This window comes from Onychomys torridus, chromosome 2 (genome assembly GCF_903995425.1).
Source record: "Onychomys torridus chromosome 2, mOncTor1.1, whole genome shotgun sequence".
NCBI classification, from domain to species: Eukaryota; Metazoa; Chordata; class Mammalia; order Rodentia; family Cricetidae; genus Onychomys; species Onychomys torridus.
Window position 1 is genome coordinate 30,214,147 of NC_050444.1, and position 144,179 is coordinate 30,358,325.

Sequence of the window (144,179 nt, forward strand, 5' to 3'; positions counted from 1 at the left end):
GATCTCTATTGTTGCTCCTTGTCTACTAGAAAGCAATTAAACATCAAAGACAGGATGAAAATAGAAAGGCCAAAAATGGATTCTTCTCAAAGATATTGTTAACTATTTTTAAATACTCTAATTAAAAAATTTTTTTCTACATTTTAACGTGTGATTTATATAAATTACATAAGAAATTGAGTAAAATAATATATATATATATACAATTTTAGAAAAATCAAGTCATGAGTTAGTGATCTAAAAAGTAATGTTACAAATAAACTTGAAAACTTCCTGGAATTCTGATGAGGTAAAATAAGGGTCAAGACTCTTAACAAGTGAAAAATATACCCAGTTGAAAGGATCCAACACCAACAGTCAAAGTGTATGTGGAAAAATAAGTAAATGCTTTTGTTTGCAATACTCTCTGAATATTCCCCCATACCAAATGATACACTAATTAGAGCAACATGCTTGGTAAGAGTTCACATGTCATAACTAACTATAGTAGAAAAGGAAAGTATTTCTTCTTAAATTTTTAAATTTACTTTGTTGAAGAAAATATTCTCAGTTCTCTTTGTTTTAACAACCAAAGGGGGTGAAAATCGACACAGTAAAGCAATAAAATTAATATATAATGACAATATAGCTCCTAAAATGCATAGTGAAGACAAAGAGATTTATATACCCTGTTGTTTAGACTAAGTTGACATGGTTTTGTGAGAAGTCAAATGCTAAACAAGCATCACTGCTAATCATCAAGATGTTGTTCAAGGCTAAGCAAAAGGTTAAGTAAGTAGCAGCTTACAGGGACAATTACCAAGCCATTAAGCATATAATGAAAGCATGGTTTCAATGCTCTCACTAGTATCTGAATACTTAATTTCAATAAATTAATTTTTAATAGAAAGATGTTTTAGATACTTTGAGGTGAAAATCTGTTCTCATATGCCAGTGTTTTAATCGGTTAATATATCATAGACAATCAGAGTAAAATAAAATAATCATTGCTGATCACCTTCAAAGCTGTAATTTAATTGTAAAACATTGCTTTAATTTCACAACTTAATTCATAGTTAAGAAAAAATAAAATCTTTTTTAATGAGTTAGGATGCATAATATATGCACTTTGAGTGAATATATATATGAAAATTTACATATTATAAGGCGGAATACTAAATCCATAAGAAGGTAGCTGTAGCCTGAACACTCATTTATACCCTAGCATTCAGAGCTTTAAGGCAAACAACTTTAAATAATTCTATAATATTTTGAGGTATTTAATTATGCTTAGCCTACAGGTTTCAAGATTTATACCTTGTCTTCTCAAGGGACCAACAAGATAACATGTTTATCTGATAAATGTGTGGTCAAAATCCACAGGAACACCATAATCATTTTTTGAATTATGACTTCAAGTTTTAAAGCTATGAATCATATGGGTAATTTATTAATACTAATATGTTTTTTAAACTTAGGCAAAATTTCAGCTATCTTCTTGTATCCAGATGGTTTGTAATGATGACAATTGGCTTATCCTCTGACTTTAGACAAATGCTGATTTCAATATCCAGCTTTCAACAGTTGAACTGTGTTCAGGCAAAGAACGGTTTCCTCTAGGGCTTGGCGAGATGACTCTCTCAGTAAGTAAGGGCTCCTGGCTGCCACGTCCAATTACCTGAGCTACCTCTCCAGATCCCTGTGGTAGGAGATAACAGACTCCTCCAAGTTGTCCATACTTCAGAGGCATACCTTGGTGTGCACACACACAAATGAATAAATGTAATTTTAAAAATAACGTTGAGAAGATCATCCCCGCTAACACAGTCACACTGCTAACAGTGGATCTTGGTGAAGCCTCAGAGAAGGCTCTTTCCAGCTGCAATGTGAATAGAAATCACCCGGGTATCTTTTTCAGTACAAATCTCCTGTCTTTTGAGGTGGGAACAGAGATCATGCCCTCCCAGCCATTTCTAAGTGAGGGCCGAGGTGGTTTTTAGAAGTCAAACATCCCATTGCAGGGTGAGCTTCTGGATCTTTGCTCTAGGACTTCTGGGAACAGAAATCTGTGATGGTTTCAGAGATGGTTAATGACTGAAAGAATCAAGTTGCTGCTTTCATAGCTTAACATGTAAATGTAAAGGAAAACGTAAAAGGAGGCACATATTCCACACACAGATTATATGAAAGACAAAATTTAGAAAATAACTATAATTCTGAATTATAGATTCAGACTTCAAAAGGAGTAAATCTTAATATGTAATTGATATTACAAAGTAAAAAGAAGTAGAGATGATTAAAGAAAAGAATAGAAATAGGAGAAATAAAAAGATAAAGCAAGAATACATAGCATATATAGCTATGATTGTGGTTCAAAGGGTGGGGAGGCAGGATAGTGTGCTATCCATCAAGATGGAAAAAGGCAATGTAACTTTGTGAATACTCTAGATTGAGAGAAAAAAAAAAACTGTTAGAATATGCTCAATGACCAAGAGCAACACGGAAGTTATAAGGAGAAAATGGCTAGTATGTTATGAAGCACATAATATCAGTCCTTTTTTTAATATTAAGAAATTTTCTATTCATTTTACATACCAACCACAGATTCCCATCTCCTCCCTCCTCCCACCCCACAGCCCTCCCCCACCCAACCCATCCCCCATTTCCACCTCCTCCAAGGCAAGGCCTCCCATGGGGAGTCAGCAGAGCCTGGTACATTCAGTTGAGGCAGGTCTGTAGCACAAATCTTATAAAAACAAACCCAAAGCCAGGTATTGGGGTGAACACTGGATGATCAGAGGAACAGAACAAACCACGGCTAACCTCACCTCACCAATTCCTCAAACTGGAAGCCTCTGTGTCCTTGTCCAAATGGATCTCAGCTGAACTGTTGCTAAAAGCCTAGAAGCTTAACAAAACTTAGTTCCCGGTCCTCATGCCTTATGTACCTTTCTGCTTCCTGCCATCACTTCCTGAGATTAAAGGTACGTGTCACCATGCCTGGTGGTTTCTAGTGTGGCCTTGAACTCACAGAGATCTGGATGGGTCTCTGCCTCCAGAATGCTAGGATTAAAGGTGTGTGCCATCATTTTCTAGCCTCTATGTCTATCTAGTGGATGTTCTGTTCTCTAACCCCAGATAAGTTTATTAGGTGCACTATATGTTGGGGAACACAATATTACCACACAGGTCCAAGCCCCTCCCCCTGCATGAAGGCCATGTAAGGTGTCCCACAGTAGGCACTGAGCTCCAAAAAACCTGCTCATGGACCAAGGATGATGGATCCTGACCCCACTGCCAGGGGGCTCCTTAAGAAGCTCAAGCTACACAACTGTCTCACTTATGCAGAGGGCCTAATTCAGTCCCATGGAGGTTCCACAGCTATTGGTCCACAGTTCATGAGTTCCCACTAGTTTGGTTTGGTTGTCTCTGTACCTTTCCCCATCATGATCTTGATGCCCCTTGCTCATAGAATCCCTCTTCTTTCTGTTCGACTGGACTTCTGGTGCTTGGCTGTGGATCTCTGCATTTGCTTCCATCCGTTACTGAATGAAGGCTCTATGATGACAGTTAGGGTATTCCCACATCTGATTACCAGAGTAGGCCAGTTCAGGCACCCTCTCCACTATTTCTAGTAATCTAAGGTGGGGCCATCCATGTGAATTCCTGGGATCTTCCCTAGCACCCTGTTTCTCCCTATCCCCATGATGTCTTCCTCTATCATGGTATTTCTTTCCTTGCTCTCCCATTCCATCCCTGTCCAAGTTGGACCACCCTGTTCCCTTATATTCTTATCTCCCATCCTCTAACCTCCATTGCCACCCCACCCCCAGTTTACTCATGGAGATCTTATCTATTTCCCCTTTCCAGGGCAATCCATGTGTCCCTCTTAGGCCTCTCCTTATTAGCTAGCTTCTCTGGAGCTGTTGGTTGTAGTGTAGTTAACCTTTGCTTTACATCTATTATCCAGTTATCAGTGAGTATATACCATTTCTTTTTATTGGTGAGTATTACTCTATTGTGTATATGTGCCACATTTTCTTTATCCATTCTTCTGTTGAGGGGAATCTAAGTTGTTTCCAGGTTCTGGCTATTAAGAATAATGCTGATATGAACATACTTGAGCACACATCCCTTTGGTATGATTGAGCATTCTTGAGGTATATGCCTAGGAGTGGTATAGCTGGGTCTTGAGGTAGATTGATTTCCAATTTTCTGAGAAGTCACTATACTACTTTGCAAAGTGGCTATACAAATTTGCATCCCTCCCCACAGTGGAGAATTTTCCCCTTGCTCTACATCCTCTCCAACATAAGCTGTTATCAGTAATTGCTGTGGGATGTTCTGTATGTTTAATGTGTTGCTCTGATTGGTTAATAAATAAAACACTGATTGGCCAGTAGCGAGGCAGGAAGTATAGGTGGGACAAGTAGAGAGGAGAATCCTGGGCAGTGGAAGGCTAAGGCAGAGAGACACTGCCAGCCACCTGCTATGACAATGGAGGTGTAAGGTACCAGCCACATGGCAAAGTATAGATTAATAGAAATGTGTTAATTTAAGATAGAAGAAGTAGATAACAAGAAGCCTGCCACAGCCATACAGTTTGTAAACAATATAATTCTCTGTATGTTTACTTGGTTGGGTCTGAGCAGCTGTGGGACTGGTGGGTAAGAGAGATTTGTCCTGACTGTGGGCCAGGCAGGACCAGAAAAACTCCAGCTACAAGTAGTTTTGATCATAGCCATTCTGACAGGTGTAAGATGGAATCTCAGAGTCATTTTGATTTGCATTTCCCTGATGACTAAAGACGTTGAACAATTCTTTAAATGTCTATCAGCCATTTGAGATTCTTCTGTTTAGAATTCTCTGTTTAGGTCTGTTGCCCATTTTTTAATTGGATTGTTTGGTATTTTGATGTCTAGTTTCTTGAATTCTTTACATATTTTGGTGATCAGCCCTCTTTCAGATGTGTTGATGGTGAAAATCTTCTGTCATTCTGTAGGCTGTTTTGTCTTATTGGCCATATCCTTTTCCATATGAAAGCTTCTCAATTCCAGGAGGTCTTATTTATTAATTGTTGTTCTTGGTGTCTGTGCTACTGGTGTTATATTTAGGAAGAGGTCTCTTGTGCCAATGTTTTCAAGGGTACTTGCTACTTTCTCTTCTATCAAGTTCAGTGTAACTGGATTTATGTTGAGATGTATGATATACTTGGACTTGAGTTTTGTGTATGATGATAGATATGGATCTATTTGCAATCTTGTACAGGTTAATATCCAGTTGTGCAAGCACCATTTGTTGAAGATGCTTTCCTTTTTCCATTGTACTATTTTGACTTCTTTTTCAAAAATGAGGTGTTCATAGGTATGTGGATTAATGTCAGGTTCTTCAATTCGATTCCATTGGTCCACATGTCAGTTTTTATGCCAACACCAAGCTGTTTTTATTACTATAGCTCTTATAGTAGAGCTTGAGGTCAGGGATGGTGATGCCTCAAAAAAGTTGCTTTATTGCACAGGATCGTTTTTTAGCTATCCTGGGTTTTCTTGTTTTTCCATGTGAAGTTGAGTATTGTTTTCTCCAGGTCTGTGAAGAATTGTATCAGGATTTTGATGGGGATTGCATTGAATCTGCTGATTGCTTTTGGTAAAATTGCCCTCTTTACTATAAAATACTGGCAAACTGAATCCAAGAATACATTAAAAAAAAATCATCCAACATGATTAAGTAGGCTCCATCCCAGAGATGTAGGGATGGCTCAACATATGAAAATCTGTCAATATTATCCATTATATAAACAAACTGAATGAAAAAACAACATGATCATCTAATTAGATAATAAAAAAGCCTTTGACAACATCCAACATCCCTTCATGATAAAGGTCTTCAAGAAATCAGGAATACAAGAAACATATCGAAATATAATAAAAGCAATTTACAGTAAACTGACAGCCAACATCAAATTAAATGGAGAGAAACTCAAAATGATTCCACTAAAATCAGGAACAAGACAAGGCTGTTCACTCTTCCCATATCTATTCAATACAATACTCAAAGTCCTAGCTAGAGCAATAAGACCACAAAAAGGAGATCAAGGAGATAAAAAGAAATCGAACTTTTGCTATTTGCAGATGATATGATAGTATACATAACTGACTCCAAAAATTCTACCAGGGAACTCCTATACCTGATAAACACCTTCAGTAATGTGGCAGGATACAAGATTAACAAAAAAAAATCAGTAGCCCTCCTATATACAAATGATAACCATGCTGAGGAAGAAATCAGAGAAACATCACCATTTACAATATCCACAAATAATATAAAATAGCTTGGGGTAACTTTAAGCAAGTAAAGGACCTATGTGAAAAGAACTTTAAGTCTCTGAAGAAGGAAATTGAAGAAGATGTCGGAAAGTGGAGAAATCTCCCATGCTCATGGATAGAGGAAGAGTCTACAACCAACTAATAACCTAATCTTTGATTATATGAAGTGAATCTGCATATACAAAACTCTTTAGTCCATACACTTTATTCTTCTGAGTCAGTTCTCTCTCTACACAACTTGTATTTTGCTCTCTTACTTAGCTCCTTTCTCACCTGATTTCTCTCTACATTTATATGCTGTTGCCCCTATGTGCTATCTTAACTCCTTCATAGAATTCTTCCCCCTCTAGGTTCTCATCTATCTAGTTATTGCCCATTTTAGCTCCTCTTTGTCCTTAGTTCCTCTCTATAATCTTCTAAGTTCTCACTCTCTCATTCTTCCCCATCTCCTTAGTTCTTCCCATCTTATTCTTACCCAGCTAGTCCTTCCCTATCTTGTTCTTCCTCATCTTCCATCTCATTCCTCTAGTCCTCTCTTCTAGCCTTTCAATCTACTTCTTCTCTAATCTGGTTCTATTCCAATCTAGTTCTTCCCCACCTCAGTTTGTTCCTCTCCAGTTCTTACCCATCTAGTTCTTCCATTCTCTTTTTTCTTCTCCGTCCCTTCTCTGAAAATGAGACTGTTTTTATCCCTTTGACCCTTATCTTACCAAGCTACTTCTGCTCCTGTCATTGCCGGCAAGTATGCATGGTCTCTAGGCAACTTGGCTAGGCAACATCTGTCACAGCTAGATGTATCTGTAAACTGGAACCCTTTAGTTCTGAGTTAATCTTTAAAGGTGGATCTAAAACTAGAGATAAGAAAGTAGAAAGTTAAGCTTAATTAGCACATACTCCAGGCCTTCTCACACCAATAGTCTGGATGCTTAAGTCTGTTCCTAGAGAGTACAGAAGATCTCTGATGATAAGTATCATCTGGGGATGGTCCTGGCCAGATGCTGCTAATGATGATAATTACAGAAAGGCCTGAAATTAGGGATTCTTGCTATGTTACTGCACAGATTGTTATCTAAATATTCCATTAGTAGAGGGGAAATTGTGCCCAATGAATGATGGAAAAGCTACAGTGGCACATGAGGAATTGATAACAGGAAACAGCTAATAATCAAAAGCCAATTATCACCAAGACTCCTTGAGCCTCAGCTTGACATTGAGCCTTGGCTTGTCATAATCTGCTGAAATCCTATTTCATATTATTGCAGCTTGCAATATGTGCTACCTATTCAGAAAAATGTCCATTTCTTTTAGATTTTCCAATTTTGTGGAGTACATGTTTTTGAAGTATGACTTGATGATTCTCTGGATTTCCTCATTGTCTGTTATGTCTTTTCATTTCTGATTTTGTTAATTTTGATGTGCTCTCTCTCTCTCTCTGCCTTTCAGTTAGTTTGGATAAGGACTTGTCTATCCTGTTGATTTTCTCAATGAACCAACTCTTTGTTTCATTGATTCTTTGTATTGTTCTCTTTGTTTCTATTTTATTGATTCCAGCCCTCAATTTGATTATTTCCTGGCATCTATTACTCCTGGGTGACTTTGCTTCTTCTTGTTCTAGAGCTTTCAGGTATGCTGTTAAGTCACTAGTGTGAGATTTCTCCAACTTCTTTATGTGGGCATTCAGTACTATGAATTTTCCTCTTAGCATTGCTTCCATAGTGTCCCTTAAGTTTGGGTATGTTGTACATTCATTTTAATGGAATTGTGGGAAATCTTTAATTTCTTTCTCTATTTCTTCCTTGATCCATTGGTGATTAAGTTGAGCATTATTCAGTTTCCATGAGATTGTAGGAGTTCTGTAATTTTTGTTGTTGTTGAAATATAACTTTAAGGCATGGGGTCTGATAAAATACAAGAGATTATTCCAATTTTTTAAGGGATTTATTGATTTTTTTCCAAATTCTTGTTTGTTTTTTTCCTTGATTTCTTCAAAATAATTTTTCATTTCCTCTTCAAAGGTCTCTATCATCTTCTTAAATCCATTGTTAAGGTCAATTTCTTCTTCTTCTTCTTCTTCTTCTTCTTCTTCTTCTTCTTCTTCTTCTTCTTCTTCTCCTTCTCCTCCTCCTCCTCCTCCTCCTCCTCCTCCTCCTCCTCCTCCTCCTCCTTCTCCTTCTCCTTCTCCTTCTTCTATGTTGGGATATTCAGGTCTTGCTGATGTAGAACCACTAGGTTCTGGTTGCGCCTCATTGCTTTTTATGTTGTTGAATGAATTTTTGCACTGACGTCTGCCCATCTCTTCCTCCAATCAGTGCAAATAGTGTTTGTGCCGAGAGAGCCTCTTTTGGTCCAGTTGGCACTCTTGGTACAATTGGAGCTCTTGATCCAATCAGAGCTGGTGAAGTCTGTGAATCAGGGAGTAGCTGTGGTCTCAGAAAATGGGCTGGTTTGCGGGGTGGAGAGAGCTTGTAGGTTACAGGATCCAGTGGGGGATGGTGTTAGTCAGGCCTGCCTGCTGGCCTGCAACATCAATGGGTGGTGATATGGGGGCACAGCTTGTGATCCTGGGACTAAAGCCTAGAGGTTGGGGAGGTTGGCTAGGAGAATAAAGACTCACTTCTTGGTCCAATTGGAGCTGGCAGAGTCTGCGTCTCAGATGATGGGTTGGTTTGAGGGGTAGGATGGGGCTTGTAGGTTACAGGGTCTGGTGAGGGAGTGGGTAGTAGTTAGGCCTGCCTGCAGGAGCCCTGCCTGCTGGCCTGTAACTGGGGCTGCAATCCCTATAAGTCTTTTCATAGAAAAAATTGAAGAGGTTCAATCTCTAAGTGCAGAAAAAATATGTTCCCAAATCTATGAAGACAAATGTTTTAAAAATTTAAAAACACATAAATCATCTAATGCCAAACACAGCAAGTAGTGTGACATGTCTTCCACGGTAGAAAAAAAATGGTAGTGTTAACTTGCAAATAAATGACTTTGTCATGGTCATTATCAATATATTTCAACATGGACAATCTTTTAGGGCTGAGCTTAAGGTAGAAATAATAGCTTTTACATGAATTTATGGTTCATTCTGAAAGGCTGCATCATTATTTTGCAGGTGAAAAAAATAAAAAATAAAGAATAAAATGCCTTTGGGAAAAATTCTGCCAAATCCCTAAAAACTGCCAGAATATACCATATAAGTGTAATTTAGGAACAAACAAGAAAAACAAAGACTGTGATTATAGGAAATTTGGATTGAGGATATATTGAAGAAATGTAACTCCTGTCTCAGTCTATACTTGAGTGTTTCCTTACTACTGAGTAACAAATGGTAGCATCATGTGTAGAAACCATCCATTATTCCCATAATGGAGCCAATAAAGCACTTTGGGAGATAACCGTCTTTCAGAGCACCAAGGCTCCACTGCTTAATTGCACCCCATTGTACTAAGTGGCCCTTTAATAGGAGGGAGGATGCCATGCAACTCCAAGGCACTTGACACCACAGGGAACATTTTACTCATCTGGAAGGTACTTACAGAGGGCTGTACGACAACTGCTGTCTAGAGCCACTTCACACGAATGCCTCTCCACATTTCTATGCTGTTAATTTACTTCTAAATTTGTCACTAGAAGAATGGGTGATATTTGCACACTTCACAATTTTTCAGAAAGCAAAAGGTATTTTAACGAAAATTAAACTTTAAACTTAAAGAGCTCTTAAAACTGCTTGAAGCAACAAGTACGTCTTGTGTATGCACTGTGAAGTCCAGTGTGAAATGCACAAGAGAGGGAAGACAGACATGCAGGGGGGGGAGGGAGCATGTAGTTTGAAATAGACTGGGAATAGCAAGATATTTGTCTTTGAGGATTTATATAAAATGAGGAGGAGACAGGCATGAAAAAAACAGCCTTGTCCTTGTTCCAAGGTCATCAAAGAACAGTATTTACTTTGAGGTTCTAACCTCTTCTGATCACAGTAAATAAGTTGTGTTTCAGAGGCACTCTGTCAGAGACCCTTGGAGTGCCCAATCTGATTAGAGGACAAGCCCCCATTAAACATCAATGGGTTCTCCCTCTCTGGGTACCTGGAAATACTTTGGCAACACTATTCAAATGCAGCAACCTCATATTTGGGAGTTTATTGTAAGAATCATGTTCACAAATAAGCAACACATTAGAAGATGTGTTTGAAAGTGTCCTCTATATTGGCAAAATTTTGGAGTCAAAACTGTATGGTGATACTAAGAATGAATAGATGGTGCTTATTTTTAATATCAAGTACTCATTGTAAGTAATGAAGTAAAAATATTTTTTGAGACAATGTTCTAGCTCCTAGGAGTGTTTTTGTTTTTCTTACCTTTGGGGTTTTAAGAACAGGTCATTTTAAGAACAAAATAACCAGTATTTTATGCAGTATTTTTATTGGCTTTATACATGTATGTGTTTCTTAAGGTACTTCTAAGAACCTTCAGTGCATTTCAAGCTAATTGTGAACATTGTATGTGAGGGTGGTTTGTTTGGGCCACCTTCAAGAATGATGAGTTTGTAGACCTTAGATGTAAGGCCTACTGAGAAAGCTAGAACATCCAGAAGGTGATTCTGGAGGGGGAGGAGACAGTACCTTAGACAGAAAATTTATAAATATTTTTGGAGGGGGCTCTACACTTCCACAGGACATAGGAATCAAGTAAAATTAGTGACAAAAATAAATTTATTACTTGCTTGGACTGCTTTCCCGTAGGGTCCTGAGATAGAGAATTATTCATTTTCTTCTATTCTTGGAACATCCATGGCAACACAATGCATTTTTATCATAATCCACCCCAGTTCCCTACTTCTACCCCCTACGGCCGCTGTTATTTTTCTCTTGACTATGCATCTTCCATTTTTTTAGACACTCTACTAAGTCCAATTAGTGGTGCCTATATGTACATGGGTTCACAGCTGACCTCAGAAACATGGACAGCCTCCTACTAGGTGGAGTGTCCGTGAAGAAAAGTGACTCTCTCTGGAAACCATTTGTTGACTGTAGTTTCTCAACTACGCTGGCCTCATGAGCACTTTCTCCATCTGCACTGGAATATTGTCTGCTTTAATTCTGTGATGATCTTGTAAAGACAACTAAAGCTATTGGGAGCTTATAGGAGCAACGTCTTTATCATATCCAGAGAATAAAATTTTGTGACAGTACTCATGGTCATCTGTCTCTAGCATTCTTTCTATGCCCTGTCATGCAATATTCCCTGATCCTTAGAGGTACTCAGTGTGATACAGATGTCACATTTCAGGATGAACAGCCACCAATCACTGTCTTTTCACTAAGAGGACTTAATTGACTGAATATCTAATAACATCTAATAAAATAATTGGCTCAGTAAAAGTCACCTGACAGGTTTAACACTCATTTGGGATTTGTTGGGCAACAATTCTTTTTGTCTATTTCTCTTTCTTTCTGAACTGAAATATCTGTCCTTTGCCTTCCAGGAAGACGTATCTTGTAACAATTGCTCTTTCTTAGAGGGGAAGCTGGTCCTATCTGTCTGTGCTCCATGTATTTTACAAACATAGAGATTCTTCTGTTGCATTCTTCTGAGAATATAAGAATTCTGCTCCATATGGGACCCTCATGCCTCATCTGTATATGGTCAAGGTGATGAGAAGTTGAATTTTAATCTTAACTTTGGGGCAAATTAAGATTTTGAGGGCTAATGGGATGGCATGAATGTACTTTGTAAACACAAATCACATTAATTTGGGGAGGCCAGAGTACAAAATACTGTGAACTAAATAATATCCCTCAACAGTTCACGTTGGGACAGTACATTGTAATGTGATGATATTTAACGACAGAGCAGAATGTAATTGGGTTGAGATAAGGACTTGAAGGTAGGACCCCAAAAATGGAATTGCTGCCTCTATGAGAAGCAGGAAGCTTGATATTGCTGTGTGTCTCTTTTCTCTCTCATTCTCTCTCTCTCTCTCTCTCTCTCTCTCTCTCTCTCTCTCTCTCTCTCTCTCTCTCTCTCTCTCTCTCCCCTCTCTGTGTATGTGTGTCTGTTATAAACACACACACACACACACACACACACACACACACACACACACACACACACAGCTATTCTACAGTCCATAAAGAAACTAGTTAACAAAGAGTCAAGACAGGCAACACCTTTATCTTATATTTATTACCACCCAGAACTGCATGGGGAAAATTCTGTTTTTCAGTTAGTATTTTGATTGTAGTCCAAGCAGACTAATATGCTGGCATGAAGAAGCTAGAATGAAATTGCGTTGACGTTTGGATTGTAATTTTAAATCAAATAAAATGTTTTCAAAGTCAGACTGAATAACTAATCTGATTGGTACTGTTTGCTTTTGAAGAGACAGTCCAGCACCTGCTACTGACCTAAGCTCAGCACTTTACTCTCATGTGTATGTCTTTAGTTTCTGCACATCCCATTGACTTATTTCAACTTGGCCTCCCACATTTTCTTGAATGCCTTTCTTCTGGTTTATTGCCAATCTAATATTTGGAAGTGATGTAACCTTGGCTTACATGTCTCTTTCCATACCCAACTCCATTTATAAACTATAAACAGACCCATGCTCCAGCATTTAGGCTTTAAGATTCTTTTAAAGGTTAGTCTTCAGCACCTGTAAATACACAGAGAGAAAGAACCTGGCTTCCTGCTCTGATTTTCACACCTACATGTACAAAACCCAATCCTGCCTTCCCACCTAATATGACAGTCAAAATGAACACTCTTATTTCATACAGCAGGAAATTGTGACCCTGTTGCACCTGTACCAAAAGATGTTATGGTTTTTCTCACACCTAAAATTAACACTATTTAGAAAAAGGTAATGAGATTCTTGCAAACTCCAACTGGTAGAGACATAGAGGGGCAAATGCAGGGAGTGCAGACGGTCGTCACATGGCAAAGAGAACATGTGCAAGCAGCCTCAAACAGTGCAAAGCAAAGGAGAAACCCAGTCCAGTGTCACAAGAAGTGTCCCAGGGCAACTGTAATTTTTGTACTGCCAAATCCCACAACCTATTCAAGGGCCTTCTGCTTTGTAAGAGTCAATTAAGTACTTGTGTAGTGAATAAATGATGGAGTGATACCTTTGTTTATACACATTCAGCTACTGACACTTGTCTACACAGCACAAAGCCTATTAAGCTCTTTATTAGTAGTGAATTGATGATGCAGGTTTCAAAACATCTCTTGAAATAATGTATACGTTTGCATATTTCTAGTGTTTGTTGGAGACAAGGTTTAGCCAGACAGCCCATGCAGTTTCTAAATTCTCCTTCCTCGGCCTCCATGTTCTAGGGTTATAGGCATGTGCCTACTCAAATAGTAAATTTAATTTTGATAACACTAGTGTAGTTTCCAGCTGCCTACGTGCCTCATGAGAAGGAGAGTGGTCCTAAAATAGAAGGTGTTACTCCTTGACTTCATGTCTTATAGGTTCCTTCTCTGTCTTCCAAAGCACAAAGCCTTAGCTCTCAGGCCCAAATTTCCCACCATCTCTATTCCTACAAAGATCTCCCATGATTCTTTTTCCTTTGCTTCTCTATCTGAGATTGGCTTCGAGACTCTTTTAGAGAGACAGAGCCATCTCCTGGCTTGTGGAATCCATATAGTCAACCATATTCACTTCAGATTGGAAGAATGATTCTTCCCAGTAGATCATTACTTCCTCTGTGCTTAATATATGTGCCTCTTGAAGACATCAAGACCTCTTTCTTCTCTCTTTACCAAAAGCTATGACTTAGAACCTCACATGATAGGATGAAAAGAATAGGTCGTCCAGGTTTTTGATAGAGTTCCTCAGTCTTTCAGATTGTAAAATAAATCATTGAGCTGCATCTTCAAATATGCCCTCTTAAGTTTTATATTATTATTTTACTAACTGGACTCTTGTGCATTTACCTTTAAGGGATAAAGAGAATTTAAGAATTGAGTGTAAAGAGATTTTGCTCTGCTTTTGACTCTGCTACTCACTAAATATAATTTTCTCATTTTAATCTGCTAATGCAAAATGGAAATGCTACAGATTAATTAGAAGGATAGACAGGCAATATTATACATACCTGCTCTACACCATGCTACTAAAGTAACTTGATGTGGATATGAATACAGCTGTAACTATTTTGCTGATGAAATTTTATATACTATACCCCTCTTTGCTTAAAATGTATAAATGTCCACAAAGACCTCAGTTAGTTCTGGATCTTGGTTGCTGGCAAATTTAAAACTGTGTCAAATAACTAAGCAACATCCATGTGCTCCACTTCACTTTATCTCTGCTTATCAGATTTATTTGAGATCCAGATATGTTTAATCTTAAAAGTAAGAGCCCTTAATAAAACAGTCCTTTGCATAATTACACTCTCAAATGCAGGTGTGCGGCAGCAGATGCAGAGATAAACAAGATGTAGAGCACCTGAGAACTTGAACAAAATTACCATTTCCTTTGCAGTTTGTCACGGATAGGCTGAGCTTACCCCACAGCTCTTGCTTTAGAATTAGACCCTTCCCAGGATCCTTGATCACCTTGCAGCTCTGATTTTCAAGTCTCCCCAAGTTACAAGAAGCCAAGAACATTTGGTGGTCCTGCCTTCCATGTGTTGGCACATACTTGCCAATAAGTAGAGGCAACTTCTGTAAACCATCTGTCCCTGTCAGGATTCATAAGGAAAGGAAAAGTGCAGTTTGGAAACACAGCAGAAAGAGAACAAGTAATTTAATGTAAATATTCACAAAAATATTAAATGTGATCACAAGGTGAGTGGAAACACCTGAGTAATATTCCTACCCTAAACTGTAGACTAGGCCCAAGTGACAAGAAGTAGCTACAGAGCTCCTTAAGGGCCTGGCTCGTTGCTTCATGGAGTACATAATCCAGCCAGAGCCGGTTTACCTGGGTGCAAATCCTCTGCTTTTCTCCCTTCCGCATACTTTTCTTCAGCATCTCCAGTTCGTCTTACGAACTAATGTTGACCACTTATGTAATAAGATTGATCTTACTGACTCCTGAAGGGATGCCCTTGTCTCCGTATAGCCTTCCTCAACATTCTGTGGAAAACCATGCAACCCAAATACAACCACTGGTGGCCAGAACCCAGAGCTGCTAAATACCTGTAGCGCCTATTTCTGACTAGGTCTTTGTAACCTGTGTGTAGCACCTTTCATTAAAGGAAAAGAGCCTTGATCCCAGCTCTAAATTAGGCCTGCTAAGGCATAAAGAAATAACTGCCTTGAAAATGAGAGGATTTTATGTGTACAGAGCATATCAGTCATTTTCTACACCTCTTGCTACCCAGAATTATGTTTCACAAAAATAAAATTGTGTTGGATCTTTTTGTATCCAGACACTGGGTTAAATTATGATTTCTGCATGCTTTACATCCTCTGACCTCTTCTTGTTTTATAAGTAATTTACGCATGTTACCCATATTTTAAAGATTTATTTTATTTATGTGTATGTGAGGATGTTTGAAAATGTAGCACACCTGCACAAGCCCCCAAAGGCCTGAAGAAAGTGTTGGATAATACAATGGAGATTAAGTTACAGGACATTGAGCAACCTGACATGGGTGCTAGAAACCAAACTTGGATCTCAGAAAAAGTAGCAAGTTCTTTCAGCTGCTGAGCCATTTCTTCAGTGGCTCCATCTCCTATTAACTTGATGCAATGTTTGTTTCCAGAACATATCCAAGATATATTATATGGCTTTTAAATAAAGATATGATATATTAAAATTTTTCTATCAAATCCTTAAGCAGTCAGAAAACCCAGAAGGCCATGAGAAAGTATTCTAGCAGGATTTGTGTTATTCTTTTCCTTAGTCTAGTTCTCTCTTTGTATTTTATTTCTACTATGAGGATCTTGCAGGCAAAAAGTTGGTATTTAATTAGTGTTTGTATACTTATTACTGAATCTATTTTTCTTATCAAACTTCTAAGAAATCTACTCTAATGTTCTTATCAAGAAACAGTTTTAATTCCAAGCCAAGTAGATCAAAATGTGTTAACAAAGGTCTAGCTAGAGACATTAATTTGCTAATGTGATAAAAGACAGTCTCCCACATGTTGTCATTTATTGGGTAATCAATTAGTTCATTCAAGTACCAGCCTAATGCTAGGATACTCAGGAAGCAAAATATAACTATAAAACTATCTCATCATCAAAGGTTTGTAAGAAAGTAGTGAATAGAGACAGACAAAATCACTATGCTGCAAAAATGTAAGTATGGAATAGAAGTGTCTACACAACCTTCATTGAAGGCATTCTTTCATTCATCTGTGGAGGACATGGGGAATTTGTCAGGGAAAGCCTAGTGGAGAATGGAGAGATTCCATTGGGACTGGCCATTCTGAAAGGGAAGTTAGAAACAAAAACATAGGGAGGAGAAGAGAAAGAAAATAAAGTGTTTGGACCAGAAGGCAGATTGAAGACTGGCACTGCTGGAAAGCATCCTGGAAAGAGAGACTCCTCATTCATTCACCTAAAATTATTATTTTTTTTTTTTTTGGATTTTTTTAGACAGGGTTTCTCTGTGTAGTTTTGGAGCCTGTCCTGGAACTCACTCTATATACCAGGCTAGCTTCAAACTCAGAGATCCACCTGGCTCTGCCTCCCGAGTGCTGGGATTAAGGGAATGTACCACCACCACCACTCGGCACTTTTAAAAGAGTAGACCACACTGTATAAAAATGCATGGCATATCATAGAGTGCCCCTACAGTCAGAGAAAAACCTCCTTAGAGATGCTATTTTAAAAAGTAACTTCTGAGTGTACCATAAAAAGAAAAAAAAAGTATGATCAAGGCCGATGAGAGGAAAATGCCTTCCATAGAGAGAAATGGATAAATCTTGACCTTCAGGACATGGGACAGGCAGCACGTGGTAAGAGACCAGGAGACGTGAAGATGGGATGATCAGCCACCAGGTAGAATGAGTTGTTTGCTCTTGACTCTGACCTGGCAGCCTTGGGAGGATTCTGACCAACACCTTTGCTGGAGAGCTCTTTTCAATTTGAAATTTCTACAGTTGCCTGGCTTAATCACAGTCGGTTTCTACATTGTGAGTGTTACTAAAATTCTCAAATACAGAAGCTTTGCTCTCTTTTCCAAAATCATCAGTAATGAAGAATTCTAATCGAATAAGTGATAGAATAAGTAACAGGGCAGGAACTGAGGAGATAATGTATCAGAAGTCCCTAGAGCTCCTTTTAAGGGCAGAAAGGGCTCTCAGTAGTTCCAGATGAAACAAAGGAACTTGCCAGTAACAGAGTGACCAATGAACTGTTAAGTGTTTCACAGCTTTCCCCAGAGAGAAAGGGCAAGTTAGAACAAAGCTTGAAGTTACTCAAGTGGAGACTCAGCAAACTGAGTATCCATATACGTATGTGTGTGTGTGTGTGTGTGTGTGTGTGTGTGTGTGTGTGTTCCACTACTCTTGCTTTTGGTAATACTGGGGTGAGAAATGTTTCTTTTCTTCACTTTGAGAAACATTTATAGAATATTTTGAATTTCTATGTCCCTGGGGATATGTAATTAAGTGACACACAAATGTAAAATTAGTCTTTCAATACAATTTTCTAAGAGTAATTACATGTAATAGAAGAGAAAATAGTGGCCCCAATGTTAAGGTGGTGATCACAGCATGCCATCACTTGTGATTCATGTAACAACCATGCCCAAAGTAACCTGAGATTGAAATAGGTGCATCTTAGAAAGGGTATGGAGTAAGAGATATAAAATTCTAAGCAATTAAAATTGAAAATGTTCCCAGCAAAATGTTTAATGAACACAAACTTTTAGAGCCATATTGGGAGACAGTTCACTGGGGATTTTCACATTCCTTCATACCTTGTGAGATAGAGCATTTGCTGCCCATTCTTCCAAGGCATGCTTTGCCATTTTTTTTCACAATATTTTGGGAAGTCACTTGGATTACCCTGAACAACCATTTGAAAGAAGATTTCTAGTACCTGGTATTAGTCTATGGTCTTGTGAGGAACACTGTCGGCCCAAATGGAATAACTTCCTTCAAGATTGTATGTAAATATATATTATATATTTATTTCTCATAAATACTTATTTACTTACAATTTATGCATTGTGTGTCATTTTAGATAAGTATGAAATACTACGGTTCCTTAAGGATTTATCAAACAACCTTAGTGTTGTTTGTCCATCATCTCTCCTCCTTCAGTAATCACTTCCCTCCTTCTACCAGTTTGGAGATCTCTTTTCGATACTCCATTTCCAGCTTCAAATTACCTGTATCTCGAAATTTTCTCCACAACTTCCCACATACAGTCTCTTAATCCTTTCTTCTTTCTGTGGTTACTCCATGTTGTATACTCAAATCTGAGGATTTGGAGTGAGGGACCAGAGATGAGAGAGAATATATAGTGTTTGTCTTTACAGATGATGAGTTACATCATTCACCATATTCTTTTCTAGATCTATCTATTTGCCTGAAGTTTCAATTCTCTTCACAGATGAATAGTGTTCCATTGCATAAATGTACCTCATTTTCAATACCCACTGTCAGCTGAAGAGGATATAGGTTGCTTCAATTTCCTGGCTACTGTGACTAAGATGACAATGAACACGGTGAGTAAGTACCTACAGAGGAGGTCACATTCTCTGGGTATGTATCGAGGAGTGTGATAGCTGCAATATATGGTAGATTTACTTCTTAGTATTTTTAGTGATTTTAATTCTGATTACCAAAGTGGATGCACCAATATGGATTTCTACCAAAATATATTAGGGTTTTTTTTTTTTTTTTCAATAGAGATGATGATCTCTTTGCCTGATAACTTTATAAGGTCCAAGCCAATCTGTGTCCTTTATACTATTCTAACTAAAGTAGGTTGTTTGATCATACTCAAGAGGAAAGAAAAATGGTGCACTGCATTGGATAATCCTGACCCTGTAAGTATGTACTGCAAAACAGACAGGAAGAGATACAGGAGCAGGCCATGTCAGTCAGAACAGGCCCTGCCTCCAACCCTAATGGACTTCTGCTACTCCAATGCAGGCTGCACAAATCGGAACAGGTGAATGACTCACCAGATACCTGAACTACCCTACTCCCTAAATTCTGTTCCCAAAGACCCTATCCACAGCCTGTGACATCCTAACACATTGCCAGCCTTTCTTCTGGGCCCTACCCCCAAACCCAGCAGACTTCAGCCACTCAGGCACAGGCCACATCAATCAGAACAGACTTCAGCTGCTCAGATGCAGACCATACCAGTGAGAAGAATAGAGACAACCCCAACCTCAACCCCAACCCCCTGCTATATGAAGGGCCAAGCTAAATGTCAGTAGTTCAGCTCCCAACTTGGATAGAGACTCCCACGCATTAATAGTGTGAGACTTCAATGCCCCGCTCTTACCAATAGACAGGCCAACCAGACAGAAGCTAAAGAGAGAAATAATGGAACTAACAGACAGTATGACTCTAATGGACCCAACAGATATCTACAGAACATTTCACCCAAACACACAGAAAAATATACCTTCTTCTCAGTACCTGGTGGAACTTCCTCTAAAATTGACCACATACTTAGTCATAAAACAAGTCTCAACAGATATAAGAAAATTGAAATAAGTCCCTGTATGGCATCAGAACACCCTGAATTAAAGCTGGATTTCAACAACAACAGAAACAATAGAGAGCTTACAAACTCTGGGAAACTGAACAACTCTCTACTGAGTTACCACAGAGTCAAGGAGAAAATAAAGAAATTAAAAACTAACTTCAATTTTCAGGAGCCTTGCAGTCTAGCCTGTTGTGCATGTGACTACCTGTCCGAAGGCACCCATGGAAAGAGAATCCCACTCATCCACAGGACAGTGTAGGAATCTGCAGAATGTGTGCAGCTTGCGTGCTCTCTCTCATTATATTGTTGATTCTTTGGAGGATTTTAGTTTTACTTTGTTGGTCACACATGCAACAGCTGTAATTTTCTCTGGAAATTCTGTTTTTTTCTTGAATATTTCCCCTACGTTTCAACAAGAGGCTAATGCCTCTCACATCTCTTACTTGGAATTACTAACTACAGCTCCTAATCCTGGGAACCTTTCTGATTCAATAGCGACAGTTAGGTACATATGAGGAGACAACACTTGGAGTATTAACCATGTCTCACAGTTCTGGAGAATAAGGCATACATACACAGAAAAGGGGAAAGGCTTCAAGAATACACATAGTGCCAACTGTTAAAAGTAAGTTCCCTAGACACCAAGCATATAGAATCAATGGTAGGATCTGGTATGCTCCAATGGGAAACATGCAATGTAAACTATGGGATGGACAGATCCATATTTACCATACATAGGAGCTTATATTGGTGGAAGAAGTACAGTATAGTGAGATGGAAAAAGAGTGTCTTATCAAAGTCTGCCTTTTACAGAGAGATTGAGACACAGGATTCTCTTGCAAAAAAAGGGGGACTCTATAAAAGCATATCTGGCAAACATGAAATAATTGTTTGGGTTTGAAAATTGTTGTCCTTAAAGCATTGTGCCCACTTGTAGTAGTTTTTAACTTTGTAACTGCAAGTAGCTGCCAGCTGACACGAGTGCTGCAATAGTGGAATGTATCTGGCTCCATATTTAGCTCAGCCTGAAAAAATGCTGAACTCTATGTCTAGAATAAGATTTTGTAGGAGGTAGGAGTGTGCATTTGGAGAATCATAAAGGGGAACAATGGGGACTTTTATAATGATTATGATGCATTTCTCTAAATATGATGTATTTCTTGTTTTCTTTTTTGTTTTTTGTTTTTTCGAGACAGGGTTTCTCTGTGTAGCTTTGCGCCTTTCCTGGAACTCACTTGGTAGCCCAGGCTGGCCTTGAACTCACAGAGATCCGACTGGCTCTGCCTCCCGAGTGCTGGGATTAAAGGCGTGCGCCACCCCCCCCCCCCCCCCCCCCCCCCGGCTGATGTATTTCTTATAAGTCAAAAATGGGAGCCAATAATAAAGTTGTTCATGTAACCCTTGTTAAAACAAAACAAAACAAAACAAACAAACAAACAAACAAAAAACCCAACTCTGTTAAAGTATATATTAAAAAAAAGATGGCTCAAACTATTCAGCGTCACTTGAGTGCAATCCACCTGGTAGTCAGAAGTTTTCCTTTCGCTGACACCCCTTCTCTGCCTCAGGACCTGAACCCAAGCTGAGGATGGACTGTGACACAGAATTCACTGAAAATGAATACACAGCATCCCCAAACTTGTAGGACACAATGAAAGTTATGAGAATACTTCATGGCACTAGAGCCTACATAAAGAAATTAGAGAGATATCATACCTTCAACTTAACAGCACACCTGAAAGCTCTAGAATAAAAAAAAAAAAAAATAGCAAACACACCCAAGAGGAGTAGAGGGCAGTGAATAATCAAACTCAGTGCTGAAAGAGAATGCTACAAAGAATCAATGAAACAAAGTTGGTTCTTTGAAAAAACCAACAAGATGGACAAACTCTTATCCAAGCTAACAATAAGGAAGAGAGAAAATATCCAAATTAACAAAATCAGAAGGAAAGTGTGGACATAACAACAGATGCCAAGGAAATCCAAAGAATCATCAGGTCAAGCTTCAAAAACCTGTACTCCACAAAATTGGAAAAATCTAAAAAAAAAAAAAAATTTTTTTTAAAAAGATGATTTTCTCGATAGATACCACTTAGCAAAGTTAAATTAAGATTGGTCAGATAAACAATATAAATAGACCTGTAACCACCAAGGAAATAGAAGCAGTCATTAAAAGTTTCCCAACCAAAAAAAGCCCAGACCAAACAGTTTCAGTGCAGAATTCTACCAGACTTTCAAAGAAGAGCTAATATCAATAGTCCTAAAATTATTTCACATAGTAGAAACAGAAGGAATATTGCCAAATTCCTGAGGCCACAGTCACCCTGATACCCAAATCACATGCAGACTCAAAAAGAAAGATAATTACAAACATTCCACTCATGAACATAGATGCAAAAATACTCAATAAAATACTTGCAAACCGAATCCAAGAACACATCAAAGAGATTGTCCACCAACATCAAGTGGGCTTCATCACACAGATACAGGGATGGTTCAACATATGAAAATCTGTCAATGTAATATACCATATAAACAAAATGAAAGGAAAAAATAACATATGATCATCTCATAAGATGCTAAAAAAGCGTTTGACAAAAATCCAACATGCCTTCATGATAAAATTGATGGAAATATAGGGATACTAGGAACATGCCTAAACATAATGAAAGCAATATACAGCAAGCTGACAGCAAACATCAAATTAAATGGAGATAAAGAAAGTTAAATGGAGAAAGCATTTCCACTAAAATCAGGGACAAGACCAAGCTGCCTGCTCTCTCCTTATCTCTTCATTATAGTACTTGGAGATTTAGCTATAGCAATAAGACAACTAATGGGGACCAAGGGGATACATTGGAAAGGAAGAAGTAAAGTATCACTATTCACAGATGATATGATAGTAAGTGATCCTAAAAGTTCTATTAGGGAACTCCTACAACTGAAAAACACCCTCAGCAAAATGGCTGGATATAAAATTAACTAAAAAAATCAGGAGCCCCTTATATACAAACTATAAAGTGGCTGAGAAAAAATCATGGAAACAATACTCTTCAAATAGCTACAAATAATATGTAATACCTTGGCGGAATTCTAACCAAGCAAGTGAAAGACCTATATGGCAAGAACTTCAAGTCTTTGAAGAAAGAGATTAAAGAAGCTATCAGAAGATGAAAAGATTTCCTTTGCTCACAGATATGTAGGATTTACATAGTAAAAATGGCCATCTTACCAAGAGCAATCTACAAACTCAGTGCAATCCTCATCAAAAGTTCAACACAGTTCTTCACAGAACTTGAAAGAATAATATTCAACTTCATATGGAAAAAGAAAACGAGGATAGCTAAAACAACCCTGTACAATAAAAGAACTTCAAGAGGTATCACCATCCCTGATTTCAAACTCTACTACAGAATTAGAGTAATGAAAACCACATGGTATTGGCATAAAAAAAAGACAAGTGAATCAATGAAATGGAATGGAAGATTCAGATGTAAATCCACACATCTATGGACACTTGAATTTTGACAAAGAAGCCAGAAATATACAAAGGAAAAAACAACAGATCCTTAAGAAATAGTGCTGGTCTAATTAGATGTTGGCATGTAGAAGAATGAAAATAGATTCATATCTATAAACCTGCACAAAACTTGAGTTCAAGTTGGTCAAAGGCCTTAACATAAAACCGCATACACATACACTGAACCTGATAGAATCGAAATGGGGAACAGCTTTGAATGCATTGGCACAGGAGAAAACTTCCTGAATGGAACACCAATAGCCAAGGACTAAGATAGATGACAAATGGGACCTCGTGCAACTGAAAATCTTCTGTAAGGCAAAGGACATTGTCAAAAGGACAAAACAGCAGCCTACAGAATGAGAAAATTTTTCACCATCTCCAAATCTGAGAGAGAGCTGATATCCTAAATATATAAAGAACTCAAGAAAATAGATATCAACCAACCAAATAATTCAATTTAAAAATGGGGTATAGATCTAAATAGATTCTCAAGAGAGGAATCTCAAATGACAGAGATGCACTTAAAGAAATGTTCAACATCCTTAGCCATCAGGGAAATGCAAACCAAAACTACTTTGAGATTCCACCTTACACCTGTCAGAATGGCTAAGATAAAAAACACAGGTGATAGCTCAGGCTGGAGAGGATGTGGAGTAAGGGGAATACTACTCCATTGATGGTGGGAGTGAAAAATTGTGCAGCCACTTTTGAAATCTACATGGTGATGTAGCAAAAACCTTAAAAAATTTTTATTAATTAAAACAAATCTGGCGCCAGGTACTGGGGTCAACACTGGAAGATCAGAGAAGCAGAACAAGCCACAGCCACCTCATCTCACCTCATCAAACCAGACCCAGAAAGACAAATATGGTATGTACTCACTCAGAAATGGATTTTCGATGTAAAGGATAACCATGTTAACATCCACAGACTGAGAGAAGCTAAGTTACAAGGAGGGTTCAAGCAGGGGTGGGGGGTGGGGGTGGGGGATGGGTAGACACATGAATCTCACTGTGAAGGTGAAATAGAACAGACATTGCCATAGAATGTGGAGAAGGGTCTTGATGGGGAAATAGGGATAGGAACAGAAGGGATCAGGTGGGGGGGAAGATGGAAGATGGAGGGAGAGCGTACTGGGAGAGACAACTAGAATTTGGGGTATCTCTGGGATGAGCTAACAACTTTGCAAAATGGAAATTGTGTAGTCTATGAGGAGGTCCCTCCCTGAGACTTTTAGCAATAGGGGATATGGAGCCTGAACTGGCCATCTTTTATAACATACAAGACTTTCAGTGGCGGGACTGGGACACCAACCCAGCCCCCAAACCTTTGACCTATAATTCGTCTTGCCTACAAGATATGCTGAGGTAAAGATGGCACAGAAATTGTGGGGAGAGACAAGTCAATGATTCGCCCAGCTTGAGACTCTTACCAAGAGAGGGTGCTCACACCTGAGGGCCAGACCCAGAAGCAGGATACACCCAGAGACCTAAGATAGAACCAAACACAACCGTCAAAAATGTAATAAAGTCAATGAAATGATTCCTAATGATATTCTGTTATAGACTGCTGCCTAGCTCAACTGTTATCAGAGAGACCTTATCCAGAAACTCAGGGAAACAAACGCAAAGACCACAGCCATACATTAAGTGGAGTTTATGGTATCCTGAATACCAGGGGAAGGAAGGAATATAGGACCCACTGGAGTCAAAGGCAACACAAGAAAATCCACAGAACCCTCAAACCTAGGCTCATAGAGGCTTACAGAGACCGAATCCCAACCAGGGAGCCTTTGTGGGACCAACCTGGCCCTCTGCATATATGCTACAGTTGTATAACTAGGTCTTCTTGTGGAACTCCTAACAGTGGGAACAGTGGCTGTCTCTGACTCTGTTACCTGCTTTCGGGACTCTTTCCTACTTCTGGGTTGCCTCATTCAGCCTTGACATAAAGGAGGTGCCTAGTCTTACTGTAACTTGATACACCATGGCTGGCTGGAATCTATGGGAGTCCTGCCTGTATCTGAAGAGAAACAGAGGAGGAGGAGTGGATGGGTGGAGAGGTGCAGTGAGGGAGGGACTGTGGGGAGAGAAGGAAGGGAAGAACTTGATGAGGAAGGCAAAACAAAAAGAAAATAATTAACCAAAAAAACCTCACACACGCAGAAAGAATATGTCTTTGTAAGGACAATGGATATATCTAATTCAAGTGTGGTTGATATATTATGCACCACAATAAACTTATCTGGGGGTCAGAGAACAGAACAGCCACTATATTAAACATAGAGGTTAGGCAGTGATAGCACACGCCTTTAATCCTAGCATTCTGGAGGCAGAGATTCATCAGGATCTCTGTGAGTTCAAGGCCACACTGGGAACAGCCAGGCAAGGTGACACATGCCTTTAATCCCAGCACTTGAGATCTCATGTCTTGCTTGGGAAAGACACACGCTTTTAATCCCAGGAAGTGATGGCAGGAAGCAGAAAGGTACATAAGGCCTGAGGACCAGAAACTAGGGGCTTTTAGGCTTTTAAGCTTTTAGGGTTTTAGCAGCAGATCAGCTGAGATCCATTCAGATGAGGACTCAGAGACTTCTAGTTTAGGAAGAAAAGATCAGCTGAGGAGTTGGTGAGGTGAGGTTGGCTGTGGCTTGTTCTGTCTCTCTGATCTTTCAGAATTTACCCCAATAGCTGGTGCTGAAATTTTATTAATAAGACCATTTAAGAGTCGTGTTATATTCAAGTAACACTATGAAAAGATAACTTGCTACCTTTGTTGTGTTTGATGGGAGCTGTGAAAACATAATATGTAAAGAGAGAAGGGGTTTAAATCCACTACTGTTCTGATATTTCAAACTTTAGTTTTAAGTAACCTGCATGTTCCTTTGCAACCTAACATTCTGTTCTCTAAAAGGGGTAATAAAGCCTATCTTTCATGATGATCCTTATAAGGGAAATCTCTCTCTCTCTCTCTCTCTCTCTCTCTCTCTCTCTCTCTCTCTCTCTCTCTGTGTGTGTGTGTGTGTGTGTGTATGTGTGTGTGTGTGTGTGCATGTACATGTGTGTGCATGGGTTTGTGAGACTTAACAAAGAATTAGTACTTAAGATGGGAGCTTTATCATAATTGATGCTTCTATTAATTAAACAGCATAGCTACAAAGGTTTGAATTAGGCTTCAGAATTAATCATTCTATAATTTTGCTCACACTTTCACTGTGTAAGAATCAAGAGCAAGCATCCAATTTTAACTGATGATAGTCTAGAGTCAGTTATGCTGAGCTTCCTAGAGATCAATTATAGATGAGACAGGTGTTCTATTCAGAAAGTCTGTATATTAAGTCAAATTCATTTCTTCAAAAGCATTTAAGAAAAATCATTATGTTAAGATGCCTTTGATTCTGAGATTGAATGAGTCATACTCTCTTGTACCAGGCCCTTCCTGTGTCTCAGGAAGCAAGAACCATCTTTGACTTCTTTTCGTCAAAAATAGTCATTACTTAGTAAAACATCAAAGACAACCACATAATAAGTGACAGTAAAATTCAACTTCCTTTTTGTTTTCAAGTAGTACATGCTTTGCTTGTCTGGTGTGATTCTAAACAATTTAAATATAATATTCTTATAATTCAAATATGGCAGTGAATAATAATCAAAATATAACAATAACCTAATTAAAATGCTGTTTGAAAAGAAAAAAGAGTTCAGATAAATGTAAAATGGGCACAAGATATTAATCAACTGGAATATTAGTCATGTTAATACCGTTGTACTAGAATGCAAAGCATGTATCTTAGGTATAACTCTGTATAACGCAAACATGAATACCCAGGGGAGAAGAGTCAAATCCCTTTATGGAATGAGGGACGGCACCTTTAATTTCTTCCTTTTTATGATGGGATTGTTTTTCTCATGAGGTTTTGGCAGGCCCTCGAAATTGATGTCATTTTTGATTAATTCTTTTTGTACTCTGATGACAGCTAATGGAATGATTTGAAAGCTATTTGCTTTGCAAAAAGAAAAAAAGACTCAATATAGCTGCCTTTTATGCCCATTCTTAAAGCTTTTACCTCTTTCTCTTGAAATAATTAGTAAAAGAGGGGAAAGATTGCTGTAATTACTAAGCATTATAAACTATATCTGGGTTCCTGACATTAACAGTAGCTGTCATTAAAATTAGATCACTTGTCTCATCTTAAGAAAATGTTACTTTTTACTACTTTAATGATATAATCTGGAAAATATCTTGACAGGATACTAATTCTGAGAATGGAATATAGGCCTTTAAATATATACATATTTTCACCATGTACAGAAAGCTATAAGGTGATTAAAGTTCTGTCATTAAGTGCTTAGATTGGCAGTATGAAAATGGGTCATCAACTATTTCATAAAACTCACTAGAATTCAGGTATTATATTTGAAGTCACTTTTAAGTACAAATCAAAAAAGGGGGACTATACTTTTAATCATATTCAAGTAATCAAATAACATACTTTAGGGACAAGACTTTGGGTAAAGGGTTTTAACCTACAGAATAAATTTTACCAATGTTTATTTTATCTTTCTTACATTTATATCTATAACATTTTCTTCCTCTATGCCTTATTTGTGATAATTATGATACATCTGTAATATAGAAAATACTTTTCATGGCATTGTATTTTTGGAATCAATATGTGTCAACATAAAGGTATGAATCTATAAAAGGTATGATTAGAAGGCTGGATGTGATATAGCACATACCTGTAATACCAGTGCATGAGAGGTGATTGCAGGAGGATCAGAAGTTCAAGATCAGCCTTGTCTAACATAGGGAAGTCAAGGCCAAGTTTGGCTCTATGAGACCGTGCCTCAAAGAGTACAAACAAATAAACAGAGCTGTGAATAAAACATTGTCATAATAAACATTGAGAATATGTATGATACAATGCCATAAAGCAGTATGAATAATAGAAGTTTAAAATATTGTGAGCTGAGATACAGACTATTTCACCCAACATGAAAATGTTAACTATGAAGTAATGGTCTAAAAGAGCCAATAACCTCAAATTATCTTAATTCAGCATTCTCACTGTGGTATCAAAACATATAATCCATACAAGCATACATATTTTAAATTTGTTAAATAATGAAGTGGTCGTTAGCAGTAAAATTTTCTGTTATGCATCCTACATTTTTGTGTTACATTGCATGCAAAATTGTGTTAAGTATGAAAACCAACAACAAAAATACTTGAAATTAATAGTACCCAAAGTTATTCCAGGAAATTAATGACTTTCCTCACTCTGAAAAAAAACAAAGTTGATTCTATTAAATGTGATAAGTGAAATGTAAATTAAAATTTTAATAAGGTGCTTGTTAATCCATGTGTTCACAGCTAACTTGAACTCAAGTTAAATTAGCGCCTAATTATCAGCACTAGAGATATGATTTCTTCCAAATCTCAAGGGCAAATAAGTGTTGGAGAAAGGCTGATCCCAAGACAGCTCCATAAAGTGTTATTAAAAGTATTCACTAGTCACTTTTTCTGTGATGCATTTCATTCAGAAAATCAATTCTGTGTTGTTAAAGATAGTAGCAGTCCCCCAAAAGAAATCCCCAGAGTAGATTCAAAGTTACAAATATGTTTATGCATGATCTTTTGTGGAGTATATATCTTAGCCATGATCATTTTACCTAAAAAAAAATTGTAGAAAACCACTCCCCATAATTATAAAATGTCATGACCACAAAAACTAGGATTGCTCTTGTATAGAAATGGTTGAGTCTTTTAATTGTGTGCTTCAGTCTGCATGACGTTGTTTCTTGATTCTGAACCTTAGAGGTTATCAAGTTAGACAATACATCAACATGTTTGTAATCAATACCAACACCACATTTGAGTAAGCTTTTAAAAGTAATTCACTATAAAGAAAAATAAGCAATTTTAACATATTAATTGGTAGCCTATATATATATGTATATATGTACATATATATAGTTTATAAAATAAAAAACTAAAAATATATCATGTAAAAATGTGCAGGTAAATGTTTCAAAAAGTGTGAATCAATAGACAATATATATAAAAGTTTAATTGCTGCCTAACAGACAAAATAAGATATGTAGATACTGATATAGATATAGTACACTGGTACTGAAAAATATTACTCAGAGGTATGATGTACTGGTGCATGCTACAATATGCATGAACTTGGAAAGTTTATTCTAAATGAAATATACTATTTTAGAATGAACATATTTGCATGAAGTATTGAATAGATGTTATCTAACCAATAGAAACAGACTATGTTAGTGGATTCCCAGAGACTTTGAGGAGAAGAATATGCTGAAAATATTTCTAATAAAAATGAAGCTTCTTTCTGGGGGGACAAAATATTCCCAAAGGAATTATTAGTGATGTTAGCACTTCTGCCAATAGCCTAAAACCTAAAAATAACTGAATTTTATTGAAGACTGAAAGTCCATATTTCATTAGAGATGTAGAAAGAATGAAAAATAATGCAGAACTCCTTTCAAGATATTTTTTACTGTGTCTTATTTTACTACTATTTTAGGTGCCTGTTTGTATTCTAATGAAAGAGCGAAAGTAAGAATATGGTTTGAGCAGGTGGGTAAGTGGCAAAGATCTGTGAGGCATTGGTGGAAGAGAAACTGTAATCAGAATTTATTGTATGAAAACATCTATTCTCAGCTTTAAAATAGATAAGTTCAATTAGGAGGAAGAAATGAAAGAAAACATAGTGGAAAACTGAAAAGAATGTCTATCCAAAGACTAAAAATAATTATTTAATAGTGTTAAAGAAGATGGTAATGAGCAGTTTCAGTATATTGAGACTTACAATACAAAAAGTCTAATGATTTTGCCAAAAATCTGAAAGTAGGAGATTATTTTGCCAAGTACACCTAAGAACTATGACACAAAACAAATGGGTCTTAATCAGAGTGAACTTTTGTCAAAGGCACCTTTCTTCAGAAGTTAGTTGGAAATAAAAATAACTTGCAAATAATAACAAAGAAGGAAATGACCATACTAACAAAAATGTGAAAGGAATGGAGATTCACAAGGTCTAATGACTCACCTGAAAGAATAAGGATTTAGAAATAATATTTATAATGTATGATGACAACATATACCAAGAAGTTAAATAATCTGTTATACTAGTTCATTAAAGAGGCAATTGATAATCTTCATAGATTTCTCTAATGCAGAGTCACTGATACATTCTAGAAAGTTAAGACTAACCATAATAAAATCAACCAGCACATAAGACAGGCAAGCACAGTAGAATAACATCTGCTATTGGTATATTATTTAATAACATTGTGTCATTAGCATTTTGAATGTTCATTTACAGTTTTACTAATGGAAGCATACTGGAGAGTTTATGAGAGAGGAGATGAAAAACCTCACCAAGAACAGTAATATTGCTTGTTGTGGCCAAACAAACAGGTCAGAGAGCTGCATGACTTACTTCATTATAAAGCTGTTGAGAAAAGACAATCAAAGTACAGACATGAGGACTTCATTGCATTCATTAGCTGGAATGCCCATCTATGTAAAGCAATGTGTAAAGAGCTGATGAAGTCCTGAGTGAATGTACATTGTTGACATTTGCATGGCTGTGTAAAGGAGCAAATGGCTAAGATCCATAGGAATGACAAAGTTCAGAGTCCATGGGAGAATGTTGGCAGTGTGTGCAAATTTTAGCACATCCTCCCTGATGTTTATACCTGAGACTGCCCACCTACAGAGACCTTCTACCAAGAGTAGCCAACTCTTCTCCACCATGCCTACATAATAAAGGCTCTGAGGTTTCTGGTTGTTGCATAGTTGATGTAGCTCCACCAGAGCATGCACAATTCACCAACCACAGATTTTCTCTATGTCTGTTCTTTTCCTTGCTTCTCCTACTCAGATTCCTAACACCAAGCCACACAGGTCAATGCACATCAGATTTCATTCAATCCACTTCAAATACTTGAACCTTTCTTACAAAAAAAGGGGTACACACACAAACATGCACACCTTCATACATGCGTGTGCACACATATACCTTAAATAGATACATAGATAAATAATCTCAAAAAGAATCCATCCATCTTTTAATTCTTAAAAGAAAGTTCTCCCACACATACACACCAATGGACATTGTTATTGGTTAACACATCATCATTTTCTCCTAACCTACAACTGGACTTTTATCCTATGTCAACGCCAAGTCATGAAGTCATGAACAGTGACAAAGTTAACCACAGGCTACATCAGAAAGAGAACTAGCTTTGACAGAAAACTTTCTTTTATAGACAGACTATAAATAGAGGCACTCTAGAACACATGATGGTTTTAGTCACTGAAGAATTCAAATGGGATCTTGAAGAATGTAGACAAATCCTGATAGAGTAAGACAAGCTGAGATGTACTGCAAACATTTAAGGGTTCTTGATGCTGCATTTCAGCCACTTTCTGAATCTTGTGCTAACACCAAATGGAGATGCAAAAAAGCACACTAAGTTGACTTAAGGGCTGTGTGCAGGAACCAAAAAGTCAGGAAAACACACAACATTCCTGAAAGCATCAACCTCCAGGAAGGACTTTACTTTCCTGGATCTTTAGACTGACATCACCTCTCTGTGCACACATAGCTGACTTTATCCTTTGTGTTCCCTTTGGCACAGGTCAGTATTGCCACCACCTCTGACAGTGGTGCAACCCCTGGAAGTGATTTTTATCACCATTCCATGAGGAACTTGGCTCTCGTGGCCAAAGCTTCCCATTCAAATATTCCAATAGATTCATTCCAATGCTCAGCTTGAGTCAGAGCCTCAGCATATTTCTTGCTGCTCTCAGTACCACAGTTCAAGGACATCAACCATCAGGTATGCCAAAGGCCACAACAGCCTGGCCAGTTTAGGCATTCTCCTCAAACTGTCAGTAGTTCTCCATTGTTCTCATGTTTGTACATGAGATCTTTGGCCATCTTGGCCTCTTCTTCGTCATGCAGAGAAATGCCAATCTACATGTTGTTGAGATCCTTAGAAAAGGTAAAAGCCATCCTGTCACCAATGATCATTGAATTGACTTTGTCCAGCATCTTCTTGATCAGCCAGTTCTGGTCTGCAAATTTAGCTCCTCCCAAGCTGGCTATAAAGGATTACTCCTGTGCCTCTCTAATCTTGGTCTCTTACAGTCCCTCCTCTTTCTCAACAATTGGACTCCTGGAGCTCCACCTGGGGCCTGGCTGAGGATCTCTGCATCCACTTCCATCAGTTATTGGATGAGAGTTCCAGCATGACTGTTAGGGTGTTTGGGCATCTGATCACCAGACTAGGTCAGATCAGGCTTTCTCTCGACCACTGCCAGCAGACTACAGAGGATATATCATTGTGGATATTGGGGACCTCTCCAGCACTCTGCCTATTCCTGTTCTAACGTGGTCATCATTTATCATGGTCTGTTATTCCTTGTTCTCCCTTTCTGTTCTTGATCCAGCTGGGATCTCTTGCTCCCCTAAGCTTTCTTCCCCTCAAACCTTGCCCTAAATAGCCAAATGAATGGAAGCACACGAACTATGAACCAAAGGCTGTGGAGCCCCCAGGTGGATCAGACCCTCTGAATAAGTGAGACAATTGAATAGCATGAACTGTTTGGGCATCTAGGCTGTGGGACCTGGACCTGTCCTTAGTGCATGAGCTGGCTGTTTGGAATCTTGAGCTTACACAGGGACACTTTGCTCAGCCTGGAAAGAGGGGACTGGACCTGCCTGTACTGAATCCATCAGGTTTAAATGAATCCCCAGGGGAGTCTTTGCCCTGGAGGAGATGGGAATGGAGGGGAGAGGATGGGGTGAAGGTCGGATGGGGGCAGGAGGGGGAGGACATGGGAACCCATGGCTGATGTGTAAAATTAAAACATAAATATAATAATAATAATAATAATAATAATAATAATAATAATAATAAAAAGGATTACTCCAGACTTTCTGAAGCCTTGGGAAATTAATTCAGCTCCTACATCAAAAATCTGTCTGCCTTCTGTGGCAGATTTACACTGACCATAGAGTTGTGGACTTGGGGTTCTGCCCCCAAAGCATCATTGACATAGACATTCCCTAGTTTGGACAATCCTGGAAGCATCCTTTCCTTTCCCTTCTTTCTCAACATGAAGACAGTGGTTTCCCAAGGAGCGAGGATGCTAGACCCAGCAACTGGATTGGCATAGGTATCATCTACTTCTGGGCCCATACAGTCCTTCAAGAACAGAGTGTCCTTGTCCACCAGAGATTTGAGTTCCACTGCAACTGGCTATAAGGAGTTCTTTTCAGGCATGGAAATACCATCAGACAGGCCTGGGTGATTCATAAAGTCAACAAACACTCTTGGCTCCATTGTACAAGTAGAATTTGATGCTTGAGACAGCAGTCTTGATCCTTTGGTTATTTGTTATCTGGTTATTCTTCATAGGAACATTGAAGTCTATCCTCATCTTCCTCTACACTTGCAGCTTGTCCAAAGTCACCCTGTTAAACAATGATATTTTGGAAACACTGTAGAGTCAAGAGGCCCAGAGCCTAGGAAGAGGATGAAAATCCTTCTTTTTTTTTTAACTATCTTGTTCAGTTGTAAGATGGAGAGAAATGAAATATAACCATTTGGGAATATTTCATGAGTAAAATGTCTCTTTGAGAAATAGATGCACACAGGACCAGGGTCTAGATTAGAACTTTAGTTCTTTTTGTTCAAACCACTGGGATGTGCTGCTGTAATATATTCACTGCCAAGAGATACATTACTGAGCAAATGATGGAATCTATCATATACAGAAAAATTGACTTCCCATCAACTGCATAATATGAAAAGAAAAATTGTAATGAGAAGCACTGTCAAAATGTGAAATGGTATAAAATATATTCAGCATTCACACATAAAAAAGAAAGAGAAGCACCTGGTGCAAATCCTTACAGGGAAATGAATGGGAAGAAGGCTGGGAGGCTGCAGGCTGCATGACGACATTCATATTTACCTTGTGCTAGATTTATTGACTTTTTAAAATCTTGATAAGACTTGGAAAATGGGTTCAGTGAAGGTATAAGGTTTAGATGTGTCTTTGTCAGAAGACAATAATTACAATCCAGCATCAGTCAAAAGACACAGGCTCTCGGAATTCCAATTCTGACTAAATCTGTATTACAACACAGAAAGAATCATTAAAGATTTCATAAATACTTATGTTTTATACATTTCAGACCATCACTTCTTTTGACTGTTTTAAAACCAAAAGATAGACATAGTTGAAATGCTTTCATAGAAATAAAGCTAGAAATTGACTATTCAGCATTTCCCATTGAAATGTAAACATTCTATTAATTGAATAGCCATTCAAAAGTCAATAAATTAGTGGTAAGTGAAACCAGTAAATATTTCACATGAACTTACCTGAAACATTGTATTTATAGTAAATGGTTTTTTCGTTTTGTTTTGTTTTGTTTCTTTGTTTTTTTGTTTGTTTGTTTGTTTTGGGTTTTTTTTTACTTTTTAAATGTTTTTTTTTATTTTATAATTTAATTTAATTTTACATATCAGCCATGGATTGCCCCCCACACACCTCCCCAGCCCACTCCCCATTCCCATCTCCTCCAGGGCAAAGACTCCCCTGGGAATTTAGCTCATCCTGGTAGATTGAGTCCAGGCATGTCCAGTCCCCTCCTCCCAGGCTAAGCAAAGTGTCCCTGCATAAGCCCCAGGTTCCAAACAGTTCAAGCTATTCAACTGTTTCACTTATCCAGAGGGCCTGATCCAGTTGGGGGCTCCTCGGCTATTGGTTCATAGTTCATGTGTTTCCACTAGTTTGGCTATTTGTCCCTGTGCTTTTTCCAATCTTGGTCTCAATGAGTCTCATTCATACAATCCCTCCTCTTTCTCGCCATTTGGAATTCTGGAGCTCCACCTGGGGCCTGGCCTTGGATCTTTGCATCTGCTTCCCTCAGTCATTGGATGAGAGTTCTAGCATGACATTTAGGGTGTTTGTCCACCTGATCACCAGACTAGGTCAGTTTGGGCCTTCTCTCAACCATTGCCAGTAGTCTACAGTGGAGGTATCTTTGTGAATTTCTGGGGACCTCTTTAGCACTTTGCTTCTTCCTATGCTCATGTGGTCTTATTCCATGTTCTCCCTCTTTCTCTCTGTTCTTGATCCAGCTGGGATCTCCCACTCCCATAAGCTGTCTTTCCCTTAAACCTTGCCCTTCATTACCCCCCCCCCTCACGTCCAGGTTGTTCATGTAGGTCTCATCCATTTTTCTGTCATTGGGTGATCCCTGTGTCTTTCTTAGGGTCATGTTTTCTAGGTAGCCTCCCTTGAGTTGTGAGTAGCTGTCTAGACATCTTTGGTTTACTTCTTGTATCCTCCTATGAGTGAGTACATATCATGTTTGTCTTTCTGAGTCTGGGTTACCTCACTCAGGATGATTTTTTCTAGATCCATCCATTTGCCTGCAAACCTCATGATGTCATTGTTTTTCTCTGCTGAGTAGTACTCCATTGTGTATATGTACCATATTTTCTTTATCCATTCTTCAGTTGAAGGGCATCTAGGTTGTTTCCAGGTTCTGGCTATTACAAGCAATGCTGATATGAACATAGCTGAGCAAGTGCCCTTGTGGTATGATTGAGCATACCTTGGGTCTATGCCCAAAAATGGTATAGCTGGGTCTTGAGGGAGATTGATTCCCACTTTTCTAAGGTATTGGTGAAATTATTAAGGCCACTCCACGTAGTTAAAAGGGAGGTTTATTTTGTGGGGTAACTTACAAAATGAAGGGGTAGGTTGCAGGGTCTGGCAAAGGTATAGCGCAGTCTGGTGGTGTTCTCTGGAGAACTCTGCTCGGTCTACCTCCAGCGTCCAGGGTCCCAGAACTATAGATTTTAGTCTATTGATACAAACTTAAAGTTAATTTTGTTATACTGTGTGTATATTTCTATTCTTGTTTAAGATATTATGTTTGTACAGCTCATTTAAAATTGTAATGGATAATTAAAAATAGATTAATAACTGGTCATCTATGATAATCATACTCATAGCCATGTTAGTTAAGTCTTCTAGATATACACAGAGATATTTCACATAGACAGGTAATCTTCAAACACTTCAAAGGTCTACAGAATATGGCATTTAAAATATTTTTAAAATTTAGACTTTCTGGACAGTGAGACATGTCTGCTACTGGCAGCACCAATTTACTTCAGAGAGGAGGATGGGCATTGAAGACACTTCATATGGAGTTTATCTTCACCTTGGCAAAAAATAGCCATTTGGGCAAGAAACTGTTCTTGCCTGGACTGCTTGATCGACTGGACTTACAGGACCCATAAAAAAGGTGACCACTAAACTTTGCTTGACAAAATGGTCCTTCAGTTTCCTGCTTTGCAGAGGAAACTGCCAGACATTCTACAGGACACTAAGAAAAGTGACTGAGAGACTCTAGCCCTGTGGGCTGAAGACAAATGCCCCAACTTTACAAAGGAACATTAAGTGACTGTCCAGGCTGCCAGCTGTCTCTGTCTACCCTGCAAGACTCCCGAAAGTTGCTTGTATCCTTCTCCCGGTTCTCAGGTAATATTATATCCTTCTGAGGTCTTTGATGTGGTTGAAGACTAGATAGTTATAATTTCCTCAGTTATGATAAAAGATAAGTTAGATATAAAACCTTACACCCACAAATATAAGATAGATAGGATATCTTCTTTAATATTGTAACTGTAATTTTTGCTTGATAATTGTTTTGTTATATGTAATTGTAATATGTAAAAGTTAAAACCTTCCTTTAAAAAAAAAAAAGAAAAGAAAAGGGAAAGTGCTGTGGATATCGCTCTGTGTAAGTAAAGTTGTGATTGGCCAGTGGCCAGGCAGGAAGTATAGGTGGGACAAGAGAGAAGAGAATTCTGGGAGGCGGAAGGCTTGGTGGAGAAAGACACCGCCAGCCGCTGCCATGACAAGATGTAAGGTACTGGTAAGCCACAAGCCATATGGCAAAGTATAGACTAACAGAAATGGGTTAATTTAAGATAGAAGAAGTAGATAACAAGCAGCCTGCCACGGCAATACAGTTTGTAAGCTATATAAGTTTCTATGTGTTTACTTGTTTGGGTCTGAGCGACTGTGGGACTGGCGGGTAAGAGAGATTTGTCCTGACTGGGCCAGGCAGGAAAACTCTAACTACACTAAGGAAGTGCCATATTGATTTCCAAAGTGGCTGTACTAGCTTGCATTCCCACCAGCAGTGGAAGAGAGTTCCCTTTGCTCCACATCCTCTCCAGCATAAGCTGTCTTCTGTGTTTTTTATCTTAGCCATTTTGAAGGGTGTAAGGTGGTATCTCAGAGTCATGTTGATTTGCATTTCCCTGATGATTAAGGATGTTAAGCAATTCCTTAAATGTCTTTCAGCCATTTGAGATTCCTCTGTTGAGAATTCTCTGTTTAGCACTATAACCCATTTCTTAATTGGACTGTTGGGCATTTTGATGTCTAATTTCTTGAGTTCTTTATATATTCTGGATATCAGCCCTCTGTCAGATGTGGATTTGGTGAAGACCTTTTCCCATTCTGTAGGCTGTTGCTTTGTCTTGTTGACTGTGTCCTTTGCTCTCCAAAAGCTTCTCAGTTTCAAGAGGTCCCATTGATTGATTGTTTCTGTCAGTGTCTGTGCTACTGGTGCTATATTTAGGAAGTGATCTCCTGTGCCAATGCATTCCATACTACTTCCTACTTTCTCTTCTATCAGGTTCAGAGTAACTGGATGTTTTTAAGGGAAAATAATGAATTTTGGAAAATTGCTATTGTATCTAATTTGCATTGTGCTCATTTAATAAGTATAAACAAAAATATCTAAGATTCATGAATTAAAAAACAGTATACATTTCAACAGTTTGAAATTTTTGTCCCAAGACAGAGACTGTACCTTTGTGCTGATTTTGTTACCTTCAGCTCAGTTCAGAAGCAGAAAATGTCTTATTGTCCTCAAATACATGTATTTCCCCAGCACTTTTTTATTTGCTCATTTATCTTCTTGAGACAGTATCTTGCTATACTACCCAGGGTATTTTTTCATATTAACTTTATTTACTTTGGGTAAATATTTATTTAAGCAGTGGTTACAAACAGTTACAAGTTATTATTAATCAAATCATTGCTCAAAGTTTTGCATAATACTTGCTAAGTTAAATGTCTTGCTTTGGCAAAGGCTATTTTTATTTTCATTTTCATTCACCAGATACAAATACTTTATAAAGTCCAACATTTAGAGATATATAAGAGAAAAGATAATTTGAAGAAATTAACCAGGCTAATATTTACCTGAATTCGTAACATTTCATTATTTAATTACACATTCTAATTAAAATTTTGCTAGAATAACAACTGTACTTTGTTGCACAGTCACCATAGCACTGCTCTCTATTTCATTCAGTTCATACAACTTCCCTGTAACTGAGATTTCAATATCTGTTATTAGTTTATATATGCAAAGCACTTAGATAAATTAATCACTTACAAGAGACTGAATCAAATTCAAAACTGGGATTGTCCAATTCCCAGACATCTACTTTGGGCAATATAGAGTTAAGGATTCTTTTCTAATTTTCAATATTCTTATACTATGTAAGTGGATGCTAATATTTCTGTTGTTTTATTAATTATATTGATTTATTTATTTTATATTCTGGCCACAGTTTCCCCTCCCTCTTGTCCTCCCATTTCTTCCCCTACTTCCCCTCTCTCCCTCAATCCACTCCTCCTTTTCTCTTCACAATGGGGCAGGCCTCCCATGGATATCAACAAAACATGGCATACAAGTTGCAGTAAGAATAAGCACCTCCCCATTTATTAAGGCCGGACAAGGAAGTGAGAAATTGGTTCCCAAAAGCCAGCCAAAGCATTAGTGACAAACCTGCTCTCACTGTTAGGAGTCCCACAAGTATACCAAGCTACACACACAATTGTCACATATATGCAGAGGGCCTAGGTCAGTTTCATACTGGCTCCCTGGTTGTCAGTTCAGACTCTATGAGCTCTTATGAACCCGGTTAGTTGATTCTGTGGGTTTCCTTGTGATGTCCTTGACCCTTCTGGCTCATCCAATCCTTTCTCCCTCTCTTCAGCAGGATTCCCCAAGCTCAACCTAATGTTTGACTGTGGATCTCTGCATATGTTTCCATCAGTAACTGAATCAGTAACTAACTTCTGATAACAATCAGGCTAGGAACCAATCTATGAGTATAGCAGAATATCATTAGACATCATTATGTTGACTTTTTTTTCCTCCAGTCATATTTCATGCTATCATACATCTCTGGGCCATCTAGCTTCTAGGTCCTGGCCTTCCAGGAAGTGTCATGGGTGGGCTCACTCTGTGGCATGTGTCTCAGACTAGATCAGTCATTGGTTGGATGCTCCCACAATCTGTGCCACACTTTCCTCAGCACATCTCATAAACAGGACAGACTGTAGGTCAAAAGTGATGTGCAGCTGGATTGGTGTCCCAACTCCTCCCACTGGAAGTCTTGCCTGGTCACAGGAGATAACCATTTCAGGCTACAATACATACCCACTATTGCTAGGAGTCTTGGCTGGGGTCATCTTTGTAGATTCTTGGGAGTTTCCATTGTACCAACCCGAAATGCACCCCCTTTTTCTGGTCACCTTACTACTCTTCCTCCCATGTGCCCCCAACCTGATCTCCTATGTTCCATCCCCACCTGCCCCCAATCCATTCAGCCAGTCTCTTCTATTTCCCCTTCCCAGGAAGATCCTAGGATCCCTACCCCGCCACCCACTGCCACCGCCACCACCGCCTTGAGCCCTCCTTGTTACCTAACCTGTCTGGCTCTATGGATTATAGCTTGGTTACCCTTTATTTTATAACTAATATCCACTTATAATTGAATAAATACCATGTTTGTCTATTTGTGTCTGGGTTACCTCACTCAGGATGATGTTTTTCTAGTTCATTTCTTTTGCTTGCATATTTCATGCTGTTGTTGTTTTTAACAGATGAGTAATACTCCATTGTGTAAAGGTACCACATTTTCTTTATCCATTCCCAGCTGAGGTACATCTAGGTTGTATCTATGTTCTAGTTTTTATGAATAAAGCTGCCAGGAACATAGTTGAGCAAGTGTCCTTGTAGTATGATTGACCAACCTTTGGGTATGTGCCCAAGAGTGGTACAGATGGGTCTTAAGATAGATCTATTTCCAATATTCTGTGAAAATTCCGTATTGATTTCCTAAGTAGTTGTACACATTTGCACTTCCACCAGTAATGTAGAAGTGTTCCCTTAGCTCCACATGCTCTCCAACATAGGCTATCATTTATGTTTATCTTAGCCATTCTGACAGGTGTAAGATGGAATCTCAGAGTCATTTTTATATACATTTCACTGATGACTAAAAATGTTGAACATTTTTTTCAGTGATTCTCTATCCTTTGAAATGCCTCTGTTGAGAATCCTTTGTTCAGATTTGCATCCCACATCTTTAATTGGATAATTTGGTTTGTTGATATCTAGTTTCCTGAGTATATATTTTGTATACTAGATCTCTGTCAGGCACGGAGGTGGTGAAAATCTTTTCCAATTCTGTAGGCTGTCATTTTGTTCCATTGATGGTGCCCTTTGCCTTACAGAAGCTTTTTGGTATCATGAGGTCCCATTTATTGATTGTCAACCTTAGTACCAGTGCTACTAGTATTATATTCAGGAAGTTGTCTCCTGTGCCAATGCATTGAAGGCTGTTCCTCACTCTCTGTTCTATCAGGTTTAGTGTGTCTGGTTTTATGTTAAGGTCTTTGATCCACATGGACTTGAGTTTTGTGCAGGGTATGGAATTGTTTGCATTCTTCTTCATGCTGGCATCCAGCTAGACCAGCATCATTTTCTAGCACACACTGTTTTTTTTTTTTTTTCCATTGTGTATTTCTGACTTCTTTGTCTAAAATCAAGTTTCCATAGGTGTGTAGATTTATATCTAAGTCTTTCATTCCATTCTATTGATTTACCTGTGTGATTTAAGCCAATATAATGTAGTTTTTAGTACTATAGCCCTGTAATAGAGGTTGAAATCAGGGATGGTGATACCTCCTGAAATTCTTTTATTGTACAGGATTGTTTTAGCTATCCTGTGTTTTTTGTTTCTCCATATGAAGGTGAGTATTGTTCTTTCAAGGTTTGTAAAGAATTGTTTTGGAATTTTAATGGAGATGGCTTTACATCTGTAGATTGCTTTTAGGTAAGATGGCCTTTTTTTGTTTTGTTTTGTTTTGTTTTGTTTTGTTTTGTTTTGTTTGTTGTTGGATTTTTTTCGAGACAGGGTTTCTCTGTGTAGCTTTGTGCCTTTCCTGGAACTCACTTGGTAACTTGGTAGCCCAGGCTGGCCTCGAACTCACAGAGATCCGCCTGCCTCTGCCTCCTGAGTGCTGGGATTAAAGGCATGTGCCACCACTGCCTGACAAAATGGCCATTTTTACTAGATTAATCCTATGGATCCATGAGCAAGGGCAATCTTTCCATTTTGTGTACCTTCTCCAATTTCTTATTCAAAAACTTGAAGCTCTTGTCATACAGGTCTTTTACTTGCTTGCTTAGAATTATCCCAAAATATTTTATATTATTTGTGACTATCAAAGTATTATTTCCCTGATTTCTTTCTCAGCCTATGTACAATTTGTGTGTAAGTGGGCTACTGAGTTGTTGTTTTTGTTTGTTTTGTTTTGTTTTTTGAGTTAATCTTGTATCAAGTCACTTCACTAAAGGTGTTTATCAGGTGTAAGAGTTTCCTGGAAGAATTTTGGGGTCACTTATGTTTACTATGATATCATTTGTAAGTAATGATAATTTGACTTCTTCCTTTCCATTTAGTATCCCCTTGATTTCCATTAGTTTTCTTATTGCTTTAACTAGAACTTCAAGTACTATATTGAATGGATATGGAGAGAGTAGACAGCCTTGTCTCGATCCTGATATTAGTACAGAACAAAATTTGAGTTTCTCTCCATTTGATTTGATGCTGTCTTCTGGCTTGCTGTATATGGGTTTTATTATGTTTAGGTATATCCCTCCTATGGCTGTTGTCGCTAAGACTTTTATCACGAGGGGGTATTGGCTTTTGTCAAAGTTTTGTTCAGCATCTAATGAGAGGATCATGTATTTTTTCTTTCAGTTTATTTATAGAGTAGGTCACATTGACTGATTTTTGTTTGTTGAACCATTCCTGTAGCTATGGGATGAAGCCTACTTGATCATGGTAGATGATCTTTTGGAAATGTTATAATCAGTTTTCAAATATTTTGTTGAGTATTTTACATCAATGTTCATGAGTGAAATTGATCTGTATTCCTCTTTCTTTGTTGAATCTTTGTCTGGTTTGGGTATTAGGGTGACTGTGGCATCATAAGATTAATTTGTCGATTTTCCTTCTTTTGTTTCTATTTTGTGGAATAATTTAAAGAATATTGGTAGTAGGTCTTCTTTGAATGTTTGGTAAAAATCTGCACAAAAACCATCTGGCCCTGAGCTTTTTTTTAGTTATAAGCCTTTAATGACTGCTTCTATTTCCCTCATTGTTATAGATTTAAATAAAAAATTTATCTGATATTGTTTTAACTTTGGTAAGAGTTATCTGTGGAGAAAATGGTCCATTTCTTTTAGATTTTTCAATTTTGTGTAATACAGGTTTGTGAAGTATAACCTAATAATTGTTTGGATTTCCTCAAGTATCTATTGTTATATCCCCCTTTTTATTCCTGATTTTATTAATTTGGATATTCTTTCTCTGTCTTTTAGTTAGTTTGGATAAGGGTCTGTCTATCTTGTTGATTTTCTCAAAGAATCAACTCTTTGTTTCATTGATTTTTTTGTATTCTCTTTGTCTCTATTTTATTGATTTCAGACATAAATTTGATTATTTACTGCCCTCTATTCCTTTTGGGTGTTTTTGCTTCTTGCTGTTCTAGAGCTTTCAGGTGTGCTGTTAGATTGCTGCTATTAGATCTCTTGAATTTGTTTCTTCGGGAACTTAGTACTGTCAACATTCATCTTATCACTGCTTTCATTGTGTCTCATAAGTTTGGGTGTGTTGTGCATTCATTTTCATTGAATTCTAGGAAGTCATTAATTTCATTCTTTCTTCCTTGACCCAGTGGTAATTCAATAGAAAGTTCTTCACTTTCCCAGAGATTCCAGGCTCTCTGTTGTTTCTGTTGTTATTGCAATCTAGCTTTATTCCATGATGGCCTGATGAGATACAAGGTCTTATTTCAATTTTCTTGTATCTGTTGAAACTTGCTTTGTAATTCAGTATATGGTCAATTTTGGAGAAAGTTCCATGAGTTGCTGAGAAAAGGATATATTATCTGTGTTTGAGTGAAATGTTCTTTAGATATCTATTAGGCTCATTAGAGTCATAACGTCTGTTATTCCCATTATTTCTCTGTTGAGTTTCTGTCTGGCAGACCAGTCCACTGGTGAGAGTGGAGTGTTGAAGTCTCCCACTATTAATGTGTGGGGTTTAAGCTTTAGTAATGTTTCTCTTATAAATGTAGATGCCCTTGCATTTGGGACATAGATGTTCAGAACTGTGACACCATCTTAGTGGAATTTTCCTTTGATACGTATGAAATGTCCTCTATCCCTTGATTAATTTTAGTGTGTTTATTTTGGTAGATATTAAGACAGCTACACCAGCTTGCTTCTTAGGTCCATTTGATTGGGAAATCTTTCCAAACCTTTCCTTTGAGGTAATGTCTGTCTTTGATGTTGAGGTGTGTTTATTGTATAAAGCAAAAGAATGGATTCTGTTTTCATATCCATTCTGTTAGCCTGTGTGTTTTTAATTGGAGACTTGAGTCCATAGATGTTGTTGATATTAATGACCAGTGACTGTTAATTTATGTGGATTTTTTTTTTGGGGGGGGGTTGTAGTTGGTGGTGGTTTGTGTGTGTATGTTTACTTCCCTTCTTTAGGGTTTGCTGGTGTGAGATTATCTATTGCCTGTGTTTTCATGGATGTACCTAACTTCCTTGGGTTGGAATTTTCCTTCTAGTATCTTCTGTAGGGCTAGATTTGTAGATAGATATTGTTTAAATTTGACTTTGCCATGTATTATCGTGTTTTCTCCTTCTAAAGTTATTGAAAAGTTGGCTGGATATAGTAGTCTAGGATGGCATCCATGGTCTCTTAGAGTTTGTAAGATATAGCTGTCCAGGCCCTTATAGATTTTAGAGTCTCCATTGAGAAACCAAGTATAATTCCAATAGGTCATCATTTTTATGTTACTTGGCCTTTCCCCCTTGTAGCTATTAATATTCTTTCATTATCTTTACATTTAGTGTTTTGATGATGATGTGGTAAGGGGGGGATTTTTCTGGTACAGTCTATTTGGTGTTCTGTAAACTTCTTGTACTTGTAAAGAAGTATAGGTATATAATTCTTTAGTTTGGGAAAATTTTCTTCTATGATTTTGTTATGGGCCTTTGAGCTAGGATTCTTCTCCTTCTTCTATTTCTGTTATTCTTATGATAGATCTTTTTATAGTGTCCCAGATTTCCTGGATGTTTTGTGTTAGGAATATTTTAGATTTAACATTTTCTTAGATGGATGAATCTATTTCAGCTATAGTGTCATCAATGCCTGAGATTCTTTCTTCAATCTCTTATGTTCTGTTGGTGATGCTTGCATATGTAGTTGTTCACAAACTCATATCATTTCTAGAAATCTCTAAGTTTGTGTTTTCTTTATTGCTTCTACTTTGATTTCATATCTTGAATAGTTTGCTTCACCTATTTTTTCTCTTCTTTATTTCATTTATTTATTTAGTTTCTTTGTTTTTTTTACTCTCTTTGCTTTCTTGGCATTCTGTAAGAGATTTATGGATTTCCTCCTATTGTTGTTTGTCTTTTCCTCGATTTCTTTAAGGATTTTTTTCATTTCCTCTTTAAGGACGGCTATCATCTTCTTAAAATTATTTTTAAGGTCTTTTGTTTGTTTGTTTGTTTTAGCTACGTTGGAATGTTCTGGTCTTGCTATTATAATGCATCAAAATGTTGCTATTTTGCTGGGTTCTGGTGGTGTCATATTGCCCTTTCTTTTATTAAAATTGTATTCTAACATTGGCATTTAGGCATCTGGGTTTGGGATGGTTATAGTTCTAGGTGTTGAATTCTGCATTTGTCTTTGTTGTATGGGTGTTTTTTTCCTTTGTTTCTGTTTTCTATCTGGCTTTTTGGCCTAAGTGGTCAATTATTCTGGTGACTAGAGAGTATTCAGGTTCACTATGGTATCTCTACTGAGGTTTTGAGTGCCTTGGGTCCCTAGATCTGGCCTGACTTCTGGTAAAGCCAAAGCCTTCTTCCAAAGTTGTAGACCAGAATATAGAGCCTGGGATAGGGGATACTGCCTGGGGTTATTGGGTGGGTTTTAATAAATGTTAGTAGTCAGTGGTCAGTGTCTTACCTGGGGTCTCTAGGACCAGTTTAGCTCTGGTATCTGTAGGGAATCTGCAGGGAGACACACAAGAAAAACAACTCAGATGAAAAAGAGTGGAAATAAAGCTAAAATAGCTAACAACTAATTTTGTCAATTTGGGAGAAAAAAATCTCCAGTGGGTAGATTGGACCCACAAGAAATATACTTGAATTGTGTAACATATCTATTTATTTTTTACCAGAGAGTAATGGGTGCTCTGTTGATGAGTATGCTCATCCAAATGCATGTTAGTTGTGACTCAGGGTTAAAAATATTTCCTCTTTAGGAGTTGAAGTGAGAAAAGAACCATTAATATTCCTTAATATTCTTAATTCTGTGGCTTGTTTAAAGATAATATATTACCACTACAAAGTAATGTACAAAGAATCTGAGGTCCAGGCAATGGAAAACCATGCAGGCACTAAAAGAAACAAACTATTGAAACAGATAACATGGGTGAACTGCCTGGTCTTTTCCTTTCTCCTTTGAGTAAAGAAAAATGTGTACACATCTTCAGTACTCAGGAGATATTATAAATGATTAAAATATGTTTGAAATGATTTAATAGCTGAAATATAGTAGTATTCAGTGAGGTATGCAGAAATTGAAATTTTCATGTAGTATTGATGAAAACTAAATTCTTTGTAAATGTTCTATAGCATCTCAGACTATATATTACTAAATCTAGGGATTCCTGTGTTAAGTATACACTATCACTGAGCTATACTCCCAGCCCTACAGTTCTATTGTGTATGAGCATCTCTTGGACTGAAAATCACATTTCTGAAAATTATCTTCTAAAGAAATGCCACACGTAGTTATCTCCAAGTTAGAACAGTAGTCCTAGTCTACATTATAATGGCTATATGTTTTAAAAAATTTAATGATGAGTGATAATGAAATAAATGATAGTACATGGAATATCAGACAGTCACTAAAATGATGGTATGAAACTATTTTCATCACACCAAAAGAAGACACAACAGATATGCAAAAAATCCAGATCACTCTTCTGTGATTAAATGCACATGAATACAGAGAAACACACAGAGATTCACTGAAACTTGATGATAAATATGGCTGCCAGTGTTTCTATTTTGAAATATGAAATAATTATTGAAAAATACTTATAATTGAAAAAGATATGGTAGCTAGCTTAGTGAAAGAGGAACTAAGTAAAAGGAATTAAGAATGAGGTTTTTACTGGGACAGTACAAATTGAGCCAAAGTCAGCACATATAATTATAGTATCAAAACTATTGTATTTCTATATAAGAGCAACAGATAACTTCAACAAGAGTGGCAATAAGAATAATTAGATGTGTGAATATGATCAAAACACAATGTATAAAATTTCACCAAAAAATGAAAGAAGGATGCTTATGAATATATTTAACATATTAAATGTATAGTGAGAAGCTGCTGTGTGGCAGGCCCCATTCTCCACACAGAAACACAAACAGAAAATTATCTGTGACTCTCATGGAATTTAATGTTGGCTCCATTTCTTTTATACTCCAGGTAACTTTTCAATGAACATTCCTCATTCGTTTTATAGAATCTTGTTCTTTTAGATTATTTCTACAATTTATGTATTACAGAGTGCCCAAGCTTTAACCTGCGAGTAGCAGATTATATGCACATTGCTAAATGTCCATTGAGTGGATGGGATTGTAAAAAAGCACTGGCATTTTAAACAACAGAAAAATCTAATCCCATATTTAACTTGAATCTAGTTTTTAAGTATTTTAAATTGTAAAGAAATATTAATTCCAAAATATCTCATATCTCTCTAATTTAAAGGAGGAATTTGTTAATATTTAAAATTGTTATTTTAGAAAGCTGGTCCAAAAATCAGCAAAAACTTCCTTATAGAAAGAAAAAACTACATTTGCTACTGAAATTTCTACTAATATTTCTCCTGTGTAAATTTAATCATTTCTCTCCAAAAATTAGTCAAGTTCAAAACTAAATCAATCTTTGAAAAGGTTCAATGGGAAGGAAACGTGCTCTCTTACTTAAAAGTGTAGCTCTGTGCTACCTAATTCAAATACCAGCATAGAAAGTATATATGGTGGGTACAGAAGAAATAAAAAGTCTTGTCAACCCTGAAGTTCGCAGATTTGTAAGTGACATAGTTTTAAAGTAGAGGATTATCACCTTTCCTGGAGGTGAGAGGAAGGTTCCCAGAAATAAAACATCCCTGTTAAGCAAGAGGCAAGTTTCCAACATGGCAAACACATGCACAACCACACATGCTTTAGAATGTGCAAAAGAAAAATCAAAGGCCACCACAGAAACATTCCTATATAGTTATTCAAACATTGAGTGTATGGCACATAATATTACTTAAGCTCCTGAATATTTGCTTAATATACTTTCCTATATCAAAGCTTTTAAAAATGAGGGAAAGTAATGTGTTTTTATATTGATTTTGGAATTATTCCCAATTATTATATAGTAAGGTTTCTTGGGTGTTCTAGGAACCATCCTAAAACTATATGTATCCAGAAATTATTATTCTAGATATAATGCTTATACAAATCCCAACAAATACAAAAAATTGATAGTTCACAAAAAGTCAGTTGTCATTATTTGAATGTTTAAAAAAGAGAGAATAGCCCATACTCACCCACAGCACTGACAAAAGTATTAAAAATAGAGAAGCACAAAAGAAATATAAGGTCTCTACCATTTTGTTACAAGAGGTGATGGGACATGTAAGAAGCATGCTGTCTTGGTCAGTTGGTTCTTGTTCTCTGGTTCGTGGAGTCCCTTGGAGCTGCCTGCTCCTCCAGTGCTATAAGAAGAATCTCTTACTTCTCCAAACAATCAAAACACGAATCCTGAGGTCCAGGCAACGGAAAACCATGCAGACACTACAAGAAACAAACTACTGAAACAGATAACATGGGTGAACTGCAAAACAGCTGGTTTCAAAAAATGTATCTGTTGCTTTCATTTATTTGAAGTTCTGAAAAAAAATCTCTCTGCTACTGAGGGAAATCACTGGTTTTCAGCATAAAAACTGGACTTGCAATTACATGGAAATGTGGAAAGGAGTGGTTTAGGAAGAGACATATCTTGGCTTTGGCATATGTTACACCAGCATGTATATTATCCCTATATTCCCTAAAATGCACAAAATTCTATGCTCAAACTGGCTTTCTGTTTGGTGTATAGTTTAAGTGTTAATAAAGTAGAATTTAAATTCCATCAAAGAAAAACAAATAGAGAAAGAATGGGAATACTTCTTCAGGTGTAAGAAAGACTACCATTTTTCTACATACTAGTAATGCGTTCCATGTGTGGACAATGGATTTATTATAAACAGATATCAAGAAACTGAAAAAGGCCACCAAACTTTTCTATACTTTGTATATTAAGATATTGACGTACAGTAACCACAAAGTTAGTTCAAACTAAACACATTTTGTAAATCACAGCCTAATCAGAATGTAAGTAATTCCTAATATAGTCAGAGTTCTCTGTATGTTACCTCTACAATCCAAATCCATTTATAAGAAATCATGGAGTTACACTAATACCTACAATGACATTCTATTTCATCATAAAATGTATTACAGGGCTGGGGGATTGGCTCAGTAGGTAAAAAGCCCTTACTTGATAAATTGAGCTCAGATCTCCAGAAAGTGTGTAAAAAGTGTGGTACCACCATCATCCCAGCATTCCTCCTGATAGATGGGAAACAGAGACAGGAGAATTGCCTGAAATCTCATAGGCCAGGTAGGCTGCAGAACATATGAGGCCCAAACAATATGAGAGCCCCTGCCTGAAATAACATACAAAGAAAGAAGTGACACCTGAAATCTGTCCTCTCTTCATAATTAGAAGAACATGTGAAATGACCACACACACACACACACACACACACACACACACACACACACACCCCTTAAAGTAGTTCAAGTAGTTCATTTCTAGATTTTATCAAAAAAATTAAGAGAATATTTGTTAAATTTCTATCTTTAACTGAAAGCATAAACTGAGAAAGTTTATGTTTAACATAATTGCCCATTAAAAGTTAGATTGAACCTACTACTCTCCATATAAAAGATTAAGAACTTTCCACCTATAATTTTTCCTATGTACTAGAAATTTAGAACAACAAAAGAAAATAATTACTATGGAAATCAATGAGTTTATAACCCTTTAAAAGCAAAACCACACATGGAAATACTTACTATTTGTGGCTTATTAAATATTCCTCTCCATTTATTCTAGTTTACATTGTGTTGCTGTGATAAATGCATGCCCAGCAAGAACTTGAAGAGTATGATAAGATAAAAAGGGAGATTATTGAATCTACTTTTAAAAAAGAACTACTTGTTTTACATAGGATAAGTAATGAAATTTTTTTGTCTGAGTTGATCAAATGTTACTGGACCGGACATTGTTAATATATATAATGGAGTTTTTTGTCTGAATCTGTCTAATGATAATGGACTAGACATCATTAATGTAATTCTTGACTGTATATATTGTATATCCGTATTGGATAGTTTTTCTTGTATTAGTTATAAGCTTTTTTAAATTTTAGACAAAAATAGGGGAAATGTGGTGGTATTGTGTTCCCCAAAATATAGTGCACCCTAATAAATTTATCTGGTGTCAGAGAACAAAACAGCCACTAGATATAGAGGCCAGAAAATGGTGGCACTCACACCTTTAATCCTAGCATTCCAGAGGCAGAGATCCATCTGGATCTCTGTGAGTTCAAGGCCATACTGGAAACATCCAGGCATGGTGACTCATGCCTTTAATCCCAGGAAGTGACGGCAGAAAGCAGAAAGATATATAAGGTGTGAGGACCAGGAACTAGAGCTAGTTAAGGTTTTAGGCTTTTAGCAGCAGTTGAACTGAGATTCATTCTGGCTGAGGACTCAGAGACTTCCAGTCTGAGGAAACAGTATCAGCTGAGGAAATGGTGAGGTGAGGTAGCTGTGGCTTGTCTGCTTCTCTGATCTCCCAGCATTCACCCCAATACCTGGCCCTGAGTTTATTTTATTAATAAGACCTTTAAAGATTCCTGCTGTAGGAGTAAAGGGTTTATTTCATCTTACACTTTCAGGTTAAGGTCCATAACTGAGAAAAATCAGGGCAGGAACTCAAGAGTGGAACACAGAGGCAGGAATCATGAAGGAAGCCTGGTTGGTGACTGACTTGCTGCCTGTCTTCTCACAGCTTGCTTGCTTATATAATCCAGGTCCACTTGCTTAGGGGTAGTGCTGCCCATAGTGGGCTGTGCCATCCATGTCAATTATCTATCAAAACAGTGTCCCACAGACATGGGTCAGTTTGATGAAGACTATTCTCAGAGTGAAGTTCCTCCTCCCCAGGTTACTCTCGTTTGTGTCGGGTTAATAATAAAACCTAACAAGTATACCATGCACACCAACAGTTTTTCTGACCTATTTTGGTTGGAATTCTGGGCAGTATCATCGTTTCCTTACTTGGGTTCAGCTAAACAAAAGTTAATTTCATCTAATCAATGAATAACTATTGTAATAACACATAAAAGCTAATTGTGATATTCAACGCTAAGAAATCATAGATCTTACCCTGTCACAGACTTAACAATTTAAAGAAGATAAACAGCAAAAGTCACTGTGAAACCTATACCCTGAGGGTATCTTCCCATGTCCTTTTCTACATCAAATACCCACTTATGATATAGAATAAAAGGAGAGATTGCAAACTCAGTGGGGGAATTTAAATTATGAAATCATACCCTTTCATATCCCAAAGAGTTTGTGGATGCCTCATCCACCCATGGATTGCAGGGTTATAAGTAAACAACTCTACCAGTTCTTTGTTCTTGCTGCTGATGTGACACAAACAATTCTTATAACTTTTGATCTTGGATTATTAATTAATAGCTCTCTCATCACTTTGTTTATAGTGACAGTGCTATTCTACTTATTAAAATTATCTGTATAGTGCAATCTTCAAAATTCAAAAGTTTGAATTATTGACTTCCCCCTAATTTGGCTTGGTACAATCTCATCATAGAAAATTTGTGGAATGACAAATTGAGACTGATCCAGATCCCCCAATTCTAAATTACAATATCCAGTCACTCCAAGAGAAGGGAAACAACTCACTCTCCACAGACTAGTATGGCTGATAGGAACCAAAATCATATAGCATGTATGTGCTTTGTATTACATCCACTCAAAGACTACTCTACACATTGGAGCATTTCAGAGATCAATGTATTGAAGTTTCCATAGTGCAAACCAATAATCTCCTCCTCCAGCCTCTGCTGATCTCCTCTTCCCAGTGACTTCACCTTTCCAGATGGGCTTTGTAAATGAAATCCATCTCAAGGATTTCCCTGCCTGCCTATCTCTTCCCTACAGATATACTGGGCTCTCTCTCATACTTGCTCCAGCTGGAAAGATTGTTAGCTTGCAATAAGACTTCTATGCCTTTGTCTTTGCAGTGAAATAGATGCCCTATGGGTATTCTCTGGATGTCAAGATTCTGTCATGAGTCAGATACAAATTCTCTAACCTTCAGAGGAGTAAGTGAAATTTGAACCTCTTTTCGCTGTCTTTGGGAGAAGGGAGGCCCTACCTTTTTCCCTTACTGAAAAATATTTCTTTCTAAAATTGTTCTGACAAACTTGCCACATCAATGCAATGGATGAGAATTGTTGGATTATTAACACCAAAAGAAATCCTTTCCCAAGTTAATAGCTTACCCAAAATAGATGTGACTAGGAAGGAATTTGGTAAGGTTTAAATATCCCTTAAAATCTGGAGACTTGGCTAGAAAAGACAATGAAATTACTGCAAGCCTACACACACACACACACACACACACACACACATAAATATGCACACATGTTTTTATTATTTAGTTGAACTATTAAGCAAGATGGATAGTGATAAGTCTCATAAGTGAAGAATGAGTGGAAAGGAGGCAAAATAAATTTCAAATATCAATCATTTCCTTTTAATCACTTCAATAGCCTAGAAATAGCCCATTGTGTAGCAAGCAGCTCATTCCATATTTCAGACCCTTTGATATAATATATTTTTGTAGGTACAGTAGATAGGATGATTTTAATATTTGACTAAAATATCTTTTAAAAATCCTAATTGCTTCTACTTTTTTTGAACTCCAAAGAAACCCTGTTACTGTTAGAACCATAAGATGGCTTCCACATATCTAATGGATTATCATTTTTGAGCTAAGTACCACTAATATATCCGTTACTTCTCAAAGATCTTGTTTTGATTCTTTCAACCTATCGACGACTCAGCTCTCAATCCTTCATGTTGTGTGTTCCACAAAAGGTCAGTAAAACAAATGCTGATAAAACTAGAGAAACATTCACTTGATAGAATTAAACTAAATACCTTGCTTCTAACAAATAAATAAAAATTATACTATACTTTTGGATGACAGACATACAAGTTGCCTTTTCTGAGTCTTTAGTTAAGTAAAATGCCTTGATATGGGCTTTTAAATTGAGAAACATAGCTTAGAAACTGTAACAATAAGATACTTTTTTATTTTCTTGTTGTTATTTTTTATTTTATATAAGAGATTTTCTAGTAGTTTTACATATCAGCCATGGATTCCCCTGTCCTCCCTCCTCCCAGCCCTCAGCCTCCCCACCCCAATCCACCCCTCATTCCCACCTCCTCCAGGGCAAGGTCTCCCCTGGAGAGTCTGCCCAGCCTGGTACATTTTAAGACCAAAAAAATTGGGAAATATCACCAATGTGATTTAATTATTCCAATTATAACACACCAACACCAAATCTAATAATATTGTGTAATGCCACAGGAAAGAGAAATAAAACTATCTACTGATTGGCATACATCCTGAAACAGAAATGAAATGAAACTGAAACTAATAGATTTAGCTATTATTATATCAAATCAAAATATTAATTCTGCATCAATCCCTATAAGTTAGTGTAGACAATGCAGACATTAAAAACATACATACAAGAAACATTCACAATTGCTACATGTAGTAAAGCAGGCCCGCAATCCCAGGGAATCTGAAAGAAGATTTATATAAAATGAAGGATAGAATGTGCTATTCACGGGTAGAGTGCGAACTAGGGGTTCAAAGTCAGATTCAGTGAATAAAAAAAATGAACACATTACTTTTTTAGAAAAAAAATCATACAATACAGTTTATACTAATATTTTACATTGACAATGTTAATGAATGAAAAGTTCTTATGTGTTTAATATCACTGCACTGCTAAAAAAAACTTTAACAAAAAGGAAAGACATCTATGAACTTAGGAAAGAGTGAAACTCAGATCAATATAAGAGATGAAGACTAGCATCCCAGGTCCTGTGAATACTGTGGGAAAAGGGCAAGAGAGAGTAGTAGAGTGAAATACACTAGAAAGAGAAAGATGGGATTGGACCAGAGTATCTGTTGTTTTAAGTGATGAGTAATTACCTTAATCTCACTGCCACTGGATAAAGATAGTCACTGGTGGTTTTGATCCAGACAAGAGTACATTAAGCCCTATGTAGGAGCCCAAATCTACCTGGAATAAATGGAATGGATGAGTAAATTGGTTGGTGAATTAAAAATAACTGCCAGTAAATGAGACACAATAAAGAGTGGCTCTTAAAATATGTCCTCTCTGGGAAAACTATCAAAATAACAATCTGGTAAGCCTGAATGTAGAGCCAAAAAGAAAACATTTAAAAAGACATAGATAATATGGTTGCCTTTGGCAATGGTACAATATAGCAATTGAATAAAACTGGTAAATTTGAGGAAAGACTAAAATGATCAAATATGTCTGACAGCTTGTTTGGGGCCAAAGCTTAGGAAAACAGAAGCTAATGTGGCTTAGGCTGAAAGGAAACAGCTGAAGTTATGAGCCATAGTGTTATAACAGTGGTAGGAAAATAGTAACAAGGAATGCATAAGCTAAACTCCAAAAACAGGAAGAGACAGTGGAGAGAGCAGAGACATAAAGTAAGCTAAACCAGGAAAACGCATTTTTTTCTTTTGGATCCCTACAAGCAAACACATAACAGGAGAAGGGCTGAGCCTGCTAGAAAGCACACATCTGGGGAACTTCATACAGAGCATGCCAGACAAACCAGTGAATCAACTACCATATGGCTAGAGAAACCCTGCTGGTCAGAAGGGAGATTCATGAAATGGTCTCTAGCCTTGGTTGTGTGTATTTCACATGAGAGTTTATAGCAGATTTTCAATATTACCAGATGGCAACGTCAGGCTGTAGAATCCAGAATATTCAATAAAGAAAGTGCATTTAACAATGTTAAAGAATCAAAGAAAGTGGGAAGTGGAAGCCTATTCTGATGTCCCCATATGAAAAGTCTACAAATTATGTCATTTGTTCTGTCACCCAACTTAGTATTTCTGCCACAATGTAGTTTATGATATTCACAAAGCTTCTGTGAACCTCATTTCACTTTGAGCCAAGAGCAAAACAACAAAAATTCTAATTTAATGGAATGGAAATTACTGATAATTTGTTCAAACAGAAGAAATACATAACTTCCATATAATTTTAATTGAGTAAAAATTTCAATATTTAGACAGTTACTGAAATCAATATTTAAAAAGAAAAAAACAAATGCTAAAATGCGTTCAAGGGTTTTTTTTTTTTGTAAAATCAGTATATGTCTTAATAAATAGGTGTCAGAACTTATCAACCACAGAATAGATATTTGCTATTAAAATTAACATAAAATTGAAGTGACATGTTTCCTAACTGTTTTTATAATTACATAAAGTGTCACATATTGTAGAATACAGGAAAGAAAATATTGTTTTTTCCTTTTGTCACTACCAAGAGACAATATAATGAAGTAACTGTTGGAGTGTGTAGATGGATGATCTGATGAATTCTCAGTTCAGTTTTGCCATATACGGGTAGCCACAGAAAGAATCTATTCATTGTCTCCTTTCATGCAACTGTTGTAATGTTATTTCCTTGTTGACTCTAAAATATATCATTTTGGGTTATTTGGTCCCTTTACTCCACAGTGTTTATACATAGCTAGAAGATTCTTTTTCTGTTGGTCTTATTTAAGTAGAGCCCCTCAACAAGCATCTAAGAAATGGCCTAAGAAGTAATGATAAACAAAACTTTAAGTAAATACATTTAAAATTAGAAGGTGAACTGTGATTAAGTAGCATTAAATAATTACTATACCAGGAGAATTCCAAGTGTAACTTAATAAGAGCCAATCCCTGAGTAAATTGAAGTTATTTCAAGAATTAATTGTGATGCAATAAAAATGAAATCAGAAATTCATTCTGACTGGCATATTGAGGGGGAAACCCTAATTATACCCTGAAAGAATTTTATTTTAAAATGTGAAAAGTTAACATTCTCTGAATATGAGAAAAATGTATACTTATTCAAATGAGCAAATATGTATTAAAATGGATCCTTGGAACTCATGATGAAATGTTTTACTTAGTAATACTGATTCCTTTTACTCCTTTTTTATTTTTAGCAATTCTTTAGTAGTTTTTCAAAAGGAAATTTGGGGAAAATCTATCATTTATTGGTACACAGAACAAGAAGAATGTGCAGATGCTATCTCATTTCCTGAAATCATTTAATTAAAATGAAACTTGAAATGCAACTGGCAATGAGACAGTGGAAATATCAGATCGCTTGGAGTCAGCGTGCTGCTGACCTGAATTCCAGTCCTAGTTGCTTCATTATTAACTTTCCTGAGTTTCAACTGCAGCATCTTTAATGAGGTTGGAACAAGTGAATGTTTTTCAAACTTCACTTAGCAACATGAACTTCTTCCTTCAAGTGAAAATTCATGTGGAAAAATAATATATTTTACTTCCCCATAAACAAACAGAGTTGAAATGTCTGTACTACAATCAAGCACCATAGGAGGCAAATTGAAAGTCACTGAACCAGCTGGTGCCACTCAATGCTAACATTTAGGAATCCCCAAAGTAGTCATGTTTTATTAATCATAATAGCAACATTTAGACATCTGGACTAAATACTTTATATATTTTGCTTCATTTACTTATCTAACAGCATTAAGTGAAATTAAGTGAAAATGAAGCCCAATTCATTAATCTACCCAACAGATATAATACTAGAAAATTCTAGACTCAGAATTCAAACCCAGGACAATTTTCCCAGAAATTTCATATTGACCCTTTCATAAACATTTACTGTGTACAGGCACAGCTTACCTAATGCAATCATAATCATGTGGCTTAGGTTTTTGCAATGGTTGTTTTGTGGGAGAAAGCTAAAGTTTAGATTATCTGATGACTTGTTCACAGTTACACTTCCAGCAGACAGATCTCCCATTTCTTTGAAGTAAGCTATCCCTCAACAATTTTGAACTTTTAAGGCTTACATTCTATCATTGTTATTGTAAGCACTCTCTATTTCTTGCAGTTTAATATGAAGTGTGAAGTTTTTGTATGTTTAATTAATTCGATGTGTGTTTGTATTTTTAATAACAAAGCCTGGTGCTGCCCAAAGGCTTTAAATATAAAATAAGCACAGTGACTTTGTTTTAGGAACATATAGTTTCCTTCCCTTATACTAGAGTCTACAGCCAGTCCAAGTGTTTACACATGACCATGATTATCACTTTTTGAATACAGAAATTATTCCACTAAAAATAGAATATGATTACCAAATAAACAGAAACGTATCATTTTAATTTATCAGATATTTAACATTTACTCCGAATTTTTAAAAGCATTAAGAAAATAATGATATCTTCTACATTCTAAACATTGAATATTAGCATTCAAAACCTATAAACAATCACCCAAATAAAGGATATTTGAACTTTCAATGGTAAACAAACATGTCAGACAATCCAAGATCTTGGTTTTGAGAATTCATATAGTAAAGAACATTTTGTCTTCAATTTTTCCTATTTTAAAATCCTCTTCAGTTTTTTAGAAGTAGAACATACAGAGAAAGTAATTCCAAAGAGATATTGAGCCTCACATATTAAAAATAAAGTGCTGGACTTCATCCAGAAGCAAACTAGTAATTGTGTTAAAATGTGAATGCTGAAATCTCCCCCTGAGCTGCCTCTTGAAGTTGACCAGGTCATTCTAGTGACTGCCAAAACCCCGAACTTGGCACTTGATCTTGAGTCAGTGCATAGGGGTAGCCAGCTGGAGAACTGAGAAGTTCCAATAATTTGAAAATAATCAACATAAATTTTCTCCCTAAAAAGAATGCTTTTGCTGGGGAAACTGAACCACTATTCTAGAGGGCTATTGACACATTTTAGGGACTTTAGCGACAGCACATCAAGGAATTGGCCTGAATTTAAACTCACATGTCCAAAATTTACTCCCACTTAAAAAGAATGGAAATAAGAATAGCCTCACATCCTAAGAAATGAGAAATCTACTTAAGAAAGTCCATCTTAATGTCTGATATGAGGTTCCTTGAGTCAGAATTTCCTCTAGTAGACTCTTTCACAAGTGACTTTTCAAGTAACTTTCAGTGGAAATCAGAAGTAACAGCAAGTGCTGCTCTGCAAGGGAGACAAAGTGAGAAACTGGCTAGTTTTGCCTAAGAAAGCAGGCATCCGCTCTGCTACAGACAGATCACTTGACCGAAAGTAGTGTCATGTTACCTTACTAAATCTCACCAACCAACAGGAGCTTAGAGAATTGTAGATGGAGGCAAGATTCTGACCACTCAACTTCTTCTGCTCCTTTCATGTTACCTTTCCAAATCTCACCAACCAACAGGACCTTAGAGGATTGCAGACAGAGGCAAGAATCTGACCATTCAACTTCTTCTGCTTCCTTATCTCTCAAAATCAAGTTGGAAAGACCAGAGGGCAATGTTTCAGGGCATTTTGATGGGCTTTATGTCAGAGAGAATTTTGTTTTTAACTTTGTTTGCTCTGCTGTTATTTCCAACCTTAAGACCTATGTTCACACAAATAGATAAAAATCTCTTAAGACTGCTAATGTACTCTTACAATAGACACAGTAGCTGGAGTGCTTCCTAGCACACAGAAGGGCAATCATTTTATTTATACTATTCACATCAGTATTCTGTCACAAACTATGTTATAAAGGAATGCTCTTTAACATTCATATAGTTCCTTAACATAAAGTACAAGTTTCTCCTATGAAGAAAATAAAGAAGAGTGTCAACATGGCATTTATTTCAAAATATCTCTATATTTAACAGTTTTTGAAAGCTAGAAAAATAATCATAGTCAACAAATACTGCTTCCTAGTACTGTAATATTTTTCCATGAATCATGACAACTTATTCTTCTATCAGTTTTCTTACTCACAGAAAAGAATTATTGGTCTCAATTTATAATAAAGAACATGTATAGTTGATCAATAATTAGTAATGATGGGTAAGCAGTATGGATGAAGTCCACTAATCATGGCCAACTTAACAATGGAGAAGAAAAATGCAGAGTGGCCATGCCCCAATCAGAGCCTCGGAGAGTAGTCAGAAGGTGCAAGCCACAACATACAGATCTATGGTTAATTTTAATGTTATCTTTATTGTAAATATTTTTCTCTATTCATCATATCCAGAAATAAGAAACAGCCTAGATATTTATCAACTGATGAATGAATAATGAATATGTGGTGCAATTGTACAATGGAATATTACTTAGATATTAAGAAAAAAGGAAATTATAAAATTTGCAAATAAATGAATGGAGCTAGAAAAAAATCATCCTGAGTGAGGTAATTCACACACAACCAGACAAACTTTATGTTTTCTCTTTATACATGCATGTAAGCTTTTAAGTTTTCTATATATGTGCTACAATCCAAATAACTACAGAGGTTAGGTACATAGTAAGGGACTAGCAGGGAGGAAAAGACTTTACAAGGAAGGGTAAATATTGAGAATTATGGGAGAAAAGAATAAAGGAGGAAATATATGTGAGGACAACTAACAGTAAAGACCATTTGAAAAACCATGTGGAAAACTACTACTGTAAAAGCTTGCTAAAATATATACATCTATGAAGGAATCTAAATAAAGACACCAAATCATAAGGGAGACAATGCCACATCAGATATCTTAAAACACCAAGTAAAAGCTCCAGTGCCAGGAATGAGTTACATTTCATTGAGCCATTTGCCAAAAATGTTTCATGAAAACCTTCAAACATCATAGGATGTTTCCAAGGCTATTGTTTGTTCTCCATAGTCTGATAGTATGTCCCTGTTAGTGAAGTAACACTTAACTTATGTCAAATATATAGAGCTGTTGCCTAAGTAGAGACTTTACTCCTACTATCTAGCATTCATAGTCCTGGAAGATACTGTGAAAATTACTAGAGGAGAAAGGTATTCCTAGGTATTTCCTACAACAGTGACTTGCCTGCAACATATACTGGTGCAATGCTAGCACAAATGTTAGGGGACCAACTAGCCATTTTCTGGTTGGATTTGAGATTCACTCCATAAGACAGGTCATAGACCTAGGGGAAAACCTAATAACATGACTCTCCTAAAAGAACAGAGCAATAAAATGACTCCTAGTGGCATATCACTAAACTTGTAGATAAATGTCTTGTTCAACCCTCATCAAAAAAGTTTTTTTCACCAGCAGTGGTGGCACATGCTTTTAATTCCAGCACTTGGGAGACAGAGGCAAGCAATCTCTGTGAGTTCGAGGCAGCCAGACTGGTCTACAGAGTGAGTTCCAGGACAGCCAGGGCTGTTACACAGAGAAAGTCTGTCTAGAGTAGCCACAAAAGAAAAAGAAGTTTTTTCTTGCAGTGGATGGAAACCAAGACAAAGACACACACTGAATAATGTGAATATGGTGAAAGACTCAGTCCTACAAGAGATTTCTCTCCAGCAAACCTCTCTCCTCAAGGTGCTGGGATCTATGTGGAAGAGAAGGCAGAATGATTGTTACTACCAGACATGATAGATGACACCAAGGAAAGAGGGTCTTCAAGATGTAACATGACTGTTGGTGACCAGCTCGACTATCAAAGAGTCCTTGAAGAGAGGAGTGAGGATTGAGAAATAACTGCTAGGAAATAGAGAGAGGTAAATGCAAAAGAAAAATACAGAGACACAGTAGAGCTTTAGGAGGGCTCTGGGTCAATAACACAGTCACCTCGAGTTTATTCCTAATGAGATTTTTACACACCAGCAAGGGGAGAGGCAACCCTTCCAAGGTTAAGGTACAAAGTACAAACAAATGTAGACCCTTCCTGAATTTTTAAAATACCTGGTAGCCACACCTTTGGTCAAAATATTCTATTATGCATTTTGGCAGGGCAAAGCAAACTCAGACTCTCTGACCCTGAGTCAAGATTGATTAAGTTCACAATATGGAGCCTCTGTGGGCCCACACACATGAATAATACACATATGAACTCACACGGACTGTGACAGTTCACACAAAACCTACCCAGGCTAATGCCAGACAGAGTTCTAGCACTGAGAAGAGGAAATGGACACAGGACCTCACCCCTACCCAAGAAGTTATTAGAAATTCAGCTGGGTGGTGGTGGCACATGCCTTTAATCCTAGCACTCACTCGGGAGGCAGAAGCAGGTGGATCTCTGTAAGTTCAAGGCCAGCCTAGTCTACAGAGTGAGATCCAAGAAAGGAGCAAAACTACACAGAGAAACCCTGTCTCAAAAAAACAAAAAAGAAGAAGAAGAAGAAGAAGAAGAAGAAGAAGAAGAAGAAGAAGAAGAAGAAGAAGAAGAAGAAGAAGAACTTGATAACTGCTGATAAGGTGAAAAATCAGTCTTCAATGGAGTATCACTTGCTATATCAATCACATTCCAGGTCAGGCCCCAGGAGTAATTTGACATTACAAAACTGCCCATCAAGATGGAAATCATTCCCAGTACTTGAAAACCTAGCCAACTACCTAGTGCTTGGACCTTGGAGAGTAACCTATATGCTTTAATAAATCTTCACAATCCCTAACTGCATGATAAATACTTGTCATTATACTCACTGATAAGTGAAGTCCTCACCCCTCATCAAGAAAACTTCTCTTTACAATAGACTGAGGCCATACAAAGAAAACACAGCATAATCAGAATGTAGAGTTATGGAGCCCAATCTTAGTGGATACATCTTCACAACAAACTCTTCACATATGCCTCAGGGAACACAGAGGAACAGGGGTGGGAAGATTCTGAGAGTTGAGAATTTGAATATTCTATGACTATAAGCTATACCCATACAGACTCACCAACATGACTGCCTAACATAAGATGAACAGCGACAGACAAGCTGAAGCGTGTAGGAGAAAGCCCAACCTCAACATTATACAAAGAGCTGCAGAAAACTGACAAATGCTGAGACAGGACATGGTCTTCTCCAGGGAAGAGCATACCAATTGGATAGCCAATAACAAATGCTCAGCCCTGAAAACATACATACAAATTATATACAGAAAGAGCATGTTGCATTCATGTATTTAGGATATATATGTATGTACATATACTAGATGTATAAAACAACAGCTCAGGAAAAAAAGAAGTCATGAATTTTAAAGAGAGCATAGAGAGGTACATGGGATGGTTTAGAGGGAAAAAAGAGAAGGGAGGGGTGATGTAATTGTATTATAATGCCAAAGAAATGAACTCCGTGGTGTTTTGTGGATTTTTTATTTCATTTTCGTTTAGCTATTTTTTTTTTTTGTCTTATTGTTCTTCTGCCTCTTTGTTTTGATTTTGTTTAATGTTTTTTTGGGGGGCGGGGAATGAAGGGGAAAACAAAGTTGGGTAGGTGTGGTGGTGGGGAGGATCTGGGCATAGTTGAAGGAGAAAAAAACATGATCAAAATATATGAAAAACAAACTTCCATTAAAATGTGTAAGATACAATTCATTTTAAATATCTGAAGTATTTTGAAGTAATGACAGATTGAAATATTATTCAGCCTAATATCCAAACAATGTGACTTCAGACATGGAATCTGTTGTCTTTGGACTTTGAGTTATGTGAAATCATATTCATTAAGCAAGCATCTCCTGAATACTGTCTGCCTATATTATTCATATTTCTCACCTCGCAGCCAGCATGACATGTGAACTGAGCTCATGGTTTTCCATTCAGACCATGACTATTCAGATAATCTAGGCAGAAACTGCTTCTTCCAGCCTCTTTCTAGCTCATTACCCCGTGATATTTCATACTGGCCTGTATCAGTGTCTCAAATTACTTAACTCACTTCTTTATATGTTCATTTCTGCCCCCTACCCATCATCTGTGTGTAACCAGAAGGTAATCTTTTTGAAAGCAGAAAGTGTGTCCTCAATGCCACATCTGCAGGGCATTAAGAAGTGTCTGGTTGATGTAGATTATTGTCTTAAAATGAAGAAAGAATAAATATTTATTTTTGTATTACATGGTAAATAGTAATTTTGAATGTATCATTAAAATCGATTTTTAGAAAAATTCTATAAGATGACTACATTTAGAAAATATGCCCAGAGGCTTTTCAGTTCAATGTACTGTTTACTAAACCCAAATAAGGTCATGGACTCAATGCCAAGTATTGTACAGAGAGAGAGAGAGAGAGAGAGAGAGAGAGAGAGAGAGAGAGAGAGAACATCCTACTATCATTTTCAAATATCATAGTTGATACAACATAAAATCAGTTTCACAGACTATGATTATCATTAAAAGACATCCTTATTCTCAGGATGTCTTCAGTACCATACACTTGCCATATTAAGTTACATCTGCCTTGTTCTATGTCCCAGATGTAGGAACAAACACCAAAATCCCATAAACTTTCAATGATATTTTGATTCATTAAACAGCATGAAGCACTGAGAACTACCAGAAAATCCTTGCACTTAGCATCTCCAATTAGCCCAACTGTGCACAAATACCAGCACAAGCTTCCATGCATCATTAAGCTAAAAATAGTTTTCCTTTGCAAAACAGCAATATCCAGTCTATTAGGGGAGGAAAAACCTAGTCACATTTTTAAAGCATTGTTTCAATCTCATTAGTCATATTGCTAATTTTAAAATTTGTGGTGAGATAAATGATTCATATTTTATATTTTATGATCTGCTTCCTGTTTCTTATCATTCAAATTTTGCCAGATTTTTGTTTTAACCAATCTATTATACTTTAAAACTGTCTGTTTTCTAGCTTGACAGTTAAGTAAGACTGTACAGGAGAACTAGTCTTAGGACAATGAATGGGCAAACAAGATTAAGAGGAAACTCTACAAAGAAAAATTCAGAGAGCTTACAGATAGGTGAACCCAGGAGCCTAGATTTGTGATTGGTCATGGAGATTTGTTCAACTGGAGTTGCTGCCTGTTGACTGTTACATGAATGAGATATGAGATGCACACTATGTACATTATATGAACTCGGGTAACGGATATGAATTGGTATGGTGGTTTGAATGAGTTTATCCCCCATGGGCACAGGTTTTTTAATGCCTGGTCCCCAATTAGTGGAGCTGTTTGAATATGTTTACAATATGTTGCCTTGCTGGAGGAAGTATTGTAGCAGAGGCCAACTCTGAGGTTTCAAAGCCTCTGTATTCCCAGTGCACACTCTGCTCTCTGCTTATGGTTTACCACCTGCTGCCAGGATTCCTCAAAATGATGGATTAAGCTACTCTGTAACCATAAGCCCAAATAAGTCCTCCCTTCTATAAGTTGCCTTGATCATGATATTTTATCACAGCAACAGAAAAATAACTAATAAACTTGACTAACATTTTCTATTATGATATTCATGGAAGAAATTAAAATGATATTCAACCGTGTTTCTTTGGAGAGATGGCTAAGTGGTTACGAGCATATATCATTATTCCAAGGTGCAAGATCAGTTCCATCACCTGTTTGATGAGCCACACCCTTAGCCACCTGCAGCTCAAACTCCAGGAGGACCTGATACCTCTGGCTTCCACACATACCTGCACTCACACTCATACTGCCTCCTTCACACATACACATAATTGCAAATAAGTCTTTAAAATAAAATAAACCCTGCCACATATACTCATTTTTTTTATTTTAGACAGAGCTTAAAATTATTAGCTTCAGATCTTATTTAAGACTGGAATAATATCAAAAATTTTAATATCAATAATACCATATATTGTTATCCAAAATCAAGTGTGTGTGCATGCAATTATGTATTCACGTGCTCCACTTTTAAACTGTGTATTTCTGGCTAGCTTTAATCTGAGATATTTGGAGGTTTAATTTTATTATACTTTCTGCAAGTTTAAATGGCCTGCTCTTTGCTTTTTCTTATGGTTTTACCAAGACCATTTTATATAGATTTGTGGCCAGCTATATTATTAGATCATTTTATTCATAGTATTTTTCCTATATATTCTGGATTTTTCAAACACATAATCATGTAATGTGTAAATAATGGTAACATTTCTTCTTCTTTTCCAAAAGCTCTAATCATTACTGTATTTATATTGCTAATTTCAGTGTCTATGATATTTCCAGGAAAATATGAAATGATAGGGAACTCAGCATACCTGCTTTATATATGACTACACTGAGTATTCACAAATGTTTCATTATCAACAATGATGTTTGCAAATGAAAAGAGATACGTGTACAATTTGACTTAAAGTAGTGTCAGTTTGTTTATACTTTACAAAGGATTTTGTTCTCTGACCTACATTCAATTGTGCTAGGAGATCTCATATTGTTAGACATTATTGTGAATCTGAAATAAAATCCACTTGGTCATGGAATATTACTCTTTGAATGAAGTGCTAGGTTTATTTTCTGCACTTTATTTACTATGCTGCATTAATATTCACATGTAAGAGGGCTTATCACTGTCTTTCTTGTGGTGTCTTTGTCAGATTTTGGTTTCAATGCCATATGTTCTTAAAATAATTAGAATGAGTCTACTTCCTCTGCCTGGCACAATTTAAATTGCAAAGGAATTACCTGCTCTGGAGGCTGTAAAATATTCATCCATGAAATTCCAATAGCTACAGTTAGGCCCAAATGTAATAACAAGAAATTATTTCCAAGATCATTATTTTATTTAGGATATCCTAATCTTTTGAGTAAATGTTGATTATTTTTAATTTCTTTGAACTAAACAAGTATATTCCTGAATTTTTAAGGTAGTTGTACTTTGTATAACAGTAATCCTGAAAGTAAAAGTTTAATACTTAAGGAGATTATATAAAGATATTCAAAAACTTTATTTCATGAACATTTAAAACAAACATTAAAGAGTTTAACTGTCTTATATTTCCAGGATGCATTTTATCTCTGTGAAGGGAACCAGTGTATACAATCCACTCTGTACTTGACAATGTAACATCTCCTCTTCTTTTATTAGAGAGCTTTTCACAGACCTGATATTCTCTGGTAGGCACTGTGGGGGAGCAGAGACTATAAAGAAATTTGAAGAACAATGTTATTTTTTAAGAACATTTTTAGGATATTCTTGGCAACAATCTTTCTGAAGTGCCCATCACAATGCAATGAAAGGACATAACTTTCAAGTTCAAAAAGACACTTCGCTTTGTTTGATTCAAGCACTTTTTGCTGATACTTATGCTTGAATAGCACAGAAAAAAAAACACAGCTTAGATACTATGTAAAAAAGACAGAATCAGTAGAAATTAAAACAAAAACAAAAACAAGAAGCATGGAATTTTAGCCAAAATAACTATGGGCCTTGAGCAACTATTTCTTATATTTCTTAAAGAATACTTCTTAGAGTAGTATTTATTTAATCATATAGCATTTTAAGTTACACTTTCATTAAGTCAAAAATCACTGTTGTTTAAAATATCATATTCCCTCTAACTTACAATTAAAATTTTTCATCCTTTTATTTGTTGGTTCTTTGTCTGATTTTGTAGACTTATCTGATGAATTTTACTCATCTTTACCCCATCTTCATCCTCCACTGGAACGCTTCTCAACAAGACCCTCCTGCTTTCAGTTCTTCATTTTGTCGGAGTGAGTCTTTTAACCAAGTGAGTGAGATGTTGTTGACTGGAGTGAAGGCCACTTTCACCTTTTGTCTAAGCAAATCTTTGTGAAAATCCTTCAGAAATCTTCAAAACCAAAACCTATAATGTGTTTGGAAAAGTTTCAAATAGCCAGATAAAGAAAAGTGGATGTCAACAGCACCTACATAGTGCTAAAAGATGGGCACACCAATAGAATGCACTTAGAAGTCACTAATTTCTTCATTTCTAAATCCTTTGAAATGTTCCCAAATTTACACTGCAGCAACCCATTGGATGGATGAAGCCTCTTCTGAAAAGCTCTATATATGTTGGAAGTCATTAACAACTGGAGGCCTGGTTGCAAAGTAAACAAACTTGAACTTTCTTGTCTGTAATTGCTTGAGAAAATTGAGAGAGAATGAAAACATATTTCAAGGTAATCTGTCTTCTACTTGATGATTTGTTTTGCCACTCTAATAAAATGTACCCCAATTAAAGCAGCAAATACTGCCAAACATCAATAGGAAAAGAATCTGGTAGTGGACTGCTAGACATGACCTGTAGAACTTGCAAAAGCCAACTAATGCTTCTCTGCTTACGTCTATGTTTAACCCCTGCACATTCGTCAGTGGAAGCTGTCTGTGATAGAGACTATTTACAAGATGGACACCAACAAGTGATGTAAATCAGTATCTTTTTTCTCAAAGATCTGGTAAAGAAACACTTTCCAATATTCTACTGTTAACCAACCAAAACATACCAATAATATTAATTTCAATAATTAAGGAGGCAATGTTTGCAGTAAATTGGAATTAAATAATGAAGCATACACTAATTTGTTTTTAAAAAATCCAAACCTTAAATGAATTGTATATAAAATACATTTTCACATAATCTGTTTTTCATTATAATTTATGTCTTAATCATAAAAGATTTTATAGCAGACTTATTTATTTCTTCATATAAAATTTCAAAACTTTATCCAGTGTATTATACAATTAGCCATCTCTGATAGGAAAATGAAATGTTAAATTAGGGACCTATATTAACAACAGTTGGGCATGTGCTCTCTGTATACTGCAGATATTTATATTTGATACAATAAACTTGCCCATGTCAATAGTGTCCCTTAAAATCTTAAAAAAATAGATAGATCATTTACTTTGAGTCCAGTATGTAGCATAATAACATTTGCAAATTATTTGCTAAGTATATGACTAAATCTTTGCAGGAGTCATCAAAAATAATTGTACCAAGAAAACCATTTAATCTTTACACAATTAAAATTTTTTACATGACATTGACATCTTAACCATTTATTCTATATCACATTTGAAAGCTTTAATAATCTGATACATCTACAGTTCTCAAAAGATTATTTTGTAAACAGTATCTGTGAAATGTTTAGTCATTCTCCTCTTTATGTACAAATACATGTGTGTGTGTGTGTGTGTGTGTGTGTGTGTGTGTGTGTGTGTGTGTGTGTTTGTGTGTCATTTTTCTGGGGACACATGAACAAAGCCCTATTCATCCTAAATAGGATAAACCAAAGAAATTATTCTATTTAAGTCTTGGCTGGTGTCATTGTTTGTTTTCAATTTCTCTAATGAACACCATGACCAAAGGCAACTTTTGGGAGAAAGGGTTTATTCAAGACCATCACTGAGGACAAGGACCTAGAGGATGGAGCTGAAACAGAGGCCATGGAGAAACAGTGTTTACTGGCTGGTTCCCCATGGCTTGCTCAGCTGCTTTTTTGTACATCCTAGGACTATTTGCCCAGGGATGGCATTGTCTACAGTGTTGTGGGACCACTGTCACTCATTAATCAAGAAAATTCCCTCACAGACTCACACACAAGTCCAATCTAGTGGCAAGAACCCAGCTGAGAGTCCTGTTCTCAAATGTGTCCAGGTTTGTATTACATTTACAAAAGCTAACTAGCAGAGTCAGGGAACCAGTACTTACATTGTTAGTGTTAATTACAGATGACTGTGTGAGGATACTTGACACATGATTGATTCCAATGCAACTATATCACAAAAAGTCCATCCTAACATGGGTAATAACTTAGGAAATCTTCATTCCTTAAAGCTCCCTATACAACTTGTACTCAGTTATGCTGGCCTGAGAATCTCCTCTCCAAAGCAATTATTACTGCTTGTATAATCTTAGAGAGGGGCTTGTGAAACTTGTAAATTCCATGAATTTTCTGAAATTTCTATGTTTTCTTGGATTTATGAGTCTTATCAGCCTTCCACCTCCCTTTAAGAGGCAGCATTTCAATTGACAGAAAATAGCTATACACCGGACGCAAATATAATTTGTTCATTCTTTTAAACCACAGACTTCTAAAGTTAATTTAACATTCTAGCCAAAGGGAAACAGGGAGAAACATCAGATATGCCAACAATGTGGGTTAACATATTCAGTAACTTTTTTTCTGATACTTCATGCTATACTGTATGTTATCCAGTACTGGGGAGGAAAGGACAAACATTAATATCTTACTACTAAAATCAATCAACTTTAATATTTCCAGTGAAACGGTTTTTCCCCTTGTTTAATTTATTCAATAAGCTCATCTAGTCAGCATTTATAAATTGACCATTGTATGTTAGGCACCGCGATGAAGCTGAGTTAAGCAGCTATTGAAAGGAGATACAAAAACCAAAATGGAAGAGGACACAGCAAGCGTTGGCCACGATCATGAGAGTTGTCACAGAGATTTTTCTTTTTTATAGAAAGACTTAAAAATGAAGCCAATCCTGTATGACAGGTACTTCAAGCACAGGGCAGCATGAGAAGTGGAGCAAAGGCACAGAACACAAGGGGACATTCAGGGGACTTCGGGTGCTTTCATTTCTGCTGCAGCATAGGTTTTGAGAGTAAAGATCACAGCACGCAGGCTGTAATAGATAACAAAATGAAAGAACAGGGCGCTCGCCGTGTTCCGTTCCAAGGGGGGAAAGCTGAAGTGATCGGTAGTAAAGACAGGAGACAACAGATACGGATTTAATGGTGAGTGAGGAAGCTAATACTGTTGCGGCAATGACGTGATACAAATTCATCTTCCAGAAGCAGAAGAATGCAACATTCTTGTAGATTCAAAGAATCTCACTATAGTGTGACAGCCATGAGGAGATGCAGATGAAGACAACTGAGAAGGAGGAGCTCCGTAATGGAAACCTAAGCTGACTAGGAGACTCTTTGCAAGAACTGGAGTTTAAAAGTGAAATGGACACTGGACTGGGGTCTATCTCTGTGCTGTTTGCTGTGGATACACTGTAAACTCTGCTTGTTTAATTATTTACTCTTCTCCTGAAGCTTTTGAATGAAGAAGGGTTGGGGGGTGCTACTTGCTTTACTTCTCTTTAGACGTTTTACTTAAGAAATTGCTACAGCCTTTCATATGTGTTGATGCATCTGTTTGCATGAGTGTGTATGTGCATGTGAGACTGTTAGAGAATAGAGAGCATGCTCCATCTTGAGCCATACAAAAATATGAATGAAAGAAATCTGCTTAAGGTTTGCAGTCAAACAGATGGGCTTGATTGCTATTTGCCAGACTCACAATTAGATTCTGGTAGTATCTCTACTTTTCTAATGGAGAAACTGAGATTTCATAGGTTAAACAAGAAGTGTAAGAACTGAAGTCAATACTGCTTGGAAAAGCTCTATTCTTGACATTATGCCTGGACAACTAGCTATTTACATAGGAATAAAACCTCAAAAAGAAAGAACTAAAGATTAATAGGGTCCTTGCTAGTTTTACGCCAACTTGACAAAGTTAAAGTCACCTGAAAGGAGGGGACATCATTAGGAAATGTCTCCATAAGTCCCAGCTATAGGGCCTTTTCTTGAGAAGTGATTCATGTGGGAGAGCCCAGTTCATTGTGAGTGGTGTTATCCCTGAGCTGGTGGTCCTAGAGTCCATAAGAAAGCAGGCTGAGCAAGCCATAATGAGTCAGCCAGTAAGCCGCAACCCTCCATGGCCTCTGCATCAGCTCCTGCCACTAGGTTCCTACCCTGTTTGATTTCCCGCCCCAACTTCTCTGTAATGGACTGTTACCAGGAAGTGTAAGCTGACATAAATGCTTTCCTACCCAAGTTACTTTTGGTCATGGTTTTTCATCACAGCAATAATCTCCCAAACTAAGACAAGTAGTAAAGGTACATAATGTTGCTTAATTTTGTCTCAATGTTGTCTGTTGGCTTATAAATATATGCATCATGTATGTCTGCATGTGTTCATCTATCGTCTAACTTATTCCAGGTAATGTTTCAAGAATTAATGAGTATTAATTAATTGATTGATTGATTAATGAGTTTTGCACTGAAATGATTGAATTGACTATGCAAAGACACAAGAGTAATTATATTCAAAAATATACTTTCAAAAACCTTTAAATATATCACTATATATGTAGTAATATTCTAAAGATAATGACATATTTCACTAATTAATATGCATAGTGTATTAAGCATTAACATAAAAGGTCCCACAAATATTTGTGCTTGAACCTATTTTATAATTAATAAGATTAATGGAGGCATAGTGTAAAAGTTAGTTTTGTCAATTTTTAGTGAATATATTTGGGTCATAGGGAGAGTATTGGCAAATAATTTACTAAGCTTATTATAATTATTCATACTTGTAAAAGAACAGCAAGTGGTAGCCTAATCAACACCTCCTGGTTTGTAACATGTCAGAAGGTTTCAATCTTGTATTTTATTGACATAATTTACTTTAAGTTTTTAGCTTTTTTCTAATGAAGTGAGATATGAGCCACCACTTTTGTCTATGCACAATACTTTTCTACTTTTTGTATTTTTACCTTTTGGTTTCTAATGGCCACACAAAGTAAGCATGTAATCCGTACCAGCCAATCTGATTTCCTAAACTTTGGAATTAGCAACTGTCACAGGAGTGAATGTTGACACAACCAGATGACTTCACACTGCTTACAAATATATAAATAAGTAGGACAAATCTTAGTTCAGGTTTTACATTGGGCCCATGACTTCTTAGGAATATTTTGATCAGCAGCATGAGAAAAGCCTGCTTCTGCTAGAAGGAAATGAAACTATGAGAGAAAAGCTACTTCTTGATAGATGGGGAAAAAATATTGAATGAAACTAAAAGCATTTGTACCCTCAGAACAAGCCATGACTTCTCAACGGTATGACCAACAATTTTCCAAAAGCTAGCTGGATTTGAGTTTTTGTTTCTCACCACTCAAAGAGGCATGGCGGCTGGGCAGTGGTGGTGCAAGCCTTTAATCCCAGCACTCGGAAGGCAGAGGCAGGCAGATCTCTGTGAATTCGAGGCCAGCCTGGACTACAGAGTGAGTTCTAGGAAAGGTGCAAAGCTACTCAGAGAAACCTTGTCTTGGAAAAAAAGAAAGAAAGAAAGAGAGAGAGAGAGAGAGAGAGAGAGAGAGAGAGAGAGAGAGAGAGAAGAGAGAGAGAGAGAGAGAGAGAGAGAGAGAGAGAGAGAGAGAGAGAGAAAGAAAGAGAGAAAAACATAAAGACGCATGGCTAGTACTTCAGATTTAAGTCACAAGCCATTTACTAATTCTAGATAGTCACACAAGCTCATAGAAATCACATCTTTTCCTTAGTTCTGAGCCTTGTAAAATTTTATTTTTAAGATTATAATTACATTCTTCTTTCCCTTTCCCTTCTCCAACCCCTCCCACATACCCCTCTATTCTCTCCTTCACTAATTGTTACAGCGTGTATACATGTATATACATATATATTCCTAAGTATTACCTGCTCATTTTTTGTTACTTCTCTGTGTGTTTTCAGTGCTGACCAGTTGGCACTGAACAGCAACTGGTGTGCTCTTTTTTTGGGGACAGGCTCTCCTATTTAATCTATAAAATGACTAAGATAGGACTGATCATTAGATCATTGTCTTCTCTAACATTACAGGATTCATAATCTAACAGATAAGTAACTTAGTTTAAATAAGTTTTTCACAGTATAACCGAGTTTTACTCAACATTACTTTACTAACCATTTCCCTGATGATAAAACCCTTCAGAGTTCTGCACAGTGGGATGAAAAAAAAAGAAAAAAAAAGAAAGAAAGAACACAAGAGGAGGTCACAGGTAATAGTTTTTCAGGGCTTAATTCTTGACCTGTCATTGCTTTTCAGAATAGGAACTGTAGATAAACTGCTCGACCCCACAAAAGAAGTTACCCACTCTCTATGGAAATAATCCAGCTTTATTGCTTTATGCCTATTACTAAATATTTTATGTTAGAATTATTATCTGAACTTGAAAGCATAATAAATTCTTTGCCAATTAGATTTGATTCAGAAAAGTTTATTAAACACTTACTCTGATGAAGGAATAATTTACATATCACCCAAACTGGGTCTCTTTGGGTCTTACGCTTAGCGCTTTCCTCTGCACATTAAACACTCAATAAATGTTTGTTAAATTAAATTAAATTAAAGGAGTTGCTTTTACTGCAGCTCACATGCCCTTCCATGATTAATGAATCATCACTAAGTGAGAAATTAATGAGTGTGCTTTTCGCATCAGGAGAAAAAAATGTATTCTGTTTTAGAGAGGGACAAAATTTCACAGCAGGGAGAAAGAGAGACAACTCAAGGAATTAACAGGAAAGAAGCTTGCAATTACAGCTACTGACATGTGGATAAATTCAGAATAGCTGCCAAAATCACTACCTGGGAGCTGACATACACAGTGGTTTCAAGTTAATCAAGGCTTCCAACCTGCTTTGCTGTACAGTTAGAAACGAATACGAAATGAAGAATCTATCCATGACAGCTCCGAGCAGCTAAAATTGAAGCGCAGACTTCCTGTTGCTCTCATGTTTCCTGTCACTTTGCCTGCATGGTTCTTCCTCATTCTTGTAATCAAGGAATTGGTGCACACGGTGAGGATTCCACACTAAAACTAGGCTGCCCCAAATAGAAAAGGTAGAAGTGCTGGGGATGGATCCCAAAGGGAATGTTTCTTAAAGCACTTGTGACATGTTAGAGACTTAGAGCAAATAGGGAAATTTAAGCAATCAGGCAATCAGTGGTAAGAAGAGCCCAGCGTGGAGCGAGAGCTCATGAAGGTGAAATGCAGTTATCAGCAGAAAGCAGTACGGCTGCAAGAAGTCTGCAGGAACTAACAGACAGAAAAAAGATGCAAACCGTCCTGCAATCTGGTATTAGGTAAATCTAGATAAAATTCAGGATAAAATCCGGATTAAAGCCGGGCGGTGGTGGTGCACGCCTGTAGTCCCAGCACTTGGGAGGCAGAGCCAGGTGGATCTCTGTGAGTATGAGGCCAGCCTGGTCTACAGAGCGAGATCCAGGAAAGGCGCAAAGCTACACAGAGAAACCCTGTCTCAAAAAAAAAAAAAATCAGGATTAAAAAATCAGGGAGAATAACAAGACAATGAGCAGTGAATGAGAAATGGTAATTTTATATATATATATAATGGTAATAATATAATATTATATTTAATAATATAATGGTAAATATATATATATATATATATATATATATACATATATATATATCCAAAGCTCTCATTCATATAGAGAAATGATATATATTTGGATATATATGAGTGATATATATCTTTGGATTAACACCACCATTTTTTGTACTCAGATGCCAAGGAATAGAAAGCTGTTCATTCATAAGGATGGTCTGGTATTCATTCAACAAGTTACTGTCCTGAAACTCTATTTCTCAACCAGGAACACAAAATGTTGGGACATTGATCACTGAAAAATGATTCAGATATAAGCCAAGTACCTACCACAGAAAAAGTACATCACTGGTCCATCTGTCCTTTTCCTCAATTAGATTGTTTGGGGACCAGAGATGAAGAAAATACATATAAATAGGATGCCTACTATACATTCAGCAGCATATAACCTGTCCCACCAGAATTCAACCATTGAGAACTAGTTTACATTGGTACTTCCATTGTTGTTTTTGCCACTGACTATAGCATCATGCTGTGATGCATTACTAGATACAATGGACAGACAGTAAGTATGCAATTAGTGGCCTTGGGCAATAATGGGCAGGCGTGACGACAGGAAGAAAGAAGCAAGAGAAGCTGACTTGAAGAATCATGGCAAGGCAGCACTTAGCCCTCTCAGCCCCCTGTGTATATACTTGGGAAGGAAAGAATTCACTACTCCTTCTAATCTTGTGTATTCCATGAACATTGCTCAAGGTGGTCAGTGGAGGTGAGGGTCTCAGGTTTTCATTAAGAATAACCTGATAATGTGCACATGTAGAAAAAGAGAAGGAGAATGGTGTGTGTGTGTGTGTGGGTGTGTGTGTGTGTGTGTGTGTATGTATCATATTTGTATCTTCATTGTCATTATTCCACAAGAAATCTCCCCTTTCAGTTACGTTGTCCTATTACTCCCTTTTAGGTCAGGTAAACACAGTGCTCAAATTTTGTCACCTGCTGTTAGTGACCGGAAAACAGGAATGAGTACTATTTTGGTTCAAAGAACACATGGAGATTTTCAGGTTCGACAGACTAACAACAACATTACAATATATTGACAATTAATTTGAATTCTTTAAAGTAGAGATAATAATTATTCCCCGCAACATTTTTTCTGACATTGCCAATTAATTATAGACTAACAAGTTTTCCATTACTTACAAAGTTCTATCCACCCACAGCAACCATCACATAGTCACTGACATTTTAGCATTTCAAGTAAAAAAAAAAAAAAAAAAAAAAACCGCATGAAATAGTGTTCTTCAATTATACCAGTACTTGTTTATACAGTCTATAAAGATACTAGTATAACATTTTAAATGTAATTATCTTAATTCTTTATTAAGACATGATAAAGTCAGCAGGCTTGGACTTGGTTAAAATTATTATAACATTCATTTTACAATCTAATTTCTACAATTAATCTAGAAATATAAATCCACACTATAAGTATAAGTTAAATTGAGGATAAAAGAAAACACCAAATTTTACATAAAAATATCTATCCTGAATAACTATGACTATTTTTTAATGTAGGGTGTTGCAACAATTAGTATTTTTTTCTGTCAACGGATTTCTTTCTTTATTTATGGTTTTAGGTTTTCAGATCAGCAATAGCTGCTCTGGGCACAAAATAAACTACAATGTTTAACCAGCCTTATAAACAAAGATACAACTATATTCCTCATTAGTTCAGAACAACAAACAACAAAGCAATCTGTTAGGTAGCTAAATGGTGAGTTCATTGGAATTGGGCTGTAGGTTTTTTGAAGAAACATGTGACTTAACTAAGGACATGCCCTTAATTTATTTGCTGTCTTTCGTGAAGACATGTGTGAGCTCTTGGTTATTTTATTCTGTGACATTTTTGATGCAATCAAACTTCCTGTTCTCTTCCCCTTTCCTTCAATTCATAGGAGAAAGCATAATCAGTCAGAGGAAGTGTTCTAGGGTCACCAGATTAATACGGTTTTATTTTTAGTCTATTATTTTAAAGTGTAGATTTTGAATGAGAAAAGAAATGAAGTCATTTGGTGTACTTACTCTATGTACATTTTCATATTTGTGCTTCCTTTTTTTAGCCAGTTTTTATATTGGAAATTTATAGAAACTAATAAAATGTCTCCTACTGCTGTAGTAATTTGATCATTTAAAAACAGTTACATTTTATCAGATCAAACAAACTACTGGAATTCCAAAATAAAATTAGGGCTTGAGGGAACAAATAAGCAATGGCTAAACATTTGAAAAGCCAGTGGTAAACCCCAATACAGAATGCAGAAGTAAATGCTTTGTATCATCAGTGAACACTTATTTAATAAATATTTGTATATGCTAAGGAATGTTAAAGCACTTCATTTAGATAGCAACAGTCAATGCTTTCTGCAATCCACAGGGCAAATTTAGAACTTGTCAGCATTTTGCTGTCAGACATACTGAACCTCAGGACTTAAGTCATTGTCCAAGTAGTCCTTCACACAACAGTGAATGAAATGTTGGCCCTATGACTCTATAATTTGAAACTCTAAATTGCTCTTCTTTTCCTCAACTTTAAAACATAAGTTACCTTTGTTTTCTTAACTTCCCTCCTAAATCTCTAAAACATAAAAGAAATTATCTACTGCTTCAAACATCTGGGAAATTGTGTGTGTGTGTGTGTGTGTGTGTGTGTGTGTGTGTGTGTGTGTGTGTGTGTGATATATTTACTATTGTAATTATATACACATATAAATGTGAATGGCTGATGTTTGGTAAGGCAGAATTTTGTAGAACCTGGGAGCAAGAGACTCTGGAATTGCAGAGATGATACTTTACATGTGATTTGCTGCTGAGAACATTCACTGAATCACCCAGTTACATTAGAATAGGTAAAACACTCAAAAGACCCGTTAACTATATTCTTCTTACAACTATCGAAGAAGAAAAAGAAGGGGAGAAGGAGGAAGAGGAAGAGTGAGAGGAAGAGGTAAAAGAAGAAAGAGGAGGAGGAGTTGGAGGAGGAGGAGACTATAATTCTGGCTTCTAATTTCCAGTTTGAACTGGCAATTGATTTGTTAGGAATAACAATATTAAGAATTAGAATAATAACACAAAATACGTGATGCTCATCTTGATGCTGAGGGAGGTGAAATGTAATCAGGCCTTTAAATGGTCTTTAATTTGACTAAACTAAAGGGTGAGATGTGAACACAGTATTAATAGAGGTATAAAAAGTCCACCTTTCCCACTTTTTAAGAAAGAATGATTCTGTAATGCCCTGGCTACTGACATTATTGAGTTTTGATTGTGGGGATGATGGGGATGATACTGGGGAGTTCCCAGTTGCCATCCTTTTCTTCTTTTCTATATGTCATAGCAAATATGGGAAAATGAGAATGTGTTCCTATTAGGGTTTAGCAAAACAAGTACATGGAAATATGGCACTGGCCTAGATTTCACTTGTATTTATGATATGTTGAAAATGTGTGAGACAAAAAATAGACTTTCAATCTCAAAAGTGCAAATGTTCAACTGACAGGACACTGATATTTTGTACATAGACAAAATGGTCTCCTGAAAGTAGGATGATAAAAAGTCAAAGGGGCTAGATAATTCTATAACACAAAGCTGATTAAACAAGAACACCAAATAAGGATCAACATGTTAGTGGATTTTCTATACCCAAGTGATGCAAAAGCTTCCCAGTCATCAAAATGGCTTGGTGAGAGACATCTTACCAAGTAGAATGGCTCTCTTTGAAGACTGTCCATCTGAGTTAGCAGCAATCAAGTCTACAGGCAGAAGTCTGCCTTAAAATATTCAAAGACAGAGTTGCTATCAAATTGAGCCAATTAGAATTTAAAAGCTACAGAGATAATTTTAGTTTGGCACATTTACTACCTAAGCTAGGACTTAAAGAGGGTAAATTTTAGGGAATTCCATTGGTCCTTCACCATTGTTACTGCATTGTTCCAAAAACCCATGGTGGAAATTTAACAAATTCCCTAGCAGTAGAACATTTCTAATTTATACATCAAACACTAACTACCTGGCCATCAGATGTGTTCTTGAACAAGTGTTCTCATGGTGGATTGGATGTCAGTCAGGATTCCATATATTCCTGTCCCCAGGTAACAGGAAGACATGAATCATTTGAAGTATGAAGAAATTTGGCCTCTGTTTGTAAAGAGCAGTATTCACAAGAATGTTAAGGAAGGGGAGTCTTAGTCAGAATGAGGAGAAACAATGACAGTTCTTGGTGAGAAGGAGAAGCCCTTTTTCTATTTTCCATGTAGCAAGGCCTTTCACAGGTCAGTGTTAACCATAGCACTGGGCTTTTGTAACAATTCAAAATATTGTGCTCTCATTTTTCTTGTTTGTCTGAGATAATGGCTATCTTTGTGACTAACCCTGAGTGCTACTAAAATATTATATATACATATGAATGTAAGAAGGCTTTGTGCTTGAAAAAAAAAAGATGAAATAAAGGGATATAGCTGGTATTGAAAGAAGCAAAGGCATAAGAAAGATACTTCAATACTTGCAGGATTTTTTGTGTTTAATCTAAGAATGAGAAAGCATAGAAAGGGTTGGCAGGGAAATGATATGGTCATAATTACTTTTTTAAACTATATAAGATGGCTGTGTACAGTGGATTGCAGTAAATAGGAATGGGTATAGAAAGGGCAGTCAAGAAGTTCTTATGATGCTTTTGATAATAAAACAGGCTTGGTATAAGAGGAAGAATAGGAGATAAGAAAGACTCAGAGATACAGTCCTCAAGGGTTTAAGAAAATACAATAATAATAATAATAATAATAATAATAATAGTAATAGTAATAATAATATTGTTTGTAAGCTTTGCCTCGAGTTGCTCCTAACACATCATTTTAGCTGATTGCTTGGTAACTGGCAGTAGGAGAATACTGGAGCAACTAGCAACAGTTGAATTGATATTAGTGATTTGGATGGAAAATAATGGAATCTTGAGTAAATTATACAGTGACTATGTGGTGGTTTTGGTTTTTTATAAGAATCTAAATACCTATGCTTCTAGTATTTGATTAATATCTGAGTGGTAGATGGTAAACATTACAAGGAACACCATAGATCAAGGTAAGCTTTGAATCTAGCCTTTAGAAATCTGGTTGGAGACAATACAGTTTGTAAAAGCAGACTGGAAAATTAGCTTCTGCCTCTTTTTCTCATTTCTCACAAAAAAAATATGAACAAATAATGAGATCATCCGAAAGAACATTATGAAATTCATGAGTCATAGAAGGATTAAGAGTGATAATATTATTCCCGAGATTTATTTATCTTCATTGTGTACTCATGGAGTGACCAATGATATTAGACAGGATTTCTCAGAGTAGGCATTGTCTCCAAACAGATAAAGGGTTAAATGGGCCTTCACAGGATAAAGAGAGCCAGGATCACAAGATGGGTTTTAACCTACTCCTATAACATAGAGTCACAGAAAATAAGTATCCAAACTATCTTTTGAGTTATTGGAATACAAATCCAAGAGAACAAAGGTATTAGCCAGTAAAGTAAGTTATCACAGTGGGTTTAGTTAATAGCCTGGCTTTGTGAGTATTCCTAGAGGCAGCAGGCAGGCAGATGGCAAAAGTGTCCAGCTCAGAGCTTGCTCACAGAGTTCTAAATCAGTCTCTGATTTAGACAAGCTGGTGAGGAAATATGTTCAGAAGTACAATCACATGCACGCCCTCAAAACACATTGTCTGGTACTACTACCACTAACCATGTGTGGTAGCTTGAATGTAATAAACTCAAAGGGAGTGGCACTATTACGAGGTGTGGCTTTCTTGGAGTAGGTGTGGCCTTGTTGGAGAAAGTATATCACTGTGGGAGTGGGCTTTGAGGTCTCCTATACTCAAGCTATGTTCAGTGTAGGGACAGTTCTCTTCCTGTTGCATGTGTATTAAGATGTAGAATTCACAGCTCCTTCGCCAGCACCATGTCTGCCTATATACCACCATGTTTCAACCATGATGATAATGGACTGAACCTCTGAAACTGTAAGCCAGCCCCAATTAAATGTTTTCCTTTATAAGAGTTGTGGTCATGGTGTCGACTCACAGTAATAGAAACCCTAACTAAGAAATCATATTCAGCTACTTAAATTTGCAAGTTAATCACTGGTCTGGGGAGAATAGGGTAAGTGTGCTTAATGTGATAGCAAGAGGACCCTAGCTCATTTTCCTGGCACTCATGTGCCTTTAACCCCAATATATGGGAAAATGATGGATGGATCCAAGCAGCTCATAGAAAAAGCCACAAACCATAGCAACTCTATGCCAAAACGTAAGGTGGAACAGGTAAAGGCACCCAGATGATGATGACCTGAGTTCAATTTCTAGATCTCACTCTGAAAGATACTAGCACCTGAAAGTTGTTCTCTGGCCTCAACAGGTATGGGTACATACACGTGGTCTCAAAGACATCACACACACACACACACACACACACACACACACACACACACACACACACACCAGAGAGAGAGAGAGAGAGAACAGATAGATAGACAGGTAGACAGATAAGTTGAAATCCATAGAAGACATTTGACATAGTCTTCTGGCCTCTGCATGTTCATGATAATTTAGCACACACATCCACATACCACACACACACACACACACACACACACACACACACACACACACACACACACACCAGAGAGAGAGAGAGACAGACAGACAGACAGACAGACAGACAGACACAGACAGAGACAGAGAGAGTCCTTAAAATAAAAAATAAAGAAAATAAAAGTCAATCCTTAAAGAATTCAATTTTTCAGTCACTTGGCCACACTTTAAGTGCTTGATAAGCTACATATGGCTAGTAATAATATAAAGGAGCACACACGCAAAGGATTTTCAGTCATCAGGCAACAGTAAGTGGGAACCCTTCCTAAGCTTTCCATTGCACAAAATATGAAAGCATTTCTGTCCTGTATCATGGAGTTGTGAACTCAAATGTAATGTAGTGTAAAATATGACTTGAAAAAATATTGCATACTCCCTGAGGTAGGTAGTATACTCATTGCTTAAGTTCTGAGCAACTGTGTTTATCAAATACTGTCAAACCAGCACCAGCAGTTTATCAAGCAGAAACAAACAATTCCATAGAAATCCTGACTTTTCTGAAGGAATACTGTAATACTGTGGAAGGTGTGGACTGGCCAGGGCCTCATGGGACCAAATGGCATCTATGGGTTCTTAGCAAAGCTGTTGCCTAGAACTCACATCCAAGATGATAATGCTACCTTAAAGTCACTTGTCACACAACAGACAAGATGGTGCTGGGCTCCTGGTTTGTCTCTGTGAACAGTCGCAGCATGTTGGCCATTTCTGGATCACTATCAACTGTTTCTAATCCCCCATGGCCAATCCCTGGCACTTTGGAACAATGTTTGAAGATGACTAAAGGAGTGACTTCAGGGCAGCCTCACTTCTAAATCATCTAAAGATCCCAAAGAGTGTCTGATTCAGAGGCACCTGACCTAGGCATTCAATCTTATATTCAAAAAGATTATGAAAATCATCTTGCATTTTCAATATTTTCCTATTTGCACAGATTAGTGAAATCCAATAAAAAACAATGGACTATGAAACACAATCATGAGCAGGCATACAAATGCATGCCAACCTCTCCTGTCCCCTATTTGCCATTCAGTGTTCATGACGCTCATGAATGTTGTGTGTATAAGTTCATATCCTCAAATTAAGAACAAGGCAAATATGTTATGTCCATACCTTAGTAATCCAAACAGGCTATGCCCTGTGTATCAAAATTGGCCTAGTTAATTGACTTCTTATCTCATCCTTGCTTTTTTAAAAAAAGAGTATTTATTCTTGAAAGTTTTGAAAATGTATAACATACATTTAGGTCATATCCTTCTTCCATTACCTTCCTCCAGTCCTCCCAATGATCCCAATTCTCCTCCCTTGCAGCTTCAAGTCCTCTACCTTTTCTGTAATAAATAAGCCCAAATCCAGTTAAAGTTTCCAATATGCACAGAAGTGGGGCCATTCACTAAGGCTTGTACAACCTACCAGCAGCCATATCTCCAAAAGAGAATGACTCTCTCACTCTCAGTGATCATCAACTCTCAGAGCACAGTTCAAGAATGGAGTCTTGTGAGGGGAATTCTAAGTGCTTGTGAGAAAACTTCAAGAAAACAAGACAAGAGTCAAGAAACTCTATGAAAACAACAAGAGTCTTGTAACTTCAGTTTCTTCAAAAACTCAGAATTGTTATTGGAATGTTTTCATACTCCTCCTTGGTTTAGCGGATAGGACTGAGTTGACTTCAGCTGGTGTTACTCAGGTGCTTCTATGGAAAAACTTGGTTTTGCCTGGCTTGTCCTTGTGATTGAACTCTTTCTTCTTAACCCTTAGTGTATGAATTGCCTGATGCTCTAAATAAAGTTGTCGAGCGCATGAGACTTTAGTTCACTCATTTTTAGCCCTGCTCTCCCAGGTGCATGCTGCCAACAGGGCAGTAAACAATCAACTGCCAATAGCTTCTTCCTCATTCATGTTGAAATTCTGACTGACTCGATACTGTGTAGCTTTCAGGAACATAAGCTGTGGTGCTGAAAGCTTATGAGTGAGACAGATATGTCATGTCTGGAAGCCAGTAACACACACACACACACACACACACACACACACACACACACACACACACACACACACACACACACATTATTCCATCTCTTACATTCTTCCTATCCATCTTCCATGATGTTCTCTAAACCTTATATTGAGAAAGTTGATTTACATAAATCGATCACAACTGGGCATTCATGATTACTAACAACTGAGGCCAGCTGTTAATCTCTGCATTAACCATTATCCACCACAAAAGAAGATTCTGTGACCAAAGATGAGAGAAACACAAGTAGATGGACATAAACATAAATATTTCATTCTGTTAATGCTGAATATTAAAAGGGGATGCAGACACAGGCAGCAGATCTAAAATTTTAAGACTGTGGACCCACCTCTCCAAAAATGGCAAAACTATGGCACAGGCTGTTTTTTGAGAGGGTACATAGCTTAGTTAAGGAGAAGATGAATATCAGATTCAGGGTGCTGGAAATAAATTGTAACCTTTTTAACTTTATGATCAGGATAATTTACTTAATATGTGCCTGAGTTTCTTCATATGGAAAAGATAATTCAGGTAATAATTCTTTTTCCAGAGGTGTGTTGTTAAAACTCAATGTAATGATAAATATTGAATACCAACAATAGTCCCTGGCATATTGATACTATATTTGGTACTATAAAATATATGCAATACTATGATTTCACAAGGGACAGAGAAATAGTATAATTTTAATTAGCTCTGAGTTACTGGTACTATTCTAGTATATATTAGTATTTTTTTAACTATAAATAATAATCAAAGGAATATTTACATTCAACAATTACTATTTAAGTATGGATGGAAGGAGTAAAGCTTTTTTTTCATTTAACATCACAAGCATAGCTCCCCCTCCCTTTCTCTGCCCCCCCTTTCCCTCATATCCCACCCTCATCCACTCCTCAGAGAAGGTAAGGCCTCCTATGGGGAGTCAACAAAGTCTGGCATATCAAGTTGAGGGGGGCCCAAGCCCCCCCCCACTTCTAGACTGAGCAAAAGTATCCCCCATAGGCAACAGGCTCCAAAATGTTAATTCATGCATCAGGGATAAATCCTGGTCCCAATACCAGAGGCTCCATAAACAGACCAAGCCACATAACTGTCACCCACATCAGAGGGCCTAGGTCTCCTGCAGGATCCCCAGCCGTTACTCCAGAGTCCATGAGCTTCCAATAGCTCAGGTTCAGATAGGGGTAAAGGTTTTGATTTTGATAAAATGTTAATTTTCTGATTATTTTTAGCTGTGACAGAGAAACATTTCCAGACAGTACTTCTGGTAATTGGCCCACCTATAGATAATCCTTATTGCTGCTTTGTGCTTGAATTACAAACACTTGGGGGACAAGAGAAAGTTATAAAATTGTAATCCCTTTTTTATTTGCTAATCTATAAATAATATAAAAAATAATTCATAACAAAGCTAGCTGAAAAACACTTGCCCTGATGCATCTTAGAGATTATGTTTGGACATTCAAATACAAATCACACTTTATATTGGTATAATTAGAAATTTCAATGCAACAGAGAATATAGCTTGAACTTGAGTAGAACTGTGAAGTAATGTCTATAGTAATAAAGTCCTTGCTTATTTCTCTGAACAGCTTTGAAACTACCCTATGCTCCAAATCCCCTATGAGTTTTGAATGTATGATGGAACAGTCCAGCTTTGATAACTAAACGTAGCACTGCTAGATTTATCTCTAATGAGGGCTTTGTGGAGTGGGAAACAATTATTTCTACCATCTTTAAGAAAGACAGATTATAAGAAAGCATTTCCCAAATCACTGCACTAGAAAACCAGACTATTTGGATTCTTCTAGAGTAACTCCCTGATTTTCCAAAATGTGCTGGACATATGTACTTTTTGCTTGTTTGTTTGTTTTTCTCTTGTTTTCATTTGTTATTTTACTTTATTTATTTCTTCTTTATGTTTTCTTTCTCTCAGTGCATGAACTGAGGACAAGCACCTTCTCATTCTGTTTAGATCCTCTCCAAGTGACTAACATGGTGTACTTAGGGGGAGAACAAACAGACAAACTAAAAGCTCTTCTCATTTTTATTGATTTAAAGCAGTTTAGTTACTCTGTTTTCAATAAATTGATGGTTTTAATATAGTAGGATTTATAAGGAGATAAGTCATAGCTTTGTATAAGTTTTCCCTCAACATAAATCCAATTTCTCTGAACCTGATAGAAGAGAAAGTAGGAAGTAGTCTTGAACACATTAGCATAGGAGATCACTTCCTAAATATAGCACCAGTAGCACAGACACTGAGAGAAACAATCAATCAATGGGACTTGTGGAAACTGAGAAGCTTTTGTAGAACAAAGGACATGGTCAACAAGGCAAAGCGACAGCCTACAGAATGGGAAAAGATCTTCACCAGCCCTATATCTGACAGAGGGCTAATATCCAGAATATATAAAGAACTCAAGAAATTAGACATCAAAATGTCCAACAGTCCAATTAAGAAATGGGCTATATAGCTAAACAGAGAATTCTCAACAGAGGAAGCTCAAATGGCTGAAAGACATTTAAGGAATTGCTCAACATCCTTAATCATCAGGGAAATGCAAATGAAAACAACTCTGAGATACCACCTCACACCCGTCAGAATGGCTAAGATCAAAAGCACAGAAGACAGCTTATGCTGGAGAGGATGTGGAGCAAGGGGAACACTTCTCCACTGTTGGTGGGAATGCAAGCTTGTACAGCCACTTTGGAAATCAATATGGCACTTTCTTAGAAAATTGGGAATCCTTTTCCCCCAAGATCCAGCTATACCACTCTTGGGCATAGACCCAGGGAATGCTCAGTCCTACCACAAGGGCACTTGTACAACTATGTTCATATCAGCATTGTTTGTAATAGCCAGAACCTGGAAACAACCTAGATGCCCTTCAACTGAAGAATGGATAAATAAAATGTGGTACATATACACAATGGAGTACTACTCAGCAGAGAAAAACAATGACATCATGAAGTTTGCAGGCAAATGGATGGATCTAGAAAAAATCATCCTGAGTGAGGTAACCCAGACTCAGAAAGACAAACATGGTATGTACTCACTCAAAAGAGGATACTAGATGTAAAACAAATGGTAACTATACTGCTACTCACAACTCCAGGGAGGCTATCTAGAAAACTGGACCCTAAGAAAGACCCAAGGATCACCCAATGACAGAGAAATTGATGAGATCTACATGAGCAAACTAGATGTGAGTGGGGGTAATGAAGGGCAAGATCAAGGGAAAGACAGCTTAGGGGAGTGGGAGATCCCAGCTGGATCAAGAACAGAGACAGAAAACAAGGAAAAAGAGACCATGATAATGAAGACCCCCATGGGAACAGGAAGAAGCAAAGTGCTAAAGAGGTCCCTAGAAATCCACAAAGATACCTCCACAATTAACTACTGGCAATGGTTGAGAGAAAGCCCACACTAAATTGATCCACTCTGGTTATCGAATTGCCAAACACTCTGTCATGGTAGAACTCTCATCCAATGGCTGATGGAAGTGGATGCAGAGATCCACTGCCAGGCCCCAGGTGGAGCTCCAGGAGTCCAATTGGTGAGAAAGAGGAGGGATTGTATGACTGAGAAAAGTTGAGACCATGATTGGAAAAAGCACAGGGACAAATAGCCAAACTAGTGGAAACACATGAATTATGAACCAAAGGCTGTGGAGCCCCCAACTGGATCAGGCCCTCTGAGTAAGTGAGACAGTTGATTAGCTTGAACTGTTTGGGAGGACCCCTGGCAGTGGGACCTGGACCTGTCCTTAGTGCATGAGCTGGCTGTTTGGAACCTGGGGCCTATGCAGGGACACTTTGCTCAGCCTGGGAGGAGGGGTCTGGACCTGCCTGGACTGAATCTACCATGCTGAGCTGAATCCCCAGGGGAGTCCTTGCCCTGGAGGAGATGGGAATAGGGGGTGGATGGGGGGAGGAGGGAGGACAGTGGAATCTGTGGCTGATATGTAAAATTAAATTAAATTGTAAAATAAAAAATACAATTAAAAAATCAAAAACTTAGAAATGATTAATTCTTCACATAAGACTAATTTCACCTAAGAAGTTATCAAACTCTAAGTATTATAAGCCTGTACATACCTCTAGTACTTTGTATAAAGTCAGTCTAGAAAACGGCATTATTCTTTGACATACACCATAGTGTCTAATCAATCCAAACCCTCTATAGACATCTGATAACTTGCTCCTAAAAAGCATTAAAGCTTGAAGGAAAAGCTTCCCAATATGTCCAGCCACCTTTCATTTTCCACTTTCTGTGTCTGCATGTGTGTGTGTGGTGGTCTGACAGAAAATGGTCCTCAAAGAGAGTGGCACTATTAGGAGGTGTGACCTTGTTGGAGGAAGGGTGTCACTGTGGGGGCAGACTTCAAGATCTCTTTTTCTCAAGCTTCTCTCAGTGTGACAGTCAGTTGACTTCCTGTTGCCTGCAAGATGTAGCTCTCTCAGCTCCAGCAACACGTCTGCCTGCATGCTCCCACCATGATAATAACGGACTGAACGTTTGAAACTGTGATAGAGCCACCCTCAATTAAATGTTTCCTCTATAAGAGTTACCATGGTCATAGTGTCTTTTCACTACAACTGTGCCTGTTTGTTTTAGTTACTTTTTTTATTTTACTAACAAAACCTTTTGACCAAGGCAACTTACAAAAGAAAGCATTTAATTTGAGGGATCACAATTCCAATGAGTTCAAAGTTGCAGTCTAAGACCATCATGACAAGGAGCATGGCAGCAGGCGGGCATGGGGCTGGTATAACAGCTATAAACTCATATCTGATCGGAAGACACTTGGCAGAGAAAGCTAACTGGGAATGTCTGGACTTTCAAACCTCAAAACCCACCTCCAGGACACATTTCCTCATACAAGATCCCACTTTCTAACCCTTTGCAAACAGTTTCACTAAGGAGTGAACAAGTATGCAAACATATGAGCTTATGGGGGCCACCACAAGGTTCATGCATGTGCACAGTTGTGCATGTATATTTATGGAGCTCAGAGGCCAACCTCAGGTGTCCTCCCTCAGATTTCCTTCTTGCATCTCTCATTGGTCTGGAATTTGCTAAGCAGGCAAAACTAGCTACACAGCAAGCCCCAAGAATCTGTTTGTCTTTGCCTCCTAGGCACTGGGATGATAGGTGTGTACTAACACACTCAGCTTTCTGTAATGAATTCTAGGCATTGGACTCAGGTCCTCAGGCACGTACGGTAAATTACTTACTGAGATGCCTCCATAACACACTGCATTCTTCATTTTCATAGAAGATATTGAAACCAACAAACTAACTTTTGTCCAGGGGCTCTCCTCTCAGGTTGCATGGTGGGTAAAATTGTTCACATCTCCTTCACGGTAAGCACAGTTCTGACAAATTTACAGCATTACCTTCTCCAACCTTTAGGTCATTTATGTTACCTATTATGTTATTCTTCTCATTGTAACAAAACACCTCAAAAATAATTTGATAGGAAGCTTTCCCTTTTTTTTTCCTTACAGTTTCAGGGAAGTTTTTATCAACATGGGAGGAATATTGGAGCATCTTAGCCTGTATTGGAAATCTTAAAAAAAAAAAAAAAAAAGGACTTTTCTGTCATCATTAAAAATAACAATGTTACCAGATGTTACCAGATCATAAAATAGTAATATATACTAAACACATATAAAATGCAAGAAGTGCTTATGACAGTGGCAGGCATATTATTTTTGTATAATGGCTCATTTAATCCTCACCACTTATCAGTTGTTTGGTCTCAACAAATGCAATCCTTCTGTGCCTCAGTTGTCTAATGTGTAAAATGGGGATCATAAATTTATTCCACAGAATTCTTTTAAGAATTAAATGAATATATATAAATGTTAGATCCAAAAGTGGCACACAATCAGCTTGAGGTTAGAAGGTACAGTACTTCCAACACTTAGGGTAAACAATGTCATCCCCTTAGAGGCAATATAATGGAGTATAATGGAATATAAGGGCCTCCAGTATAATGGAGGCTGAGGAAATGACTAAGCAAGCCAAAGTACTAGCTGTCCAAGCCTGACAACCCGAGCTGGCTCCTAGTCCTGGGAATCCATGGAGAGCTGCATTCTAACACTCCTTCAGTACTACAGATGGATGTAGGAGGCACAGATGGGAGAATCACCCAAAATCTTAAAGGCCAGAGAGCCCAGAGCATGCAGAACAGAAAAGAGACCCTGCCTCAACAATGTGGAAGGCAAACACTAACTCCCAAAAGTTGTCCTTTGATAGGAACACATGCACCATCCCATGTGTGCTTCTTCCTTCTCCCTCTCCTGCCATTAAATAATTAATGAAAAAAGCTAGAAAAAAGAGCCTATTGCCAAAGACACTGCATCTCTGAGTGACAGAACGTGGAGAAATCAGGCTGACAACAACCTGGAAGCATCTCTGGCTAGCTGTCATAGTTCTAGAAGGTCTATCCTCATTAATGGAAGGAAAGGGAATGGATGGTCTTACCCAGCTGTAAACCCTGAGAGCTACAGTAATAATGGACTGACAAGATAGGCCCACTGGTGCAATAATGGCACGAATGTGAAAGGAGTAACCACACTTTCTAAGTGCATTTCTGACCTGTTCTACAAGATGGAACTAATGCCCACTACCATTAACTGGACCACAAACCTGTGGATGGGTAGGACATGGGCCCTAGGGATGAACAGTCAATTTTCTCCTCCAACCAGAGAGTACCATTACGTGCTGAGCATCTTGCTGGCCCTACACCATTTGTATACTGACATAGTTTGGGGGGCAAAGGTGAACAGGACACAGACACAGACACACCAAACAAAAACAAAACCAAAAACAAAACCATTCCCATTCTAGCCGTTCTAGTAACTCCACATTTGATTCCTATATTTTTAGGTTAATTGTGAAATTTCATTGCCTTCCAGTTTTTAAGAGAAAACATTGTTTCTTTAAGATTTCCCTTATAGAAGGGACCACATGGCAGCCAGCCAGGGAAAAGAGGCAGCTAGTCTGTATCTGAGGTAAATAGATACAGCCCTCAAGGTCACCCTTAGTGACCTACTTCTGCCCATAGGACCCCCATCCAAAGATTTGACTTCCATAAACAGCAATAATTGGGTAACAACCATTCACATGCACAAGACATTTCACATACAAATCATAATACCTGGAGACACTGAGAGGCAATTCTTAGTCCTTACATTTTTCAAAATAAGGAGAAACATACATTCAAGTGTAGTTCATACTTCTGGATACTTTTAGTCTACTTCAGAAATAATATGAAATTCAGCTTTACAGTTTTTTATTCTTCTCACCCATTTTTTATTATTTATATAATCTATTTTGATCATGTTTCTCCCCTCCCCCAACCCCTCCCAGATCCTCCCCTCCTTCATGCTCTTTCTCTTTCAAAATGAAACAAAATACAAAAAATAAATCAGATCTTCAGGTTGGGAGGGATATGAGAACAAAGATTTAACAGCAGTCCTAGAGCTCTGAAATAATGAGTGAAGAGGCCTTGCTGAGGATGTCTCATTGAGGGTTTTCGCTGTCTTTCAGAGGCTTCCTTTTGAAAAAATTCCCTGCCATTAAGAGACCCTCTAGTCTTCCTGAGTTAGGGGCTTTGAGGGTGGAGACAAAGCTAAGCACTGGATGCTGAAGCTGTTAAAGTTAATGGTGTCAGGTTGAAATATTGCCATATATGTGTATATGAGTATACACACACACACACACACACACACACACACACACACACACACACACATATATACTTTACTTCAATGACTTGTTTTAGGAGTTAAGACATACAGTACAAATAGACCATAGACACCTGCAGAAAAAGAAATGTTTTGTGATGAAATTATTTCATACTTATTCTTCTAGGGCCAATTAAAGTTTACCTGCCTAAAATGAAGAAGGAGTGTCCTCTTCTTAATGATAGGACCAAAACTAACAACAGTAGCCAAAGTGGAGCTGAGCTAAGGATGAAGAACTTACTAGCTTCTCCTATGGTTGTAATTATGTTACTGTAGAAAACCTGCAGACATAGAAAACATGATTTCAGATAATAGGTACAGACAGCTAAGAGGCCTACGTGTTTAAGTACTGACTTGGGTTGAAACTGCAGACACACACACACACACACACACACACACACACACACACACACACACAAAATGGCCTTTAGAATCCTAATCCATTAAAACAAAAAGGAATCTTAGAGGACATGTCAAACAGATGAGAGATTAAGAAACAAAGGCCCCTGACAGTTAAGAGACCTTTCAAAGGTCACAGAACTGTCAAAGTCAAATCACAGTCAGTCAGGCCTCTACATGGATTTCATATCTGCAATTGCCTGCTTAGTGCTGTTGTGAAGCAGAAGTCCAGTCCTTACATTTGAGGTTATGAAACTCACTTACTTCGACACAGACTAGAATTTTGTGATACAGTAAACAGACAGAAAGACTAGAAACAATAGGGAAAATACTGTATTTCCTTTCTCTTTGTTCAGTGAGCTCTCCCTTCCCTCGGCTAGACATGAAGCTGTGGAGACATTTCCCTGGACTCATCTATTCCCTAGGAACGCAGCTCAATGTAGTTTAAGAGAAAAAAACAACTCCTCTCCAAGTAATGATAAATTGTTTAGATCAAAAGCTCACACCATAAACAAATTTGAAAAGCACAGACATCTTACAAAACTAAATTTCCATCTAGTAAATATAAAATTATTCTTTGGAGAAAAAAAACAAGAGTCAAATATTGTAAGCACTGCTTCTGTGATCTGCAGTTCTTGTTCTATGTTTAAAACTCCCTCTCTGGTATCTGAAAACACACTCATAATGGTTTTTCTTTATTGTTTTACCATACTGAAATGTATAATGTTTTGAGTGTAACTACTGGTGCTCCTCTTTCATAAAACACAAAATACCCTGAATGTTTGGGATTTACTGAATTATATAGACTTTGCTGAAATTAAACACAAACTGGTTTTCTTAGTCAGAGTTGTTATAAGTGATTGGTTATATGTGATGATAAAACACCATGATCAAAGCAACTTGGGAGGTAAGTGTTTATTTGGCCAATGTTTCCTCATCATAGCTCAACAACAAAGGAAGTTGGGGCAGAAACTCAAGGAGTGCAGGAATCTGGAGGCAGGAGCTGAAGCAGAGGACATGGAGGAATGCTGTTTCCTGGCTTGCTCAGTCTGCTTTCTTATAAAACCAGGACCATCAGCCCAGGGATGGCCCCACCCACAATGGGCTAGACCTTCTCCCATCAATCACTGTGGTGGTTTGAATAGGAATGGCACCCATAGACTCATGTGTTTGAATGCTCAGCCATAGGGAATGTCACTATTAGGAGGTGTGTCCTTGTTGGAGTCTGTGTGGCTTTGTTGGAGGAAGTGTGTCACTGTGGAGGCAAGTATCCTCAAGCTATGCCCAGTGAAGCAATTCACTTCTTGTTGCCAGATGATCAAGATGGAAAATTCTCAACTACCTTTCCAGCAGCATGTCACCATGTATGCTGCCTTGACTCCTACTGTGATAATAATGGACTAAACCTCTGAAACTGTAAGTCAGCCCAAATAAAATGGTTTCCTTAATAAGAGCTACCATGGTCATGGTGTCTCTTCATAGCAATAAAAACCCTAAGAGAATCACTAATTATAATGCTCAACAGGCTTGCCAGCAGACCCATCTTATGGAGGCATTTTTTTAAACTTAGGTTCCCTCCTTTCATATGATTTCTAGCTTGTGTCAAGTTGACATAAAACTAGCCAGCACATTTATACCTTTAACAAGTTTATCCTCACAAAATGTCTTGTGTGCATTCACACTTTTCTTCTGCACCCTACAGAAACTAAATTTCCTATTTTCAAGTAATTGATATGAATGGATTCTCTGAGTATTTCAAACTTATCTGAATATTTTCTTTACAAGTGTCAACTGCACCAGTTAAGATGTATTCAAATAGCAGTTGAGAATCCCAATAACTTGAATTCCAATTTTTTAAATAAAAATACAATTGAAAATACATTTTTTTCATACAAGTATAACCAAGCCCAAACTATCTTCTGAGTCTATCTCTTACTTGTCTTCATCCTGTCCCTCTCTAGACTCTTCAGTGCTTTCCAATATTTCTTAGGCCCCCAATTTCCACTAGGTTCTGCTATTTGTTATACACATAGACATATATTTTGCCTTACACATGCTAGGCAAGTACTATACCATCAAACTGCATTTCCAACCCTCTCTGTTTTTCAATGGCTACACCAAATTCCACACCACATTCCAGAGATAGACCAGATGCCTTTCCAAGTGTCCAATACTAACTTTCTACCACATTTTGCCTTATACTATATGTACTCTGGGAGCAATGAAGTACAATGGTCTTAAGTAAGGGTTCAAGTCATACAACCTGAGTTCAAAACCTGTCTGCCATCTACTGACTATAATTCACTGTCTTTTAACCTTTCTTAGCTGAGTTCATTGTTCATACCTACCAGAATAGCTATTACAACCTAACGTTATTGTCCAAAAGGAACCCGAAGGAGGAAAGTCATTATTTCATCTTACAGTTTACACTCATGATGAAGAGGAGTCAGAGTAGGGGCTTAAAGGAAGAACCTGGAGGCAGGAACTGATGACATTGAGACAGTATAGAAATGCTAATTACTGGATTGTTCTCCACAGCTTGCTGAACTTTTTTTTTTTTTTTTTTTTTTTTTTTACAACCCAGGACTAGCTGCCCAGAGGCTACTGGCTCGGACCTAAATTAATCAAGAAAATGATATCAGAGACTTGCATACAGGCCAATCTTAAGGAATAATTTCTTCAACCTGAAGTTTCCTCTTCCCTGATGATCCTAGACAATATTAATCTATCCCAAATTAACCAGCAGTTATAGATTATCTAATATACACAGTATATCTACATATATGTGTGTGTATTTGTCTATTTCCTTGAAAACCCAGCAAGTCCTTAATAAATGTAAGTTAATGCCAATATCTAATTTCATCATTATTATCTATAGTTAAAAGAGCTTCCATTCAACAAGGTGACACAGGAAATTGATTTATCTTTCAAGTTACTATCATTCTATCAGAAACAAATAGTATTTTCTTTGGTATTATTTATTGTTGTATAGAAAATAAACTCCAAATGTAGTGTCTTTGAAAAACTTTATTTCATAATTCCAACAGGTTATCAATATGGGTATGGCACATGGCACCCCATCACTTGGGAGACTGCATTTAAAATACCCATAGCTAAGAACAGACAAGGATCAAATAGGGAAGGATATAATTTTAGCCTCATGTTTTGCTGGCTTCTATTTCTTACAAGCGGTTGATCTGTGGACATTGGTTCCTTTCTGGCTGCTTGCCACGGGTCACCTTCTATTATTGTGATATGCTGATCTCTTTATTGGACAGTTTATCACATGGCAGCTTCCTTGGTCAAAGAAAAATGGAAGTTATAGCTGTTCAGTACCTAATCAGAGATGGTCATCTATCACTCTTCTTCCATTAACTGAAAAAATCAGAGTCAACCTCACATTTAAAGGAAAGAGATTGTATAAGAGTGTGACTGTTGTCGTGAGAGGGTCATCAAGAGTTCTCTTTAAATGCCTCCGAAACCTCATAAGCTTACTCTAGTAATTAAATGGGATTAATGTATAAAAAGTTTAAGAGTTTCTTGCCTAGAAGATTATCAACAACTACAAGTTCATATTCCACTTTAGGAAAAGTTCTATAAGATGAACGCACTAACCACTGGTCCCTCAGGAATGTTAGTCCTCTAGTAAATAGATTTGGCTCTCACCACAAACACTGAAGGTTCAAATGATACTAATTACATTTATTCACAATCTATATATTATACCCACTCTCCAAAAGTTCAGAATTATACACCTTTCATCAGTGTAAATGTAAAAATAATGGTCCCCAAAGTTGTCCATATCCCAACCTTTAGAACTCGCAAAATTTTTGGTAACAACAACAACAAAACAAACAAAAATAATTTCATAGTTTAAGAAGCACAGAAGATGTAATTAAGGATCATGAAATAGAAAACTAGGACTGGAATATCCAGGAGGTTCCAATGAGTACTTAAAAGCAGAGAGGATATCCTACCTGTAGTCAGAGAAAGAAGCAGCAGGACAGGAGAATGATTAGAAAGATGCAACACTGCAAGCTTGGAAAAAGGAAGAAAGGGACCATGAGTCAATGAACGTCAGACAGCTTCTAGAAGGTAAAAAGCCAGCAAACCAGATTCTAGCTATGAGTCTCCAAAGCCTCAGCTTGTTGACAACATGATGAGATCAGTGTTGGACTCCTGACCTAAAGAACATGCTATTAAATTGATATTGTTTTAAGCCACTATGTTTGTGTCAATTTATTACAACAGCAATATAAAAATAGTACAAAGGGAGAGTATGTCAACTCCTACTGAATAAGATTATACACAAGTACTTAAAGAGTATAGAGGGTCATTATATGTATTAGAGATCATTAAAAGTAAACAAATTCTACTTCAACAATCCAATTGTAAATCATGGATCTATTAAAAAAAACAGACTGTACTATAAAATCATTACTTATCATCAAAAGCAGTAGGAATAGAAAATACTGTTTTTTAATTAACAGATATGAATAGAACAATCATTATGTGGAATACAGTTTCAAAAACTTTATTAAATCTCTCATTTATTTAACCATAAAAGGAAGCTATTACTATCATTCTATTTTAAGGTGACAGGGTCAAGGAACTTGCCTAAGATCACACAGATTTGTAAGGGACAGGGGGAGGATTCAAATGCTCTAGTTCCACAATTTATACATCAAAACACCAGTGGTATTTCTTCAACAATCTAAAAATTTCTGATAATATAATAGTTATATATTTTTTCTCCAAAAATCACTTCACAAACTTTTCAAACTTAAGCAACTGAATGGTGCTAAGAATTCTGTATTATTCTTCCAAATTTATTTATTCACCAATTACTTACTATTGCTCATGCCAATAGGCACATAAGGAAAGAGAAATAGAGTTCACACATCCACAGATTAGGGACTATCAGAATGGTATCTGTTGTTCTAAAGAATTTGGGCATTAGCTTAGGGGCAACTACAGTCTGAAGACTCTGTCTCAAGCCCTACAATCTGGGAATATGTTACTGTTGGGGTCCTGGAGAAGTCCCACAAAAGACCACCATCCACATATGCAATCAGCAAAAGCGTTTATTGTTCCAGCATGCTGGGGCCATCCATCCTACACAAAGACAAAATGACCCCTAGAGAAGCTTTCAGGCTTCTTTTAAGCACAGGTAAGAGGAGTTCCTAGAGCAGTTAGGTCATTTCACATATGATTGGCTTAAGCAAGTGGCAATCATATTAGTACATTTTAATTGGCTAAGGCTACTCAGATGCTAGTTAAGGCTACAGTTTTTCCATTTTTAGGCAGGCCTGGACAAGTCCCAGGCTTCCCCCTTATTTTGTTATTACCTTGAGCTTATTGACTGTGGAGGCTGGCTCAGGCCTGGTATGTGTAGTCCTTGCTTCTTGTCATTGCTGTTGGTAATGTTCGAAATCGATTGTCTGTTGCTCATGGCTCTAACACAGAAACTGCCTGTTCCCTTCTAAGAAGCTGAGAATAAGGCCTAGTTCCTAACTATGTTATTAGACTAGGCTGTCAGGATATTTGCCTGGCCCTCTCATTACCATATCATGGTAAAAGGGACTTTGCTAATGTAATTAGTTACAGACTTGACATGAGGTGACTCAACATAATCAAATGGATTTTTCATAAAACAGTGCTTAGAGAGAAGGATAGAGGTAAGAACAGAAGATCTGAGGGTCTCATCCCTGTTGCTAACTTGTGGTGGTATTGTGTTCCCCCAAGTATTGTGCACCCTAATAAACTTATCCGGGGTCACAGAACAGAACAGCCACTAGATACAGAGGCTAGAAAATGGTGGCACTCATGCCTTTAATCCAGAGGCAGAAATTCATCTGGATGTCTGTGAGTTCAAGGCTACACTGGAATCAGCCAGGCATGGTGACACATGCCTTTAATTCCAGGAAATGATGGCAGAAAGCAGAAAGGTATATAAGGCAAGTGGCCCAGGAACTAATGCTGGTTAAGCTTTTAGATTTTTAGCAGCAGTTCAGCTGGTTAAGCTTTTAGGCTTTTGAGCAACAGTTCAGCTGGGACCCATTCAGATGAGGACACAGAGGCTTCCACTCTGAGGAAACAGGATCAGCTGAGGAACTGGCGAGGTGAGGTAGCTGTGGCTTGTTCTGCTTCTCTGATCTTCCAGCATTCACCCCAATACCTGGTTCTGGGTTTGTTTTTATTCATAAGACTCTTTAAGATTCATGCTATACTAACTAGAAGATGGAGGAAGACAATGAGAACATGGAGACTTGAGTGGCTTCCAGACAATGTGAATAGTCATCTGCTAACAACAGTCAATGAGAAAAAAAAGAAAATAAGGGAAAGAAACCTCAGCCTGACACCAGCAAGAAGCTAAATTTGGCAACCAATAAAACAACTTTTATGAGTAAAAAGCCCCAGATTCCTCCATTGAGCCTCCAGAGGAAAAGTAGGGCCTGTGTACACCTTGAGTTGAGCCCATTGAGACCCATCTTGAAATATAAAATTAAAAAAAAATAAGGGTTGTTTTAAGGTGCTAACTTTGTGGTAATTTATTACAGCAGCAATAGTAAAATAACAAGATTGTAAGATCAACTTTTTCTTAAAAGATCCAATTATATTGATTTAAGAATAATGTAATATGGTAATATAAATTTAACTGCTTAAAGTCAGCAATTTTAAAATATGTTAGAGGCACAAATCAATGTGTTCTTAACATTTTTATTGTTAAATTCTTTAGAACCTAAAAGTCACTAAAAGGCAAAAGGAGGATATAAGATGCCATTATAATTTAATATTTTCTTTCTACTTAAAGGTAAAAGAATAATCAATTTTTCTTCTTTAAACTTCCATGGTAAATGAATGAATTATATTAATTTTTTTCAGTACTTTTTAAAAGACCACAGTCAAGTCTTCACAAGACTCTTTCTTGGGACGTCTGTATGAATAAATTCTAGGCTTAAAATATTAATATTCTTAATTTCTCAAAGCAAAAACTACTATGCCTTGCTTATTATCTAGATAGTCATTGACTTGATCCTTATTAGCTCCTAGAAACAAAGGCCATGTCTGTCTTCTCTTTGGCTTGTATTCTCATTAACACTGTCTAACAATATTCCAGCCCAGGCTTTTTTTCAATAAATGAGTGAATATGGTTTTAAGGCAAGTTTTAAAATACAGGAAACAAAGTTTCTAGAACTACTAGCTCACTACAAAAACAAACAAATAAAGAAGTACCTATATTGAGAATAAATCTAGAAATTCTTTTAAGTATTTTTAGCAGAAATTTTAAATGTTATGCTTGCTTCCTGCATTCTTAAGAGTCATCTAACATAATTCAAATAACCTGTGAAGTTGGGATCTTTATTATCAAGATACTGTGATGTTTGTGGACCTATTAAAACTCCTTGAACTGGAATTGCTTTCTGAAAATGTCTTTATACATTTTTGTCATTGTTTTTGAGTGTTCATATGTTTATATGTAATTTTTTGTGTGTGTGCGTGTGCATGTATTTATGTGTAATTGTTTATTTGTGTGTCTACGTGTGTGCATCTGTTTATATGGGACCATCACTGTGCAAGCTTCAAGAAGAGATGCTCTTTCCACCATGTGAGTCTCCTGCTTGGCAGAAAGCACCTTTAATTGCTGAACCCTCTCCCTAGTACCTATTTTTTTTTCCACATCTGTCATTTTCATAAAAATCAAGTGAAACCAGGCAAGATACTATACAGCTACTTCAAGTCTGCCTTCTTTCTTCTCCAGCCTATTTTGCTCCCAAGATCTCCTTTAATGAACAGTAGTTACGCCAGATGTTAAGTGATAGCAAACTGTATCTTTAATCTATCAATAAACCAGTACTGTACTGGGTGGATGGTTCTGAGGATTGCTTAGTACTTTCTCCTTTACCTTGTCCACTTTGCATACTTTGAAAAAGAACTCTGGTGTACAGGGTAATTCCAAAAATAAAATACAAGGAGAGGGTTTGGGGCTAGAGGATAGAATCATATTCTTGTATAACTACCCCCATCAGCCTGAGTGAGTCGAGCGGGTGTAGGGTGGGTGCAGGGTTGCGAGCATTAAAAGGATCTTAAGATTTTTGAGTAGGGCTCTACTTGAATTTTATAGGAACCTTACAACCAACCCATCAGTCAAGGCCATTTTATTCATTGTCACCGGGGTTGCCCCCACCCGGCGGTCTGCAGCCTCTGTTCAGAGGAGCTACCTGATGAGGACCCAATGCACAGCTTCACATTTGGGGAGATGGTCGTACTGACTGACACCCACCAGGAGGAGAGGGCACCCTCCTTACAAGGTCATCCCTCAGCTGGCAGGTGCGCAGGCGCGCGGCCACCAGCCGGCGGCGCTTGTCCGGCGGCCCGCAGTGGCGTTCACAGGCCCAGAGCCCGCCCGCAGGGCCCAGGCTTCCCGCCGGGCCTCGACACGGAAGCCCCTTCTCGCCGGGGCCAGTCCCCGCGCTGACCGCTTCGTGACTCTTCTGCCAAACAGAGACAGCTCTGCGGACCAATCCCAGAGCCCGGAGAGTCCCTTCGGCAACTCGGCCCTTCGGCAATTCGGCCCTTCGGCCTCTCGGCTCCTCGGCATTTTCCGTAGCTGGGCCCCGTCCGGCCTGCCTCAGACCCGGGAAGCTTACATCGACTGGGTGTCATTTCCCGAGTGGCCCTTCTTCAGCCACTTCCGGGTCTTCCGTCGTCCCGGAAGCCCGCGAATCCCGGAAGCGTGGGTGCCCGCGATTCGGCTAGGAAAAGCCCAGCTTTATGGAGAAGGTTTGAGGAAAGGTTCCGCGGCGCCTGGGCGTTCCGCAGACCCGGCAGGTCAGTGTCCGCCCGGAGCGGAGCGGAGCCTCGCGGCCCGGTGTGCGGGCCCGGCGGTCTCGGAGGACGGCCCTCCGACGCCCGCCTTGGCTGCAGGCCGCTGGGGCTTCCTGTCTTTCTGGAAGGAGCCCGTGTGTCTCTTGGTTTCCGGAAAGGCAATAAAAGAAATCCGAACTCCTAGTTTTCCCCCAGTGTAGTGCTGTCACACAAGCAGAGAGACACTGCAAGGAAGGAGCCACTGCATTCCCCGATGCGGCTTTTCAGGCAGCCTGGAAATCGCCTCCTCGCCCAGTAGATTGACTTCTTAAACTCAGATTTAAAAATCTCTCGGGGTCGGTAATCAGAATGTTCATGAAAAAGATTTTGTTTTTCAACGTGCTGGAGTTTTCCACCTTTTTTGAAAGCCCATTCACTTAAACTCAGTTTTGGTCTCTGTGGGCAGAGGCACGGAAGGTTTTCTTAGGAAATAGCTGGTGAAGTGCATTGAAATTCATTGGTTTGTTACAAGGAATGTGATAATCATTTCTGGTTTTCTTTGGGGATCCTTAAAAGTTGTTGGTTATTTTCGTACCATTTTCCACACACCAGATACATAGCAAAAAGACTTGTCACGGACTGAAATTTTTCCAGTCTATCACCTTCAAATATTTCAAATATTGGCACCTTTTACCAAATTTTCATGATGACAATTTTTTGTAATTATAGGATGACTATAGGAGGCCCCACCCCCAACCCCCTTACCAGTTTGTAGTCAAAACACCTTCCAGGAATGTGTGGCCTTTAGTTAAACCTGAACTGAATGAATTTGGAGTGGCTGACTTTTCTTTCTTCTTTCTTTTTACTGACTTGATCTCTTTTGTATTACCAATTACTTGTATCCAGAACGATTACAGTTGAAAGACCATGAGCCAGGGGATTTGAAAAAGGAGTCAGCAGAATTACTTAGAAAAAAGAACTTCTTTTTTTTTCTTTAAAAAGTAAAACAACAGAACATAATAGACCACTAAAATGAAAAGAATTAGGTTCTAGTCCTGATTATAGTTTGCCCCTGCCCAACTTTACCTTTTGGCCTAATTCTCTTTTTCAGTAATTAGAGGTAGCACTCAATCTGTGGTTTTAAAATTGTTCCATAAAAGAACTTTTGTAGAAATTTCCTGGAGCCATGCAGAGGAAAGACAAAGCAAGCCGCCTGTCAGCTGTACTTTAACAAGCACAGCCAGTTATGTGTTCTTTTATAACAGTGCTCCTGTTAGGATTTAATTCATATCTTGGACCAGATGATCTGCCTTTCTTTTTAGCATGAAAATTCTCTTTCTTAGGACAATTGAACATTTGTATTCTGTATGCATTCATTTGGTTATTCTGGCTTACTAAAATTATGTATTCATAGTTTCTAAAAGCTACAAACATGGTAATGCTCTTTCATTTTTATAAAATACTTCTTTCAAGATTAATTCTGTCTTTATGAGTGGTCATAATTCCTAGTTTCTCTTCCTTTAAGATATTCTTGGTTTTTTAATTGTAATTAAAGTTTTGCCTTAAATTGATGATCATAAAAGCCCTTATCATAATTTTCTGTTTGACTGATTGGATAGCTGAGCCTTAAAGTTATGTGCACTCTTGCTGGTCATCACTTCTGTAATAAAGTTAGGAGACTAGCACCGTGTGTTCCTCAGGGCATCAAGTAATTTTGATGTTCCTGTAGTACAGGGAAAGTGTGAGTCATGTCAGATTTTATGTCTGAACCAAAATTCACTTGAGGTTCTCCCTTCCCCCCAGTTGGACAACCAGAATGTAGGTTACATGTCCTGCTTTTTCCTGTGCAGTAAAAGTAGCTTCTAAGGACACTGTCCTGCTTTCATTCCTTCAGAATACGAGAGAAACCTTGGAAGAAAAGCCTCTGCTGTTCCATTTTCCCCATGACTGCGAGCCTGGCACTGTCCCTTTAAGCACAATGCTATGGTTTTTATATGTGGTAGTAGAGATAGGGACAAGGATTATGCATCCTCTGGCCTTACCAGTATGGCCTTTTTGTCTTTCCAGCTTATTTCCTTCAATACAGTCAAAAAGTCCCTTCCTACATTGTTTTTTGCTCTATTTAATATGTATTCCTTTTTATCAGAGCTCAGATTTCTTTCCTGAGTAAGATAAAATGCCATTCAAGTTGTCTTTTCTTTCTTATTAAAACACAAAAGCCAGGAGTGCCAAAGGAATTCTGTCTCTATCATGGTTAACCCCTGTGTTCAGTGGATGAGTTGGCCTAGCATCTACCATACATATAAATCTGTATTCATAATAAGTGATCATGCCACAGTTTTCACCCATATAAGTCTCTTGGTTTAGATTTGACATTCAGTCCCTTTGACTGATTCTCTGACCGCATGTATAGGGAAGGGAATGTGGATGAGAGCATGGGTGATTTACCACATTCCTTTAATTTTTTTCTCCATCTGTAGTTCTGAGAGCTTGGTTATGAATTTAGTCTTTTGAATGATCCCAAAGAGCAAAAACTTGCTTTTCATTTTGTGGAATTACATTTGATTCAAGCTTACCAGCTCCCCATCCATTCTAAGTTTATGTGTTCTACAATTTTGTAGTGATTTCCTGAAATTTACTCTTACCTTGACCTTAAATTATTTTTGTCTTAGAGTAGAGATTATAACAGCTACTGTATTATAGGGTTCCAGGACACAATATAAAGGAAATAGTGTATGGTACAATTATGTATCACATAATTTCTTCTGTTCCATGATTGATACCTCTTTGTTTGGGGATATTTTCCCATTCTGTTTTGCCCTAAAAATTGCAATCAAATCTATGTTCTAATAATTTTCAAGTGATTTGAAATTCTTCTTTTAAACAGTTTAATTCTACAAATCACTGAGTTTATAGAATGGTATGAAGCTGTGTTTCATCTGGCTGTTGGTACATGCTTGGATTATAAGTTTGCTGTAGTTGGCATCCCTGCACTTAATGCTTAGCCTTTGAAAACACTCCCTTCAGTGTGTCCTGGTGCCACCTTAAAGTATTTATACCTCTAGGCCATCATCACCTTGTCCGTAGAAGGCACAAGTACTGAGCATGACTCTGCCACTTCTAGCCCTGTGACTTAATAGTAGTTACTAATCTTTCTGTGCCCCACTTTTTAGTTTTTCTGCTACTCTCTCTTTATCATGTGTCATGCTCTTTTTTCAGCATTTCCCAATGTCAGTATTTGCTCTTACCATGTCCTGATTTCCTCCTCCTTCCAAGCTTTGCTAAAACATTTACTGTAAATTACCACTTTTGTTTACAGTTGTTTGTTTCCCCCAGTTGGTGAAGAATATGGAGTAGTAAAATGACTCGTCCAGAGTCTCTTTGGCATGTCTCTTCTTGTTTGCACTCACACATGTTTCTTTCATGTTGCCATATGATGCAGAAATAGCAGGTTTCTGAAAGAAAAGAATATGCAAACCTTGCTGCTTTCTTTTTAAAACAGTAGCGGGTGAGGCTACGTTAAGGTGTTGGAAACTTTGTTTTAAGGTCTTCAAATAGTGTTTTGGTTAACTTTAGATACTGTGTGTGTGTGTGTGTAAGATGAATTCTAGTCTTGAAAATTCTACCATTTGCTTCTGGTTTCTTCCTATTTCCAAATGGGAATAAAATACATTTTCCTCTCTGGTAAGGAGCTTATTCTTGCATTCCTTTTTGAGAACTCTGTACTGTTTTTATTTTTCATATGATTTTAGAAAAGTTAAGAAAATACTTACTAGAATTTTGATAAGAACTGTGTTCAAATTAAAAAGAATTTGGAGATATAATGTCCACAGTTTGAAAACTTCATGTGTTTTGGATGTATCCAAAGAAGCCTTGTTGTGACTTATCACACTGTCTCTCTATGAAATATTAAAACTGAATCTATCTTTGATGGAGGGAGGAACAACAGAATAGTGGCGATTCATTTAACAAGTTTGGCTGAAGTGGGATTTGAACTTACAAATTGTTGGTTTTCAGACCTGTTCAGGGTGCTAGAGGTCAGGGTATTATAATGAATCTCAGCATAGCTTTACTCTTTTACCTGTGTTTGGAGTGTGCTCTGGGAATCCAGGTAAGTCCCTCTCTGATGCATGTCCCATTTGTAGTATTGATTTCAGTACAATGGACAGTAAATCTATCTGACTGCACAAAGAAGATAAAACAGTAGAACATGGATTCAGAACTTAAGATCTGCTCTTACAGATTATTCACATAACTTCCAGGAAAGAAGTTTTAGCCTTAAACTTCTAAAAACCTATAAAAAAAAAAATAAAATAGAGTTCCAGTTGCATCCATTTGTAATAGTAGAATTCCTAAGACAGTAAAGCAGTCCTCCCAAGGCCAAGTTCCCTGTTGTAAAGCTGCAAAAGAAGCTGGCAGAGGGAGTGGGCATGTGTGATAATGCAGAGAGTAATCGGAGTTCAGAGGTTTCTGCTGACAAAGTTTACAGGACTGTAAATTTAAATGTAGAATTTCTGTAGGCAGTATGCATTGACAAATATGTTTAATGGTAATACATCTAGTACTGAGAATCCCAGAGCAGGTCAATAATAATGTGTATATTGATAGCAGCAATGTAAGAGATGTTACTTGGTATTATGGCTAAAATCCATGTTATCCTCTTAATCATAATTACATTAATATTGACAGGCCCTTGACAATACCCACATTATTATTGATAGATTTTTGTCAATAGCATGTTTTTAAATAAAATATATTCATTCATAATTTGCACCACACTCAATAAAAGCTCTAAAGTACGTCCTGAAAATTTCCTTCTTCCTCAGTGAGATAAAATCACTTGCTATGGTTTTTTTAATGTGATGTTGATAATGAAGGGTTTTTTTTTTAAAATGAAAATCAGGAAGAAAACAGGAGTCATCTAAGGCATAAGGTTATATGTTGCTGTTCTTCAAAAACCTATTTTCAGGATTTTTTTTTTTTTTTAATCTGAAAGAAAAGCAGTGTGGCACGTCCCCTGATAAAATATCAGCAGGGGATCTTTTTAACAGTTCTTAGTGCTGGGTCATTGGTCTTAAACATATTTATATGACAACTTAGTTTAATTACCTTAATCCTAGTAGGTATTATACTTTTTATCTGCTCCTAACTTTGCCTTCAGCATCTTTTACATGTACCCTTAAAGTACTAGAGTCAGTCTTTAATGTTAATGTTTATATCACAGATTGTAATTTTAATCACTTTTATGTGACTGTTTGCCTGAATAATAAATATTTGTTAAGATTAGCATGATTTAGAGAGTGGGGAGAAGTGTGTCAGGGTTAGGTATCAAAATGTAGAATGGGATGAAACTTGTCTGGGCACTCTGAAAAAGTATTAATGTAGTATTGTTTTAATTCAGAATAACTTCAGTTATTTTACAAAAACAAAAAGATTAACAGGTTGACCTGTATTTTTCTGAAGTCTTCAACTTTGAGCCAACATTTATGAAACTAAGGACCAGTGTAAAAGAACCCAAAACTATGGACATTGCAAAGCTTACTTCAATTCTTGAAAGTAAAGTACCTCTGCACTGACAGGTGGTTGGTTGAGCATTGGTATTAGCAATCACTGTAACAAGAGCCAGGAAAGTACTGGCTTACCAAAAGTAGTTGATTTTTTTTTATCCAAAAATACAATAAATAAAACCTCCTTCCTTATTTACAAGTTCTTATTAAAAATAAATTATAATCTCCAAAAATTTGCTCCCATCTTGATCAACCCTTGGATTGCAGAAGTCCTGTAACTATTCTCTTGCACAGCACTTAACTCGGTGAATTCTGCTATCAGGCTGACTTAAAACATATACCCTGTTATGGCTCTTCTGGGTGATTATTATGCCTACAGCATGAGTGCAGCACCCCTAACAGCCTAGGTGTTTCAATTTATCCAGTGTGGCATGGCCTTCGGTCCATCTCTCTTGAAAGGCCTCTCTGCTTTCATCATAGCAGATGACTTACCTCTTTGCAGCCAGGTGACATATGAAAACACTGATTAACTAACCAAGGCTACATTCCAGCAGTTCCTGCTGAAATCGATTTCCAGGAGTCCCAGCCAGACTGTAGCCAGTTCACATTGCAGGCCTTTCGCATAGCCTGTCTCTTTGTCCTAAGTAAGAACGATACTTATCTTTTCATCTGAGGAGTTTTGAGGCCCTTTTCAGTATTTTCACATTTTTGAGATCCATTTGTTGATGCAAAGATCCATGGCCAGTTCTGATTTTACTAAAACTCTCTTGGGTTAAACGTGTGTGGGGAAAAAAAGGAATTTCACTGATAATAAATATTTAGATCAAATCCCTGCTACCTAGGAGATTGCCTGGCATTTATAAGCCCAATGAATATTAGTTAAATTGAATAAGTATTTGTCAGAGAATTAGAAGTCACTAAAACACAGACTACTTCCATTATGTTGAGAATGATTTTATGTGATTTAAAGGCATTTATGGCATTTTTCTGTACTTCACGCCTATTACGGGACAAATCTTATTATGCTGCAGTGGAAGGAAGAGGATTCTATAATCAGATTAATTGAACTTCCAATTATATTTATTTCATCGGTTTCCTCTCCTGGGCACTGCCCTTCTCTAAAGCTAGTATTCTGAAAGATCTGTGCCTGCTGGAATAGGGGGTGGAGTGGAGTTGGGTGAGAGGAAGAACTGAATATTATATGTGGTCGATAAACCGAGGGACAAAGTAACCCAGAAGGAGATAGTAGCCCCATGTTCCTGGGGTCTCTTCATTTCCTAGTCATAGGCCCAACCATGGTGGTGGGGTTAAATTACTGAGTGTATTAGTAATGATGGAAGCCAACCCCATTCTCTAGGAATCCTCTTATGTGATCTTTCAGACAAGATACAAACTATATGTGGATAAGCCTTATGTCAGGCCTTCTTGCCTAGCTCTCACATAAGCACATATAATGGTGATATCATGTTTGCAATTTCTTTGCCACAATTACATTTTAATGACATGGTCAATATTTCCTGGAAACAAATCTTTTGACACAGGTTACGGCATTATTGTGGATAATAATGAAGATTGCAGACTTTCAAACGAGATTTGCCGAAATCAACTTGTAGTCTTTTTCTTTTATGCCCATCCTTAGCCAAGGTAATAACGATGTGGCAATAAGGCTTCTTTATAGTTTCCAAGCCACTTTTGTAGCATTATCTAGTTTAATCTCAACAACCCATTGAAGTAGCTGTTAGTTCTTTTTAGGAGAAGAATCTGAGGCTAATGAAGTTTTTTGATGACATAGCAAGTAGGAGACAGAGCTCAAGCTCGAGCCCAGGCAGGTTTGACTCTAGCTTTGCTTTTCTCGGTCTGGCACAGTTGTCTAAAAGGGGCTTGGGAATATCGGTGAGGCATTCCGTGCTGACAAACTGGTGTGTAATGGACAGTGCTTGTTCTAGGTTTACGGCTAAAACAAGTCACAAAACTATCACAGTCTGGAAATAAAAGCTAAAACAAAACCCAGAGAAACAAATTATTCATCTGGGGAAGCGAAGGCTGAGGAGTGGTTTAATAATAAGTCTTTTGGTCTACTAAAGAGTCTTACTGAGGGAGGAGAGGGAGCCCAGCTGTTCCTAATCTACACTGGGGCCAGGCCTAGGGAGGAAAAAAAGCAAAGAAAAAAATGTTAAACTATAACAGAAGGAATAAGAAAGAATTTTTTATAGTATTGTTAAATATTGGATCTGTTAGACTGTGTTAAGTCTCCTTTCCTGGCAGTCATTAAAAATTCCTCTTTACTCCATGGTCTCAAGTATGATTCCTCTAGAAAGAAGGATTTTGAAAAAGATTATATGTCTGAAAAACTATTTACTGCTCACTAAATACTAGTTAAGAACTGGAGGCAGAGGTAGCTTGCCTAACTATCCAGCTAGGTGTGTTCACCTAGTGCATTGGCTGGCTACCACCTCCCGCCAACCCCCATCTCCTATAACTTCACAATTGTTCATTCATGAGCAGCTCCTATAAGCAGCCAGTCTTTGTGGTGAATTCTAGAGCTGTAAGATTAAGATATTTATGTACTGCAATCTAGAACTTTCACAATCCAGTATTTGGAGATACGTGAATTTAGCACCATTGACCCCATAAAGCAAGTCTGACATCTCGTCTGCTCCTTGGCTATGAATGCTGTCTGTCTAGTTCAGCACTGGGGACCAGGTATGTGGGACTCACTTTGATGACTTGAATTGGACAAATAATCATGTAGGATTGTGTTAGCTAATCAAATAATGTTTTAGTGTTTTCCCCCTTCTGTTAATACATAATGTTACTACATTAGGAAAATGTCATCTAGTTCTATTTACTTGTTTGTTTTTCCTTCTGTTAATACATAATGTTACTACATTAGGGAAAATACCATCCAGTTCTATTTATTTGCTTGCCTCCCTTTTTCGGCCGTGAATGATATTCTTATGTGAGAGCCAGGACATGTCTTTTACTCTGAATTCCAAGATCCAGTAATGATCAGGATTTTTATGGAATCAACAATGACCTTGAATTTCACAAGGACTAATTAATAGAGCCATGCTGAGTCAGTGAGGTGTGTACCAGCTTTTATAGGTGAAGTGATGAAAACCAGCTAGAAATGAGTGATGGAAAGAGCATATGGTATTGAGGCGTACCGGTGATAGGATGGGGGAAAAAGATGAATTTTGCTTTGAATCTGACTAAACCAAAAGTTCTCCAAATCATAGAGCACTTGTGAGAAACATGAACTCTTGAGGTCCCATCACATATCTAATAAATCCGAATTCTGAAGAGTAGAGCTCAGCAATCTAACACATCCTGGGAGGGATTCTGATAAGCTCTCCGATTTGAAAACCACTAGACTAGAGGGACAGTGAAGGAATAGGGTGTATAAAATACACAAAGATCTATGTATCTTTCTTATATCTAGTTAGAGCTTTTTATCAATTGAAAAATATGAAAAGGAGATTATTGTTATAAAGAAAGCTGAATTCATTGTGAGGAGATCTATACCACCAGAAGTTTGGATCACTGCCTTCCTCATTTAACATTTAACTAGATAATGTAAATTTAACCAGAAATGGCTGGACTTATAAAAATCTGTACCCAAATTCCCAGTCCCATGTTTACAGGCTGGCCACCAAGGCATCTTGTAGAAACCCCTGACTTTAAAAATTGTATGCATGTATTCATGTATTTCCCATGTTAGCACACTGAGTCTCCATCCAGTCATTTAATCCAGTCAATTATTTTTATTTAATTCTTGTCAAATAGTGTTAGCTCTCCCACCTCACTTTAGATTTCAACATTCTTTTTGTCTTTGTCCCCATTGATAGGTTTATAATTTATACCACCATTAGCTTCTCACTAGATCAACCTAACAGCCTGTTACATGGTCAGTGTCCGTCCAGCCTTCTCACAGCTAGCAGAAAGCTGTTGTGAAGAGCAGCCAGAGAAGTGTCTACAGAGCAGATCTGATTAGCGTTTTGCTTAGGAATGTTCACTGAATCCTGATGATACCTTCCTGGTGAAAACCCACCTCCTCATCTGAGCTTCTAACCCAGAGCCTGTAGGCTCTGTCTCTTGCTTTCCTTTTCAGCCTTCCACCTGTCCTTATGCTCTGGCTCTTCATATCACCCCTGCTTACTGGTTTTTAGTTTCATAACCATATTGACCCTGCTGCTCCTTCCCAAGGCCTGCTCAGATAGCACCGCACCAGGTACCTGTCTCCAAATGGGTTGGAGGCGTAGTGCCCTGAATTTCCCCTTGAAAATCAATGTCTCCATCTCACTGTATTTGCCTGTTCCTTTTATATAGCATGCTCTTACAGTCCTCCTCTTAGCCTAGGTAAACTGTAGGCTCACAGCTGTTTTTCATTCTATTATATCAGTGTCTCGAGCACAGCTGCTAAGTAGTAGATGGACCACAAACATGGTTAAGTGAATAAAAACCAATATTTTTATGGTAATTGGAAATCATTTTAAAGGTTACTGGATGGAATTTGTGTTTGCTACCCTAAACTTTCATTCTGCTCATTTATCCGTTTATCAAGTAACTATAAAATACCTTTGTGTACCAGGAATTGTGATAGGTGCCCTGATTCAACTCTGATAGTACCCAGGTAGTCTTAGCATCGGTGCTTATCATGTAGTACAGAAAATAAACGATTAAAAAGTACATTATGTCCAAAATATAGAGGCCAAAAAAGGAAGATGGGATGCTAAGGGCACCCCAGAAAGGCAGCCAAGCCACCTTTTAGAGCCAGGAGGAAGTAGTACATGAGCCAGTATTTAGTTTATCAGTTGAAGAGTGGGGACACATGCTCCATGCAAAAGAAGGAAAAAATACACTTTATAGAGTGACTGGGTACTTGAAGAAGGAACTGGGGGCACGGGGTACCAGATTAGAGAGACTTGTGTTCTAGAATTGACAGTTTCTAATGGGCCAGAAGGGGGATAAAGCAACTAGAAGGAATCCCAGCAGAGGGAGAGCAGCCAGACTTCTTTAGGAAATGGTTTTCGTAGTTAGAGAGTGATGAGCACAGGAGGAAAATGTATTTTGGACAAAAGAGCTGACAGTCCTTGGCAGTAGATTAGATTGGGTTAGTGGAGTGGGGAGGGTCTTCTCTCTAATCCCTTTTCTTTACTGCAGCTCCCAGCAAGTATGAGGCGGGGTCTTGAAGCAACAGTTCAGCAGAGCTCTCTACCACCTTGTGGATAGGCTGCTGAGTCTTGAAGGGATCACAGGCACAGGGAAAAGGTGAGTGCTCTCTCAGAAGGGGATTGGCATTTGTATGGGAGAATCATTCCTCATGTCTGGTTTAGTGGAAGACGTCACCAAGCAACCTGTATTATTCAAGGGTCATTTTTGTTTCCTGTGTTTGAACTTGTTAAGCAGAAGGTCTCTGCCACTAATTCAATCTAGAACACATAAGCAGCATTAAAATTCACTTCTTGAAAATGTCTTGTGTTGCCAGAGATAGTCCTCATGTCAAGAAGTACAAATTCATTTTAGGATGTTTTCAGTTCTGTTACTATTTAATAGATAACATTTAACATCTAACTTTAAATAAATTTCATAAGATAATAGATTTGAAAGGAATTGAAGGGTCATTTTTGTCTCTAGCTTTATGTTTTGCATGGTGAGATACCCAAGGCAGAAGGGAGATCAGGTGAAAACCCTCCTTTAAAATCCCATGATCTAGTGGCAGGAGCTGATGTCCACAGGATCCATACCTTTAATGGGAGCCTGTGTTCTGCATGGTACTGTTAGGGGCCTCTCAAAGGCTTGAGATCATGTTTAAGTTTAGTGTGCTGAAAATTCATTTTACTATCTTTATTTTTCCCTTAGTCTTATTGTTATGTAATTGAAAAGGATTAGATATATGAAATAATTAACATGAGATAAGTACCCCTATTAAATAAACAGCCATTACAGCTCATCGTGTGTGTGTGTGTGTGTGTGTGTGTGTGTGTGTGTGTGTGTGTGTGTGTGTGTATCTTAGCCAGCTTCAAACAGGCATGCTGACTTATTAGCTGTAGTAGCCATGGTGTACAAATAGTCTCCAGAATTTACTCATCTTCTTAGAATTTGCATTTGTGGACAAGGTCTTCCCATTTTTGCTATTACATTCTATTACTTTGTAATCACAAGTTTGCCCTCAGCTTCCTGAAGTTCCACATGTTTAGATTCTATATGAAAGTAGATCAAGCAAAGGGCCCACTTAGAACTAAAGATAATGTGGGTCATGATTTGAGTTTGATGGTTCATTTGTAAGATGTAACTGATCTCCACTGATGTGTCTATCAACTGCTGCAGTGACAGGTTTGCATTGCTGTTGTTTGAAATCTTAAATTACTTCCGAGGCATGCATCCTGAGCTAACATTAATCAACTTCTTAGATTTACTTCTTATTTTCAGTCTCCTTTAGCACCTATTTCTTTCCTTGTGTATTTATGAAATTATCATTGTATGTATCTTTACTCATGCATTTTCTTGAATACTTTATCGTATGTGTATCCAAAATACATGTTAGTACTTCCGTAATGAGATATAAGTAAAGTATATTTGAGAAAGATTAAGTGACTACTTGAAAAACATACCCTTGAATCCCACTGGAAATCACAGTGAGGTCTTGATTTAACCATCTGTTACCATGTTCTATGCAGTCCATCCTTCTCCATTTGCTGTGTTATTTTGCCTCATTGATAGTTTCACATTTTTATCTGTCTGACAGAATATCCAGCCAGGGAACATTTTGTAGAGGTATGTTTCTGGAATCAGCAAATAGCTGCCCCCCTCCAACTCCTACCCATGATTCCTTTGCTGAGAGGAGGTAAGGGGACAGGTGGGGAGGCCAAGAAGCACAATATAAAGACAGGAAAAAGAAAAGAAAGAGAGGTTCCAATTAAGAAGAGATTGTTTGCTGTCTTTTCGCTGTAAATAGCTCATCTTCTGTGTGTCCAAGCAGCTGAGGCGGTGATAGAAGATTGCCGCTGCTTGATGGTCCCTAATTGTGTTTTTCCTAGACAGCTTCAGAGAAGATATGGCTGGCAGAGAGAAGATGGAGAGTGCAAACAGAGTGCTGAGGATAAGTCAGCTGGATGCACTTGAACTGAACAAGGCTCTGGAGCAGCTCGTGTGGTCTCAGTTTACTCAGTGCTTTCATGGATTTAAACCAGGCCTGTTGGCTCGCTTTGAACCAGAAGTGAAAGCATGTCTGTGGCTTTTCCTGTGGAGGTTCACCATCTACTCCAGAAATGCCACTGTGGGGCAGTCAGTTTTGAATATTCAGTACAAAAATGATTTTTCTTCCAACCCAAGATACCAACCCCCAAGTAAAAATCAGAAACTGTGGTATGCTGTGTGCACCATTGGGGGTAGATGGTTAGAAGAACGATGTTATGATTTGTTTCGAAATCGTCATTTAGCATCTTTCGGGAAAGTCAAACAGTGCATGAATTTTGTGGTTGGACTTTTAAAATTAGGTGAGTTGATAAACTTCTTGATTTTCCTGCAAAAGGGGAAGTTTGCCACTTTGACAGAACGCGTCCTTGGTATTCACTCTGTATTTTGCAAGCCCCAGAACATGCGTGAGGTTGGCTTTGAGTACATGAATAGGGAACTTCTCTGGCACGGCTTTGCTGAGTTTCTCATTTTCCTTTTACCACTCATCAATATCCAGAAGTTGAAAGCCAAATTGTCTTCCTGGTGCATACCCCTCACTGGCACTGCCAGGAGTGGGAGTGCCCTGGCTCACAGTGGCAAAGAATGTGCTCTATGTGGAGAGTGGCCCACAATGCCTCACACCATTGGATGCGAACATGTGTTCTGTTATTATTGTGTTAAAAGTAGCTTTCTATTTGACATGTACTTTACCTGTCCTAAGTGTAGCAAAGAAGTGCACAGTGTGCAGCCACTGAAATCAGGAATTGAAATGTCAGAAGTGAATGCTCTTTAGAAACCAAATTGTTTCCTCTGAGGGAAAATGTATTGTGTCCAAGTCCTTGGTATTAGTCATCCTCAATATCATAGGTAGGTGTCTTTGAAAAGGCATGTGCTGCTCAGCCACTGTTCTCTTCTTTTCTAAGCACAACTAAATTCTAATCACTGGAAACTAAATGATAGGAGAGAATCTTATAAATGCTCATGTTATTTTTTTAAATCATCTATTATATTTTTAATGTCAAGAATAATGGAAATTTTTGTCAGATGAATACTAAGAATGACTAAGAGTGCTTCTTCATAGAAAAAGGTCGGACTCTAAAAATAAAAGACTTTTGAGACACTGGAATGAGTGTGCATTTATTTTCAGAAATGACAGAACATCATAAGCCAACATCATAAGATCCTGTTGTGTTAAGCCTCAAGTTCTAGAGTCTTGCTCATAACTAAGCTTTTCCCTGAAGCCAGTTTTCAAGAGGTTCAGTCCATAGCTGTCAGACCCCTTCAGAGTTGAATTCTTTTATTCAGAATGTAAAAAGTGCTTCAGGTAGCCGGAAGTGAGATCTGGGACTATGGTACAGCTAGTCTGAAGAACACTGTTCCTAAGTCTATGTCCTGGATCAGAGCCCATGTTCTCACCAAGCGTATTGCTAATTTTATGAAATACTAGAGGTCTTCTATATACTAATACTAGAGCAATTCATATCAAGTCTCTTTTCTCTGCAGATTTCACTAAAGGAACCCTTCCTTAAATAATATGAAAATATTGGGACTGTTTTTAATCACTTCACCAAAATAATAGCACTGACTTTTAAACAGTATCCATTTGTGTGCCTTCATAATATGTTAATCTAATTAGTTCACATGTATAGTATCTGTACTTTTTTTATATTCAGGAAATAATAACAAATTAACCTGTGTTGATCAGTCTCAAGTCTTCATTAGCATATACTGAGAGATGGTTTTTTAAAGAACAAACCTAGAAACATGAGTATATGATGTGGTAGACCATTGTCCATTGTGTTCACATTTCACTCCACACTTAAGATGTTGATGCAAATGGGGATGCAGCGGTGCACAAGGAACAGTAGTATCCTCAGGATGTCCATTCACCTAATGTTGAGCCAGCGCAGCTTTAATTGAATGTAAGCTAGGTGAGGTGTTTCACAGCTTGAGAAGGATGGATCTAAAATTTACCTTTTTTTCTTATTTTAAAACTATTATGAAAAACTGAAAATTCAGAATAGTACACAATTTTTAAATATAGATGACAATATTGACATATATTTCATTCATTGTATTACATGTGCATTTTTTATTCAACATTCCTCGGCCTTGTAAGGCAGCTCGTTCTGTCTTTCTTATATAAGTAAATGACACAAATTGCTATTTAGGACTATGAGTTCCCACTAGATAAAGCCACAGAGCTGGCTGAGATGACCCAGGGAGTAAAAGCATCTGCTGCTGGTTCTGATCCCCAGAATCTAAAAGATGGAAAGAAAGAACCATGTTCTCTGACCACCATGTATGCACTGTCCCGTGTGTGTGTGTGTGTGTGTGTGTGTGTGTGTGTGTGTGTGTGTGTGTGTGTGTGTGAGAGAGAGAGAGAGAGAGAGAGATCTCCAACTCAAATCCATTTTGGTAAAATAAAGAAGGTTGAAGGTCGGTGAGATGGCTCGGTGGGGTAAAGTTGTTCTCTGCTTACTGCAAAGCCCGAAGATCTGAATTCCATCTTCAAAATCCACATGACTGAAGGAGAAAACTGACTCTCATGAGTTGTCTTTTTACCAACACACATACCACAGTACATGTGTACACACACATGGAACTGTAAGTATTAAAAAAAAAAAAATCTCATTTTAACAGCCTCACTCCACTAGGTCTCATTTTTCTGATAAGCAGTGTGTATGGGCCGAGGGATAAGGGACGTAAATTTGGCTTCAAACCCTGCCTGTGCCATTCCTGTGTGTACATCCAGGGCAATATATACTAAACTTCTTTATATGATATGTTATAAATACATGGTTAAGACACCATTAAGTTAGTTTTTGGTCACTGAAAAAATGTTCTAGAAAACAAAGGAGGAAGGAATTCCTTGGATGCATGGTTTCAGCCCCATAATCAGTTTGCTCCATTGCTTCTAGGTGTATGGAAAGGCAGAACACCATGGTGGCTGCCTATGGTGGAACAAGGATATCCACCTCCCGGCAGAGGCAGATGGAAGAAACTGTGCTAGGGTGCACTTCCAAGGACCAGCTTCCCTAAGGAGGCCAAACCCAGTTTCTTCCACCTCCCCAAAATGACATCAAATTATTAATCCAGTGATGAGGTCAGAGCCCTCCTGATCCAACTGCTTCCTATTAGCCGGCAGCCATACTTTGACACATGAGCCTTTAGAAAACAGTGCAGATTCAAACCCCAGCAGATGTGATGTCAGAATTCTCTCCATTGCTGTTGTAGTTAGTATTCTGAATTGACTCTCTCAGGGAGACTATTGGCCACTGTAGAAGTTTGAAGTTTACATTCTGTCAGCTTTCTGATCCCACTGGATTGACACCTTCTCGCCAAATACACTTATGTTTATTGCTGTGCTCAGCTTTGGAGTATGTGCACATTCCTAAACCAGTCATGATGGGGGTAGACTCCCAGTTATGTGGGTGACAGGCCCTCGTGTATACCACATGAACATAAAGAAGTGCAGTGAGCAGGCTGGCCACCCAAAGAAACTAAAATGCTCTTAGGAGGAGGATGAGCCTTGGGTGGGAAGAAGCAGCATTTTTTTTTTTTTTTTCAGCTTTCCGGTATGACAACATTGAAAGTGACTGGATGTCTTAGAATACAAGATAGAAGATAGAAAAGATAGAAGTCAGTATGAGTCATACACTAACATCTTGTTATATTGTTGTTTTGATATGCTGGGTATAAACTTCAAGAAGCAACTTTTATTGCCATAATGAAAACAGTACTTTATACATATGCTAGCAAATACAGCTGCCAATACTGTGGACATGGTAATTTTTCTGTAGACCATAATAGCACTATAAAATACGTAATTTTTTTAATTATGAGGTTTGCTCTGTTGCCCATTACTCCTGGGCACTCAGGTAATCCTCCTGCTTGCCTCAACCAATCCAGTAGTTCTGGCTCTCTCTGTATGTGTGTGTGTGTGTGTGTGTGTGTGTGTGTGTGTGTGTGTGTGTGTTTTTACCATCTATCCCCTACTAGATGGCAATCCCAGTGGCTAGAGATCCTGATGTTTGTTCTTCACCAGACAATCAAAGCCTTTTATTTCTATTCTGTCTTCAAGGAAATGCTGTTAGCTCAACACAGTGTCACAGATTAGATTGTTTAGCATCAGACGTTAAAGGTGGATGGAGTCTAAGAATCATATACAGTTATCTCTCGATATTCTGGAGAGTTTGGTGGCAGCCTCTCTGTGGGTATACTGAAATCTGCTGATGTTCAGATGTATGCCTTACAGAGGGTAGGCTAGTATTTACATATAACCATGTGCATCCTGCTACACATGAAATTGGCATAGATTCATTATAATACCAGGAACAGCAGGAGTGCTGCATAAATAATCACTATTACTTTGTTAATAATGACAAGGATGAAGCTGTACATAATCAGTACAGATGTGACTCTTTGGAAGTCTGTTGAGTTCACAGATTCAGAGCCTGTGGCACTCACTGCAGGCTGCTGTGTATATTAGAGGTCCACATTTGTGAAAGGTATGGACAATAAAGCAGAAACAGACAGAAGTGGCAACTCCAACTCCAAGGGCAGCACTAGCACTGAGTAGTCCCTAGATGTGGGCTTCTCTGAGGAGCACAGCTGGAAGCACAGCTTTTCCCTCCAGCTGAAGCTGATGCTTGAGGCAGTCTGCTCCCACCATCAAGACTGACCCTGATAGAGTAGCTTGGTAGCATGTCTTAATATAGATAACATATAGTGTTATCTTAACATTTTAAATATAGTTGTGTTTTGTTGGTTTGGTTTTTTTCTCACTTATGAGATACTTGACCTACAACAAGCTAATGGCATGGCAGGTAATCAATGGATTTATGAGTGAATGACACACTCAAATGCTTGCTCCAGGAGCTCTGCTTGCTGTAGATGGCTAGGCCTCCTGGCCAAGTTCTATGGCAGTCTCAGAGGTTTCTATTAGGCCCTGTCTCCCTGGGCACTGCCAGATTTGTTTTAATGTGAAGCAACAGTTTTTACTCCCCAATGGCTCCAGAGCTCAACATTCAGGAAAACTGGATCATATTTGTAATGTGATACATATCTACTTTAGCCTTAAGAACGCAGCTACCAGTTATTAATGATTTCCCTTTGTCAAAAGATTTTACACAGATTTTCTTCTCTCTTCTATGCAACTTGTTGTCAAGTCAGGGTCTCTCCTGTGTTACCTGTGAGGGTCCAGTGATGCATCTTAGTCACTGATGTGTCAGAGCTAGCCCAGTGTATTCCCGACACTTTGCCAAACCCCTCTGCATGAAACGGTGAGTGGGTGTGTTTGCACAAACGTGTTTAACCTCTTTCGCATGCATGTGTGCCCCTGCAAAATAGGCATTTGATATCCGCCTCTTTGTAATGGGAAATAAATGAATCACTTTCTCAAAAACTGTTCACAAGATGCGGCAGTCATTCTTCAGTACTCAGAATGTATTTGTGAAGAAAACCTAAGCCTGCTCTCATAGCAGTTACATTCTTGGAGGTGTGCTAGGCAGAAGATGCTTGCAGAAGAGAGCCCTGGGGTGAGAAGTCCACAGCAGAAAATAACCTGCTGAAGAATGCAGCAAGGGTGCTATATTGGCTCTACTTCCAAGGAGCAAAGGGTGTAGGAAATGAGGTGGGTGAGGTGCTGGGCCAGACCTGGCTGTGGCCACCTATAGAAGCCATGGGTAAAGTGTCCCAGCATAGGCCCTAGGTTCCACAAAGGCAGCTCATGCACCAAGGACAGGTCCTGGTCCCACTGTCTGGGGGCCTCCTAAACAGTTCAAGCTCATCAACTGTCTCACTTATCCACTTATCCAGAGGGCCTGGTCCAGTTCCATGGCAGCTCCTCAGCTATTGGTTCACAGTTCATGTGTTTCCACTAGTTTGGCTATTTGTCCATGTGCTTTTTCCAATCATGTGCAGGGAGGAGGGGACTGGACCTGCCTCAACTGAATCTACCAGGCTGGGCTGAATCCCCAGAGGAAACCTTGCCTTGGAGGAGGTGGGAATGGGGGGGGGGGGTTGAGGGGAAAGGCCAGGGTAGAGGGTGGGAGGAGGGAGGACAGGGGAATCTGTGGCTGATATGTAAAATTAAATTAATTATAACATAAAATATTTATTAAAAAAGAAAAGAAAATCAACCACTGCCTTTTATAAAATTAACAAAAAATAAGGAGCCATGGGTGAAAATCTGGATGTATTTGAAGCATGAGAAAGTCATAGGAAGCTTTGAAGCAAAGAAATGAGATGACCAAGTCTGCATTTTTAAGGGATTACTCTGGAAAATTTGTTAGGAAATAAGACTAACAGCAAGAAATTCCATACGATAATCATTGTGAGCTATGTGTGTTATTTCATTTGTGTTTGTGAAAGGCATCACCCATATCACAGCCTTGGGAAAACTCAGTAGGTTGTCAGAATCCATTCGGAAAGGACTGCTCCTGGGATAATTCTTCAGGACCCCATTCAAAGTCTACTATCATTTGAATAGAATTCTAATGAACTTTCACCAGCAGACTAAAAATAATAGAAAAGGGAAGAAGGAAAATTGGTCTTACAGAAACATATAATAGTGGGCAGCCTTATATCAAAGGAAAAAATTCTTTCTTTATTAAAAAAAAAGCCTATAATCTAGCAGCAGTGTAGGAAGAGACGGCTCTGAGGCCTAACAGTGAATAGCAATTGTGGTTTAAGAAATGGCCTTGGATCATCAATAACAGCCACTTTTTGTTCTGTATAATTTGGTTAAGAAGACAGGGAAATTAGTATTGCTATATTTGAAGAAGCCTTCAAACTTGGCACTGAAAGGCAAAAACTTGATTTATTTGAAACATTCTCTTTTTAACCCAAAGCTGCTTTTCTTAATAGTACTCAATAAGAGACATGTCTTAAAGGATATTTTCAGCAACAGAACAATTCTAAATGTTCTTTTCAACCAAGCAAGTTGGCCAGATTCTCTATAGACTGATGGTCTTTAGTTATCTGAAGCTATACCTAGTCCTTTATGTTTATGTAAACTAGTATGAACTGTGTATTTACCTTCATAAACACCAGTAAGTAAACAAGTGTCTTGTGTGTGTGTGTGCGCAAGCTTCTAAGAGTACATAAAATGTAAAAGAACAGATTTTTTTTTCTCCTTGTTTCCAGGTAACTTCGTGTTTTCTTCAAGGAAAAGCTTACAGTTTTAAACTTAAAAAATAAATAAATAAATAAAATGAAAGCACCATTTTGCACAATGTCCCTCATTGTCTCTTGAGTCATTGTTTTGGCAACTGTAATAAGTCAAACAAGGTTAGAGCCACTTACTCCTAAGGCCAGGAGATCCAAAAAGGATTCTATTCTTCTCCTCATTAACTTTCTTTTTTGTTAATCATAGAATAATATGTTCTTCTTAACATGTTTAGCAGGCCTTTTCTAAACCACAGAGCCAAAAAACATAAATCTTTTGAGTTAAGTAACACTGACTTTCAAAATCCAGCTGATGTGGACATATTTCTTTCCATCAAAATCAACATTGATCAGAAGAAAATTTATGAATTATGGGAATAGATTTATTGAAAATATGTTCAGTGCTGCCCTGTTCACAACAAAGACACAAAACCTCAAGTAAAGGAAAGAGTAAAACTGTTTAAATAAAAAGACAGACGTTGCACCAATACCAATGGGAAAGAATGCTCTATGAAAAGAAGTATGAGTCACTTTAAACTGTTCACCATGTAATGTTAAAGTTTCAGAAGTAAGATGCTCAATTAAGTGTAATATGGTCTCAACTAGAGAAGAATGAACATTAACATTAAACAACTCTCAGGGTGACTCAGTTTTGAATTTCTTCACATTTTTTTTCTATACCTCAGGGTTTCTACAATTAGCATGTGATATTTTTTTAATTAATACAAAGGAATTTATTTCTTAAAGATCTCTCTCTCTCCATTACATTTCACTATAGTTGCCCTCCTGAGTATGATGAGGAGTGGAGAGGGGACACTTTCATTTTACCGAGCGAGGGCAAGTTACTAGTGGGCATACCACTGGGAAATATGACTGTCCTTCCCCAGCAACCGTTAACTGCCTAGAGGACCTTAAAGAAGGATGGGACTGTATGAATCCCCCACGGCCATGATGAAATGTTGATGGGGCCCAGTCTCATCAAACAAACTAAAAAAATTAAAAGGATGTGAAAGCAGAAAGGACTTGATGGGAAGAAGAAAGGTTTCAGTTGAAGCAGATAAGAGAACATCTCCTGTGCTTTGGGGGATTCAGAATGGTTCCCTGGGATAAGAGAATGGGACAAAGGGGCACAATCAAAGTACTCTGTGTGTGTGTGTGTGTGTGTGTGTGTGTGTGTGTGTGTGTGTGTGTGCAATTGCAAAGGAATAAATATTTAAGAGTATTTTATGGTCACTTTGTTGCAGTTGGATCTAAAGACAAAACATCTGTACAGCTAAAAAGCACATCTTTTATATAAGTAAGCGTTTTAGAGATTGTCTTAGGGTTTCTATCACTGCAACAAAACACAAGGGCCAAAAGCTGAGTTGGGAGGACAGGCTTTACTTGACTTATACTTTTATCTTGCTGTTCACTGAAGGAAGTCAGGACAGGAACTCAAACAGGGCAGGAACCTGGAGGCAGGAGCTGATGCAGAGGCCATAGAAGACTACTGCTTACTGGCTTGCTTCCCCTGGCTTGCTCAGCCTGCTTTTTTATAGAACCCAGGACCACCACCCCAGGAATGGCACCACGATGGGCTGGGCCCCACCCCATTAATAACTAATTAGGAAAATGCCTTACAGGGGATCTTATGGAGGCATTTTCTTAATTAAGTTTACCTCCTTTCAGATCCCTCTAGTTTGTGTGTCAAGTTGACAAAAGACCAGCCAGCACAGAGACTCAAGATTCTGTTACTAGAATCCTGATTTTTCTGCATTAAGATAAAGTCTGCCTTTATAGTAACTACAACTTTAAAACTATCTGAACTATTTTGTGCCTCCTTAATTACATATGAATTGTCAAAATGTAAAATTTCCCATTCCGTTTTCCAAAAGCACTTGTATAGTATGCACATAAATGCAAGTGTTGTTTAAAAAAAAAGTGCTCTTTTTTTTAATTTAAAAGAAAATTTTTGTTTACTTTAAAATATCTAGAATGAATACACGGGTTAGAACACTTCAAGTAACCATTTTATGTTATCAGTTGCCCAGACCTAAAAAATTCCTGTTTTTCCTCTACTAAGAGTCAAGATCTGGAGTATGATCTGGATTTTCTACTTTCTCCAGATGTGGACATATCGATACTGACATTGCTACATGTGATGGTTAGGCTGCCAGTAAGAGATGATGCAGACTTGCAGTTCAGCTGACACTTGATGTCTGTCATCCCAATCCTGAACTAATAGCTCCAGAGTCTCCCCTGTGCTTCTGAGTGATTCAGAATGGTTCCCTGGGACCCATGGCATTCATAAATGCCACGTGTTATTGCCAGCCTCCATTCTTCAACAGGCATCTACTTGTGGAAGTGCCCTTCTAGTCAGCAAGAATATAAAATGACATTAAAATGGAAAACATCACACTAAAAATGTGACACATTGTATTTAAAACATTCATTTCCATATCAAATGTACAGGGTTGTTAAGTTATTGAGAACAAAGACTTCTACCCACCATTGTCTGGGTTCCAGTTGATGCCCGTTCTCAGATCTGGTAGAATTCTTCCCACTTTCTGCTGGGTCAGTCTGTCAAATAACAAGACGGTCTATGGTATTATTTTTAGAATAATACCACCAACAGCTGGCACAATGTAGATGCTCTCTGAAAGTCAGAAGAAGTTGAGAGTTTGGGGTTTCATTGTCAGATCCCCTACAATGTGACACAGATGATGGTTATGGTGCAAGATGATTTCCATAGGCATGCCTACAGGGATGCAGAGAGCCCAGTGGTCCCAGTGTGTTTCTGTTGTGTGTCTGAGGAGTGCCATTTTTTAAATGTGCAATGTTCTCTGGCATCCTTGCTTTGAGGAAAAATGCAGCTAGAAAGCAGGGGCTAAATAAGAGAACTAATAACTTTTCTTTGAAAATACATGTAATTTTGGAGCTGTCAATTTCAGCTATGTCTCTTTAAATACTTTCTCTACTAGAATACAACTGGGTAGATGAGATTTAGTTTTTTTGTTGTTTTTTAAATTCCATTATAAAAGTAATAGCCTGTTTGGGTGTTTTGTAAGCAGATAATATTCTACTGGTGACTGTCTTTGCAGTAATGCATTGCTCTGAATTCTGAATTCTATTATTTTACATCTACTACAGCTTAAAGTGTATTTTTTTATAAATAGCAAACTTTGCCTCATAAAAATTCATTACATAAGGGCATAAACAAGTGCCTTTTCTTCCAGTCATTGGCAGTAAGTGATTCATCAGTTTTCCACCAAAAAAGAAAAAAACAAAAAACAACAACAAAAAAAAACCACAGAAAACAATTTCCTTGCAGATGTTCTATAATTTCCAGGCTCCCTGAGCTGGAGAACTGTATCATTCAAAACCAATGCAAGGAATGTAAGGAGTTTGCTGAAGGCCTGTGTGTGGGTGCTTTAGTAGGATTGACTATCACTTGCTGTCTCATTGGTTGTAGTTTCATAAATAAATCAATAAATAAAATAGAAAAAGACCAAGAAATCGGTTTCTTATTCTTCCTTTCTTTCCATGTGTTTACTTCGCACATAGGTGGAAAATGGTCGAAAAATTCAAAACCAACAGATTCCTGGATGTCTGAAAACACAATTTCTCCTTTTGTTTAGATCTTAGCATAAATACCAAGAGAAACAAATTTTCCAATACTAAATCTGTCTTTTTTTTCTGCATAATATGTTTCTTTACCCTTTCCAACTCCAGAGTGGTTGGGGGATGGGACTAGTGAAAACTCAATATATCTCCATCTTCCAGTGAACAGTGGACTCCTGGGAGTTAGCCCTGGATACATGACTTCCACAGATAACTTGAGTTAGTTTTGTTCACTTGTTCAATGCTGAGGGATGGAAAATAGAATTAAAAAAACAAAACCCGGAAACATCGAGATTAGAAGAGGAGGGAAGCCTCGGTCTCACTGATGACCTACTCAAATCTGTATGTACTATGAGACCACTTCTCCAAAATGCTGGAAGGGGAAAACAACTGCCTCCTGAAAGCAAAAGAAAATTAAAGTCAGTCTTTTAAAAAGAGATCCTCAATCCTGGGCCTCAGGTTTTGAATCAAAGCATGATAATTAAATTTAAAACTAAAGTTTAACTAAAAATACCAGTTATGAGGTCTTCCAAGAGTGGACTGGTAGATTTTTGAGATCATGAACACTAAACTGGAGTTTTGTAATCCCTCTGCCTTCCATGCCACTCTTCCACATATATTTTCTTTAATTAATTGTATGAGCCTGGCTGTGGATCTCTGTATCTGCCTCCATCAGTCACTGGACAAAGGCTCTATGATAAGAGCTAGGTTATTTGCTAGGCCAGTCACCAGAGTAGACCAGGCTGAGCTCCAAAAATCCAATTGATGAAAGAGAGGAGGGATTCTGCAGGCGAGGGACTTCAAGATCATGATGGGAGGACGTGCAGAGATGACGGGCCACACTAGTGGAAGCCCATGAACTGTGGACTAGTGGCTGTGGAGCCCCCATGGGACTGGACTAGGCCCTCTGGATATGGAAAACAATTGTTTGGCTCGAACTGTTTGGGGGGCACCCAGGCAGGGGGATCGGGATCTGTCCCTGGTCTATGGGCAGGCTTCTGGGAATCCAGTGCCTGTGGTGTGACATCTTGCACAGCCTTGGTGCAGTGGGAAGGGGCTTGGACCTGCCTAGGCTCAGTGTGCTGGGCTCTGCTGACTCCCCATGGGAGACCTCAATTTGGGGGATGTGGGGATGCAGGGTGGATTGGGAAAGAGGGCTGGGGGTGGGATGAGGGAGGAGGGGGGAATCTGTGGATGGTATGTGGAGTGAGTAGAAATTTTCTTAATAAAGAAAAATGAAAAAAAATAAATTATGTGAGCAATGTTCAGAAACTTGCCTTATCTGCACAGTTCTCAGGCAGAGGATTCCAAGCAGAAATATCCATTTGTACATTAGTCTGGCTAGGTGCTTAGATTTCTTGTTGTTGTTGTTATTGTCAATGGAAAGGAATATAAAGGCAAAACATAATCTATGACAGGGTCATTTGCAGGCACCTGGCAGGAATTAGAAGCATCTGAGGATGGCAAAAGTAGGTTCTGTGCACCCATTATGAATTAAAAAAAAAATAAAAATAACAGTTCGAGGCCAGCTTGGTCTGCAGAGTGAGTTCCAGGAAAGGCACAAAGCAACACAGAGAAATCCTGTCTTGAAAACAAACAAACAAAACAAACAAACAAACAAACAAACAAAAAACCACCCATAACTTGTTCATGCTCCTTATTTGCCAATCACTACACAGTGTACTTGGGTATCTGGAAGAAAAAGCACACACCTGTGTTAAAGATTTCACAATTATTGTGGAGAGTTGGACACTTACAGATCCTGTGCAGAATTAACATAAACTATCTTTAGTCTCCTTAAAAACTATTGCCCACCTCATGGCTGACTTTATAAACCCAACAATTATCAGGTGTAATGTTTTAGAATATAATAACTAATAAACACTTGATTACCAACCCCAAAGCTAATAATGTCATCAGATAGCATTCAAAAGCTACACAGAGATTCCCTCACTTTGTTATGAATTGCCTCTCTGGTGCTCCCACCAATATACATAGAAAGTGCCTTGATTTTAACTTCCGTCTTCTGTAACTATAAAAGCTTCTTGAAATTGTTTCCACATTGAAACATGATTTCAGGGTAGCCTAATTCCATGTTTCTGGGCCATAATCTCTAAAGTTGGTTCCAGAACAAACTTATCTTCTATTCCCTTTGAGGTGAGAACTATGTTTTGTGTGGAAAACAGCCTACGTCTCTTTTTACTTACTGCCCTGTAAATTCATTTTAAAGTGGTTTCTCCTATACATAAACTGAAATTTAAAGTCATGCCAACAATTAAGACTTCCCCCTCTCCCCATTCAATTCAAACAAACATCTTTGTATGCCCTCCTCATTGTATGGGGCATTAAGAACCTGAAGGGCAAGGGAAGACCAGAACCAACAGTGAGAATGTGGTCAGAGTAAATAGGGTGCTTAGAGAGCATCAAGGTCAGTGACATTCCATGAAGGACCTGCAGCTTGTACTCAGAGACAGTGGTGTTTGAATCAATCTTTCTTGTAGGATACCTTCAGATGAAAAGGTGGGGGGAAATCCTCTTAAGACTAATGTATGGACCTTTAATAACCAAGTTCAGACAAATGACCATTCACCAGATAACTAAGACTCTATAATGTGACACCAATGTGAGCAGAAAGGATTCAACGACAAACACAGGACAGTGTATATATTCTGTCCTGAAGGAACTCAGTTTAAAAAAAAAAAAATCACCAACATGGCAGACAGTTTGGTCAGAGCAGGATTTTCCGTGAGAGCAAGGTGAGCACAAAACACCATGGCACAAGACAAAACATAGCTGGGCTAATAATCCCGGTTGAGATCATCCTCAGAAGTCTAGGGGCAGGAACAATGTAAGGCTATCAAATGGGACTAGCAAACAAGATTTCTGCCAGACGCCTTTGGAACTAGAGAGATGGTTCGGCATTTAGGCACAAGCACTGCTTTTACAGAGGAACCAAGTTTGGTTCCCAGCACACACACATACTTCAGGCAGCTCACAACCTCCTCTACTACAGCTCAAGAGAATTCCATGTGTTTTGTATTCTGTAGGCTCTGGCACTTACACCGGCACATCTTCACACATATACACATAATTAAAACATTAAAATCTTTTAGAAACACACATTTTTGGCTAGGAAAAAAAAAAAAGCAAAAATTCTTAGCACTACTCAGAAGCTAGCCCTCTTCTAGAACTTTTGTTCTGTGACGTCTTACAAAGCCACCACGAAAGAGACCACTGGATGTTTTGTATAACACCTAGCAATGGTGAGAACTAAGGTATTTCTCATTTGTGTTTTACATTCCCGACCACAGTGCAATTTTGTTCCATATATTCAAGTCACTTGCCCATACCATCTGCTTTTACTGATGTTAACAAAAATCAGAAATATATCAAAAGGAACGAAGGAAAGAAAAAAATCCTCAGGTAAAACTGCCCTTTGGAGGAAAGGCACTGTTAGAACGGAAAAGGGCTAGGTATCCTTGGTAAGTATGGCTTGACAAATAGGCAAGATGTGCTCTATTATGCTTAAAATGGCTAGGCACTATAAATGACTTTAGAGACATAAGAAGAAGCACTTCTATCGAGAATTCTTTCTTATTGGAGGGTTGAGGTAATGATCTTGGTGGTGGGGAGATAGCTACCGCTTTTCTTGCAATTTATCACAGCACCTGGTCCACAGCAGTACTCAGTGATCATCTGTTGAATCAACAGAAGAATGAATGAGAAAGGAAAATAAAATACCAATGAATGTTCATTTTAACGTTGGCCACTTAGATTATTCTTGTACTCCTGTTTTTACTAATAACAACAAATATTAACTTATAGAGAAATTAGAATATTTCTATGTTACCATAGTATTATAAACCTTTTTTTTTTTTTTTAAAGAAAAGATGTATCAGAAATTTTAAAATGTATTTTTTTTTTGAGCTGGGGATCGAACCTAGGGCCTTGTGCTTGCTAGGCGAGCACTCTACCACTGAGCTAAATCCCCAACCCTTAAAATGTATTTCTATCCATAAGAAATATTTATTTGGAGCACGGTGGCGGCAGTACCCGCCTTTAATCCCAGCACTTGGAAGGCAGAGCCAGGCAGATCTCTGTGAGTTCGAAGCCAGCCTGGTCTGCAGAGTGAGATCCAGGACAGGCACCAAAACTACATGAAGAAACCCTGTTTTGAAAAAAAAAATTTTATAAAATAGAAAATTTAAAAAAATAAATATTCATTTTGTTGTTGTTGTTACTCTTGGGAGACCTGCCCTTTCCTAAACAGAAACAGAGGAGGATTGGATTGGGGAATGAAAACAGAGGGGGTTGGGTGTTAGGGACTAAGAGGAGAGGAGGTAGGGGAAACTGTGGCTGGGATGTAAAAAAGTAAATAAATAAGTTTACTATTTTTAAAAAAAATTGTTATTCTATAGTTTAATACTGATAATATAGATTTAGTAAAGATGTTATCTATATACTATATTAAAATTGTTAACAATAAAAAACTCTAATAGGATATGTTAAAAGAATCATATAGAAAAGAATAACGTGTGTGTGTGTGTGTGTGTGTGTGTGTGTGTGTGTGTGTATGTGTGTTTGTGTGTGTGTAAGCCAGTAACAAAAGACTAGAGTGATTTATTGTAGATATTGGCAATAGCTGCCTTAGAGATTTTCATAATTTAGATTTTTTCCCATGTTATTGTATTTTCCAATTTTCAATAATACATACATCTCAGAAACCATACACCTCATAATAATGAAAATGAGGGCCTGTGGATGTAGCTCAGTTGGTGAGGTGTTCTCAAAGAGTACACAGAGCCTTAGACCCGCTGACCAGCAATGTATACAACTCAATGTGGTCATGCACATCTATAACCTCAACCCTCTGGAGGTAGAGGTAGCAGGATCAGATGCTCAAGGCTACATAGTACACTAGAGGACAGCCTGGGGTACAAGAAAAAATATTTTAATAAGTTATGTGAAAAAAATTTCAAATTACATGAAAGATAAAGGGATACTCTCCATCCTTTTCCTAAAAGAAAATAAGAAAAATACTTGAAACGATGCTTGCTATTAAACAAAGTACACATCGATGGTAAATTTATGCACTATGTTTTACAGGGGTGGCATTTGAAAAAATGTGAATTAGAACAGCAAGAATCTCTGGATATGAATACTAGGGGTAGATACAGCTGAGCAAAGCAATAATAGCACTCAGAATAGGAAGCTTTGGGTAGCTCATAACTTTTTAACCAACATGTTACTTCTCAAAATGTGTCCAGGAAAGCTATCAGAAATGAGGACAGTGACTGATGTAAAATAAGCATGTTTACTCTAGGATTCCTATAGGTATGTGCCCAAGTAATTGATGCCATAAATCTTAAGGAATGAATGTATTTAGCCATAGAGGTGTTTTGACTGAGGCCAAAGATGAAGGGAAAGGATTTACACTTTGGGACTAAGACTAAGATACAAAGAGGAAGACACAGTGCAATGGTGTGCTGGATGACCTGCCCAGCCTGTATCCCCCCACTTCTCTGGAGAAAGAACCAATGGGATATTATAGATTATACCTCCAGTGTGTATACTACATTACTATGTTAGGATCGGTAATTAGAAGAGAAATAATGTATCCCTGAGATACTTAGAGATTTGAGAGGAAAAGATTCCATCATAATTGGTTTTGTTTACACAAAAATGGAGATAAGGTCTTAGATAGGGGAAACAAATGTGGATTTTATAGGTTTATTAAAAAAAATGTGCTCCACTTGGCTAGAAGTCATAGATATGTAAATTACAATAATAGTGTAATTTATGAATATTCATTTTTATGGAATCCAATGATTACTCAAATAGAAAAGCAATATGACATTCTGAATTAAAGAATTAATAGCTGTTGACCTAGATGTGTATGCATATACACACACATGCACACACACATACACACACACACACACACACACACACACACACACATGCACATACACATGCATACACACACATGCATAAATACACACACACACAGAGGGATAGGAAAAAATTCTTTTTCTGGGGGGAGGCCAAACTTGTTCTATTCAAGTCTTCTACTGAATAGAAGAAATTGGCTACCTACTTTCTGAAGGGCAATACAATTTATTTAAAGATTGTTTGAGACATTCAAACTTTAATTTCACCCAAAACACCCAAACAGAAATACCTTAGGAATTATTGTCCAATTATGTAGTCATTTAGCAGCCCAGCTAAGTTGCCATGAAAGTTTGTGATGGAGGGACAAATATTAGAAGATGGAGGACTTCTCAGAAGTTCCTGCTTGGCTACTGCCATGATGGCGTGAGGTGACCTAAGGAATCAAAACTGGCCAGAGGGGAGAAAGAGGCTTTCTTCCACACTTCTTAGCAGACAACACCAAAGTCTGACCCACTGAGTGCTTACTTTACACCTAAACATGTATAGTCCTCCAGTCTGACAAGCAAGAGCCATCTGAAAGTGGCAGTTTATTACACAGAAATAGATAAATGTTACAATAATCCCTTCGAATGTCACAGCAGATTACTGATTGCACTCAGGTCAAAGGACAATGAACTATGAAAGACTGGCACCTAAACATGAGTATACTTTGATTGTTTTATTCTGTGTGTTAACTTAATACTTTGAATTAACTAACGAAGATGCTTAAATTCAATGAACGTAGTGTATCGTGAAGATATGTATTTCTGGTCTTTAGTAAGTGCTATCTGATTTGAAATATTGTTTCAGTACTTAGAGTATTAGAAGAAGCCAGCAATAATGACATAGTGGGAGAGACAGCCATGGCTGCTGCTGCTGCTGCTGCTGCTGTCACCACCAGTGTTTTTGTTTGACGGTATTTTTTTCTTAGGTCCCTGTCACATACTAGGCATTCTACATGTGAATTTGGGGGTTCCCATTAATTAAATGAGGATCATTCTCCAATAATAAGTTATTTCAGTTTTACTGTATTCATGACTTTGTGGTATCACTCATCTTTTCAATGTTGAGTCTCTTCTGTTTCACCCAAGCCTGATTAAATTGCTATCATGTAGGTATTTTTTGTACATAATTGCTCAACTATGTACAATGTTCTATTTTACTAAAGCCATTAACTCCTAGGCACTGATAAGTTGGAACCTGTTTGGGATCTCCTATCAGGGTTGAGCTGGAAAGTAGGAAGTGTGCCAAGATGTCCCAGCAACATCCTGACCAGGAAAGAACCTCTCTATCTTCAAGATCTTCCACTTTCTCTTTGAAAAGACAAAGAGCAAAGTGTGCTGCTGACCTGAACACTGAGCTTTCCTTCCCCTGGCCCTTGGTTTTATCTATTTCTTGTTCATATTCACTACAAATGAAGCATTTAACCAATAGTTGGTTTCTATCAACTTACATTGTTTGCAAAAACAGAATCTAGTATTCTTAAATTTGTTGCCAGTTTAAGAGTAAATGAAAATAGGAATTTGATAATAATTATATTTATTGAATTTTAGTTTAAACATATTTTATACCTTTGCTTTAAAAGTCAGATTTTGCTTTAAAAGTTAGATCATATTCAAGATATCTGCTGTGAAGTAAAAATGATGTCCTAAATGTAAAGGCTATGAAATCAAGGCAATTAAATTTATAAATAGAAAAGCAATGTTACCTATGAAGTCATCTGCATAAAGAAATCTGAGAAAAGCATATATATTACCTTGCCAAAGGCCTATCAGGATTTTATCTATGATGCTTCATTTTCAAGGAAGATTTTTAAGCTAAAGCTATATTTTTTGCCTATAATAAAAATAACCAACTTAACAAATGTTAGACAGGTTCACAAATATGAGAAGTCATAAATTTTAAGAGGCTGTTGCTTTCTTCCGTATTTTTAAGACAATATTCTTTTTATGGAAATGAGCATGTCCTGCCTCTTCTATTCCACAGTTGGCTCTGAACATAAACACTTACTTGTCAATTCCGCATAAAATGACAGGCTCGAAAGGGAATTTTTAAATGTTCCCTTTTCTTTTTAAAGTGTTTTGACTCCATTTACATCTGTGTAGCATGTGCATACATGGTACCTGAAGAGGTCAGAAAAGGATGTCAGACATACTGGGACTGGAGTTACAGACAGTTGTGAATTGCCATGTGGTTGATGAGAATCAAACCCCCAGTCCTCTTAAAGAGCAGCCAGTGCTCTTAACTGCTGAACCATCTCTCTGATCTTTTAAAGATATTTTTGAAGAATGAGTATATAGTCTTTACCAATTAGGTACTCAGAATCCATTTTATAGGTTGCAATAAGCAGATTCACTATTTTACTACAGAAAAACAGTATACCTTCAAACAATTTTATTTAATTAAAATATTTACTTGTATTTTTAAAATAGTTGCCTACTCATCAGAATTCTGCACCATAAAGTCACTAGGAAATCAGCCTCCAGCATTCCATCCTGCCCCAGAACTCCCATCTGGACCAGAGCTTCCATCCTGCCCTGGAAATCCCATCTGGACAACAGGAGGTCCAATCTGGACAAGATAAGGAGACCCCCGGGACTTCCTGAGATTCAGAGTCCAGCCCCACAGCTCCTATAAGGCCAGCACTCTCATCTGGACCAGAACACCCATTGAGCCCAGAGCTTCCATCTGGACCAGAGAAAGGCTCCCTAAATCTATCAGCTCTGTCTGGACTAAGTACATTGATAAGACCAAGAACGAACCCACAAGGAGATGGGCAGACCTGAAGGCAGAAGTACATACAACAAAATAAAGAGCAATACAGCATCACCAGAACCTATACCTTCTCCAACAGCTAGACCTGAACATCATGGAATGGAAGAAGAAGCAGAAGAAAACAACCTTATAAGTAACATCATGAAGAGGCTAGAGCCTAATACAGAAGGAATGAAAAATAAAGTGGAGGAACAGACAAAGAAAAAATGGGAAAAACACTATAAAAATCTAGAGGAAAGGACAATTAAAGCAGAAGAAAACATTAAGTCCCTGAAAGAAAATCATGAAAAAGCAAGGGAGACAGTCCAAGACCTGAAGAGTGAAATAGGAAAAAATGAAGAAGACACTAGCAGAAGGAATGCTGGAAATAGAATATCTGAGTAAACAAACAGGAACTTCAGAGGCAAGTATAACCAACAGAATGCAAGAAATGGAAGAGAGAATCTCTGGTGTTGAAGATATGTTAGAAGAAGTAGATTTATCAGTTAAAGAAAACACTTAAAACCAACAAAGTCATGACCCAAAATGTCCAAGAAATTTGGGGACACCATGAAAAGACCAAACCTACAAATAATAGGGATGGAGGAAGGAGAAGAATACCAACTCAAAGGTACTGAAAATATATTTAACAAGATCATAGAAGAAAACTTTCCCAACTTAAAGAAGGAAATGCCTATGAAGATACAAGAAGCCTATAGAACAACAAACAGACTAGACCCCCCCCCAAAAAAAGTCCCCTCACCACATAATAATTAAACAACTAAATGTACAGAATAAAGAAAGAATATTAAGGCCAGCAAAGGAAAAATGCCAAGTGACTTATAAAGGCGAACCCATCAGAATAACACCTGATTTCTCAATGGAGACTTTGAGAGCCTGAAGCACCTGGACAGATATAATGCAGACACTAAGAGACCATGGATGCCAGCCTAGACTAATATACCCAGCAAAACTCTCAATCATCATAGATGGAGTGAGCAAGAACTTCCAAGACAAAACCAGATTTAAACAATACTTGTCCACAAACCCAGCCCTACAGAAAGCACTAGAAGGAAAATTCCAACCTAAGGAAGGCAGATACACCCATGAAAACACAGGCAATAGATAACACCACAGCAGTAAACCTCAAAGAAGAGAAGTACACACACACTACCACAAAAAATAAAAAATAACAGAAATGAACAATCACTGGTCATTAATATCCCTTAATATCAATGGACTTAATTCACCTATAAAAAGACACAGACTAACAGAATGGATATGAAAACAAGACCCATCTTTCTGCTGCATACAAGAAACACACCTCAAATTCAAAGACAGACACCTCCTAAGAATAAAAGGCTGGGAAAAGAATTTCCAATCAAATTGTCTTAAGAAGCAAGCTGGTGTAGTCATCCTAATATCCAGCAAAATAGACTTCAAACTAAAATCAATCAAAAGAGATGATGAAGGACATTACATACTCATCGCAGAAAAGCTCCAGCAAGATGAAGTCTCAATTCTGAACATTTATGCCCCAAACACAAGGGCACCCACATATGTAAAAGAAACATTACTACCCCAAACATTAAGAGTGGGAGACTTCAACACCCCACTTTTACCTCTGGACAGATCGGCCAAATTGAAACTTAACAGAGAGATAATGGACTTAACTGATGTTATGGCTCAAATGGACTTAATCAATATCTACAGAACATTCCACCCTAACAAAAAAGAATATACCTTCTTCTCAGCACACCATGGTACCTTCTCTAAAATCAACCACATACTTGGCCACAAAGCAAATCTCAACAGATACAAAACAATTGAAATAACCTCCTGTGTTCCATCGGACCACCATGGTTTAAAGTTAGATTTCAACAACAACAACAAAAAGAAAAACTACAGAAATCCTACAATCTCATGGAAACTGAATAATGCTCAACTGAATCACCAATGGATTAAGGAAGAAAGAAAGAAAGAAATTAAAGACTTCCTAGAGATCAATGAAAATGAATACACCACATACCCAAACTTATGGTACACTATGAAAGCAGTGCTAAGAGGGAAATTCATAGCACTAAATGCCCACATAAAGAAGCTGGAGAAATCTCACACTAGTGACTTGACAGCACACATGAAAGAAAGCTCTTGAACAGGAACAAGCAAAGACTCCCAGGAGGAACAGGTGCCAGGAAATTATCAAATTGAGAGCTGAAATCAATAAAATAAAAATAAAGAGAACAATACAAAGGATTAATGAAATAAAGAGTTGGTTCTTTGAGAAGATCAACAAGATAGACAAGTCCTTATCCAAACTAGCCAAAAGACAGAGAGAGAGAGAGAGAGCATCCAAATTAACAAAATCAGAAATGAAAAGGGGGATATAACAACAGACAATGAGGAAATCCAGGGAATCATCAGGTCATACTTCAAAAACCTCTACTCCACAAAACTGGAAAAGCTAAAAGAAATGGATAATTTTCAGATAGGTACCACATACGTAAGATAAGTCAGGACCAGATAAACCATTTAAATAGTCCAATAACCCCTAAGGAAATAGAATCAGTCATTAAAAGTCTCCCAACCAAAAATAAAAATAAAAAAAAACCCAGGACCAGATTGTTTCAGTGCAGAATTCTACCAGATTGTCAAAGACTTAATACCAATACTCTCTAAATTGTTCCACGCAATAGAAGCAGAAGGAATACTACCAAACTCCTTCTATGAGGCTACAATTACCCTGATTCCTAAACCAAACAAAGATGCAACAAAGAAAGAGAACTACAGACCGATCTCCCGCATGAACATTGATGCAAAAATATTCAATAAAATACTGGCAAGCAGACACCAAGAACACATCAAAACAATTATCCACCATGATCAAGTAGGCTTCATCCCAGGGATGCAAGGGTGGTTCAACATACGAAATTCTGTCAATGTAATACACCATATAAACAAACTCAAAGAAAAAAAAAACACATGATCATCTCACTAGATGCAGAAAAGGCATTTGACAAAATCCAACACCCCTTCAGGATAAAGGTCTTGAAGCGATCAGGAATACAGGGAACATACCTAAACATAATAAAGGCAATCTACAGCAAGCAAACAGCCAACATCAAATTAAATGGAGAGAAACTCAAAGCAATACCACTAAAATCAGGAACAAGGCAAGGTTCTCCCCTCTCCCCATACTTATTCAAAATAGTACTTGAAGTTCTAGTCAGAGCTATAAGACAACATAAGGAGATTAAGGGAATACAAATTGGAAAGGAAGAAGTCAAGATTTCCCTATTTGCAGATGATATGATAGTATACATGAGTGACCCCAAAAATTCAACCAAGGAACTGATACAGCTTATAAACACCTTCAGCAACATAGCAGGATACAAGATCATCTCAAAAAAATCAGTAGCCCTCCTATATACAATAGACAAACAGGCTGAGAAGGAAATCAGATACATCACCCTTTACAATAGCCAAAATTGATATAAAATACCTTGTGGTTACCCTTACTAAGCATGTGAAGGACCTATATGACAAGAACTTTAAGTCCCTGAAAAAGGAAATTGAAGAAGATGTGAGAAAATGGAAAGATCTCCCATGCTCATGGATAGGCAGGATTAACACAGTGAAAATGGCAATCTTACCAAACAAAAGCAATCTACAGATTCAACACAATCCCCATCAAATTACCAACACAATTCTTCACAGATATGGAAAGAATAATACTCAACTTCATATGGGAAAACAAAAAACCCAGGATAGCCAAAAGAACCCTATACAATTGAACAACCTCTGGAGGCATCACGATCCCCAACCTCAAGCTCTACTATAGAGCTACCATAATAAAAACAGCTTGGTACTGGCATAAAAACCAACATGTGGACCAATGGAATCGAATTGAAGACCCTGACATTAACCCGCACACCTATGAACATATAATTTTTGACAAAGAAGCCAAAAATGTACAATGGAAAATAGGGAGCTTCTTCAACAAATGCTGCTGGCATAACTGGATGTCAATGTGTAGAAGGTTGCAAATAGATCCAAATCTGTCACCGTGCACAAAACTTAAGTCCAAGTGGATCAAAGACCTCAAGATAAATTCAGTTCCTCTGAACCTGATAGAAGAGAAAGTAGGAAGTACTCTTGAATGCATTGGCACCAGAGATCACTTCCTAAATATAACACCAGTAGCACAGACACTAGGAGAAACAATCAATTAGTGGGACCTGTTGAAACTGAGAAGCTTTTAGAGAGCAAAGGTCATGGTCAACAAGACCAAGCAACAGCCTACAGAATGGAAAACGATCTTCACCAACCCCACATCTGACAGAGGGCTGATATCCAGAATATATAAAGAACTCAAGAAATTGACATCAAAATGCCCAACAGTCCAATTAAGAAATGGTCTATAGAACTAAACAGAGAATTCTCCACAGAGGAAGTTCAAATGGCTGAAAGACATTTAAGGAATTGCTCCACATCCCTAATTATCTGGGAAATGCAAATCAAAACAACTCTGAGATACCACCTTACACCTCTGAGAATGGCTAAGATCAAAAACACAGAAGACAGCTTATGCTGGAGAGGATGTGGAACCAGGGGAACTCTCCTCCACTGCTGGTGGGAATGCAAGCTTGTACAGACACTTTGGAAATCAATATGGCACTTCCTTAGAAAATTGGGAATCCATCTCCCCCAAGACCCAGCTGTACCACTCTTGGGCATATACCCAAGAAATGCTCAATCATGCCACAAGGGCATTTGCTCTGCTATGTTCATATCAGCTTTGTTTTTAATAGCCAGAACCTGGAAACAATCTAGATACCCATCAACTGAAGAATGGATAAAGAAAATATGGTACATATACACAATGGAGTACTACTCAGCAGAGAAAAACAATGACATCACGAAGTTTGCAGGCAAATGGATGGATCTAGAAAAAATCATCCTGAGTGAGGTAACCCAGACTCAGAAGGACAAACATGGTATGTACTCACTCATAGGAGGACACTAGATGTAAAACAAAGATGACTAGACTGCTACACAACTCCAGGGAGGCTACCTAGAGAAGGAGACTCTAGGAAAGACACAGGGATCACCCTATGACAGAGAAATGGATGAGATCTACATGAACAACCTGGACGACAGTGGGAGTAATGAAGGGCAAGGTTTGAGGGAAAGAAAGCTTAGGGGAACAGGAAATCCCATCTGGATCAAGAACAGAAAGGGAGAACAAGGAATAACAGACCATGATAAATGATGACCACATGAGAACAGGAAGAGGTAGAGTGCTGGAGAAGTCCCCAGAAATCCACAATGATACATCCTCTGAAGACTGCTGGCAATGATCAAGAGAAAATCTGATCTGACCTAGTCTGGTGATCAGATGGCCAAAACCCTAACAATCCTCCTGGAGCTCTCATCCAAAAACTGATGGAAGTGGATGCACAGATCCTCATCCAGGCCCCAGGTAGAGCTCCAGGAGTCCAGTTGTCGAGAAAAGGAGGGACTGTAAGAGTGTGAATTGTTGAGACCAAGATTGGAGAGGCACAAAGACAAATAGCCAAACGAATGGAAGCACATGAATTATGAACCAAAGGTTGTGGAGCCCCCAGCTGGATCAGGCCCTCTGGATAATTGAGACCATTGAATAGCTTGAACTGTTTTGGGAGGCATCCAGGCAGTGGGACTGGCACCTGTCCTTAGTGCATGAGCTGGCTGTTTGGAACCTTGGGCTTACACAGGGACACTTTGCTCAGCCTGGAAGGAGGGGACTGGACCTGCCTGTACTGAATCCACCAGGTTTAAATGAATCCCTAGGGGAGTCTTGGCCCTGGATGGGATAGGATTGGAAGGGAAGGGATTGGGGGAAGGTGGGGTGGGGCAGGAGGGGGGAGGACAGGGGAACCCATGGCAGATGTATAAAATTAAAACACAAATATAATAAATTTTAAAAAAGGAAAAAAATATGTGCCCCAGATGGGACTCTAATGCTATCTTTCAGAAAATTCCTCCATCACTTCCACCTGCTATGCTTTCTACTAATTGCCTTTTCATTCACCTTATCTCAAAAGGCTCCTTCTTATATGGCATCATATAATTTAGGAGATGTATAAAATTTTGTATTTTTATCACCATGTCACCATCACTAGGTGATTTAAGACTCATTGCACTGGAACTAGTTTTTCATAAATGTTATATATTATAAGCAATAGATTGTATGTTATCACCATTTTTATCATGCTATGATTTTATGCTTTAAAACTATTTTTATTTATTTATTTATTTATTTATTTATTTATTTATTTATTTATTTTGGTTTTTTTGAGACAGGGTTTCTCTGTGTAGTTTTGGTGCTTGTCCTGAATCTCACTCTGTAGACCAGGCTGGCCTGAAACTCACAGGGATCTGCCTGGCTCTGTCTCCTGAGTGTTGGGATTAAAGGCAAATGCCACCACTGCCCAGGTGATTTTATGCTTCAAAACTTTTGCTCATTTACTTTAGCAATGATGAACACTTAACCTGTTTTTCAAAGACCCTTACAGATTAGTTCTTACTTGAAAGTGTAACCAAACAGGTTAAAATATAACTGATTCATACTGTACTCAAATCCATGTTTTTGATACATTCTTTCAATTATATCATCATATATCTAATGTCCAAGAACAGAAATCTGTAATGATTTCTGGCTTCTTTTCTCCTCTTACTCTTGCATTTACTTCAGTTAGCCTCCCATGCCTATTAATTCTCCATTTTCAGAGTTTTGCTGAGCATTTATCCCACTACTCTCCACTTCCACTCCTCTGGCCTAGTCTTCATTGTTCTACTCTAGATTAATCTTTTATTTATACTTTATCTATACTACTTCGAGTGTGGTTGAGAGTTTCCAACTTAGTTCATGGAAAAACCTCCAATGAGTTTGGCATCCATTCAGGGGCCTTTTTGGTTATTTCCTTACTTGGTTTCCATGGTAGAACATCAAGACTTCCAGGGCTTTCTTTATCAGATCATCTCACTTCTTTATAACTCTGATTCTTCCTACTCTTCATAAGTGTGAGGGATCATGGCTATGGGAACTAATCATCTTTGCTTCTAATTCATGTCAATTACAGTATATATAATCACTCTTCATACTGTAGACAGAAAATACTAGTCTAGGTTGATTTAGAGTGGATGAACTAAATCCCCTAAATATTGTATATATGCATGTATATATTTAAATATATATTGTGAATATATTATGATGTGCTTCGTAGAAAGATAGATAGATAGACAGACAGACAGACAGATACATGATACTGCGTCTAGCCCAGGCAACCCTTGACCTCATGATTTTCCTGTCCTAGCCTGTCAAGCACTGAGATTTCAGGCATATGCCACCATGCCAAGCATGAAATTTTGTAATAGTCTTTGTCTGTTTTCCCATCCTTATCTGTGCGGCACAAACATAAATCCAACTTGTCGTAGATTCTACCCCGTAAATGGCAGTACCATAGGTAAGTTTTTGTGTTCTTTCCATGTTATCTATCACCTCGTAAAATTTATATGCTTTCTTGCTGGTATAACTCTTCTATGCCTGCTCTGCAAGTGCACACAATATGGATTCTTCGTATTAGAACATGATCACACACTTTAAAATATATTGACTGAAACAGTTACTGATCATTTCTCCCCTATATAAGTAACACCATTGGTTTGTAACTTGTGAAGTAGCTGGGTCTGAATCTGTTTTAAATTTACTCCTGCTATGTTATGTTGAAGTATCATAATGTTTTGATGAAAAAATTAAATAAAAGTTCTTATCAGCAGAAAGCTTTCTTAGTTGCACGTCATCAAGCCTTCTTGACAGTTCAAGTAGAGACAGAGGAGACAAAAAGTCTCCTAAAGCTTTAAAATAATCTGAAACTCACAGATGGAAGGCTATGCTAAGATAGATCTAAAAGGAAGATACACCATAATACCCAGATTTCCTAAGTTTTCTAGACGTGATAGACATCTGTGGTCCCACCAAGTCTCCAGACCTTCTTGCTTGAGTGAGGTATTACTTAAAAATAAGCAACTAATCAAAGCCTTCTTTTAGAAAGAGCTTAAGTATTTGGGATAGTTGACAGGTCAGTTTTTCTGGGTTTTTCTTAGGAGGTTCATTTTCAGTGGGAATGGTAGCTGGATAGGTAGACAGGGCAGGATTCATAGGCAGAAACTGTAGAAAGGTGTGATATGAGGGTAAAAGGTGGGAAGCTAGACTGAAGAGGACACTGTGTGAAACTGAAGTGGAGTCAAGCCTTTACTTGGCGACATCCCAGACCAAGGAGAAAAGAAACACGATCATCATATAATTGCTGTTTCTCTTGTCTATTCTTTGTATAGAAAGATACTTAATATTTATTCTTCATTAGTAGTATTTGTCTCTTCTTGAAAAGACAAGTTTCTGACATTGGTTCATGTTATTGCCAATCAAAGAGGTCACTGAGCCATATTTTAGCTACCTAAGAAGACAACAGAATAGTCAAATTCTGGTTATGCTGAACCATATCTCCAAGATCTTTGCAAACCTAATTCAACTCATCTGTTTTTAATGGCAAGCATCACATTACCTTATCTGAACTCTGATATTCTTTATAAGGATGTTTTTCAAACTCTCAATCAGAGTCCACTAGGGTTAATTAATTCACTTAAGAAGGTTGGACCACTGGTTTTGAAAGATGAAATAAAGATACAGTGAGGCAAAAGATGAAGGAAGATGTGTTGTACCGGTAACCAAATATGCAACTTGATCTCTAAACAGTATCAATGTAAAAAAAAAATGGCCTTTATACTTGTCAGAGGACAATGTAGGTTAGATGAGCCTTTGCCTTACACACTTGCCATCTGGAAATAGCAGTATACTCATGTCAGGAGCCAACTAAGCAGAAAAGAGAAAATAAGTGTGGTATGAGACCTGTATTAAGTCTAGGCCTAGCAACAGTTCGAATCACATCTGCCCATATCACATGGGTCACCATGTGGTTGTATGGGCCCAATCTAACTGTATGGAAGGCTATCTTCTTGTCTATATAAAAGAGAAAATGGAAATACATTGTGTCTATTTCCTAAGACTTATGCTTATTCTTCAACTGTATTGAATGTTTCTGTGACCCTGTTGGATAGATAATTTAGAGCATCTCACAGATACCTCACCTTTCTAGTGATAGTAAGTATAACATTTTTGTTTTTAGGAAAACAACATGTGTTCTATTAACATGGATGTAATTACCCAAGTTTATGTTTACATATATAGATTTTCTTAAGAAATCAGTTCAGTTGACATGTATTGAACCTCTATAGAGGGTAAGGCCTTTTACATACTCAAAGATGCATGGAATGGTCATCTTTTGTTTCCCTTCCATATCCATCTAGCTTATCAGTAACTTTCAAACTATATGCCCCCAACAAGGTCTACTGAAAGGCTAGGTGACGATATTTTAAAACTGTCCTTTTATGAAAATATCAGAAATTCGGATTTTTTTTTTCCCTTCAGGAAATAAAAAGACTTATTTTGAAGAATTTCAATCCTTGTTTATAATTGCAGGTGACCTAGATTACCAGTAGGAGTGTTTGTTTTGTTTTGTTCTGTCTCCACTCAGAGTTGAATATTAAGGGTCCCATAAAATAATTTATGGGTTGAACATATAATCGTCAGTTGGCAGATCCAATCATTAAGAGGTAAGTGGATCATGAAAGTTCTGATCTAATCGATGGATGAGTTCACTGACCCAGTCATAGCTTGACAGTATGATTTTGAGGTGACAGAAACTACAAGATATGGTCCAGGTGGAGGAACTAAGTCACTCGGGACAAACTTTGCCCTGTCTCACAGCTGGCCCAACATAACAGTCCCATGTGATTGTGAAACAAAGGCCTTCTAAAAAGTGGACTAGTATATATCTTTCTTCCTTTTGAGTATCTCCCCCTTAGGTATTTCATCACAGTGATTAAAAATAATAATAATAAATAAAAATAATGCAGCCTTCTGAACCCGTTTTCTGTATGTAGGTCTTTACAAGTCTTTTGCTTCTAGAGTCTAGATTCTGCTGTGTGAACTGACCTGAGTCCTTCCTACTTCATAAGGTAAAACCCAAATCTCCAACATGACTTCATTTAGAGAAACATGCTTTTAAAATAATTGAGGTTAAATAGGCTTTTGATGGTATAATCTTCATTTTGTAGCATTGGTGGCTTTATACAAAGGGGTCTTTCTTTCTATTTACAAGTCACATGTGGGCAAAAGGTCATATGAGAACACATGAGAAAAAGAATATCTGCATGCCCAGGAAGAAACTTTACTAGAGCCCAGCTAAGCCAGGGCTGTGATATTTCATAGACTTCCAGCCACTGTAAAGATTATATCATGTTATTTATGACACCAGTCTAAGGTGCTTTGTTACAGTACCCTGACTGGGCTAAGACAGACACTTATCTGTAATATTATAATTACATGTAGATATTAAATGTTTCCTCTGTGAAATTTCTTCTTACTTATCATAGGTGGCTTCATCTCTCACCTTTCCCTGTGTATATCACACACTCAGCTGTCATTATAAGTAAACATATCAAGTCACACACTAACTATGGATGTACCTAGAGAAAAGGGAAAATGCTTTAATCCTGTGTGCACCCAAAGTAAGTGTGGGATGTTACATCAATATGACAAACAGTCATTTATTAAATACTATATTAAGTGATTTATGCATGTTATATAAATTAATAGTTCCATTAGCCATAAGAGGCAGACATTATTATCACCATTTTTCAAGTAAGAAAGCAAGCTCAAACAGCTCTGTAATATTACTCAGGGAAGCAGAGGAGCTGGCATTTGAACCAATAAATGTGGATCCAATGTTCCTTTCAATATTACCTATTAATCTCTTGACATCTCTTCCCCCATTATGACAAGCTTTTGGAGTTAGTTGGTGGACCCTAGCTAAACCTTAAGTTCTAAGTCTCCTTTAGGCCTTATCTACTTCCACATTTTCCCATCTTCTTTATCTGCTACATGTCTTTAGCTTCTTTTGCCCCAGATCCTGAACATACTGTCATCTACAGCACTGGAGTTCATATTCTGATAAAGCCACACAGTAGTATATTTGGGGGGGGGGGAGCAATAAGCTTTATCCACTTTCTTTAGTGGCCTATTCATTATAGCTACTTAATTACATTTTCTTTTAAAATTGTAAATCTATTTTTTAACGGTATTTCTTGCTGCAAAAGACGTAAGCTAAATCTTTTGTTAATTGCTTAAAACCATTGACTCTATGCTGTCAGGAACAAACATTTGCCATTATAATTTTAAATCTCTTTCTCACCCTTAGAAGGCATGCATAAATGATACATGATCTAAATTTCTAAAACTATTGCCCAAAAAAGAGCAATAAAACAGCAGGCTCCTTGAAACTGAACATTTTGATGACTTAGATAATGTGTAGCAGTATAAATAGATTAAGAAAGTTAAGAATGATCCATACTCATTCTCTAGTACAACTGACTTGCTAAATGCATGATGCCATACTAAGGCAAAAGAAGCCCCTGTAGCAGAAAGTTTATATATGCCCTTTCAAAAAGAAGCCTGCCATTTAAATGCATTGGCTTCCCTAATGTATTTGGCCTTAAAACATATATGAGTCATTTTCAGCTGAATGCAGGTCATAGCGAAGCCATATTGGTTTTTGTTTGTCAAAACAGGGTTTCTCTGTGTAGCTTTGGAGCCTGTCCTGGATCTCACTCTGTAGACCAGGCTGGCTTTGAACTCACAGAGATCCACCTGCCTCTGCCTCCCGAGTGAGTGCTGGGATTAAAGGCATGCGCCACCACCTCCTGGCCACATTGGTTTCTAAAAGTATACTAAAATAATATTACTAATAACCCCAACTACTGTTTCATATCAGTTATTATCATGATTAATAACAATGTTAATTCTCACTCATTGCATCA

General features: G+C 37.7%; 2 protein-coding genes and 1 pseudogene across 3 annotated transcripts; 2 read left to right on the forward strand and 1 right to left on the reverse strand.

Annotated features, from left to right (window-relative positions):
• Positions 1–32,024: 32,024 nt before the first annotated feature.
• LOC118577832 lies at positions 32,025–64,900 on the reverse strand (annotated as a pseudogene).
• A 10,081-nt stretch (positions 64,901–74,981) lies between these two features.
• On the forward strand, positions 74,982–110,789 carry LOC118577834. The gene is made up of 3 exons (XM_036178528.1): positions 74,982–75,154; positions 99,539–100,083; positions 110,730–110,789. The coding sequence occupies exons 1-3, from the start codon at positions 74,982–74,984 to the stop codon at positions 110,756–110,758; spliced, it is 747 nt and encodes a 248-aa protein (XP_036034421.1). The 3' UTR covers positions 110,759–110,789.
• Positions 110,774–113,871, forward strand: Pex2 (peroxisomal biogenesis factor 2). Of its 2 annotated transcripts, none has more exons than XM_036179730.1 (2): positions 110,774–110,837; positions 112,607–113,871. In XM_036179730.1, the coding sequence occupies exon 2, from the start codon at positions 112,624–112,626 to the stop codon at positions 113,536–113,538; it is 915 nt and encodes a 304-aa protein (XP_036035623.1). In that variant the 5' UTR covers positions 110,774–110,837; positions 112,607–112,623; the 3' UTR covers positions 113,539–113,871. The 2 variants fall into 2 exon arrangements, with proteins under 2 accessions (XP_036035623.1, XP_036035624.1); XM_036179731.1 differs by having other exon boundaries at positions 110,780–110,837; positions 112,611–113,871.
• The last annotated feature ends 30,308 nt before the right edge of the window (positions 113,872–144,179 follow it).

Bases quoted from the DNA above. Each gene is read 5' to 3' on its own strand.
- LOC118577834 (XM_036178528.1), top strand. From the start codon at position 74,982: ATGGGCAGGCGTGACGACAGGAAGAAAGAAGCAAGAGAAGCTGACTTG. The intron at 75,155-99,538 runs GTGAGGGTCTCA...GACACCCACCAG, and splicing joins GCTCAAGGTGGTCAGTGGAG to GAGGAGAGGGCACCCTCCTT. The intron at 100,084-110,729 runs GTCAGTGTCCGC...TCTTTACTGCAG, and splicing joins GCGTTCCGCAGACCCGGCAG to CTCCCAGCAAGTATGAGGCG.
- Pex2 (XM_036179730.1), top strand. From the start codon at position 112,624: ATGGCTGGCAGAGAGAAGATGGAGAGTGCAAACAGAGTGCTGAGGATA.